The 144,179-nt window shown below is 37.2% G+C and overlaps 6 protein-coding genes across 9 annotated transcripts; 2 read left to right on the forward strand and 4 right to left on the reverse strand.

The window, feature by feature from the left end:
* The first annotated feature begins 3,491 nt into the window (after positions 1–3,491).
* Positions 3,492–70,356, forward strand: LOC135688266 (acylamino-acid-releasing enzyme). Of its 3 annotated transcripts, XM_065205043.2 has the most exons (26): positions 3,492–3,658; positions 25,293–25,546; positions 25,760–25,847; positions 44,875–44,950; positions 45,103–45,204; positions 47,074–47,105; positions 47,711–47,848; positions 49,272–49,372; positions 49,813–49,859; positions 50,414–50,478; positions 52,697–52,753; positions 53,456–53,516; positions 55,925–56,022; positions 58,467–58,521; positions 58,793–58,872; positions 59,517–59,571; positions 60,394–60,471; positions 61,883–61,963; positions 62,691–62,771; positions 64,130–64,218; positions 64,337–64,447; positions 64,713–64,761; positions 64,936–64,966; positions 66,557–66,659; positions 66,751–66,857; positions 68,205–70,356. In XM_065205043.2, exons 1-26 carry the CDS (start codon positions 3,560–3,562, stop codon positions 68,314–68,316), a joined length of 2,250 nt encoding a protein of 749 aa, XP_065061115.2. In that variant the 5' UTR covers positions 3,492–3,559; the 3' UTR covers positions 68,317–70,356. The 3 variants fall into 3 exon arrangements, 1 of the variants encoding a protein (XP_065061115.2); XR_016144953.1 differs by lacking the exons at positions 3,492–3,658; positions 25,293–25,546; positions 25,760–25,847; ... (19 more) ...; positions 66,751–66,857; positions 68,205–70,356 and adding exons at positions 28,835–36,843; positions 37,132–39,715 and having other exon boundaries at positions 45,103–45,167; XR_010516367.2 differs by lacking the exons at positions 3,492–3,658; positions 25,293–25,546; positions 25,760–25,847; ... (19 more) ...; positions 66,751–66,857; positions 68,205–70,356 and adding an exon at positions 28,835–39,715 and having other exon boundaries at positions 45,103–45,167.
* Positions 70,357–76,770: 6,414 nt separating this feature from the next.
* On the reverse strand, positions 76,771–79,278 carry LOC135683146 (transcription factor Adf-1). The gene is made up of 2 exons (XM_089114033.1): positions 79,101–79,278; positions 76,771–78,848 (listed from the first exon to the last, which is right to left on the reverse strand). The coding sequence occupies exons 1-2, from the start codon at positions 79,276–79,278 to the stop codon at positions 78,151–78,153; spliced, it is 876 nt and encodes a 291-aa protein (XP_088970159.1). The 3' UTR covers positions 76,771–78,150.
* Positions 79,279–80,089: 811 nt separating this feature from the next.
* On the reverse strand, positions 80,090–92,254 carry LOC135688269 (guanine nucleotide-binding protein G(I)/G(S)/G(T) subunit beta-1). The gene is made up of 11 exons (XM_065205046.2): positions 91,923–92,254; positions 91,042–91,080; positions 87,188–87,294; positions 84,161–84,224; positions 83,617–83,692; positions 83,174–83,260; positions 82,627–82,693; positions 82,334–82,466; positions 82,129–82,200; positions 81,444–81,521; positions 80,090–81,283 (listed from the first exon to the last, which is right to left on the reverse strand). Exons 1-11 carry the CDS (start codon positions 91,977–91,979, stop codon positions 81,038–81,040), a joined length of 1,026 nt encoding a protein of 341 aa, XP_065061118.1. The 5' UTR covers positions 91,980–92,254; the 3' UTR covers positions 80,090–81,037.
* Positions 92,255–95,506: 3,252 nt separating this feature from the next.
* Positions 95,507–108,723, reverse strand: LOC135688270 (signal recognition particle receptor subunit beta). The gene is made up of 8 exons (XM_065205047.2): positions 108,561–108,723; positions 104,462–104,565; positions 103,946–104,023; positions 102,897–102,982; positions 100,096–100,155; positions 98,599–98,675; positions 96,949–97,003; positions 95,507–95,769 (listed from the first exon to the last, which is right to left on the reverse strand). Exons 1-8 carry the CDS (start codon positions 108,673–108,675, stop codon positions 95,562–95,564), a joined length of 783 nt encoding a protein of 260 aa, XP_065061119.1. The 5' UTR covers positions 108,676–108,723; the 3' UTR covers positions 95,507–95,561.
* Positions 108,724–118,163: 9,440 nt separating this feature from the next.
* LOC135688162 (uncharacterized) lies at positions 118,164–128,959 on the reverse strand. 2 transcript variants are annotated; one of them, XM_065204891.2, is made up of 7 exons: positions 124,704–125,046; positions 123,213–123,424; positions 122,495–122,664; positions 122,029–122,171; positions 121,807–121,852; positions 121,251–121,402; positions 118,164–119,690 (listed from the first exon to the last, which is right to left on the reverse strand). In XM_065204891.2, the coding sequence occupies exons 1-7, from the start codon at positions 124,727–124,729 to the stop codon at positions 119,576–119,578; spliced, it is 864 nt and encodes a 287-aa protein (XP_065060963.1). In that variant the 5' UTR covers positions 124,730–125,046; the 3' UTR covers positions 118,164–119,575. The 2 variants fall into 2 exon arrangements, 1 of the variants encoding a protein (XP_065060963.1); XR_016144926.1 differs by lacking the exons at positions 118,164–119,690; positions 121,251–121,402; positions 121,807–121,852; ... (1 more) ...; positions 122,495–122,664; positions 123,213–123,424 and adding an exon at positions 123,431–123,692 and having other exon boundaries at positions 124,704–128,959.
* Positions 128,960–137,567: 8,608 nt separating this feature from the next.
* Positions 137,568–142,065, forward strand: LOC135688443 (uncharacterized). The gene is made up of 2 exons (XM_089114032.1): positions 137,568–138,024; positions 140,255–142,065. Exons 1-2 carry the CDS (start codon positions 137,598–137,600, stop codon positions 141,832–141,834), a joined length of 2,007 nt encoding a protein of 668 aa, XP_088970158.1. The 5' UTR covers positions 137,568–137,597; the 3' UTR covers positions 141,835–142,065.
* The last annotated feature ends 2,114 nt before the right edge of the window (positions 142,066–144,179 follow it).

Raw genomic sequence — 144,179 nt, forward strand, 5'->3', positions numbered from 1 at the left:
AATTCAAGATTAGAGATTTCTGGCCCCTCTAGAATTTATTGGCCACGACGCCCCTGTATCTCTAAACATTGGCTGAAATACCACAACACCTATATGCACACCGCTCATGTGAAACTTACATATGAGTGCGTAATTATTTGTAAATATTATACCACAACCACAACACCTATATGCACACCGCTCTTGTAAAACTTACATATGAGTGCGTAATTATTTGTATATACATTGATTTATGTCACTATTACGTCATTTATTCATACCCATTGTCCTTTCTATCGGCCCTGTGAGCTCGTAGTATACTTTTATTGAAAACATTATATATATCGACCCCGATGGCGAGGCTCTATGGATGAACTGGACACATAAGAATGTGGATATCCCGTTTTTTTCTATACACCGCTATAATACAATGATACACCTTTGCTGGCATGATCCCTAGACGCAGGGGTTGAGGGGAGAAACCCATCTGTAAAAGAGCGCACTAGTCATAAGCCCCGAATGGCTCTACTTGATGGACTGGCTGATGAGCTAGCAAGGACTGAGAATTATCCATGTTTTTCTATATATAATATATAACAGTATAGAATATCTATACAGACACACGTCCTTTTCTATTTGGGCACACTATTTTAACAACAAGCTGGCTCCCAGATCTCCTAACGACACAAGATTATGTGAGAGAGCCGAGTGTGGTCTGGTTGAGGTTGGTATTACACTGCTTTTTTTTAGTTTTTGACAACTTGTGCTTTTCCCTTGTGTATGGTGTAAAACAAACATATTTAAACATGTCTGCAAAATTTTGCCACGTTCTGGGGGATATACCACGATCAGATTGCATTTGATTTGCCACGTTTTCCAATTTTTTGAACGTGGTTCGAAACTATAATGTACTACTTTGATTCCAAAACAATATTCAGTGCCAAAATGTATTTCAAAATTATTCATTTTTGCAAATAAATGAACCATTTATGCGCGAGTAGTCAAACCCTGTGCGTTTCAAGTGTAGGCCTAGGCCGCTATCCGCTAGTCAACTCCTACGTCACGCGGTCACTTTTGTAAAATTGTGTCAATCCATGGCCCCCTCCAAAATAAATTTTTATCAGAAAGCTTCGAAATCCTTAATTTTGACACATTTTCCACCGAATTCGTCAATAAAATGACAGGGTAAAAGAGTTGACATAAATTCTTTAAGTTAAAGGAATGAAGCCCTTGACTTTGAAGGGCAGTGCACGTCATTAGAGACAATAGAACAATAGAAAAAAGTCGAACAAAAGTTGAACACAGCGATTCAAACACAGCATGCATGTCATGCATTGACATATGATGCCAAACCAAACAAATAAGGCCCTGAACGTTTCGCTATGGGCCTGCCGTTTTGAGTATTTTTATGAATTTGAAATCTTTAGAGAAAAAAGTATTCGTAGGAATATAAGTAGGAATAATAAGGACACCCCTTATGGTCAAGAATAGTAAGGGCAAGTTTTTGAGATGTTTTGTATGTAGTTCTTGAATGATTAAAAAGAGAATAACAAGGGCTCGAGCAAGCTTTATCCTCTGAATATAAATCATACCTCATGGTCTATGAATAAGACGTGAAACACGGAGTTGAAACTTGAAACCGTTCTGTTATATAAACCAAAGCGTTTACAAGTTCTGCCGTTACAGCATCGAGCATCAGGTAAAGATCGTCAAAAGATCCACGAAAACATATTGCAAATTTGCGCCTAAGCATTCGTCGCGTGCTGTATCATAACTCAACTCCCCCTGGTCAACCTCAACTCAACTCCCCCTGTTCAAGCTCAACTCCCCCTGGTCATAAAACCACTGATGGAAGCGAAGAAACTCCCCCTGGTTTGGTCGGTATTCTTTGATGATTTGGATTTTTGAAATCTATGGGTTCTCGCGCCAAAGTTTAGAACCCCTCGACCTGGCACCGTGATTGGCTAGATTCACTTCCACGGGTGCAGAAAATCGTATAATTTACAGGAGACAATGCTTTCCGAGTCTGTAGAATGCTATAGAGTACAACCAGGGGGAGTTCGATAACACTTCAATGCATGGACTGAAATAACAATGTTGAACAGTTGTGAGACCAAAGATAGAGACGGGGCATTGAAGCGGATATAACAATTTCAGGAGATGTGCATACTTCTCGGTAAAAGAGATAATAAATGGTTTAAATAATTATAAACAAAATTGCGGTAGAATAAGCTTTAATTCCCAAAAAGTTTTTCCTCAAATCTGAGGGGTGCTCGAGCCCCCTTCGCACCCCTCTGGATCCGCCCCTGCTTTAACGGCCCTGACTACCGTGAATCCTCGAATAAGCCCCGAGGGGCATATTTGCAAAAATGAAAACATTGTATATATTACTTATTCGAGGGGGGTTTATTCGAGGGGGGGGCTTATTTCAAAGTTTAGAATTTTCTCCAAAGGTTGACTGATATCATTAAAAAAGTTACAAAGAGCTGTGTAAATATTTAACAAATATTTTAATTTTTTATCATCACAAAGTCCTTTTGCTCCAATGAACAGTGGCGTTTCCACGTGAGAGCCAGGGGGCCATGCCCACCCCCTAGAAATTTTGTTTGCCCCGTGTTTGGCCTCCCCAGTTTTTTCAAAAGGTTTTATTAAAAATTCAATGTTTTCTTCGAAAGCATTGTTTTCTCTCTAAGGGTTGCTCTTTTTACACTCTTTTGTAATGAGAACTAGTAAATTTGAGTTCAGGCTGATTGTTCTTAATTTTTTAAAAATCTTAGGCTGGATTTATAGGGTATTAGTAGTGCCATTGCTAGCTTTATTTTGTCCAAGAGTTTATTTTGCTCAATGCGATTTTTGTTGCATTTATTTAACAAGCTAAAGGCCCTGATAAGCGTTTTGGTTTGTAACTGAGGTGAACATTAATTAAATTCTGGCTCCTTTCTCTACTAACTAAGAAAAAATCATCCTTGAAAATTATTTAAAGGGCCTCTCCAGCCAAAATTTGCAATTGCATTTTATTGGCTAATCTAAAGGAGTTAAACCTGCTGATCACGAATTCATTATTTGTTTTTCGATATTTTTTACAGTTTGCGAGATATAAGCTCTTGCATTTCGATAATTGAATTGAATTAACCGACAAAAATTTGCATTGTAGCTAACACACACCACTGCTTTACATTCTACTAGTTCACAAAGTAATGGCTAGCGTTGGCCCTTATTATTGAAAATTTTGCCCCCCGGCTAGCCACCCTCCCCCCCCCCCAGATTTTTAAGACTAGATTCGCCACTGCCGATGAAGCCCCGTTACTGGGGCGAAATATTAGCTTTCACTAATTTACGTGTATTTATTGTTGTTAATTCTCGTCGTATTGCGGCGTTTCTTATTTGCTACATTTTTATAGATTTTTTGTGGGGGCTTGTTCGAGGGGGGGGGGGGATTATTCGAGCTTATCGCCTGTGCCTTTTTCCTTCTTTCTACGACTGTTGATCAATTCAATTCAATTGTTAAATTTGCAATTCTCGTGGTCACTGTTCTCGTGGTGGAGTCATACCACCTTAACAAAGCTGCTTAAATCCCAAAATGGCAAGCTACACAGTTGCAGAAGAAAATAAACACACTGGAGAATCAGGAGATCCCTTTCACCATCTTTTTGCAAACTGCTTTGGTGCTGCAGATGAGGTTTTGTATTGCACATATATCTTTGAATTTGTCTTTCATCACTTATAGAGCTGGGAAACACCCACTGAAGAAAACCCCCAACTTACGGCCGTACGGAAATGTAAACAGAGTTCATTATAACTCCTACTATGAAACCTTCAAAATAACTTAAAAAGGTATGGTAGGGTATTAATTAGCCTGCGTCACAGACTATACGAAAACAGAAACTCAAACCTCCCAAATATAACTCATGGGCAACTTTTTTATAAAAGCGATGTAGTTTTCGAGGAGCACGTAAGAGCTATTGTCTTGACCTATAAACATACCACATCCAAGATGCTAGCTCTCTTAGTAGATAACCTAATCAAGGAAAGAGAAAGAGAGCACCCAGTGTTGAAAACATCTGATATTATTCAACCAGAAATCATTTTTAGATCAAGTGTCACAATTTGTTTTTGGAAAAGTTTTAATTTCATAGTGTGTCGTGGCTGACTATCATAGGCCTGGCAACAATAATGTTGCTATTGCCAAGGTTAGAATAAAATGGGTTCTTATCAGGGTAATTCAGGCCAGGTGAGTTTTTCATTCAGCAATGTACAGTCAGGGCTGTTTTTAGGGCGAATTGTGCAAATTGTGATACTAGCATGAAACTTTTCAATAAGGGACAGTTTGATATACTGAAAAAGAAAAGATATGGACCCCAACTTACAATGAAATGGCCTCCTTCAGCTATTTTAGACTCGGGTACGTTGCCCTAGGACCCAAGTGGCGATATTACAATATCTTTGCTGTAAGTCAGAACAATAGCAGAAAACTTTCAATCAAAGTGGCAATCTGATACCAGAAAACCAAAGGATATAGACCCCATCCAAAAATTGCCCCCTTGCTCTATTTTTAGACTGGGTTACCAAACCTTTCTGGACAGTCTTATCGTTTCTCAGTCTCACTTTGGTACAAAAGCATGAAATACTACAATAAGGGGGCGTTTTATGCTCCAAAGAAGATAGGATATAGATCCCAACTGAGAATTGCCCCTATGGGCTATTATGGAACAAGCTTAGCTAAGCTATTAACTAGTCCAGCCTACCTTCCTGTTATGAATTCAGATTGGGATAAAAATAATCAAATTTTATTTTGAGAGTTTGTATAACACTGGATGTTCAAGACAAAACTATCTAATCATTTGATAGCACAAAGCTTAAAAATAGCACATAAAAGCTGTAACATCAATAGTCTTGATCTTTCCATGTGATTTAATTAGAAAGTTATGAACCATGTGCCTTGATGAAAAATTTTGCTTTGAGGGACCCAACCAGCCACACACCTATTGGGCAAGCCTATTGTTTTGATAAGATGTCACATTATCCCATTGTTGTAGAGCAATATACTATTGTTTAAAAATATTTGGTGGGGGAGGGGGTGAGGGTCACTGCAAAATATGTCAAAGAAGGATGTAGAAAGGTTCTAGCAAGGTTGTCCTTGCTTATTCTTGAGTCTTTCTTTCCTTGATACAGCATTCCATGAATAAACACAAATTACAAGTTTTTTTCCTTTTCAAAGGAAGAAAATCATATTTAAATAGAATTGACCAAGTTTTTTTTCAGCTGTACTTGAAAATTGTCATTTGCAAATTCAGCAAAATCCAGACAGAGTGTGTTTTAAAAGCAAACTGCCTGTCAACTAGGCATAAGCTGCTGAAAATTGGCCCCTTCTTAAGTGATTCGCTGAAGTTGATTCGTGTTCTTTGCTTGCAGCATCTTTGTTGAGGAGATGAGATGCAACAGAATATTGCGATCAATTTTTAGAAATCAAAACATCTCAAAGTGAGCTGTCTGAGCTAAACATTCACATTGACATTTGGAGTTTGATTATAATTATGTATTCAGGAGTGGATTTAGCGGTGGGGGATGTGGGGTGTGCGACCATATCTTGTATTCTTTGGTAAATTTTGCTTTGATTCAGTTGAAATGCATTTCTGTAGTCAGTAGTTACAAAATGATGTAGAAAAGTTGTTTTCTTTATCTTTTTATGTTTTTTATCTGAAGGTTATCTTTTTTTGAAAATGGGAGTTTCCATTAGGTTCCATCACCTAAAACAAGGACCGATATTCCGGGGGATGGCAACTTGTATCCCAATTATTGACCTAAAGGATGTGACACAAAGTCAAATCATTATCCAATACCCCCTGCCCCCAATCCTTGTCGCTTAAACCGTCCCTGGAAATATCTTTCATACAGAAAAACCTGTCTGGATTCTTTGTTGATTTATGAATTTTGCTCATATTTAAGCTCACTTTATTTGCAAAGGTAAGCAAAAACACGGAAGACATATTTTCATGCTCCCATTGTGTTTCACTGGCTTTTTGCTGGTGAGGGTAACTCAATCAAATACCTATGTGTCATGACCCCTTGCCATTGATTGGCATACACCTTTTGTCTCGAACAATAGAAGTGAGAACTCGTCTCCCCAACAAACTGTAATTATTTAATGGTGAGCTACTTTGAAAGGACCACAGTACATGTGTTTCAGTAATTGTGCAGCATATAATTGTGTTTCACTCTGTATTGAGATTTATGCCTTAGTGACACCAGTCTTGGAACTTGCAGCAATATTCCACATCAATCCAAGTTTCTTAATAAAAACAGAATTTGGATAAAATTACTTTCCTTCATCTAAAAACCATCAACCTTAAACGCTTTACGTTTCCTGTGGCCGGTTATTGCTTCTGAAAGCCCAAGAGCTCTAAGAGCCCACACCCCCTCTTTAAGACATTAACGATGGTAAATGTCCCGTTAGCTTTTGTTTTGATCTGAAATAATTTCTCCCTTAGATTAAAAAGGTATCCTAGATAATTATTCTATCCTACCTTTTTGATGAAGTGATATAATTTTGTCGTAGAAAACTGCAAGAGATCACTGAAAGAAAAACGCCCCATTTTGTGAATGCGTTTGAAAAAGCTATTGCTTTTTACGTGGCAATGGTTCGCTAATCAAACACAATAACCGTCATATGTAGCGTTTTTTGGGTGACCCCATTCTGCAACTGTCTATTTTCTTTACAATTCCTTCAACGTTTTTATTCTGAATTGTGTAAGGTGATGAAGCTCTTCGTGTAAAAACTAACTTTCCAAAGTCCAAGGTTTGTTCTTCTTAGATCAAAATCCGAAATGTCTAAAGAATGTGAAGGACTTTTCTATATAAACCCTAAGACGAGGGGAAATTGTAAAACATTCTGTACAGATACAGATGAAGGTCCCATGCAGGCAAAGCGAGCAGAAATTGTTTGCGACCACGCCATTTTGATTAGTGTAAAGTACATTTCAGAATATTTCTTACAGTCGCTCGCTTTCAGTCTTTTAAAACGTTTTAATTTTGTTTGAAATATCAACCCTATCTACCTCTTCCTTCCCCTGAGGAACTAATTTTATTGCAGATTTGCACCTTTCTTAGACACTAACTTTTCTGAGCATTGGCTCCCTCGCTACCTAACTGCATGACCTTGTAGCCTTTCCTATCTCTATGGTCTCAAGTCTTGTAGTACTTTCATGGCAAAGTCAGTGGCGTAACCGACAATTGTTGGGGTTAAAGCAACTCCTAAGGGCCCTCCAAAGTATTTTCATTAAAGCAGCTCCAAAATATTTTCAATAGACAGGCTTTTTGCACTATTTGATGTGAACAGGGATTTAAAAAGTTAATATTTCCCCGTTAACAGGTTGCACGATGCTTCTTTTCTTCAAACCTGTTAAAACCACCGCTGTATCTTAAATTCTGGTGTTTTTCTTTCGATGAAGTGGGAGTAATCCAGACCATGGATTAGAGGCCAAGGATATGATGGTGCAAACGTCATGACTGGAATACATGCTAGTGTGCAAACGTTGACAAAATATATGGTTGATAGCCCTGTCCCATTTGTTAATTGCAGCAGCCATAACTTGAATCTGGTCATTTGTGACTCTGTGAGGCAGTACCGGAGAATGATGATTTCTCCGGTACATTGAAGCATGTTTGTAACTTTTTCTGTTCAGCATATTTAGTGATAGATATCCACATATTATGACAGTTTCAACTCGCATTACATTGACATCAAAAACAAAAATGAGCGAGATGAAATAAAGAGAATAAAAGAAAGGATGAATTCTTATGAATTCGTTCTTTTTATTATTATTTTGGAAACGAATTCTACGGGCAATCAGCACAGCTCCTCGTGAATTGCAATCACCAAAAATTGACTTAACCGTTGCATCGCGATTGGCATGTTACTCTATTGCAGAGCTTGTTGTCCTACGCGAGTCCTGGGACTCTGTTAAGCAAACTGCGTCTGCTTTAGCTAGTGCTTGGCACACAGTAGTTGATTTAAAGCCAAAAACTAGAAGTAAAAGGTCCATTTTTGGAGCGTTGGAGGACAATATTTTCAATACCCCAAAACAAACATTCAAAATCAATGTTTTTTTTAAAACTATCGATATTGCTTTGATGCAGCTTAAATAAAGGTTTTGTGGCCAAGATCTGGTTACTCCAACGTTCGATATTCTTTTTCTAAACCGCCTAGCTAGAGCCATCAACGGAGACATCTTCAAAGCATCGAACAACTTGCTAAGCCTGTATCCAAAAGATTTGACAGAGAACTTGGAATCAGAGCAACGAGTTTCGCGTGAAAATATAAGAGAAATGGACAACTGTAGACTTGGTTGATTTGATGTTGGAAAGTCGAGTCAGCTCTTCATTTTCACAAGTCTACAAAGCTCTTTTTCTTTTTGCCACCATTCCTGTCACTGTAGCTACCGCTGAGGGATCTTTCTCGAAGCTCAAATTGATTGTCTTGATATTCCTAAGGGCCACAAACTGTTCCGTTACGCCACTGGGCAAAGTGTGTCAATTGTAGCCAGCAGGTTTTTAGATTTGATCTCATCTTAAACCGAAATAGAAATCGAAATTATTTTTAAAATTTCATTTGATCTGACGAATGTTGGTTGGCTGAAATTCACATTTTGTTGCTGGCACAAACACTATGTCGGATGATGTTATAACTTTAATATTTATAATTGGAAAATTTTCATAAGTTCATAAGTTCAATCACAGGTTGGTTATATTTTACAAACAAAGAAAAAGGGTAGCAAGTAAAGAGATCTTGGTCCGTACGAGTATGTGGCGATGAGACGTGTGTTAACGAGTTCCCATCAAAATGGATAAAACAAACAAAATTGTGAGTGAGGAAATAGATAGTGGTGTCGGCAAAGTACTAAAAACGATTTAAATGGTAAAGGAGAAGAATAAGGGTCAGTATTTGATAAATATTAGCGAAATTTGCCTTGCGGAATATGGTTGGTCACAAGAAACGACAGTCACAAGAACAAAAACAGATCCACACTGTGATTTCTAATCAAAAGATATCCTATCGAATAAGCTCCCATCCAAAGATAAATACATCGAAGATGACAGGGAATCGATCACCACCCAAACTGAGCAGGATGAAATATTTTACAACCCAAATAGACTAGATTCACACCAAAACGACCTCGAAGACTTCAAACGCCAAAGGTCATTTTCCAGCCTTGGGACAATTTTGTCCAGACTACAGCTACAAGCATAGAGTGTAGTATCATCTGCAAAATTACAAAAGTCTGAGTCTAATTTTAAAAGAAAGATGTCATTGATGAATTTAATAAATAATACTGGTCCTAAAACAGAACCCTGAAGGATTCTCGCTCCAACGATTTTTTGTGAGCTCTTTATCGATCCAATTTTAACCTTTTGCATGCTATTTTTTAGATAACTATAGATCAACCACAGGCTATTTACACTGAATCCATAATCCTCCAGCTTAGCAATCAGAAGATAATGAGGCAGGCAGTCAAATGCTTTTGACAAATCCATCAATATAGTTCCCACTATTCCAGAAGAATTTAAACACTTCCTCCATTTTTCAATTACTCTAATGAAAGAGTGTTGGGTGCTGTATCCTTCACGAAACGCAGAGAGAAGATTTGTTGAGAATTTATTGTCAAAAAATTGATCATTTGATCTTTTGATCGATTAAGAGTCTCTCATATATCTTAGATGTTGAAGGAAAAACACTTAGGGGCCTATAATTTTCTTTAAGGGTTGCCTCATACTTTTTAAATATTAAGGATATATCAGCTTCTTTTAGTTTATCCGGAAAGGCTGACTCGTGGATGGCACAGTTTATACAGTCTGTCAGGAAAGGACAGATGAAATTTTTTGTTGCTTTGAAAACGACGTTTTTCACAAGGTTCCTCTGGTCTTTGTAATTTCTAATGTCAGGTTCTTGCTTACTTTCATTTGCAATGTTTTTCAGGTTTTTTCTTATCATTATAGCTTTTCGTATTCCTTGTTCACATTGTGTTTGTTATTTCCCCTTAAAAAATTTGTTTTCTCGGGAGCATTTGCTTCCAGTGCATTTTCAAACGCTGTTTCGAAATTTGTGTAACTGACCGTTGTCATAGACTGGAGATTACGCATTAAGTCTAACACAAAGCGCTCTTCTGACCATTTTTTGTAGTTTCGATAAATCAATTTTTGGGGGAACCTTACTGTAAGTTGTTTTGATGATTGTGTATATAAGATGGTGGTTATCATTAAATCCTGTTTCAAACGACCGAGTCTTCATGAATGAGCGCCGCTTATTCATCAATATTAAATCAATGCATCGGCCCCTGGACGACTTGAAACATGTATGCCTTTTGATAATATTATTGAGATCATGCGAAAAAAGTGAAATGCGAAAAACAAAATCCAGAAGACATTCAAACAATGTCGGCATGTGCAATGTTAAAGTTTGCTGCAGAATTACATGATGACGAAGAAATGAGCTTGGCAGTATCTGGTAAAGATCTTATGGCCGAAGAATTCAGGTTTCATGAAAAGTGTTATTAAGACTACACTCGTATTTGCAGCAAAAGTAAGAAAAAAATTGCGTGCGAGGAAGGCTCTTCAACTAGCTTTGGTGACTTCGATACTCTCAGAGAATTTGTGCAAGAGCATGTCATTGATGGAGACCAAAGTGTTTCAATAAAGCTCCTTACTGAGGTTTATGGCCTAAATAAAGAAGACACGAGAGTCCGAAGCAAAGTCAAAAAAAGGTTAGAAAGTGAATTTGGTGACCAAATTTTGTTCTTAAAGGTAATGTGTCCAGCTAAAGCAAGAAACTCTGCGGGGGTTTTCAGAAACATGTGATTTTTCATGTCATCGTCCCAGTCATTACAGTCGTTCTGTTTATCTACCATGCTGCGAGGTTAGCTTTTCATGTGAGCAGTTTTGCATCGCAAGAATACTGACCAATCGCAAACCGTTATTTTGATGTTACTTGACATGTTGGGTATACGCAGTCCTTTTATATCGACACATTACCTTTAATCACTGGTTACCACGAGGCACAAGTAGTTTTAAGTCGCAAAGCCATCTCTGAAACTAGCGTCAGCAGTTTTGTAAAAGATAACAGAAGCTTCATCTTGAAAGAGGCTGCAAAGATTCTTCGTAGGGACATTATGAACATGAGTGACAACGCACCCATTGTTCGTTGGCCACCTGCTGTTGAAGATCTAAAAGCAGAAGAAAGGAAATTACCTCAAAGTTTAATCAAATTCCTGATACTTTTGCTGCATTCAACGCATCACTCTGCAGGAGATGAAGTGCATCGCCATTCATTATCAATTGCTCAAGATTTAGTTCATGCAGTTTCTTAGAGAAAGGTGCCCACCTGTGAACGATGGAGAAGAGTATCCATACCTATCATGGCATCGCCTTCCAAGAGCAATGGAAAGACTCAGTTTTTTAGGGATGACCTAAAATTATCTATCCCTGACTCTATACGTAAAACAGTCGAAGTTCTAGAGCATGAGTTACCAAAAATATCCATAAAGCCACACGAAGAACCTGTATTGTTGGCATTTCCACAGCGAGAAAGGCAAAGTGAAAGTAACAGTGCTAGTTGTATTGGAAGAATGCTTTTCTTTTGGAAACTCTTACGAATTGCACATGGCCAAGGAGTTCAGTTGATCTCCTGTTTTGTTGGTTGGATCTTTCTCATGTATGGATCAGCATATAGTACGCCCACGTTCTTTACGTTCCTGCCACCAATCCTTAGCCCCATAACGGATTACAGCACTGTCGCTGAATGTATTTTCCAGTCCAAGCAACTATCGAAAGCAAGCAATATGACTTATTTACACATAACTGTGGATGCAGGAGCAGCGACAAAGTTTAATCACGTTGTTTGGAACAATCCAGAAGAATTCAAGCGAGTTGTCATACATCTTGGAGACTTTCACGGCATGATGGAGTCCTTTGGTGTTGCCGGTAAAATCATCCAGGGCAGCGGTTTTGAAGAGGTAGTTTACCAGGCAGGACTTTGTACTTCAGGTGGAATTAAATGAGTTCTAACAGGAAAACATTATAACCGAAGTTGGAGCATACATGAATGTTTTTTCCGAGGAAATTGAGAGACTGTTTCCTGAGAGGTTTTTCGGTAGCCACTAACTAATAACAACCTCAAGCGAGAGGCTGTACGTAAACGCCCTCAGAACTGAGACTTGACAAACATCTGCCATTCCAAGAAAGTGTCTTCGCAAGGGTGAAATACTCAAGTCTGAAATGAGGGTGCAGAAGATTCTGAAAGTATTGAAAGAAGATTTTATAAACCCGTTTAGCAATGATCTGGATTGTTGCAAATTATATAATTTGGCATCATGATGTTCAATGGAAGATGATATTGCATACTGCGTTCTTACGGTTGAAGAACGTGGCACCAAAATGAGAGATGACTTTTGCTTTCGAATGGACCCGGTCGAAAAAGAAAGACAACTGTTCTTTGATCCAATCAAGCGTGCCCCTTGGAAGAGTGTTACTGATCAAAGTCTGAAGTCGAAAGTTCGTTTAAAGAGTGAAGAGAAAGAGAGAGATGTCACTGTTCAACGTGACATACTAGGTCTTCTAGCTACAAAGTCTCAAGAAGCACAAACTTCCGTCGATATCAACAAAGCCCTTCAGTATTCACTGTCACCAATACCCTTATGCTTAGCAACATCTGATGGAACCAGACGTAAAACTGCAAAGAGTACGCTATTTGGCGCAGCTCTTTTCAAGATAGAAGTCGATAGCATTCATTTTGAACAGACTGAAAGGATACGAAGATGCTATATTCTAGATTTATCTGCAATTATGAGAAGAAAGTGAAGCAGAAATTGGCGAACGAATTATATACGTTGCAAGAGGAAGCCACTAGCGCAAGATATCTAAAGATGATAGCTACATTGTTGGTGGATTGGTCACAGGTCAGAAAGAAGCCGATACAAAGATTGCATATCTTGTATAGCACGCCGAAGAAGAGTGTTGTAATAGCGAGGACACTGTATGTGTTGTAATAATAATAATAATAATAATGGAAACTTTTCATTTTGAATTCCAGTTAAAACTACAATTACAAATCTCACTATTACAAGGTAATTTGTAACTGGCTAGCCTGATTTTACAAAATAAGACTATTACAATCGTAGTAAAGAGAAAAGAAAAAAATAGGTTAAAAGGGGAGTAGCTCTGGGTTAGTCCATGTTTTGTTCCTACAGCAAATAATGTAATTGGTGGTACGAATGGATATCGTAGAAAGCTTAGAAATGAGATATCGTTTGTGTTGATCATCGATGGAAAGAGAGTCACACATTTCAAGGAATGAGCTGCATGAGTCGCTGAAGATGCCAAGAGAGCTGATGGAGAGATTTACAAATATGACTGATTTGAACCTTGGTCTTAGATCTGAGACAAGGCGAGCATATTTTAAACGTTTCCTTTCTGCATTGCAGTTAAGGTTAGTTTCAAATCCTATCGTTAGTTCCAAAAGATAAAGAATGTTTTCCTTTGTACGCAGAAGTAGATCTAGGCGCAGATTGTCTCCAGTTATGATGGAAGGTGAGGAGAAGCCAGGTATATCGGCAAAAAGAGAGGATCCCTCTATAATAATAATAATAATAATAATAATAATGATATGATAGAATGAGGGATAAGGAGGCCATTGGCCTATTAAACCCTTTAGCGTTCGTTTTTAAGCGTATTCATAGTTGTACTTCTCGTTCCCGCAAAAATCGTCATATAATTTCTCAAACTCTATAACTGACTTCGAATTGACTATGGTTGCTGGCAAATTGTTCCATTCATTTATTACTCTGTTTGAAAAATAGTTCTTCCTCATGCTCGACGATGAAGGAAACTTGAAAAGCTTGAGATTGTGTCTTCTTGTAACTGAAGTACTTCGTTAAAAAAATACTTTACTATCAGTATCGACCATGCCGTGTAGTATTTTGAAAGTTGTTATCATATCTCCACGTCTTCTTCTATAGCCTAATGTTGGGAGATCGAGGAAAAGTAAGCGTTCCGTGTACGATTTGTTTTTGAGTTCCTTCACCAACTTTGTTGCTCGTCTTTGCACCGATGCTAATGTCTTAATTTGTTTTCTTTACATGGATTCCAAACTGGCGCACAGTTTTCAAGTAACTAGGCTTTTGTAAAGAGCATTGAAGGTCTCTTTGTTGACGAATTTCATGGTTCTTATAATGGACGCTAAAAAACCGCTAGTTTTTTTTGCGATTTCGGCGTTGTGTTTGTCAAATTTGAATTTGTTGTCAGCTATAATTCCAAGTTCTCGAATTGATTCAACTGATTTAATCATCGTGTTTGTTTGTGTTAAATCATCTGGCATATAATATCAATTTCTTTGATTGGAGCTACCCAAGTGAAGTACACTGCACTTATCACTGTTAAACGGAAGCTGCCATGTTTTTGACCAATTTTTGAGCGATTCAATACCATTTTGAATATGTTGCGCTTGACAGTTAGAAGGAGAATATATTTTCGTATCATCAGCAAAGATATTGACTTGACAGTATTTTACGTTGTCAGGTAAATCGTTTATATACAGCAAGAATAACAGTGGACCAAGGACACTTCCCTGAGGTACTCCACTAGTCACTGTTGTCCACTCTGATTTGAAGCCATTTAATACAACTCTCTGTTTCCTACCAGTTAAAAAGCTCTTGATCCAGTTGTATATGTATCCTTCAATACCATACGTCTTGATTTTGGTAAGAAGGCGTTTATGCGGTACAGAGTCAAATGTCAACGGGTCAAGAGAGTCAAATGTCAATGTTATCATCTAAAAGCGATGTCCATTCTTCGAAGACTTCTAATAGTTGCGACAAACACGATCGAAATTCTCTAAAACCATACTGACCCGGTGTAAATGATTTGTTCTCAAGTAGGTGATCAGTTAGCACATTTTTAATCAATCGTTCCATTATTCTGCAAACAACCGAAGTTAAACTTATTGGTATGTAGTTTTCTTTTTGGTCTTTTTTGCCTTTTTTGTATATTGGAGTAACATGAGCAAGTTTCCAGGTACCAGGAATTAGTCCAACTTGGAGACTTGCTCTAAACATAAAACATAACGGATTTGCAATTTGTGCAGCAATTTCACGTAAGACTTTCGGGTGCAAGCCGTCGGGACCCGGCGACTTTGAGGGTTTCAACGATTGTAATGTTTCTAGTACCATTTGTTCTCTAATATCAATATCTATTAGCACTGAACCTGAGAATTGTTTATCGATCAGTGGGACAGAAGTCTCATCTTCTTTTGTAAATATCGAACTAAAAAATTTATTGAGGATATCAACTTTTTCTTGCTCAGTTTCTGTGTAGGTCCCATTTTCCATTTTTAAATCCGGTACTTTAGTATTTGACTTGAGCTTGGAACGAGCATAATTCCAATACTTTTTGCAGTTTGTTTTTAATCGATCTGTAATTTTATTTTCAAACAATTTTCTCAGCGTAGATTTTCTCAGCGTAGATTTAACTGGTTGCTTTTTTATTTTGTATCTTTCGTAATCCTTTCCTTTTTTGGTTAATAACCACCTTTTGTACACATTATATTTCTTCTTAATTATCTTCATTATGTTGTCATTCATCCGTAATGGAACTTTATTCTCATTGTTGATTTGATATTGGGGTATACACTCTTCCACTGTAGTGTAAATCTTAGATTCAATAAAAAGCATAATCAAATTCGCTTCTAGACCTTGCAGTTCAACTTCCCAGACAATTTCCTGTAGCATCTTGCGCATCTTATCATAATCCCCACGATCATAGGAAAAACGTTTTGCATTGGTGCTATGAGAATGTAGTTTTTTGGCATGTAGTCTTATACCATGGTATATATACCCTGCTTCGAAAAATTATATTTGCAAATAAGAAACCAATCGGGCTGTTTTTGTGAAATGAGTTTCTTAAAGGCGGGACTTTACTGTATGCAATGGTGATTATTGCAGTCACTTTTATCTCCCTTATTTTCATATAGCTGAGTAAATATGGCATTTTTCAAAAGGGGCAGCTTTTCCTCATTCCTAATTTTTGTAATTATTTCACACAGCTTTGATAATGATGGATCATCTAGACTTTTAAAACTTCAGCAGGGATTATCTCATTTACTGATGATTAATCACTTGGCATTTGTTTTATACCTTTTATTATAATTATGGTTATATTTATGTATTAGCGATGAACCGTGCAATCGTTGTATTACCCCGTGCAACTAGATAACCGCAATCATGTGGGAAAACGGTCGTATCATACAAAAAAACAGATTGACAACGATATGATTGCGGAAATACTGCGGAAATAAAGATGGAAAATTCGCGGAAATAGTGCGTAGAACTGCGGGATTTCCCAAGAACATGTGTCATAAACGAGATGAAGTATCCAACTAGACAAAATAATGAAAACTTAAGACTGCAAAACCTTCTAATGGAACACCATACCATGGAAATGACTTAAATCTTAGAAAACACCATGGAAAGTTTTTTGTCTTACGTCTTCAAGGGGCAATGGTCTGAAGAAGTTTGAAAATTGGTGCGGAAGAAGAATTGAAAATGAAATCAGATCTAGACAACATGATAAACATTTTCAACCCTTGGACCTCACAGTCAACCACAGCCATAAAAGCTTTCCTTCATAAGGATATGCGAAATTAGTTTCAAAGCAGATTTAACAGCAATCTCAAAGTGGCTGTGCACCAGAATCAATAAAAAATTGATATGAAGAATCTACCTATATAAAGGGCCACTCCAGCCTAAAATTGTTATTTCAGAGACGATCGAATCCACCCTGGGTACCAACTCTCATATTCTATCATTCTAAGTATCATAATGTACTAGACCCAGTTCCCCACATACGGGACATTTGTAGTTCGTGAGTGGATTATAAGATGGCCTACAATTAGCACACTTCGTTTATTACTAGTCGTAACTACAGGTCATAACATTGGGCGTGGGTTTGTGAAATAAATTTGTATCCATAGAGTTCTATCTCACTTCTTCCAAAATGGCACTTTTCATGGTTTAGAGTTATACCGAAGTCGTCAGCTCTCTGAAGAACTTGTTGTAGTGTCTGGTTGTGTTCTTTCCAGTCTTTTGCTCCAATGAGTATATCATCCTTTTGGTTTAAACAGCGTGGGATGTCGCCAAATATCTTCTGCATAGCATCATCGAAAAGGTCTTGCGACGCTTTTGCTCCGTCTGTTATCACCCCACAGTGTGCTAAAGGTTGCTATGGATCTGGAATCGGGATCAAGTAGATAGATAGATAGATAGATAGATAGATAGATAGATAGATAGATAGATAGATAGATAGATAGATAGATAGATAGATAGATAGATAGATAGATAGATAGATAGATAGATAGATAGATAGATAGATAGATAGATAGATAGATAGATAGATAGATAGATAGATAGATAGATAGATAGATAGATAGATAGATAGATAGATAGATAGATAGATAGATAGATAGATAGATAGATAGATAGATAGATAGATAGATAGATAGATAGATAGATAGATAGATAGATAGATAGATAGATAGATAGATAGATAGATAGATAGATAGATAGATAGATAGATAGATAGATAGATAGATAGATAGATAGATAGATAGATAGATAGATAGATAGATAGATAGATAGATAGATAGATAGATAGATAGATAGATAGATAGATAGATAGATAGATAGATAGATAGATAGATAGATAGATAGATAGATAGATAGATAGATAGATAGATAGATAGATAGATAGATAGATAGATAGATAGATAGATAGATAGATAGATAGATAGATAGATAGATAGATAGATAGATAGATAGATAGATAGATAGATAGATAGATAGATAGATAGATAGATAGATAGATAGATAGATAGATAGATAGATAGATAGATAGATAGATAGATAGATAGATAGATAGATAGATAGATAGATAGATAGATAGATAGATAGATAGATAGATAGATAGATAGATAGATAGATAGATAGATAGATAGATAGATAGATAGATAGATAGATAGATAGATAGATAGATAGATAGATAGATAGATAGATAGATAGATAGATAGATAGATAGATAGATAGATAGATAGATAGATAGATAGATAGATAGATAGATAGATAGATAGATAGATAGATAGATAGATAGATAGATAGATAGATAGATAGATAGATAGATAGATAGATAGATAGATAGATAGATAGATAGATAGATAGATAGATAGATAGATAGATAGATAGATAGATAGATAGATAGATAGATAGATAGATAGATAGATAGATAGATAGATAGATAGATAGATAGATAGATAGATAGATAGATAGATAGATAGATAGATAGATAGATAGATAGATAGATAGATAGATAGATAGATAGATAGATAGATAGATAGATAGATAGATAGATAGATAGATAGATAGATAGATAGATAGATAGATAGATAGATAGATAGATAGATAGATAGATAGATAGATAGATAGATAGATAGATAGATAGATAGATAGATAGATAGATAGATAGATAGATAGATAGATAGATAGATAGATAGATAGATAGATAGATAGATAGATAGATAGATAGATAGATAGATAGATAGATAGATAGATAGATAGATAGATAGATAGATAGATAGATAGATAGATAGATAGATAGATAGATAGATTTATTTACAGATAAACTTTATTTACAGAGGATAAACCTGGTTAGCCTAATAACTAATCTTCCCCAGGGTCCTCTCTACTAACTACGCAATAAGAATATAATACTATTATTTTGAAGTGTCCTTTAAGTTTCTAAAGAGCCTAGTAACAATTTTGTTAAAAGTAAAGTTTAAGTATTATCTGAAACGTCAAGGTAATGCTGATACACTTTTCTCTTGAAAATTCCCAGTGATGTTGACTGTCTAATGTTAAGTGGAAGTTCATTCCATATTTTACTTCCTTTTATTGATATTGACTGATCAACCTTTTTCAGTTTTGATCTGGGCACATACAAATTTTTGTGTGATGAACTTCTCGTCAATCGCTGTTTAATCTGATTTTGATGAGTAAACAAATCAGTCATATATTTTGGAGCTAGTCCATTTAGAGCCTTGTAGACTACTATGGCTGTTTTGAAGTTAATTCTTCGTTGAATGGGCAGCCACTTAAGTTTCTTAAACAGTGGACCTGAATGTTCACGGTCTGGAAGGTCATATATCAACCTTGCTGCTCTCTTTTGAAGCTTCAACAGCGAGGTTATCTTCGTAGAAGACCCCAAAACCACACTGCCGTAATCAAAATAGACCTGTATGAAGTTTTGATAGAACAATTTTCTTGTATCAAATGGCAGGTAAGACTTGATCCTACGAAATAGAGCAAGGTTGCGGCTTACAGTTTTGCATACGTTTTTAACTTGATCGTTCCATGTAAGATCTTGGTCAATAATAACTCCAAGGAGCTTTTGTTGGTGAATCTGAAGTAATGGCTGCTCATTCATTTTCACCTCAATTGCTTGATCTTGTTGGTTTCTTTTCAGCCTCGAACGTTTTTGCTGTGTCGTGACCAGAAGAGACTTTGTTTTCTCTACATTGACTGACATCTTGTTTTCATTGCACCACGTTGCGATTTGTCTAGCAGATGTGTTCAACTTTGTTTCAATCTCTTTGACAGTCTTGCCAGAAACTGATATAGTGCTATCGTCTGCATACATCTCTAATTGACCTTCCTTTATTTCTAATGGTATGTCATTCATGAACAAGATGAATAAAAGTGGACCTAAAATTGAGCCTTGTGGTACCCCTGACTTCACAACCTCAGGATCTGAGATGTTATTTTTAAAATTAACAATTTGCTTACGTTCGTTCAAATACGAAGTGAACCATTCAAGTGTTTTACCGCAGCATTGATACAGTTTTAGCTTTTCCAATAATAATTTATGATTGACAAGATCGAATGCTTTTCTCAAATCGAGCAGAATAACGCCTGTCACGAGGCCATCGTTCATAGACTTCAACCATCGGGTTGTTGGATTGAGAAGAGCAGTCACACATGAGTTCATTGCTCTGAAGCCTGACTGAGCTACGTAAAGGAGACCATGTGTGTCCAGGTATGTGTAGAGATGACGGTGGACATATTTTTCAATTATTTTACTTAGCAGTGGAAGGACTGAAATTAGTCGAAAGTTCCCAAAATCATGGAGGGGGCCAGACTTGGGTACTGGAGTGACTTTCGCGGTTTTCCAAACGTCTGGAACGATACCAGATGTAAAACTTTTATTCATGATCTTGGTAACAGATTGAACAATCTCGGGAGCTGCTGCTTTTAACAATTTACAACTTATCCCGTCGATTCCAACAGCATTTTTCTTAGGCATGGCATTTATTTCCTTTAATACATATTCCGCTGTCATTAATGGTGTTGTGAATTCAGTAGATCTGTTAATTTTTGATTCGATAAAAGGATTTAAGCCTCTGCAAGTTTGGCATAAGGTTTCCTGACACTTCTGGTATGTACTTTTCAACAAGTACAAGCTTGGCGTAAGTCTAGCTTTGACCGTATGGTGCAATCATGGAACTTGTGAATGAAAACTTCTACTATTGGTGGTTGTGTTATTCTGCTTCGCTCCATTTAACTGTTAGGTACTCGCAAATCTACGCTGGCACGTATCATTTGTGGTTGCAGTTGTTCTTTTGCAGTGTTGATGAAGCTTAGTTTAGGCTGTACAACAACAGGTGAACACCATGTGGTGGGTTCATTCTCTGGGACTCTCTCCAACAGGTCTTCTTGTACACCCTGGTCTAGCCATTGTTCGAAAGGTTCTTGCAAGTAGTAGGGTACCTGTCTTTGCTTCTGTGCTATCGGTGCAGCTTCAGGTCTCATGTTGAACTCTCCATCTCTTGATTATTTCTTTTGTCATGGATTTTTCCAATGCCTACAAACACGTGATTTTATTGTTCAACTATATTCAACATCTCCTGCATTTCTGTGTTTTGTTTTGCTACCTTCACATATCCGTTTTCTTGCTGTATTTTTATGTTGTTAGGATGTGCAAGTCCTCCATCTGCTTGAATCTTAATCATACCAAGCTCTAGGAGTGTAGCTTTACTTATCAGGGGTGGTGAATTGATGTATCAGTATACGACGACAAATCTTACAATTTTTCCACATGTGAGATTTCTAAGAATTTTTAACCCTTCAGCAGATTGAAGTCTAAGCAAAATAAAAATAAATCTAATTAAGAATCTAATTACATTGATAACGAGCCTAACAATTAAAGATTGTAAAACCTACAAATCTTATCTACCTATTGCTGTTCTTCCAGGAAGTTGTGTTTTAGCGTCAGCTTTCTAGATATTTTTTAAGTTGTTTTTGGAAACGATCTAGTGTCGGAGGTTCAAGAATTTCATTCCAAGATTTGAGAGCAGTCCTATATCTAGGGATCTGGAGATCTTTATAGTGCCTCGTATTATAGGTCGCGTGAAAAGATCTCGGCTGGTATTTACCCCCTTTGGCTTTCAGGACACAGTCTGTTCATTATCTTCGAGGTCATGACATTCCGATCATAACGGAAAAGATTTTCTACGTTTAACCAGGAAGCCGACCAGCTGTTATTTATTCTTACATTTGTTATTATTGAACACGCCCTATCTTGGGCAGCTATTTTTGTTTTTGTTAGATAGATAACATCGGCATAACGAAGATGACTGTCAATTAGTGCATAGTATACATTACACAGCTGGGATTGTGGAATGAAATTTTTCAATTTTTTTAGAGCTGCAAGACCTACATTCATTTTGCCTTTGGTGCGCTTAAACTGTTCATTCCAATTTCATCAATTATCACTCCAAAAGATTTTTACTTATCTACTCTTTTTAGAGGAATCAAAGCAAATGGTGTCACAATAACTAATATTAGATACGCAGACGACACGATCATCATCGCAAAAACATGATAACAAGATTAAATGAAACATGCAAGATCTACGGGATGGAATTAAAAACCATTAAAAATCACAGAGGATGGACGCTGCACAGACGAAATAAGAAAAAGGACAGCAATGGCTAAGATTTCATTCCAACGAAATAAAGAATTGTTCAATAGTAACATCAACAGGAAAACGAAAATGAACCTCCTGAAAACATATGTCTGATCTGTTTTTACTTATGGATGCGAGGCATGGACTATTGGGAAAGAAATGATGGACATGATTCGGGCATTCGAGATGTGGTGTTATAGAAGATTGTTGAAGATCAGGTGGACAGATAGGGTTTCCAACGAAGAAGTGCTACGAAGAATGAATGTAACCCGTATGCTTCTTTCCACCATAGCAAAGAGAAAAGCTGCACTCTTTGGTCATGTGGCAAGAGGATCAAGTGGAGCAGTTTTTTGTAACATCGTGGAGGGGTACATTGAAGGAAAAAATTCCGTTTTTTTAGGATTGGGGCTAAGTTTATTCACCCTCATCCACTCAGAGTGATTCGAAAGCTCATGATGTGCGTCTTTAATTAGTTTCGCTAGATCATCCGATGCAATCGTTACATTGGTATCGTCACCATAAATGCTAGCCCTGGATAATTTAAGACATTTTTCTAAGTCATTCAAGTATATGATGAATAGAAGAGGGCCCAAACAAGAAACCTTGGGGAATACCACAGGTTAAATTTCTGGCTTTTGAATGCTGACCATTCAGAGTGCAAAACTGCTTTCTATTATTTACGTAGGATTCGTATGCACACAATTATTTAGTAGCGGATCGTGATCGACCGTATCGAAAGCTTTCTTAAGATCGAGAAAAATTTTGATGTTCCAAAGTCTGTGCTGCTTATCAATGGTGTTATTGTGGAGTATGACTTCCGAAAAGCTGCTTGGCTGTATGTAATACTTTCATTGGTTTTAAGAAACTCAAACAGCTGATCATGTGTTAGCCGTGCTAGCAATTTTGAAAACACTGAGATTACAGAGATTGGCCTGTAGTTATTTAGATCTGTTTTTGGTCCAGATTTATAAAACCCTCTATCGAAACTTCGTTATCCCTAATACTTTCATCCAATCGGGTTTCACTAAGACCAATGATATCAATATCATTGTCATGCAATATGATTCATTCCTATGTTTTTTGGGGGAGACTATGTTTAGGAAAAATTTTTGGCCATCTCTTTTCCTCGAGTAATTCTCCCTGCGTCTATTCTCAAGGAGAGGCATATGCCATTGGAATTGGCTGCATATAGACAAAAGTTTGTCTGTGAAGAACGCTTTTTCGAACGATTTCCGCCCTGTATCATATTTTCATTGAATATGCAAAAAGTGCATGCAATCTTTGTCAACACTTCGCTCCACCCATTACAAATAAGAGCTATGACACCCTTGTCAATATTTTATAAATTTATTTAAGTTACTCGCATACTTTCATATTCCTCCATCAATTAAATGTAGACCGTCACTTTTCAGATTGCTAAACAGAATGCTATTGTTTTCGATCATATCAATGCCATTAAGGGGTAGTGTTTCAGCCAGAAGCCCATTCAGTTTAGAAACCTTGGCATTGAGCTCATGTGAATATTTTCTTGGATAAACTGCTGAAAAAGCTACCTTTGCCTTGGGGTTGTTCATTTCTCTAAGCGTTTCCGTTGTTTCTTTACATAATTCCCGTGGGGTTGTTGATGCAACATTATTGGTAGCAGCTTGTATTATTGTTACATCACTGTCCACTTTCCCAGTTGCTTAACTCTTTCTTTGACTTTCATTCCAAGTTTGAATTTATTTTCAACAGAATAGTGTTCATTCTCAATATTTTCACTATGTTCATTCTCAGTTTAAATTCCTTAGTTGCGAGTCACCCACAATCAGAATTTTGATTCTATTGCTTTCTGTGATCTTAGTTTCTTCTTTAGATGTTTCGGTTGGATTGATCGATGCCTGGGGGTTTTTGCGTTTGTCTTGTTTATTTGGCTTTACTCCCCTGCCATTTTTCGTTGGTTGTTTGCTTTTCGCTCCCTTGTTCGCAACTGTCTGTCTGGCTTCAACGATCTCACGTCCGATGTGTCTGGTAAACTCTTCTCCAACCTTGCAATTTCCTTTCCCCAGTAGCTGATGAAAGCGTCTTTCTTATCAATCGCGTCAGTTATTTAAAGTAACGGATTTCTCTTTCGATGCTGACGAGCCAACCTTCTCATCTGGGTGACAATGTGAATTGCCGTTTCCCATGCAGCGGCTTCTTCGTCGACAATTGTCGATGGAATATCTTTGAAATTTTGTTAGAATGATGAATTTTTCTGAGTTGTTTCCGAAGCGTGGTGTTCAATGACAAGTGGGGTTTCTTCAATAGTTGTCGAGTTGAATACTTTATCCGTCTTTGTAGGCCGTTTTCCATCCTCGTCGCCAATGTTGTGACCTGAAGTTACGACTAGTAATGCACGAAGTGTGCTAACTGTAGGCCATCTTATAATCCATTCACAAACTACAAAAGTTGCGTATGTGGGGAACTGGATCTAGTACATTATGATTCTTAGAATGATAGGATATGACACCAACGACTGTTGAATCTATTCAACATCTAAGGGGTGACTTCGATGCTTCTTTAAAGGGTATTGTCCCATTGTAAACGTCTTGAATCAACACAATTTTTTGCAACTTTTTTATCTAGCACATTGGCAAACCATATAAAAGAGAATTGTTGCAATCTAGCCGAGATGTGACAAATGCATGGTTAGCTTTTTCAGCAGCTTCTTTAGTGAGATACTTCCGAGCTTGGCGGATATTATGCAAGAAGTACCTAGCTGAGCTGCACAAAGAGTTTACATGTGACTTAGTGACAAATTAGCAAAGTAACGTGCATCATATGAACACCCGCATTAATGCAAATGTTTGTGGAAATTCAGGCTTGACAGAATTCAATCATAATTTTTATATAGCGATTTGCATCATTTAAACCGGTGTTTCATTCTCACTTTTCTTTGACACACTTTCCCCAAGCTTTCTTTGTCTTTTGATTCAAGTTCAATGTTTTTTATTCCAATAAGAGGAAGAAGTGCTCCCAAAGGAAAAAGTGCGTTACGTGTTGACAGTATCAGACACGTATTTTGGACCTCCAGAAAGTGGCAATTTAGTTCGATATTACTTCGTTTTTCTTTATGAAGATGTCTTGCTGAACACGTTTTGTATCATTGTTATTGGAAGAAGAAAGTTATCGGATCAACTTTATCACAACTGGTAATGATTAGCGTACAAATGCCAGCCATAGGCTATTGAATTGAAATGTATAGCAAAATTTTCAAACGCCATCTTTTTCTTTAATAGGAATATTTTGTGGCCAGAGCAACTAACAGTTATAAAGTACTTTCGATGCTACCAAAGGTTTCTAGTGGAAAAGTTTTGTCATGTGAGAATAATGGAGATAAAACACAATGTACCGTTTCAACAACGTTGTCGCAAAACGATCCCGTGAACAGCGAAGCAGTTAAATTCAGCACTTCTACGAAATTAAACATTGATTGGGCAACTCAAGCAGCTGTTTGGAAGCAGTGCTGTTTTCCATCGCGGGAAGAAAGCCTGTAAGTATATGTTTGTTTTGTCTTGTTCGTGTATAAATTTCTTGCAGAGAACACCCACATTAACGGACAATGTGGATAATTATACCGCAATGGCTTGCTCTTTTTATGATTAGTTTTAAGTAGCATTGATTACTCTATCTCTCATCCCTTTCAAGGAAATGTGTTTGCAGTTAACCAATTCATTTTGACCAATTTGTTATCGATCCTTTTTAGAATCTTGCAACAAATTTCAAAAGATGGTAAACTGAAAGCTGTTATAAGAAAAGCAGCCAAGAAAGACAAGCCAGTTTTCCTCCTAGAGGTCTGTTTCATAAATTTATTTATGAGAATTGCTTTTAGATGCATGTGCAGCTCGGTAAGGGAAGGTATTTTAGCAAAAGTGATAGCCTTTACCAAACGACAGTAAACTTGTAACTGAGAATTACTAATGTTTGGGCCAGTGAGTCAATGAGTCAACGAATCATGAGTCGCAATGAGTTGCAATGAGTCGATTAAACTCCTAAGACAATTTCCTATGCTGAATAAAAATATGACACTCAAATTTAATAGTTGGTTTGAAACCATAAAAAAGGACAAGCACAGCTTGTCAAAAACTAAGAAAAAATAGTGTAATACCAACCTCAACCAGATCACGTTGGGTCCTCTCGCATAATCTTGTGTCGTTAGGAGTTCTGGGATCAAGTTTGTTGTCAGTAAGTTCAACTTAAAAGAGGCGTGTGTCCGTATAGATATACCGTACTGCTATAAATAATAAATAGAAACATGTATATACATTGTCTTTTATAATTCTGAGTCCTTGCTAGCTCATCAGCCAGTCCACCAGGTAGAACATTTCTAGGCTTATGATCAGTATGCTCCTTTACACCTGGGTGCCTCCTCACCCCTGCGTCCAGAGAAGATGCCAGCAAAGGTGTATCATTGAATCGTAGCGTTGTTCAGAAAAAACACTATCGCTTAAACGTTTCGACTGAAGTCTTCATCAGTAATATTTTACAAATCAAATGGAGCTAACATATACAAAATCAATACAATAGAATTAATACAATAGAGTTGGTACAATAAAGTGAGTACAATGAGGAGGTTAAAGGAAAATTGCCTATTACAATAGTTATTGGTAAAAGTGTAACTCAATGGGAGGGTTAGAAGAAAGCACAGGAGAAGGTGCTGCTAAAGTAGGCGGCAATGCAAGTCTACCGGGGGCTCAAATGTTATTTGTAGCAAAAAGAAACACCTGTTTAAGAAGAATGTGCTAGTGGCAGAAGAGAGAGAAAAAGTACATGCAAAGAAATAGCCTAAAACCTATGTATCAACATGTCTAGTGTTTAAGCCCTTAGGAGAAAAACTGTCTAGCTTATACTCCCAGAAGCTTTCTCGCATCCTATTCCCCCCAGTAAGCCTACAATTATACTAACCTTTGTATCCTGCAGAAACCCCCGGTGGCCTTCTCCAGAAGAGTGCCTGAAAAATTCCGCCTGAGGTACTGAGGATCCCTGACTAACTTACGACTACATGCCTTATATTTATTAAACCTTAATCTAAAGGGCGTGTTAGTGCAACCAACAAACTGCACACCACAAACATTGCACTCTAAGAAATACACCACATTAGACGAATCACAGTTAAACGAGTCTGATAGGTAATTTATCTTATATTCCTTACCAGTTACCTTAGACTTAAAACTATCACAGTTACTCATGACATTACACACTTGACAACGAGCTTTACCACAACCAGAACATCCCTCAGTATGTGTGCCCCCTTGTCCCCGATTACTGAGCCTAGCCCTGACCAAAATGTCCTTAAGGTTCTTACATCTCCTAAAAGCAATTATAGGTGGCCCAGGAAACACCTTCCTATGCTCCTTCGAATGGCTGAGCATAGATTGGAGTTTTCCTGCCGCTTTCCCCAATCCATTGAGTGCTGGATGGTATGTTAGTACAAATGGAACCCTTTCCTCCCTCCTCTGGTCTTTGGTTTTACTACCCGAATTATCAAGAAGAGTCGCCCTATCTAACTTACGTGCCTTATCTATCTGTTCATCAGCTAGAGACTCTTCATATCCCCTGTCCTTAAGCCATCAAGCTAACTCATCTACCTGATCTTCGAGAAAGCAATCTTCAGAACAAATCCTACGATACCTAAGTGCCTGGCTATAGGGGATCGCTTTTCTAGTGTGCCATGGATGACAAGACTTCTTATGCAAGTACTGATGTATATCAGTAGGCTTGCAAAACAAGGCTGTCGACAGGACTCCCCTCACTTAGAATAACCTGTACATCTAAGAAACTTATACTATCCCTTGAGTGTTCGCTAGTAAACTTGATGGTATCATGGCTACTGTTGAGATGGTCAATGAACTCTTTCAGCTTCTCTTCCCCATGCATCCAGATAAAGAAAATATCATCGATATATCTTACTCAAATGAGGGGCTTTTCCACCGAAGAGTCCCTTAACCTTTCCTCCAACCGGGTCATAAAAAGATTAGATTCGCTGGATCAAGCTTATTACCTATAGCCGTGCCTAATTTCTGCCTATATATCTTATCGTTAAATTCAAAGTAATTGTTATCCAAGACCAAAGATGCCAACCCCACTAGGGTATCAGTAGCCACTTCTCGGTTTTCCCTTCTATCCAGCGCCTGCTTGATGACCTGCATATATATATATATGTATTCAAAAGCTCTAGACTGTAATGTTTTTTAAAAATTTAAATAGATGATCAGTAAAAAAACAATCATGTATGCTTCTTCAGAATCAATATATGTATATATAATGTGTTACTGATCACAACTCGCGACTAACGACTCCTGACTCACGACTCACTGAGTCACGATTTAGGCAACCTCACTTTTAATATATAGGCAAATGTTTTATTTTATGTTCATCCGAGGGGGCCCTTCATTAGCAATGAAGTCTTTTGAAAAATTAATTTCACCAATAAGTTATGCTGCTAGAAATTGTTTGAAATTTCATGTTACATACCTTCCTTTAATTCAGGTTACATAAAAACTAGGATATATTGCATTATTTTAAAGGTAAGCATTATTCTGATACATAGCTTGTTATCAGATTGTTATTGCAGGCCTAGAAAGAAACAGCCTCTGATAGACATCCTTTGTTTAGACTTTCAGCCAAGAAAGTTCTCAGCATTATTCTGATACATAGCTTGTTATCAGATTGTTATTTCAGGCCTAGAAGAAACAGCCTCTGATAGGCTCCCATTGTTTAGACTTCCAGCCAAGAAGGTGCTCAGCATTATTCTGATAGATGGCTTGTTCTAAGATTGTTATCTCAGGCCTAGAAAGAAACAGCCTCTGATAGACATCCTTTGTTCAGCCTTCCAGCCAGGAAGGTGGTCATGCAACGGCTGCAGATAGATGATTTGCGAATTGCAGCTAATGTGGCAATCTGTTTTTGCTCAATCAGTCAATATTTCAATCAATCAATATTTATTTACACGAGATACCTTTCAGCAGGAAAATAATTATTTACAAAAAAAGAACTATTAAAAAAAGAACTATTTGCATATTGCTGCTCTACCAAGGGGTCGTGTTTGGGTTCAAAAGATACTCTCTATAACCTGTTTTAAAACGAGCGATTGATTATTTTTCTCGAATGTTGTTAGGGATATCATTCCAGTTTTTGACACCAGAGAAATAGAAAACCTCGCTTTGCATACTCTAACCTAACTTTGGGAATTTGCAGGTCTCCACGGTTTCTGGTTCTATACTCTGAAATCACGGATCTTTCAGTGAATTTATGGCGAAGATTTTCGGGATAGAGGTCATGCAAGATTCTTTATGTCATGAATTCTTGGTCAAAGGAGATTAATGACTTTACAGTGAGTCATTTGCTTCCTTTGGGAGGCAAGCATCAACTCAAAACTATCATAACTTGTATTTCGTCAAACGATTGGGTTGATCCCGTAAAAATTTTCTGTGCCCGAATACAATGTTCATAATCGTTAACTGCCTTATTATGCCAGTTAAAAAATGAGGGTGGGCGGCTGGATGCGCGTCAGGTTTTCTTGAAAAACAACACTTCGAATGAATGACCCCTTTTGGTCACTTTTGGTCTCTAACGAAACCTATTGTAAGTAGCCTGCGCGCAGACTCTCAAGTCTTTGTGCGAGGTGTTCTCTTTGGAAGTGGGCATTCAAATGAAGTGAATTAGAGGTGTCTACCATTGAATAGAAACATCAGCTTATACTGTGCATGCACAATGTTTATCTTATTTTTTACCAAAAACTCTATGCTGGTCAAAGATAATGAAACTCTTTGCGCTACTGAAAAAATTGATAACAGGTAGTGTAGGCAAGACAGATCGTATGATCAATTGTATTACTGGAGCTAGTATCAAAAACAAGAATCTCGTCCTAATCAATAATTTGCAGGCATGATAGATATGAGGACTATCTTAATTACAGAAACATTTAATGCGAAATATCAGGTCAAATCGCGCCTATATCCAGATATTTAAATTTTCTGGGTTTCAAGTCAAGAAAATAGGGCCGCGTAAAGGCGCCAGGCGCCTATAATTTGTTGGCAACAAAATCACTTTATATTGCAAAAAAATCATTTTGCATCACAGCTTATACTAAGAAACAACTCTGTATACTGCAGAAATTTTACAGATTAAAAACACAATGCTATAGTTCTACGATAATGTCCTCGTCGTGTTCTTCATCAGAACCAGAGCCTTCGTTCTCGTTCTCGTTCTCATCGACTGTGTTACAATGATCTCTGTCTTCGTAAATTTCATTGCTCGCCTCTTCAAGCTACAGCAACATTTCGTTTACCTCTAAGATTGCTTCTCTAGGCACAGCTCGATTCAAAATCGTATCACAGAACCGTGAATGAAGCTTGTGGTAGTCATCATCCCATTCGATGTATCCGCATTGCTTGAATCCACTGACGATGAATGCTGGTTTTGCTACTGCCTTCCATGCTTGAAGTACCCACTGACAAAGCATTACGTAAGATGCACGACGGCGGTTGCCCTGCTTGGTGAACTCTTCGGTACCACATGCGATCCACTCTGCCCACCTCTCTTTGAGAATATCTTTGAATGGCTTATTGATATGTGTGTCAATAAACTGGAGCAATGGAGTCATATCTCCATCGATGATTTTACATTCTATGTTGTACCTCTTGAAAAACTATCTTGAAAAACTAAGACACATCTCCCAAGTGAGATTTGGCAGAATCCATGATCAGAAGAGATTTAGACTGCTGGAAAAAACATCCTGGTCGGTTTTTCCACCGTTCTGGTCCGTAGCGATCTTGCATAATACTTCTTCTCATTGTGCCTCCCTTCGTACCCTCAATTACCATTCCTTTAGGGAAATTGCCATTTGGGGCTTTGGTTAGGTTTTTGAAGACAACCATTGGTGGCAAGGATATTCCTTCGTAATAATCATCGATTTTGCGTACTCCAGCAGACAACACAGTGGTTGTGACGTTATTAGCCTCGTATTTATGTTATGTTGGGCATACGCCCGGTTTGTTATGTTATGTTATGCGTGAGAATACAAAATGGAGTATTGAAGTTCGAGTTCGAGTATTCTATTCTTGTTATATACTGGATATTCTTACATGGTGTCAGGTAAAACATCCATCTTTGATGTTTAGGAGGTAAATGATTGCTTTGCTGGTTCTTGTTTCGCGATGACAGATCCGGATCCAATCTTGCCTGGGCCTAGTGCTTCAACTGAAGGAAATAGCGGTACATCGGCGTACATATTTAACGTGCCATTACCCCCACGATTAAGCTTAGAAGGGAATTTGGCAGAGAATTGGAAGCAATGGAAGCAAATTTGAGCGAATCTTCGAATTATGGATTACTTACTGTATTGGAGAAACAAATGTAATTTACGAACGGTATAAATTCAATAATTGTACACAGGGCCCTACAGAGTCAATTGAAACTTATGCGGCCTCTTTGCGTGCCCTCGCAGCCACATGTGCATTTATACCACTTGATGATGAGCTGATACGTGACCGAATTGTTTGTGGCATTCACAACAATGCTATGTGACGTAAGTTACTGCAAGAACCAAAACTCTCATTATCTAAATGCATTGACTTATGCAGGGCCACAGAAACAATTACTGCTCAAGCAAGAACAATGGCTGGCCAAAATGATAATCATGACCTCATGGCCCATAATGTTGGAAAGCAAAGCAGCCCGAGGAAGACCACTGGAGACACAAGAGGTTTTATTTCCGACTGCAAATTTTGTGGGCGTAGCCATAAAAGAAACAAAGAGAGTTGCCCAGCCTTTGGCAGATATTGTTCTGGTTGTGGTAAGAGAAACCATTTTGTTGAGAAGTGCAGCTTGAAGAAACCACCAGGTATGAGAGATACATTTTCTAAAGCCAAAATACATGCAGTGAAGGAAGAAAACACTTCAAGTGATGATGAAATTCTCGTTGTTGAAATTTCACCCAAAAATAATCTGGCAATCAATGCTGTGTCCCAGTCCCCTCCTAAGAACAAAATTTTTGCCTCCATGATTATAAAAGGCAGGCAAATTTGTTTTCAACTTGACTCAGGTGCTACCTGTAATGTCCTTCCAAAACACTTCGTTCTTCCAGGCACAAAAGTTGAAAAATTGGATCACTCTTTGCGCCTGTACAGCCAAGCCGTATTACCGATAAATGGTATTTGTAAACTTAAGGTAGTAAACCCAAAGAACCAGACTGAGTACACTGTCAGATATGTTGTTGTAAAAGGTGACTATGTTCCATTATTAGGAGCAAATGCAGCACAAAAGATGGGACTTCTGACTGTTAATTATGCTAATATCTTTAACGCAAATGTAGATAATGTTAGCTCTAACAGTATTGCTTCAAACAGCACACATCAACAGGCACAACCAACGGTTGTCATGGAAACAGTTTTATCGACCACCGCAGTGTCTCCACTCAGTATTGCAGATATAGAGAACCGTTTTGGAGATGTCTTTGAAGGTCTGTGTCACATGCCAGGCAAATTGCACTTAGATGTTGATGAGTCACAAACCCCTGTTGTCATGCCGCCTCGCAGAGTACCAATCGCTCTTAAAGCAAAACTCAAGGCTGAATTGGAAAGGCTGGAAAATCTTCATGTCATTCAGAAAGTTACAAGTCCAACAGATTGGGTATCAAATCTCGTCATTGCAGAAAAACCAAATGGGAAACTGAGGGTGTGCATCGATCCACAACACCTCAACAAAGCATTGAAAAGAAGTCATTATCCGTTACCGCTCATCGAGGATGTGCTGCCAGAGCTAGAAGGTGTCAAGGTATTCAGCAAAATCGACCTGAAGGAAGGGTACCTTCAAATAGAGCTCGATGAAGAATCAAGCATGCTCACAACGTTCCAGACACCATGGGGGCGTTGGAGGTACCTCAGGATGCCATTTGGAATTAAACCAGCTTCGGAACATTTTCAACACGAATTTGATCAGTGCATTGAAGGCCTATCTGGGGTGTATGCAGTCGCTGACGATGCTCTTGTTACCGGAAGAGAAGAAACTTACGAAGAAGGTGTCAAAAATCATGACATGAACATGCTGGCACTTTTGAAACGTTGTCAACAAAAAAACATCAAGCTGAACAAGGACAAATTCAAGTTCAAGTGCGATGAAGTTTCCTTCATTGGTCATACCCTAACACAGAATGGTCTTAAAAAAGACCCCGCAAAAGTTGAAGCCATCACAAAGATGAGCAAGCCGAAAGATGTCGCTAGTGTACAAAGGTTCATTGGCATGGTAAAATACCTGGCCAAGTTTCTTCCCAGACTATCTGAAGTATGCGAACCTCTAAGAAATTTGACCCACAAAGATGCACCATGGGTATGGGGAAAAGATCATGACAAGTCTTTTGCTGACATACAAAAAGCAATTTGTGAGGCACCAGTTCTGAAGTATTTTGACCATAAGGCAGCAACAGAAGGCCAGGCTGATGCATCATCAAAGGGGCTTGGTTTCGTGCTCGTGCAAGAGGGACGTCCCGTGTCATATGCAAGCAGAGCCCTCACCCCTGCAGAGCAAAATTACAGCCAAATAGAGAAGGAGCTGCTTGCACAAGTATTTGGAGTGGAACATTACCATACCTATGTCTATGGCAGAGAGATTACACTATGGACGGATCACAAACCACTTGTCTCAATCGTCAACAAACCACTCGCCTCTGTTCCAAAGAGACTGCAAAGGTTGCTACTAAGATTGCAATCATACGATGCTAAAATCTGCTATAAACCTGGCAAAGAAATTGTTCTAGCAGACACACTCTCTCGTGCATACCTGCCGACAAACTACTTTGAGATAGATCGTCTATTTTACAAAACTGCTGGGGAAATTAAGAAGAAGCTCAAGCGACATTTCTCCACTCATGGCATACCAGATAAGCTCATGAGTGACAACGTACCTTTCTCCTCTAAAGAATTTCAGAATTTTACCAAAGAATATGAATTTACCACCGAGCTAAGCTCGCCAGAGTACGCACAGAGTAATGGCAAAGCAGAAAATGCCGTCAAAACTGCAAAGATGCTAATGAAAAAAGCGACTGAATCTGGCAATGACTTGTGCTACTAGAATGGCGAAACACGCCCTCTGAGGGGATGGAAAGCTCTCCTTCCCAACGTATTTTTAGCAGACGAGCTAAAACACTGCTTCCCATATCGAAGAAGCTCCTTAAACCAAAGGTTGTCACTGGTGTCCAAGATAAACTTCGAAAGAGGAAAGAGATACAATCAAAGTATTATAACAGAGGCACAAGTGAGCTAAGTGCATTAGAGAAAGATGATGTAGTCCGGATAAAGCCAAGAAATTCCGCCAGAACAGGCCGCTTGAGCAAGGGATGTGTCATAGAGCTAGTTGGTGTAAGATCTTTTATGTAAAAACCGAAGATGGAAGAATCTTCAGACGAAATCGAAAGTTTCTACGTCAAACCATAGAGCCTTTCTTTGCAGATGAAGAAGATTCAATCATTTTCCCCATAAAGGAACGAGAAGCAGTGGCTCGACCTTATGAAGATCACCAATCTGAAATCGAGCAATTTGATCCGCAAGAGGTACCTCACTCACGACCTGATGCTACTGAAGAAGAGACAGCAGCTGCAAGACCTGCTGAGACAAGATTTGATCACAGGCAATTGAACTTTTACCAGCCAGTAACGACAAGGAGTGGCAGGAAAGTAATTCGGCCTGACTACCTCGCTGGCCACAACTTCTGATTAGCAAACTTTAAAAACAATTATTTTTATTATGTTACTGTTCTGTTTATTCTTTTTTTGGAGGAAGGGTGTGACGTTATTAGCATCGTATTTATGTTATGTTGGGCATACGCCCGGTTTGTTATGTTATGTTATGCGTGAGAATACAAAATGGAGTATTGAAGTTCGAGTTCGAGTGTTCTATCCTTGTTATATACCGGATAATCTTACAGTGGTAAATCTCAATTTTTCATTGCCAGTATTTCTAATGTTCACTGTCTTTACCCCTTTTAAATAGAAGGTGGTGGACGATGGCATATCAAAATAGCAAGGAGTTTCATCCATATTCATTATGATGTCAAAATCATCCAACGTTTTAATCAAAGCTAAGAATGTATCACAACGTTCTGGGGCATCGTCAGGAATTTTCTGCCCAACACTTGTAACTCGACGAAACTTTAGGTTATTTCGTCTAATCATTCGACGTAGCCATCCGCAAGAAGCAGAAAAGCGCTCATTATTGCTTAGATACATAGCTGGAAATATAATCATCGCCTTTCTGTGTATCTGCTCACCAGTGACAGAATTACGTTTACCTCTCTCTTCTTTGATGTAGTCCAAAAAAGCAGATTCAAGCAATGGATATCTAGCGTTTGACTGTCTGTTCCTTCTATGCGACCGAACGTTAATTCCTGGAGTAAGGGCAGCCGACTTTGATTCTTCCGTTTGCTTGCTCCATCACTGCAAATTTTTCCTCGGAATGGAGGAAAAGAGGAAATGTACTTTATGGCCGTGCAGTGAGGATCCAATGTTTTCTCGAAGGATGGACCATTGCTGGAGACTTGAGGAGAATAGGTTGTACACTGTTTTTACCATACCAAAAAATGTCACTGCTTCTTTACAGCAAGCTGCAGAATCTGCTCCACAGAGATTGAGTGAATGGCAGGCACAGGGTGAGTACAGGCACAAGAGATTTTCAGCAAGGATATGCTGTTGGGCTCTATTTTATTTGCCAGACATGTTTGCAGCATTATCATATCCTTGACCACGGCAGTCTGCAAGTGGAATCCCAAACTTTTTCAAGGTTTCCAAGATTAGAATACTTATTTCAAGACCAGTCTTCTTACAAAAATCAACAAATGTCAAGAATAGCTCTTTCACAACAAAAGTTTCCAGCTCCCTCTTCAAATAGCGGATTATAAAGTAGTTTGTTCAACGTGACTTCAGTCAAGTGTTCCATCGAGAATGATTGAATAGTATTTTGCATCATCAATTTCATCCAAGACACGACTACCAACATACTCTGCACAAAGACCAATAAACTAGTTCTGAGATGATGCTGAAAGAAAATGAGCTTGCAGTTTTTCACCTTTTTCCTGTGATACTTGAATTTTTGTAACATGCTCTTGTAGAATTGGATCATAGTGAGCAAGGAGCTCAATAAGACCTGGAAAATTCCCATTGTGAATATCACAAATTCTTTATGAAGATCCACGGAAAGGCAGTCCTCTTTCACCAAGAAAGACAACGACATGAATGATTCTTGCAAGAATCATCTTCCATTCGTGAGCCTCTGAGAGAATCCTTTCATTGATGAGCATGTCAACTCAAGAAAATTCTTCCAAACGCCTCTCAAATTGTCGCCAGGTGAGGTAACATTTCTTGTGCACCGTGCTGTGCTCATGCTCAGGAAGCCGGTCGAGAAACTTTCTCCATTTTTGTGTTGTGCTCCATCCATTGGCGGACGCCAAGATTGATTTGGATGATGTATGTTCTACTGAACTTGTGAAAAGTCTACATGGCAAACAGAATGAAGCACTCTTAGCAGGGCTGTTCGGTTGTTTGAATTTCAGCACAGATGTTGGAAATTTTCTGCAGGTAATGTCATTGGGAAACTGCTCGGATGTGCTAGATGGCCTCTTCGTATCATTTCTTCCAGTTCCTTTGTTGTAGGAGCGGCTGGAGACGTTCCAATGTTGAAGCCGAAATGTACTGGCTTGGTTATTTCACTATGAGCTGACTCCTCTTGACTTGGGGTTGCTTGTAAAGTTGCTGGAGACACTGTTTTATCTGGCTTATCTGAGAGTTCTGGCCATGTTGAGGTATCTGGCTTATCTGAGAGTTCTGGCCTTGTTGAGGTATCTGGCTTATCTGAGAGTTCTGGCCATGTTGAGGTATCTGGCTTATCTGAGAGTTCTGGCCATGTTGAGGTATCTGGCTTATCTGAGAGTTCTGGCCATGTTGAGGTATCTGGCTTATCTGAGAGTTCTGGCCATGTTGAGGTATCTGGCTTATCTGAGAGTTCTGGCCATGTTGAGGTATCTGGCTTATCTGAGAGTTCTGGCCATGTTGAGGTATCTGGCTTATCTGAGAGTTCTGGCCATGTTGAGGTATCTGGCTTATCTGAGAGTAGGTTGTGGACCGGTTTGTTCATTTTCGAGCCCAGAAGTTTCTTTTTCAGTTTCAGTTCGCTTTTTAATACTAACATCAAATAATGTTAGTGCGCCTGTCTTAGTTTCTTTGTCCCTCTCCTTCTTTTCCCGTCGTTTCTGACCACCAGACTTATGTTGATAGGAGGACAAACTTACTTCGAAATTCTTTTTAGTTCTTCTCTTCAACAGGTCTCTCCAAATTTGATCTAAATTGACTGGTGAGAAAACATTTTACAGCGTATTAAGTACGTTATATCAAAAGTACGTTGTAACGAGGGTAAGTAAAAATTGATTAAAACCAAGCACACCTTTTGCCGGTGTCATATGCGTTTCGGTAACCTTATGCATTTCGGTCCGGGTGCTCAAACGCATGGCAATTTTGGTTATGCAAAATCGTACCCAAGCACTTAAACAATAGAGTACCAAAACGAATGGTAAAATTTAGCATGCAAAACGGTCCGGGCACACAAACGCATGGCAATTTTGTTTATACAAAAACGTACCAAAGCACTTAAATAATAGAGTACCAAAACGAATGGTGGAATTTAGCATGCAAAATGGTCCCGGTACACAAACGCATGGCAATTTTTCTTATACAAAACGTACCCAAGCTTTTAAAAAACAGAGAACCGAAACGAATGGTGGAATTTAGCATGCGAACCGGTCTTGGAACACAAATGTTCTTGTTTATATTGTTCAGAACGTAAAGAACAATCAAACTATGTCTAACAAGGGGTACTAACAAGAAGCAGTGCTGTGATTTCCCTTGTTAAGTTTTAACAAAAAAGTAAAACATTAATGGCGACTCCAAAGTTTTTTTGATCGAAAAATGTGAAATTTTAAACTCAAAAAAGCATTGTGTTCAATTTGTTATTTATAACGTGTCATAATATCGCACTACGATGAAATCACATGATTTGAAACACATTGCGTTTTACAATGTTACACTTTTGCAGAGGGTACCAAAACGCATATTACACCGGGACCAAGCACTCCAGTACGTTATATCCGAAAGTACGTAATAACCAAGTATTATAACTTATAACGGGATTCTACTGTATTCTTTCCTGACAGAGCTGTCTGTTTTGGTCAACTGTAATTAACGGTAGGTAATTACAACATAACTTTAAGTCTTCGCTTAAATATCATTACAAAATATGACAGAATAATACAGCTTCAATTTTAACGGGCCCCCAAAATGGCCAGGGCCCCGGGGAAGTTGCCCCCGGCTACCCCCTTTCGGCAGTACTGTCTATAGTGACTACCGAAGAAAACAAAATGAAAAATACCATTGTGAAATGATTGCTGCCCACCGATGCATTCCATACAAGATTATTGGGGCTCCGGAAAGTCCATTTTCTCTAGCGACAAAAGAAACCCCGGAGACATTTCCTGAAGAAAAAGCATCATCGACTTCATCGTCACAAACTTTCCAGGAATCCTTGACTGGAAAATCAAATGAAGCCTGTTCGGCTCTTAGTGACATGTAACTTCAACCAGATACTGCTGCTCGAATGGGTGATCAGGCTGTCGCCTCTACGCTACACTCTGAATCTCAGTTGACTTTGTGACCAATCATTTTGAGGAGTTTCCAACGGATCTGGCTAACTTCCGAGGTACAAGAATAACAGCCAAACAACGTGCCAAAATTGTGCGACATGGACTATGCCAACCAACCAGCATCTTATTCTCGAAGAATATCGATGGTAGATGCTTTAAACAATCATGGTATAAAAGAAATAAGAGTTTACGCGAATGGTTGATATATTCTCCAAAAGTGCAAAAAATGTTTTGTTTCTGCTGTTGGCTTTTTCCTTGCACATCAGAAAAAGATTTAGAGAAAAATTGGAGCCAGATAGGTGTTGGAAATTTCAAGAAAGGAATCGAGAAGATCAGGGCACACGAAGATACAAGGCTTCACTGTATTAGTCTTGCACAGTGGGAGTCTTTCAGCAGCGACTTCTGCATGGCCAAACAATTTATGCAGAATTTCAGAGGTAACTTGAAACAGATAGGGAGAAGACATTATTGATCCTAGATCGAATCTTCTCCATAACTTTTTTTTTGGCATTACAAGAGATTTCATTCAGAGGTGATCAGTTTGAAAGCCAAGCACAAATGTCTTCGTTTGAAAAAAGTGGTAACTACCTGGAATTGCTACAGTTGGTGGCAAAATATTATCCAGTTCTGGTTGCTCATCTTTCAAGCAAGAAGTCGGAGGGGGGAGGGGAAAGTACACTTCTCCTGAAATTCAGAATAGAATTATCAGCTCAATATCTACAGTAATTCAAAATCAAATTATAACAAAAATATACAAACAATAATTCAAGAAATAAACTCTTTAGATTCGAAGAAGGCAACTGGCCCTGATGATATACCATCTAAAGTCATCAAAACATCAGTGGAAGAACTTTCTGAAACATTACAAATTCTCTTTAACCACTCTGTCAAAACTAGTGAATTTCTCAATGCAATAAAACAAGCAGATGTATCACCAGTATTTAAGAAAGAAAATCCAAATGATAAAAGGAACTACAGGGCGGTAAGTGCTCTTCCTTCACTTTCTAAGATATATGAAAGAATGATGTATAATGCGGATCCCGTGAAAAATATGGTACACAACATGCGTTGATACGCTTGATTAAAAACTTTAAAATTTATCTCGACGATAAAAAAGAACAGGTATTATAATGATTGATTTATCAAAAGCATTTGATTGCCTCCCACATGACCTCTTTATTGCTGAACTACATGCGTATGGATTCAGCAAACAATATCTGGTTTTATTACGGCATTGCACGTGGAAAAATGTTGCACAAGGAGTCCCAAAGGGATCAGTTCTCGGCCCCCTATTATTGAACATTTTTCTAAATGATATTTGCTATTTCATGACTACAGAAAATCTTTAGAACTATGCCGATGACAATACAATATGGTCAGTAGGTAAAGATATTGATGATATAATATATAAATTAGAGACAGAAGTAGCAACTCTAAGTAAATGGTTTGAGGATAATTCATTGTTACTAAATGAAGACAAATGTAACTTTATGACAAATGGACATAAACAAACCAGAACTGAAAAAGCAAATATTAAAATAAGAAATGCCACAATCAGAAGGCCAAACTACTTGGAATAACTTTAGACAGTAAACTAAACTTTGTAGAAAACATATGAAAAACTTATGTAAAAAAGCAGGTGAAAAGATAAATGCCCTAGTCAGAGTGGCCCCTTATATGAATGAATATAAAAGATCACTATTGATGAAACCTTTATACTTAGTCATTTTAACTATTGCCCTTTTTTATGGATGTATTGTAGCCGAAAATCTGGAAAACTTATTGAAAGTATCCATAAAAGGGCACTGAGAGTGGCTTACAATGATTGTGCTTTGAAAATATACTCTCACAAAAAAATGATATCAGGATACATCAAAAGAACCTACAACTACTAGCAATAGAAATATACAAAACAGTAAGTAACTTAAATCCAGTATTTATGAAAGAAATATTTCAGTTAATTGAACTTGCATATAATTTAAAAATTAAATTTTTGATAAAAAACGCCGAACACTGTTACTTATGGACTGGATACAGTATCCTATCGATGTAATGAATTGTGGAATTCTATACCATTAGACATTCGATCGACAGAAAATTGTTAAGTATTCAAAACTAAAATTAGGCAAACGGATCTTACTTGCTCGCGTAGATTATGCACACCATATATTTCTAATATTGGATACTTGTAAACATCACGATTTTTCTTAGTTGTATTTGTTATTGTTACAAGTTAGTGTTAATTAGCTCTTTATTAGCTATTATTTTGTAAACCAACATTAAATAAAGTGAATAAAAACAATAAGATACGTAAAAAATGGAAAGCCACTGGAGGATTTTCTCTGCTTTGATGAGATGAATGGGTCTAAGGCAGTGGATTTTCGTGACAAGTTGATAGAACTCAAGTATGGCCTTGATTCTGATTTGATACGAGGACAAGCAATGGATGGCTGTTCAACAATGTCTGGAATTCGTGGTGGATTGCAGATATTGGTGCGAGAAATCAGGCCGACAGCCATTTACGTCCACTGTACCCTATAATCTCGCATATAGGCGCCGCTCGTATGTAGGCGCCGGCGCTTATATCCGGCCCGGTTTTTTGAATATCATATTTCTTACCGTAAATTGACAGAGAAATAACATAAAGTGATTTTCAAATAGAAGATTCAATTATTTCCATTTAGTTTTTTACATATATCTTTAATAATTGGTTCTACTTTTGATAGAATATGTTCTAACACCTTGACAGTCACTAAACAAGGGACCTCCAGCCCCTTTCCTCTTTGTTCCCTCGTCTTCCTGTCACGCAAACTTTCATGGAGCCACCGGACAGCAAAAGGAGGGTGCAAGTTTTATAAAATAGTCGTGGAATGTGTCCTACAATTCCACCATCTTTCAGAACTTTTATAGGAACGATACTAATGTAGCATGACATAGATGTGTGAACTTGTGTACAATGGTGAAGGGAATGTCCTATGGTATGTGATGCCACCAATGACGTAAGGGGATGTCGTGGTGATGGCATGATCGATGAATGAGTGCAAATATGGCCCATTTTACAATATTGAAATCACTACACTTTCACAGCATATTGATCCTGTTGATTATCAGGCTCTCTTTATCAGGATTCAAGCAATGCGGATACATCGAATGGGATGATGACTACCACAAGCTTCATTCACGGTTCCGTGATACGATTTTGAATCGAGCTGTGCCTTTAGAAGCAATCTTAGAGGTAAACGAAATGTTGCTGTAGCTTGAAGAGGCGAGCAATGAAATTTACGAAGACAGAGATCATTGTAACACAGTCGATGAGAACGAGAACGAGAACGAAGGCTCTGGTTCTGATGAAGAACACGACGAGGACATTATCGTAGAACTATAACATTGTGTTTTTAATCTGTAAAATTTCTGCAGTTGAGTTGTTTCTTAGTATAAGCTGTGATGCAAAATGATTTTTTCGCGATTTAAAGTGATTTTGTTGCCAACAAATTATAGGCGCCTGGCGCCTATACGCGGCCCTATTTTCTTGACTTGAAACCCAGAAATTTCAAATATGCGGATATAGGCGCCGGTGCCTTTATGCGAGACTATAGGGTATGGCGCATCGCCTGAACCTTGTTCTTGTAAAGGCAGCAACAAACAGTGTGCAAGTGAGGTCTTTCTTTGGAGTTTTAGAATACTTGTGTAGTTTTGTTGCTGCAAGTCCTAAGCGAATAGCCCAGTTGCACAAAGCACAAGAGAATGCAGGGAAAATCCACGAAACCCCCAAAGCACTTTTCGACACACGTTGGGCAACTCGTGCCAATGCAGTTCAGCATACAAGAGACAACTTCGAAATTTACGTTGAAGCTCTGGAGGAGCTGATAAAAACAATCAGCTTGATGCACATGGTCTTGCAGATGCTCAGGGCCGTAAATCCCGGGGGGGACGGGGGGGACTGGACCCCCCCAAAAATCTGGAGCAAAACGATTTTTTTGGAGAAATTACCATCATTTTCCTTGAAAGAAAGAAATCCCTGGTAGCCGGGTTAGAACCAAACTACGTTTTCTGTGTTATTGCAACAAACCTCAGTCACAAAGGTTATTTTTGTAAGCAGAGTGGTTTTTAAAATTTTTACAAGATAAAAACTTACCTTTTTCTACCGTTTTTTACCGTTTTCTACTGTTTTCTACCGTTTTATTTTTTAAAACAGAGTATGAAATAAAAAGAGAGCGATCTGTCATTTTATTTGACCTATTTACTAACTTATTTACGTACATTTCTATTATTTGTCTATTATTTACTTTTATTTAGTAAATCACTTTCTGTATCATTACAATGTATTCATTTTATATGTGTAAACATGGCCTACTGAAATCAGTCAAAATAAGGAAGACGCACATTTCTGTTCAGAAAGTAAATTTCTACCAATCAATACAACAGCGTCCCATATTTCCCCAAAGTCTGTCACTAAGGTTTAAGCATGACTCTTCCCCTCCAAAATTTCACCCAATAAACAATAATCTGTGTTCTTCTGAGAAACGCCGAACTTTATATTCTGAGCGATTCTAGTATTTTATTAAATTTAGTCTGGGGGATGCTTTTTTAGCCTTTCTAGAAGGTAAAATTTCAAAAATTTTCTTTCGCGTCAGACCCAACCATGGTGGGTCCTCCTACGACAGTAAACTTGATTCTTAGCTCCCAAGGTTCAATTTTTTGGGGCCGTCTCTGAAAAATGTTATCAATCCAATCATACACACAAGTCAATGTACTAAGGAAAATCTGTAAATACCTTCTATAGAGCAGAAAGTCTTGAGAAATCCAAAAATATTCACTTTTGTTTTTAAAGTAATTTGCCCCTCAACTGTTTCCATAACACATACCATAAATCCCTTGTGGTGCCATGACCCACTGCATACTTTATATTCATCCGCCCTGCTGACCCTCCCAATTCACATGACAGATTTACGGCCCTGCAGATGCTCAAGGATTACTGAATAAACTGGGAAAGTTTGAGTTCTTCGTGATGTTGCTATTTGGTTTGATGTGTTAGTCATCACAAAAGCTGCTACCGACAAGGTTCAAAGCCCTCTTCTTAATATTGGCCCTCTCTTGAATAAGGTGTCCTGTCACCTTATTCAAGCATGCATCGGTCAGTTGACGGCAATGCGTTGCGAGAATGGTCACTTCGACACGATAATAGCCAAAGCAAAAGAGCGGTGTGAATCTCTTGGATTCCCTGCAACTTTTGAACAGCGAACAATTTCGAGAAGAAACACTTTTCATGATGCAATAACTACTGATGATCCAGTTGTTGACCAAATTCAAAGATTCAAGTTTGAGTCAGATTTAACAATTAGAGATCTTGAAAAGCCGTTTTTGCAAGAAAAATCCCGGAAGATTTTCGGACAGTAATTCGGCAAAACGCTGTACTTGTATATTATTTTTATATGCTTAAACATTTATATGCCCTGAAGAAATGTTATATTTGTACAGTTACCGAGATAATGTTCTTTATGGTTGAGTATTTTCTATGGTTATTTATTTAGCTTTTATACCCGGGCTGATTTGTCAGCTTTATTACAACCTACAAGCTTTGCTCTTATTTTATCATATCGGTTTCTAAAATGCGTAATAGCAGAGTAGCGATAATATATGTAATATAAGTTTACAAATGCGAGCATGAACAAACAACGGTCCTTTGATGCGACGTATAAGTGGAGGCAACCACCAAACTTCTAAGGTGTATGTCAGAAAATTTGTCAACATCACTAAATTTCATCGGAATATTGTCGGAATTTGTCCGGGTTTCGCCCCTTCACCGCCAAATCGTAGCTAAGCCATTAATTCTACGTCTCCTATTTCTGTGATTTTTTGTTTTCGGTGGAATTACCTTATTTTTTTTGATAGATTTCAAAAAAAATAAAACCGAATATTAAAATAACGGACGTTGAAGAGAAAGTGAATTTTTTTAGGCTTGCTACTTAATAAATAGATCTAGATGGAAAGCAAACCTTGCTTTTGTATAGATTTGTAAAAGTATTTCAGTATGCTATGTTTCTGCTATTTTTTGCCATTTTCAAATATTGCGGTACAAAAACCTATTTTGTTTTTTTTAATTATAAAGAAAATCTGTTGTTATGATCTACATTTTTGCAGGTTTGGTCTGAAAGTTTTCTGCAAAAGGCATTGAATTTGACGGAGTTTGACATTCATGGCGACGTTTACAATGATGGTTGGTTATGCTTATTGTTTCACTTTGTCAATTGTCTCAACTTTCAAATTAGACTAGGGTCCTGTTATCATCTAGGCTGAATATTTGTATTAAATATTATGTAAATTCGTTTTCCCATTGGTTTAATTTGGATTAACTATGAATTTTTGCAGTAACATTTTCAAGTTTGAATTGGTCAGCTGATAACAGGAGACTGGTGTACATTGCTGAAACAAAGAGGGAGACTCGGCAGACATTTTTTCAACGCAAAAAGGGTAATGATCCTTTAAACTCTAATTAGCTTGCTGCAAATGTTATAACTGCGAGTCGCCATTGATAGTTACTTGTGTTTTAAATTCGTCTTTCCCTTCCTGCTTCCTGCTGAATTTGCAGATTTCTTGCTAATGTCCCAATTTGCCATGGACGCTCTAGTATCGCTACTGGTAACTTAGTTTTCTCCTTAGACAAGCTTGTTTTCCTAAAAAGGAATTGTATTTTTCCCCTTTCGCAGGCCTCAGTATGAGTAGAACTTTCACTCTTTCTCTCCTGTAAACAACCGCTTCATTAATTGCTAATTCAACTCTTTGGTTGAAATATGGCTTAACGCTGTTAGCAACTTGACTTTTGCTATCTGGCAATCCTATACTAATGACATTCTACACCTCTTTCATTGTCTCATGTTTGTTTGTTCCGTTCAGCAAATTCTTTCTCCGTGGTTCACCAATAAGAACATAAGATGGTTATTACCTACATTTGCATTGTCAATGTTATAGTTTTTTTTATTTTTGTGGACTACGACTCTGTCTTTTGGCGATCTACTGTTCCAATCCTGGTTTATATGGTACAGCGATGTTATAATTCTGAAGTCTCATTCAAAATCCTTGTGGTCTTCTGCGTGTATCTTTCAACGGCTTGATCATCCAGCTTAATTCCTACATCTTCACACTTTTCAGTAATGCTAGAAGCCTTTGATCATGAACTGGTTGCTTCGTGAACAGCTTTCCAACTCCCAATGATTATGATGTCAGTTTCACAAGAGGTTGGTGTAAGATCGTCTTAACACAAACAAATGTAAGCCTGTAAAAATTGTTTTTTAATGGCTTTTCGATGACTTTTGTAGCAGAACCTACAGGAGTTATTCTGTTGCCGATCCATGAATACAGTTTGATCTGTTTCAATAAGGAGTTCAATAAGGAACTATTGTCGCCTTGAACAGACACTTGTTTTGTTGTGGACCTTATCATCATATCTGGATATATCTTTGTCTTCTTGATGGTGTAAACTAACTAATGCATTCATACACATTGATGGACACAACTAAATCAGTTTCATCGTCAACGTGATTTGCTTTCCGTTCTTTCTCTGTAAATTTAACTACTAATTGCTTGCTTTTGCCACAATTGTTACTTTTTTACTTTGGCTGGGTAAGATTCTTTCCCACTCTGGTGTTCACTGCAACAAAATCTAATGTAAATAATTGCAGCATCATAAGTTACAGTGAACATTAGAATTGACGTTTTCACTGATGTTTGTTTTCCTGATTTATTTATCTTGTGAACAACATCTGAAGCCTGTCTTCAATTTCTCTAATAGTTTATCTTGCTGTATCCTCACTCCTACAAATGGTAACCGCTTTTTCTAGCGTTAGTTTTGCGTTGACAAAAGTTGCTTCAGGAAACCTGACAGTGAAGACCTAACGTTTTAACACGCGATCCCTAATCCATTCGTTGTGAAAATATTTTTAATTTCACGTTGCAACAAGCTGCTTCTAATTCTCCAAGTAAGTATGAAATTGTAATTTATTCAATTTTTCTGCTATTAAATTTCAATCTTAGGCAAAAAACATTAATTTCACTAGCACAATGTGCCTCAAAAACCTTCACACACATCGGTCTTTGAAAACTTGACACTGTGTTGTAATTTTCGACTTTCTGCGCAGTAATTTTCAATTCCAAATTTTCATCAGCAGCCATCTGCTCTAATTCATGAACAGCCACAATGCATTAGCTTCGGCCATCCTGCTGACAAAATGCACTTTTCTTAATGCATAAATACAAAGAGCTCTAACATTTAAGAAAACAGTCTTTTGCATGTGTTCTGTTTTGAATATTTCTGACATCATTGCTGTACTCTTCACTGCTTAGGATCAGAATGCAAGGACACAGAAGAAAAGACGGTAAGAAAGATGTAGGCCAGTTTCTTTACAACATCAATAATTGTACCTCCATAAGAAATATCAGAAATATGTAGGCCAGCACTGATTGGGCTACTTCAACAGTCATGTGCCCACGTTTCTGATTGGCCTATTTCCATCCACAACTGGGTATATATTTCCTAGCGTAGAGTCTTCGATATATGTTCTCACGTTTTAAACTGTGAAGAGTGTCAGACGAAAAGCTTTTGTCTACTCTAATGTTTAATTGTTTCATTCGCTAATCAGATGGACGAACAAAGGTTTACACGTTCGTTCGTCAATTTAAAGGTTCAATGTCACCATAAACAAATGACCTGTGGCTGACGCCGCCAAGCATATTCCGGGAGTCATCAAATGGGTAGTGGTGATAATAATTCCTTATTATGACTAGTGTTGTTTTTGTTGATAGCTATGTCCAAAATGCTATATCGTGTAGTGTGGCCTCAATTAATGGCAGTGTTAACGATCTTCGTGGACAGAAAATTTACTCTCGACTTCATTCGGTATCCATTTCAATTCCCATTCAAACGAGCATTTTTCATGTTTTTGAAACTATTTTTTAAATTATAATGTTTTAATCTTGACAGGGTGACAAGTATTTGTATGAAGAGGACTGGGGTGAGCAGAAAAAAGAATTATTGCATTCAGCAATCGTTGTTGTTGATATTCACAGAGAGGAAGTCAGTATTGTGGATTGGCTCCCGAAGCACATTTCGCCTGGCCAGGTATGTTTACTTTCAGCCAAAATAGTGGATCTTTCAATTTCTATTGTATATCCGGGCATATCGGATAGACAGCTTCAAGTGACGTGAATTCTTTGGCGCCAAGGACCCTCCTGTTTCAATTATTATTATCATCATAAAATTATTTACAGTAGGCGAAGCAAATTTTTTACCGTCCTGGAACACGTACAATGAGTTTTTCATTCACACCAATTTTTTTCCTCTCCTCTTGCAAACAGTGTTGAATAGTTCTCCATAGAAATACACTATTGGAACGTGACCTGTATTTCATAAACTGGAATGGCTGAGGCTCTGGGAGGGCTGACAACATTGTCTGGGGAAAAGGTCAGATCAGATATTTCTCGAGGCGTGAATATGAAATTGTTAAGCTCTGACTGACTTCTTAGGTGTTTAAACTACTTTTGGCAAGCATTACAGATGCTTGGAAAAGAAAAACAAATATTCAGTAAAATGGCCTTTTTACACAAAACAAACCCGGGGTCGCCGCTAAGGTAAGCTCATGTGAGTCAGTTTTGCAACTTTCCTGGTTTAGCCCCAGGTTCAATTTAACTAGCCCACCACCTAAGATGGGTTAGTTTAGAACTAGCTAGTTTGCTAAAATGTAGTTTATACGCGACCTCAGGTTTTTGAATTTTACTGGGGCGAACCCGGACTTGTTTCTATGGTGAGCATTTGCTTTTATTTGCTTCTTCCGTCATTTTTCATGTTGATGAATTTATTACGCGTGTGTGTTATAATGAACCTAGCTTTGTGCCAGATCAAACCAAAACTAGCTCTCCACATATAAATAAATGCTTGACTGGTTTCCTATATGTCCAACTTTCCAATGCCATTCGGCTAGTCAAGTATTTATTAGGCAGAGGAGTCCTGAATAATCTTCCTGTTGTTCAGATAGATTATTCTATCCATTTGTCTGAACCATTGAGACTGTGCATCTACACTATGCATTGGGGCGAAGGTTTGATGACAATTTCTCGTGGTGCTCCACAGCGTATGATCTAAACTATTTGTATCATAGTTACATCATAAAATAACCATTCTCGTTGTCACTCTTCTCATGACCCGCTTTCTCCAAATCTTTTCCTTATCTGATTCGATTTCACTGTGGCTTATTCCCTCAAAAGACACGAATGTTCCTTCAATATTATGCATTGCGTATACGCATATTATGCATTGCGCATTCAAATTTAACTACTTGTAACTAAGTGACTGTACAAATTAATTAGAAAGCATCGCATATTCACAATCAGCAGATTCGTTTTGAACGGATACTGCAATGTTCAGCTATAATGTGTACTCCACTTCTCGCTCAGTATTATTGTTGTACCGTTCTCCGTGTAAATGCTAGTTTGTAAATGGAATTTTTCAAATTATCCGTCTTTAGCTGGAATCTGTACTTTCCTAGGCTATTTGGGGACCTCTCGATGCGGACAATCTGTCACTGATTTTTGTAGGATGGTGGACTGAACCTTTTAAACTTGGCCTTGTTTACTGTGAGAATCGAAGGTGATTTTTAAACAGGTTTCTGGTTTTTTTATGAATGCGAGAAAAGATTGTCGAAATATCAGCCACATATGATATAAATTTATTTGGCAAAAACAGTGTGTTTAAAGTTAGACTAAAGATATTAGAAGAGCAGATCGTGTAAAAGTTCGTATCATAAAATGAACTATAGCATTTGTTTCTGCTAACAATTAAAATTAAAATTGTTGAATGGGCGACGATGTTGAATTGGAGCTCTTATGCTGTTGCTGCTCAAGAAAATTAAACCCGATTAATGTGTATAATTAACTACCTATTTAATTAACGTTATAACTTGTAATTCATCATTGTTTATTCCTTGTTTAATTTAATTTACAGTTTCGTGCTTATTGCTTTTTCGATGCCTTTTGCAAGGTACATATTGTTTTCACTTATTTACCTTATACCTCTGCTCTCCATTGCAGAAGTGCTATATTTCAAGCAAAGTTCAATGGCTCTGAACCGATGTGCAGTAAGTGATTTTCTAGCTTTCAACAAACTGCTTCAAAATGGACACTATACAAGGAAAGAAACTGAAATAACTACAGAATATCCATGCAGCACTTCGCTTGTATTATGTATTAAGTCATTGAAGGTGAAAGCAGGACAACAATCCATTGAAAGCAAAACTGAATTTTAGAATGGGCAGCAAGAAAAAATACTGAGATATAGCAGTCATTGCCTGCTTGGTGCAAATCAGTGCTAGCAAGGGTTGTTTCTGATCAACTCTTGAATAATTTAGGATATCTTGAATAATCTGACTGAAAGAGTTGAATTTTGTTTAAACAAGTTTAAGCCCTAGGCTTTTTAACAATATAAAACTGATAGCGCTAATACCAAAGAAAAATAGTAGATTTTGAAAGATATCAAAACTGACAGCTCATAGATTTTCAAACCCTTTAAAACTGTTCTGTGACAAAAACTTGTAAATTGAGGGCCAACCTTGGCACTTTAACGTGCATTTTTATGAAAGCTTTATGAAATCGGTTTATCAGTGGGAATGAGTTATGATTTGGGGCATTTCAGAGCAGATCAGTGCGGATGGCTGCGCAGCTTATTCACCTTGCATCTCGCCAAAAGGTTCTAAGCTGGTAAGTGTCACAATTCTAAAGTGAATTGTCATTATTTCATTAAGGTTGTCGCATAGCTACAAACACAGTTGCGCTTTTAAGCGAAGACAATACAGATTAAACTGTTAATGTATATTGTAAACATACAGATTCAACGGCCATGGATGTTGTTTTTCCCTTGAAAGTAAGAAAGAAAGAAAGAAAGAAAGAAAGAAAGAAAGAAAGAAAGAAAGAAAGAAAGAAAGAAATAGAGAAAGAAAGGAAGAAAGAAAGAAAGAAAGGAAGAAAGAAAGAAAGGAAGAAAGAAAGAAAGAAAGAAAGAAAGAAAGAAAGAAAGAAAGAAAGAAAGAAAGAAGTGTCAAATGCCTTTCTTAGGTCGATCTTTACCAAGCCAACAGGCTGTTCATTGTCCAAACCGCTGTACCAGTCATCGGTGTTTTTTAATCGTCAGATTAGGGTAGATTGCCAGGAAGAAACCAGATTGTGTATTTGCAAGTAGGTTATTTGAGTTCAAATGTTGGTACACTGTTCATAGACAAGTCTTTCAAAGAGCCTAGAAATGACTAGCAGAACCGAAATTGGACGGTAATTTGACTTTTCATATTTATCACCGTCTTTGTAAATGGGTACAACCCTAGCAATTTTCAATAATTCAGGAAGAATCTTTGTCTCAAATGATGTAGTAAAAAGTATAGTCATGGAATTTTCCAAGAGTGGCAAGGCCAGTTTTAGGAAGTAATTTGAAATAGTGTCAGTTCCAAAGCTCTCTGAATTGGCAGTTTTGGTAATGGCTACCCTTATGTCCTGGCCAGTAATGGATTTGAATCTTAATTTTGGAGTCGGGGTTTTTATTTAAAATTTACCTGATAACAATAGGGTATAATAGGGTTCACAATTTTTTCATTTTTCTAGCAAGATCGGTACCTATTGTGCAAAAGCAAGCATTTATAACGTTCACAATTTCACTGTTGTTAGTGATTTCCTGGCTACAGTTCTTGATGCAATCAATGTTTGTAGATTTTGAAATTTGTTTGTGATTTTATTCATCGCTCTCCAAGAACCTTTGATATCCCCTTTGATATCCCCTTTGATATCCCCTTTGATAACCCCTTTGATATCCCCTTTGATATCCCCTTTGATATCCCCTTTTTTATTCAAGTAGAAGAGTTGTTCTCGATTTTATGAAAAGTTTCAACCGTGTCACTTAGGAGGCTCTACTTCGATACAAATTGTTTCCAACCCAATTTAGATAATGTTGCTCAGTTCGAGTTTATCTCGGTGCAACCAAAAAACCATTTGCAAAAACTTCAAAATCAAGCAGTAAGAATAATCACAAATAGCGCGTAGATGCTGATACTAGATCACTGTTAAATACTCTTGGATTTCAACCATTTCAGGATTTGATCAATACTGAAATCAACACTATGCTTTACAAGACCCTTAATAAACTAGCGTCAGAATATTAATGGGACTTATCTAGAAGGAATTCCGAAAGCCATTTGTGGGTTCTTCGCAATACCAGTACAGATTATAACTGCCTAACAAAACATCAAAAAGTGGGCAAAAATGCTTTTCTTTTAGAGTCGTGCAGGCATGGAATTCTCTTCCAGTTAAATTTAAACAGGCATCTTCCCTGCAGGTCTTCAAATAGACCAGGCGTATATGACGGCAAGGGTAAATTCTCTCCGAACTTACCCTTTGGCAATGAGAATGTTTTTGGGAAACGGCGAATACCTTCTGCGCTTCCCAAATATGGGCATTTTCCCATACCGGGGCTTACGGCCAATTTTAATCACGTGCACTTTATGACATTTCAGTGAAAAAAGCCAACGCACAGAAAGGCAAATTGTCATGTGTGATGAATAAGATTTACTGATCATTAACAATCCAGCTTGTTTGTTTTAAGCAAAGTGTGCACAGAAGTTAGGGATAGCCCAAACAACACCTAGAAAGGGTTGATGATGCGTGTACTGTGAAAAGAACTCAAAAAAATTCACTCCCAGTTTAACGAACTCCCGATGTAACGAACTGTTTTCTGGTTTCCTTCAGAGTTCGATATAACGGGATTCCACTGTATTGTAAATCTATTTTTTATGTCTTTTAGTTATTATTATGGATTTGCTTTTTTTGTTATATTGTAAATTAAATGGAGAGCCCCTTGTGAACCAGCATTTGTTAAAGGGCTACCCTCTTAAATTATTTGAAAATGTAAAAATTGAAATGACAGGATTTTTTGTAGGTTTTCCTTGAAAGAGATGAAGGTGGACCACACCGAGGCTGTGAGAGGCTGATGATGGTAATTGTTCATTTCTCTTCTTTTCTCAAATATCAGCATTCGATTTGTTTTGCCCATTTTTAGCCCTTCCCCATAGAATTTTTTTCACAATTCGATTCATTATGCTAAAAAAATTGGTAGTACTTGTCCCCGTGCTAGTGTATCAAACTTCCGTCTTTATATCAGGCAACAATTTGACACAACTTTTGAAAGCCCATTTTCACTTGGCATTATATAATGTTTGGAAAAATACGAGTGTTTTCTCTTCATAACCATTGCTAACAGCGGTTTTACAGATGAACTGAGTGTTTATCTGTTTTACTATGTAAATGTTTTACAGCAGTTTTTGACATTTTAGAATATAAAAGATGGAAAATTCTATCGCTAAATTCTATCGCTAAATTCTATCGCTAAATTCTATCGCTAAATCTATCGCTACCCCGTTGCATGCTTATTTCCAGTTCTTGCCCCAGCTTGAACAATATAACGTCATTCTTCTAGTGAAGACCTGTTTTATTCTTTCTTATCGTTTTGCTTCCTTTATCCTCTCTTGAGCTTTTACCATTAGCAGAAATGCCGTAGCTCGCTTTTTTAGAAGTTCATTTTCTAGATTCGACGAATTTATAGATTGTGATCAAGTCAATACATTTAGCTATAAACAATGATACAACTACATACCATCAATGCAATTTCACTAGAAACATGTAATAATTATTTTCAAAGTACAATTTTGAAAGTGGATCAACACCTAGTCCGGCCTATGATATTGTTCAAACAGCGTCAGGTGAGCTGAATTTTTCATTCGTCCTTTGTTTATTATTCCTGTGAACTACAAATCCTGTGCTTTTTCTGTCGAATGTTGTGAAAATAACTGGTCATTTATTGCATGGTTTTCTATTTGTTAACCTCACGAAATACTGTAGAACTATTTTTGATGCTCTTTTTGTCTTTGACAAAAGTGATTTAATCTCACCAGAAAGGAATTAGAGATTTAATTAGCTCAGTATGAAGGGAAAGTTTTACTCAGCCCTTTACATTGATGAAAAAACATAAAAGTGAGATACAACTTCGCAATTGGATAAAGATGCTTTCAAATCAGGTTTGTGGTCGTAAATTGAAGGTTTCCTTTGATAATCGCTCCTAATCAAGGAAAGGCATAACCTGGGTGCCAGAGCCTCCATAATTTTGCCTCAGAATATTGTTCGAAACTAGTGACATCCCATAATTCTCTTGTATCCAGGGTAGAAAAGGCACCATATCAGTTATTTTTTAATGCCATTGTGTACACAGAATGAGTACATATAGCAGTGGTGGGGGACCCTGTAAGTAAGTAATTTAGTAAGTAAGTAACCAACGAAGTGAAACGGTTTCAGTAATAGAATGCTATCCGAAGAATTAAAATCTTCCTCTAATTAGTGTCCCGCTTTCTATTGCTTGCGGCTGCGAAATGATGTTGATTCAACCCTAATCAGCAAGTCAATTTTGCAAACTTTTATTTTGGCCGTGCCAAAAGAGAAGTTGGCACAGTTTCAGAGGAAGCTGCAGCACACAATTCAGCAATTGTGCACTCGTACAATTGAAGAAAGAGCTTTTGTGGAAATTAGGGTTTCCTATTCGATAAAGTTTTCAATTATTAACAAAGCTGTTTGATAACGCTGAAACAATCTCCATGAAAATTTTCCCAAATCATTGGTTGAATTGCAATTAGCTGTTTTGTCAATGGAACAGTGCCTAGATGGATGTATGTCATAAAAAAACTTCAAGAATCTGCGACGCAGTTAAAATATTCACCTTCAAAATCTTACTACAGTGATTACAAGCCACTTTTTCTAACTATAAAACTTCGAATGAAACAAAAAACTCTTAAAGTTTGCGACATCTGTGCATAATCATGAACTATTGTAAATGAATGCAAATAGTTGTGGACCAGCAATAATCACCATTAAGCAGTGTTAATAATCGTGAATCATTATGAGTCATCGAGAATCGTCATGAGTCTAAATAAATCTGCAAAGGTTATCGTGGATCAGCTCAAACAATCATGAATCATTGTAAAACGGAATCCCGTAAAAACTCTATTAAGCCCTCTCTCTGTGAAACCAAATTACCATGCCAAAATTTAAAATAAGGCACCCCTCTCCATTAAGACCCCACTCTAGCCCCTGATGCCAAGCAAAGAAAACATGCGCATTGAGTGGTTCTTTTGAGGGTTCAGGGTTGCCTTGTGCGCCTTAGAAGTCAAGAGGATACTGATGTTGATTATTTCGAAGAAATCCAAGAGCATTGTAGCATTTTTATGTTATGTTTTATTTTGAATAATTAATAAGTCCTGCTCGCAAATAAGCTCCCCTTTCAAATAAGCCTCTCTCTAGGACTGAAAAAACAAATAAGCCCCCCCCCCCCCCCGGGTCTTAATAGAGCTTTTATGATAAATCAAAACAAATCAGCCCGAAAGATCGTACTCCACCGTCAATGACAATGTCAACGAAAGTAAATTCTCGCCGAGACCCTGTATTCTGATATTGTTTCTTTATAAACCTCTTCATAGAAAAGCCCAATCCGTCTTGCTACCGCTCTTTTCTGAGCTCATATTACGTACCAGACATCTTCTTCGTACATAGCCATTGGGCCCCTATTTTTTTAATGGAATCAGCCAAAAGTATCGATTGTCCTTTCTTGTGGCCGACATTTTCTTGACATTGTTACTCTGTGGTCAAGAATAGGCAGGGGTTGAAATAAGCAGGGGTCCCCATTTATTCCCAACTTCAGAGTAAGTACAATTCTAAAAGAATTATGAGTAAAATTTCATACAAAAAACAGCGAGCTAGACAGACTTCAGCTAGACAGAAGCAAAAGAACAGCTCTCAGTGACTGCAGAGTGGCGAGGATTTTTGTTTTGGCAAAAAAGATGAGAGCATGTTTGGTCAAGACATTAATTCCAGGGGTTGGGGCACTCAAATATACTTAGGGTAGGGGTGCTTAGGCTATAGTACAAACCATCAACCCCAAGCAATTATTTTCTATCATAAAAATTGACCCAAAAAAGTAATTTTTCTTGAGGTGCACAAGAAATCTATCAAGCAGTTTTTCTCTACTTTTTAAAGGTTTTTTTCTTATATTATTTCGCTTTATTATTTCGCTACTGCCCAATTTTAATAATGATTTCTCTATATCCTTTAATTTTCATTTTAGATTCAGAAATTCCCTTGTATAGTCATTCCTTAAATCAAAATTGCTGGCTGGGCAGTGAAGATGTAGTCATCATGCAAACAACTTTCAAAGCCAGTCAGGTACTTTCAATGTAAGGTAATTTGATAATAGCAAGATAAAATAAGAGGCCACAGCTGGGTGATTTGTTTGCCAAAAATGTCTGGTAATTCAAATCTAAAAATTCTCCCTTGTGTAATCAAGAAAATCTTCATAATGAGCAAAATTAAAGGGTGGGTGTCCAGAGTGAGCTTAGGCATTTCAAGGTAGGACGCTGACGAGAATTAGGTGATGTTTCACCGCAGATATTTTACACACGGTTAACATTTTTTATTTAATCCCTTCACAAAGGTATTGCACCAACTTGTTCGAAATGGCGGCGCATTTTTTAACTTTTCAACCATACGAAACATTTGAATGCATTTTTTGGGCGAAATTGGCGTGCTTCATGGAAAACTTTGGCGGGAATTCTTGAGTATCTTTCTGGCATCATTGAAAATATAATTTGAAATGTATTCATTAAGCAGGAAACTTTTTATTGAAGAAATATATAGCATGCCTAAACAAGAAAAAAATTCAAATGAAGGGCGAGTCGGTATGAAATATTTACGGGAAGAAGACTTTTATTTTCGAAAAATTGTTCAGCAAGTCAGATTTTTTTGTTATTTCTTTATTAAAATTTGGTACAATCTCTAGCTATTCTCAAGGTAATCAAAGCCAAAGTATTTAAGTTACCAACGCTAAATATAATGTAAATCAAATATAACCGATGTTGAATATGTATTCTCTGCAAAGATTGCAAGTACAATTTAACAATGAGAATTCTGAGATTTTTTCCTGGAATATTTGTAAAGTTGGGGAGCATTTTATTTTATTTGTCACTGAGTTCCATATTTGGATACATCCGTATGATACGGTATTAAATAGATAAATTTTGAAATGTGGCTCCACTGTTTTAAATTGGGAGTTTCTTAAGTAATATGCGTATTCATTTATGGAAAATATCTCATCCATGAAAGGTGGATTCAAATCATTAAATGTTTTATAAATTTCCATCGCAAAATGTTATAAATTTTTCTTATGAGAATTCATTGTTTTATTCTTTTCTCTTAAAAGTTGTTCAAAATTTGATTCACAATCATCCTAAGCTATTCTCATTGCCCTTTCATGATTCTGGTTTATCCGGCTATTACTTTTCCTACTGCAAATCATCCAAGTAAGAGGTCAATAATTGAAATCAAATAATTGAATTATGATCAAATGAACGGTTTAATTAAAAGATCTCGCTTAGATTTGTCCATGTAGGAAGCAATCTTGGCTAGAGGGTTTACCTTTTTCCCACCTTCTTTACAAAAAACCCCAATACTTTTGCATTTTTACTTTCTTTGATAGTTGAACTATTTATTTTGGTTTTAGATTCCTCTTAATTGGATCGGTTGACTTTAAAAGTTATAAGCTTGCATTATCACTATGGAGCACCAAAACGTTTTCACAAAACCATTTATTAAGAATGGTTAATTCGTTCGTATCAGTACTTGACAGCCAAATTGTGTTGTCATCTGCATAGTTGCGTAAGTTGCTTTTGTTCAAAGGCAGAAAAATATTGTTCATGTAAATATTGAAGAGCAATACGCCTAGGGTTGATCCTTGATGCAGCCGCATAACACATAACAGTTGTGAGAAATTTAAAATGTTTTTTCACCTCAAAATTCGAACGAACAGTGGACGTGTAACAAAATTTGATGTTAGAGAGGAAGGAATTGGTCTGTTTTACTTCACAGCACTTAGGGACACTAAAAGACATGGAACTTGAAGCTGAACAAGGTTTTTCACCTCAAAATTCTTCCAGAAAAATTTGAATGAGTGTCTTCCAGAAATAGAAAATGATAGACCTTGTATGAAAAACCTTAAACATCTTGATTCAAATGGTTGTCCGAAAACCAAAGAATCATTAAGTGAAGTATTCAGGTTTGAGACGTTCAGCAAAAATACTTTCCCCAATAAGCCCCAGCAAGGTACACAGTACTTTAGTTTATTTGATTTTTGACAACGTTAAGAAAACTCTATGTATAAATTTCAACCTGATTGTAATATATATACGCTGTAATCACGGCTCTATTGTTAATGAAAATCTGATATGGTCATGCTAAACATAGGATTGATGAAACTAATTTCAAACATCCACGTATTCATGCCTGGGCTCCTCCGCCATTTAAAGGCGTGATAGAGGAGTCTTCAATGGGGCCGGTACTAAATATGCAAGCAACACAATTAATTTCTATAACAAAAGCTTTTAGTAATTAATGTACTATTCCCCTCCTTCGAGGTGGTGCAATACTTTTGTCGGGGGTGTGTATAAAGATATAAATAGATTTTGAAGAACAATACTTTTACGTAAACGTTTCGAATTGTTCGTCTTTTTTCTAATGAACTCTTATCATGCATCTGCTTCAACGCTGTTCTTATAATTGCTTGCTATGGAAAGAATTGTTTAGTAATGCTTACGGTGCAATTGCTCTCTTTTTAGATATTGGTAATGCTGCATTTATCATCCTCCCGGCTGCATCGAATAACAAATGAAGGTTTTTCTCGTATATATATACATATATATTTAGAAATTTGTCTTTTGATACTTCCGTAGCACAGTGCTCAATACGTTAGCACGTAGAGCGTGATATATCATGGAACATCTCCTGAAGAGTGAGTTACTCACGAAACAGACTTGTAGAGATAAACCATGTAGTCTTATTTTCTTCAACTCTATGATATATTTATATTTATATATTCATCCTTTTAAACACACCGGTTGCAATACTTTGCTTTGATCTATGAGCGATGAATTTTAACTTTCAGCTGGATGTTGGTCATTGCTGGATACAAAGAAAAATCTTATTTTGGCCTCGTATTCATCTCCCGTTGTTTCTGATGAATTGGCAAGTTTTTTATGTCTTGATTTTCTAGCTTGATTTGGCTGCCTATCGAAAAGCTTTTCCTTCGCTTTTTTAGATATAAGTGTTCAGAATGTGATCCTTTCTTCTTCTCTTATGCTGGAATTACTCCTTACAAGTACTGTTCGTAAAGTGCAACTGATAGTTGTGTTGTTATTAGCTAATCTACCATTGTTTGGTTTTTCTCCGACGGTGTGAATTCAGTTTCTGCAGTCATCGGATATTTATTGAAAGTTTAGCAACAGCTAAATGAAACTGAATGACGGATTTTTTTCGCAAATATTTTCAGGTATCAACTATAGCGTAGGTTTTTTTTAATTTGATGTTTTATTTTTGTGGTAATAAGTTTTACATTCACAATAAACCTGCTGATTTATGGGGTGTAGAAGAAGCTCAATACATTTTTAAAGAGTGTTTTTGTAGTTTTTCACCTGTAAGCAGAGCTCGGTTCTAGGCTATAAGTTAGAGACATGCAATTTTATACTGTGACTAACCTGATAATTCCCATGCTATTGCAACTCCAAGTGACAACATCAGATGCAGTTACTTTCATGCCTCATTCTTAATATTTTTGTTGTAATTCATCACCACTAAATATTTGTCTGTCATTGTGACTGAAAGCTCATTAGGTTCTAGGAAAAGTTGCGTTGGATGGAACCGTTTGTTGGATTCGAATGCCAAAAGGTATAAAGTAAATATTGGTAAATTTTTGATTATGACGACAATCAAACAATTATTATTTTCACGCGTTTTGTGTTTGATTTCTTCCAAATATTTTCAAATGGAATAAATCATTTAATGGGTATTCTCAAATTTTGTAAAAGTATTAAAAGTAGAAGCTACGGCAAACCGAAAACCTCTCCAAAGAAAGAGGAAACGTAGAAGATTACTGCGACATCAACATCGTAGATTTGCGCAAGCATCGGAAGTAGACAACCGGACACTGGATTACACGTTTATAAGCAAACTTGCTCTTTGGTTCCTCGCATTTAAAATATTTTGCAGTTAAAAGATGTAGATGTTAGACCACAGTTAAATACTCTTGGACATCAACCACTTCAGAGTTCGATTAATACTGAAATTAACACTATAGTTTACAAGACCCTTAATGAACTAGCGTCAGAATATTTATCGGACTTATCTAGAAGGAATTCCAAAGGCCATTTGTGGGTTCTTCGCAATACCAGTTACAGATTTTAACTGCCTAACAAAACATCAAAAAATGGGCAAGAATGCTTTTCTTTTAGAGTCGTGCAGGCGTTATATTTTTAATATTGTAAATTAAATGGAGGACCCCTTGTAAACCAGCATTTGCTGAAGGGCTACCTTCCTTCAGTTATTTGAAAATAAAAAAAGCTCTTTCCATTTTTCCCAGATATTCTGTAAGACGTCATCACACTAGACTTGCCATGTTAGCAATAGAATTTTGACAGAAATACTAAACCTATCTCGATTCTCTCTCTCATTTTTGCTAGCTCTCCACAGAAAGTTCAATTATTTTTCTAGAACAACAGTCAAACAGACGTTTGGACGATTATATAAAGTGGGAGATGCTCACCCTTGAATTTTATGACGATCTACAAGGTATCCCAGTTACTCTTTTTGTATCTGTTTCATAACTTTTTCATGCCCTGGAATCCTCTTCATGGTTTCATTATATCTGCCCTTTTGAAGTTGTAATATGAATCAATACAGCTGTAAATATTTCTGCGCTGCTAAACCAGTGTTTATAATGTTGGACCCTGTTTTCTGTTATCAGGCTATTATAAAGCCTGTTGCCTTGCAATTTAAATCGATAGAAGTGTGACAAATGTCAGCAGATATGTACCACGGGGCTGACCCTCCCTTTTTAAAATATTCAGTTTAGTTGTTTGACAGTGCGACAGTATGACAGCGCTGTATCTTTGTCAAAATAGATTTGGAAAAAAGTGTCCCAGTCAAAGACTCTTGCAAAGACCCTAAGAAGTCTGGTCAGGGTTTTGACTGTGCAACTGACAGAAATGATAGTTTGCAGGAAACAAATTAGAGGCAATGTGATTCCCAGTGAATTCAATATTCGTTGTTGATATAGAGTGTAAATATAGGAACTGAAGAAACAGCGAAGGTACGGCTAAATGTTGCCAGGAATAAGTAAAGTGAACTGTCAGAAAGAACCAGACACAATCGTGTACCTGAAAAAGACCAACGTTGTGACAAGTTAGACATAAATGAGAAATTAGAGAAGGTTAAGCCCAAATTAATGATCCAACCCTCGCCCAGCAATTATTTCAAATTTGCAGAAATATTGAGGTGTTCAAACAACCCAACATTTTGTCCAACATTCGTAACTACGCTTCGTCGCTTCATACTATCAGAATCAAGAAGAGAGGATGGCCAGGCGCTTCCCAGGGTTGACTTAGAATTTCCCAAAGTCCCTTTTGTTAAATCAGTAAGGCATTCGTACTCCTGCGAGGGCAAATCTAAGCCGCGAAGGAGATATTTGAGCAACAAACAGCAAAAACAAAGAACAAATAGGCGCCAAAATATTGATATATCCGAGATACGCTCGTCCATACCAATCAAGGTTTCACCAGAAAATTCAATTACCATTGAACATTTTTTAACTAGGCAACCTTTACCCGCCATCGGAAATGTCAATGTTGAGCGGGTGTTGGGTGAAATGGTGGATCGCTTAAACTGGGCTTTGGAAAAGGCAGGAATATTTGTTGTAAACAGACAAGAAAGTCTTTCTTCTTGCGTTGAATTCCTTGCTACATTCCCTTTTACTTCTTGTTCTACACTTTATATCTAACCGGTTAATTTCTATCTATTTATGATCTCCTTGTGAGACAGAAAAAATGTCAATTAATAGATTTACGATTTAAAATGGCCACTTCCAACGGGCCTTATCTAGTGTTTGTGCTTCTTTTACAAGCCTGTGCGTGAGGTTTGTGGTGCAGTAAATTTAAATTATATAAGTGCCATTTATGTGACAATTTTTGGAAATTTTTTTCAGAAACCAAAATGGAATCTGTTCTTATAAGTCCATCTCATTCGTCGCCTGAATGCAAATCGCCACTTATCATATGGCCTCACGGTAAGATAATTTTACCTCTGTGTTGTGCTGGATTGATGACAATGTCGTCCCATGCTTTGAATTGCTTTAAAGCCTACCAGTGTTGCGTAGAAAGATTGCATGCCTTTTTTTGGCCACCAAGAATATCTACGAATCCAATAAAGGCCCTTTTCCTTGCCTCACCGGAAGATGCATCGATGACTTCGTCAGAGCTTTTTCCTCCCTTTCCTTTATTCTCCGTTTCGGTTGCGTCCCTTCTCGCATTCTTTTCTCGGCTCGTTTCTTTTCTAACCACATGGTAACCAGAACATGCTCGAAATGTCGTGTTTTCGACAATCAAAATTTCTAATCTTTATTCTGGTGTACTTTTTTTTGCCTACTATATTATCGTTATTTTGCTACCAGGAGCCTGTTTAGACCGACGACGTTGTAACCATAGCCTATAAGATGTGATACGTTGTTCAATACTTAAAACGTTTTTCGTCATTGCCAGTTACTGGACATTTCTTATCCCTTGCTACAAAAAAGATGTTAGCATTCTGTAGACTGTATTTGACTCGGTTTTTATTTATTTTCTGGAAGTTGAGAAACAAAGTGGCAAGGAATAGGGAATTTTTGGCCAATTATAATGCCTAGGCCCTCTTTGTGCAGCCTGTTCATCCTTAGTCAAGATTGTATCTAATCGACAATTTTTTCTTTTGTGTGTTGCCATGATATCCCGTGCTTCATTTTCGTCACTTCTTTTTAGGTGGACCACATTCATGTGCAGTTGCGTCTTACAACAGTTACCAGTCCACTTTTGTGTCTCTAGGTTTTGCTGTCCTTCTTGGTAACAAGTGCTTTTTGCTAAATTTTAATCGCCTTTTGTTTAAAAGAGAACTGACACGCAAAAAATAAGTGTGGCTAAAACGGTAGTTTGTGAGAAGCAGATTCCGGGATCGAAAACATTTTTGAAATCACCGTTACCGTTTTTGAATTACAGGCGTTTTAAGTTGAGAAACGACAATTCTTCCGACAACTTGAGACTCAAGGCGAAAATCTTCACGAGTGGGCGATCATCTTTGACGTAACAAGTGACACGTTATCAGCACGTATTGTGTTACTCTATAGAAACCTTCAAGAAAATGCTCCGGACAAATGTTTATTTTGTGCGTGTGAAAGGAGCTAATTTTGCATTTTTGACACATGACTGACTTTTTCAATGGTTTGGGACACTGACTTGGAGTTTTATTACACTCCTATGATATTGTAGGGAGCGTGTTGAGAATTGTTTAATACCAAAGGTTGTGCATTTGTCTACTCTTATAATCATGTTAGACCATTGACACCATCTTGTAAAGCAGTTTAAGAGTAGCTGGTTTTCTTTCTCCCCGTTTGTAATGACTGCAGCATCGTCTGCAAACTGAAACCAGTGCTCTGGGGTAAATAATAATAATAATAAATATAATAATAATAATAAATAATGGAAACATTTCATTTTCAATTAAACTTAAACTACAATTACAAATCTCACTATTACAAGGTAATTTGCAATTTGCTAGCCTGGTTTTACAAGAAAGAACTATAACAATCGTAAGGTAAAAGGAAAAACTGAGAAAAAAAACAACCAAAGTTAAAAAGTTTGTGTGGCAAGGGTATTGTTCAGGTACCTTATGGTGAAATTGAAAATATTCTGAGGCATGCTACTTTGCACCTTGGACCAAAGTTTGTTTATTTGTGGAAGATTCTGGTTAAAGAGATGTGATAATAAAGATCCTTGGGAGGTTAGGATGTTTTGCAGACGATCTTTATGCTCATGCTGGACAGCCTTTAATGCTTCTTTGGTCTTCCTATATATATCATACTGTATATTTGTGCTACTGCTGGTATTTTTCCATAAAGATCGATATTCAACGCTTCTGGCCGTATATTGAAAAGATCATTATGCAAAATTTTGTTAAGTCAATCACAAAAAATCTTTCCTCGCACTTCAATCTAACATGTTACGAGGAGAAACTAATGGTTAGGATAATTGTAGCAAGAATTTCCATCTTTACTTGTTCCTTCGTTACTCGCAATATTTTTTAAACATTTATATCCTAATCTTACAATAGTAACAGCCATGAATCACCATTTAAATGTAACTGTCGACATTGCCAGTATCGAGGCTCTTTCAATAACATTGTAACTTATGAACAAACTTTTCAGTAAATTACAGGGGGTCAACTGGCTTTGGAGAGAGTTCTCTCAATGGACTACTCGGGAAAATTGGCTGCCAGGATGTGGAAGATGTTCAGGTATTTTTCTGTTTCTTGTTCAGTCTTTTTTTTAAGGCATGAGTTACCAGCTATCTGATGACAATTTCAAATAATAACTGCTTCTCTTACTGTATTCTTTTCAATTTTTTCCTATCAGGCATTTGCCAACGCGGCAATTCAGACGGGACGATTCTACGAAGACAAGATATTTGTCTTTGGTGGTTCCCATGGTGGCTTTCTTGGCTGCCATCTTGTCGCAAAGTTTCCTGTAAGTTGTTTTGAATGCATTAAAATATATCTAATACATCGAAATATTTTTGTGATGCATTTATGACATTTATTTAATGTGAATTTGATTAAAGTTACTGTTTTGCCTCTCAGTCATAACGTGTTCGATGTCGTGTAGGCAGAGCTGTACTCGCTTTAGTGTATAGAGCAAAAAGGTTCTAAGATGCAGCTTCAAGTTTACACTTGATTCAACTATCAGGAAACTTCTGTTTAATTCATCAGTATAAAAGATGCCTATTTTTCAGGACTTTTATAGGGCTTGTTCGTTGAGGAACCCAGTTATAAACATAGCAGGTATGTAATAAACCCTACATGTGTCATCAGCCTGAAAAGTTGTTTATGTACTGTGCATCTTTTTATGAAACATTTTTCTATGTAACCTCTTTTGCATTTAGCTTAGTTCAATGAACCGCTTAACTGCTTTATATCTTAAGAATGTATTGTTTAATGTTCCGCTATTCATTTTAGCAATGGTCGAGGAAACTGATATTCCAGACTGGTTTGTAGAGATATTTCAATTGCAATTTTCTTGTTTTTTTTCTTAAATATTGTCTGTTAAATTTTCCTCTTTTTAAGTAGATTTGTTTCAATTACAACTTACCTTCTTGTGAATGGTTAGTCACTGCCGCTATCTCCTCATAAAGTCTGTTTCTTGAATTTTCACGGAAGGATTTTCGAGATAACGAATGTTTAAAATAAGACATGTAACTGATTGGGCAACCTCAACAGTTTGATTGGCCTATTTCGACCCACAATTGGGTATTTATATTTCCTAGCGCAGAGTTTTCGATCTATGTTCTGACGTTTTAGACTCTGAAGAGTGTCAGACGAAAAGCTTTAGTTTACTCAAATGATTGCTTTTTTCAACGTTTTTTTCTTTGTCAGCAAAAAAGCTCCAACTGTTATCTGCTACGCATAAAGTTAGGATATGACAGTTTAGCAGAAAATAAAAAAATCGAGATAACGGGCATGTCTCCTTAAAGGAAGATAAAAATGTTTCAAAACAACAAATGTTCCAGATAACGGGCAGAAACAGACACAATGCAAGAATTTAACACAATAAAATTGTGTGAACAGAATAAAAGATCTCAAAAGAGAAGTTCGATTAATGTTTGATTATAAGCATCAGATTATCACCAACGCAAAAGTAAGGGAGAAGATGCGTAGGAAATGGTAAAGGAAGATTAAGACAAATGGTAGAATTTAAATGACTTGGAAGTCTGCTTGAAAATGACTATAGCTAAAACATGGTGCAACAGATGCCTAAAAACAGCCGGCGTCTAACTACGATATAGAAAGAATGAAAGGAAGTAATATGAAAAGTGTTCAAAGCCACAAGGAGGTTATATTCCTGTATAAATTTGGAGTATGGACTATTACCAAGAATCATGAGAACACAAATGACTTAATCCATAGACAATTTCTCAGACAATTTCAGATATTTAATTGCATGTTGAAGTGTCAAATAATCATCTGTACCGTAGCACCTAATTAAAATAAGGAAGAAAAACATTAATAGTTAATGTTCTGATGTTGTATATTGTGTATTACAAATCCTTTTTCAACTATTTTATAAATAATATTTTCAACGATACTTCCTTCTCAATTAAAAAAGGGCAATACTACAGCTGTCTTTCAGAAGCTAGATTCTTTGAAACCCAAGGTTTATGAGCGTGTGATGAAAAAGCGATTCGAGACTCTTTCTCTGATCTCTTTTTATTCAAATATTTACGTACCTGTGGGGAAGGCTTCAATATACAACAGGCACTTATAAGACTTCTTTTGAGATGCAAGTCATCTCTAGATAAAAATGGATATGCTGAAGGAATTGAAGTGGAGCTTTCCAATGTATTTTATTGCCTTAATCATGAAATTCTGATAGAAAAACTCAGAACATACGGATTCAGAAAAGATGCCCTTACCCTTATACACTGCTATTTGCTTGGAAGGCAGCAGAGTAAAATTAAAAGGCGCATTCAAAAAATGTAAAAACATTTTATCCGTATAAATATAGTAATTTTTTTATTATTATTATTTATTCGTTACATTAAAGATGCTTTAATTTGCTATCTTTTTGCCTTTGCTTTAGGTGTTATGTTGAATCTGGAATCAAATACACCCAAGATATTTTGCCAAATAAAGACTTCTATGGCGCGATGCTGGCCAAATCTCCAATTTTGAATGCAGATAAAGTATTTTCTTGCACTTTTTTCATATTGCTAGTTTTATTTAAATCTTTATTGCATTTTGCGTGGTCTGTTATTTACTCTTTTTCTGCTTTAGATAAGATGTCCAGTTCTCCTTTTAATTGGTGGAAAAGATTCAAGAGTGCCCCCTCATCAAGGGAGAAGCTTATATCGAGTGCTGAAAGCGTTGAAGAAAGTTGCAAAGTAAGTCTCTCTATCAAGACCCGCGCCAGAGGGGGGCCGGGGTGGCGATGGCCCTCCCAATTTTTTGCGAAGCAAGTAGTTTGAAAGTTGCAGTAAATGCGCCCCCCCCCCCCCCCACTTTCAAATTTATGGCGCGGGCCCTGTCTACAATATTATCCCCTTGGAATATGGAACACTATCTTAACGCTTAAGGGCTCCTTAAGACACCTCTCTTAGGTCTAATCGAGTTCTTGTACTCAGTAGTCTATTACCGGTCTAACAAAAGCCCAATAGAGATTGTTCTGTACACGTTACTTATAAGAAACCTAGCTTGGGTCCTAGTACCAAAAGTTTCTTGATTTTTCACCAGTTTCTAGTACTAAAAGTTCCTTAAAAGTTTCTTATTTTTTAGAAAAGCATTTAACATCAAATTTTGCGCTTTCTCTCGCATATTAATTGTATCAAAGTTTATGACACAACAGTAAGATTTGATATCGTATCTCTTGTTCATTATTCTTATGGGAACAGGGGTACTTTTTATCGAGACACCCAGTGCGGTGTGCTTAAATTGTTGTAAATACGGGAACAGCCTATAAAGTGATAATAATACATAAAATTGTATACCATTAGGCCCAAGAATAAACGTCAATTATTGAGCAAAATCATGTCTACTCCATTTATGTCATTCAACCTTATATAGTCTTCGCTCTGTTCTTCAACAAGGCTCTGTTCTTTTAGCTTTTAATTGAGCCTTGCTTCTTTCTATTCGCCATGAAGTAAAACTTCACGAGAAACACGAAGACTTCTTGCTGGAGATTGACTGAAAAACTGAAAAGAATTTTGTAAAAGTATTTCATGGCAAAGTTATTGGAAACCCACCTACTATTACAAGTAGACTCGACATCCTGTGTTACTCTAAATATAAATGTATTAGCAAATTTAAATCAAGCGAAAATGGATTGTTGACGTATTATTTTCCGGCTCAGAACAGAAAATCATCTTATTTTATTCGTAGTTTCTTAAGATTATTGATTTAGTTTTGAAAGATTCTTAAATTTTTGGGGCTTTAGTACAAGGTTTCTTATAAACCGGTCTCTTATAAAAAACGTGTATGCAAGATATTTCGACAAAGTGCACAGAGGCAGGCCAGGCTTGCAAAGGTTTATGTTTTTCATGAAAATTGTTTTTTCGATGTAAATTAAAATACTTTTATTTAGTTACAGCTATAAATGTTTTTTATCATGAATCTCGCTTTATAAGTTTTATATGCAATTTTAGTGGAATCTTTACAAGTTTTGGAAAATAAGTCTGCAAAATTTTGTGATTGGTCCATATATGCCGGTTTTATTCTATCAATTTTTTTTGCAGAATGCACTGGTATCCAGAAGACTCGCATCCACTTAGTCAAGTTGAAACAGAAGGAGATGTTTTTATTAACGTAGCTAAATGGTTTTTCTCTTCGTTGGCACAAAATTCTTAGACGGACACAGTGCTATTAAAATGGACATTTCACTTTGTTACTTTGTTTTCAAAATAATTTGAATATGTATGTTGTACTTACCTTTTGATATAGTGTTCTGTTTTTTTTCATGTTTAATCTGTGGTTTTTCATTAAAGCTTGATTTAATAGGCCCTATATAAGACGAAATAGGACTTCAAAGTTTATTAATGTTTACGGCGAGAACACATATAACCAGGCCTAACTTACAATACGTGTAAACTGAGATAGAGGCTAGAATTTATGCAAATATTTAATATTGTTGTTCAGAAGGGGTAATAATACATCCCTCCCCATCTCTTGTTCTATGTTAGTGACTGTGAACAAGTTCTGCTTCATAGTATGCTATGAATTTCTGCTCTGTGCCAAGTCTTTCTCTGTGATTCAAATTCCCTATCATCTAAGGCAGTAGTGATATTTTGTAAATGTAGCTGGAAACGTAGCAAAAAGTATACCAAGAACTATACCAAGAACTAGAAAATCTCCCTTGGAGATGAACTATCTTGGTCTTAGAAATGAATATATACTTAATGGAAAATCTATGAGTTCCCATAGTGTTTCAAATACAATTATTCAAAGTTTTATCTTCACATTTACCATCTCCATGGTCAGATATTATTTTTTGAGTCCGGAATCTTTATTGAAAAAAATTCAGCCAGGAAAATTCATTCATCCGTTCATAAAAGGGCTATCTTCAAACAGATTCAAATTACAGACCAATTTTCCTTTTTTCTGTATTTAGCTGAATAAAGGAGAAAGTACTGTACACTCATCTTTATGATCACTCGGAACAACAAAATATCCTATACAATATGCGATTTGTTTTCCGTGCTACGTATGACACTTTAGATACTAAATCGTTTCTTCAAAGAATTACAAAGACTTTTGATACTTTGAATCATGAAATGCCTCTCACAAAATGTGAACTCCATTTAAACAGAGTAGTAGTATTAACCTGAAATCGTCCACAAAAATTGTGAAACTGCTTTTCCTTCCCACCTCACAATAATGCCAACGTCGGTTTGGCGGGGGCCATTTTCGAGAAAAAAGTAAAGCTTTTTTTTTTATTTTTTTCATTTTGCAATTCAAGTGTCTAGGTCGAGATGGCCTTTATCTGCTTACAGTACTACAGCGAATTACAGTACTACAGCTATAGGCTTACAAATATCACCAAACTTTTTCGATTTTTTATACTTCTAAAAACTAGCTTATTCTCTTTGCTGAAATTGAAAAAAAGTAAATAATAATTTAGTTTCGAGGAAAATGTCACATTTCCCGAGAAATGACAGATTTTTTGAGGGGACCATTTTCGATAAAAAAAGGCTATGTGTTTACAAATAACATCAAACTTTTTCGAATTTTTCTTCTTCTAAAAACTAGCTTATTCTCTTCGCTGAAATTGGAAACAGTAAATATTAAATTAGTCCCAGGGAAAATGTTGTCTTTCTTGAGGAATGAAGCTTTTTAGAGGGGGCATTTTCGATGAAAACAGTAAGGCTATAAGCTTTCAAAAATCTCCAAGTTTTTCGGAATTATTTTCCAATGCAAGCTAACCTATAATCTTTTTTGTCAAAAAGCTAAAAAAGCGCTGAAATATATTTTGTTTTCGAGGAAAACGTGGATTTTCCGGAGAGTGATAAAGTTTTAGAGAAGATGATATTCGATAACAAAGTTGGGCTATAAGCTTACAGAGATCAAAGATTTTAATGAAGTTTTTTCCTCTTGCTTATTCTCTTCTCTCTGATTGAAAAGAGCTAAATATTAAGTTAGATTCAGGAAAAAAGTCATTTTTTCTTATATACGATGGAACTTAAGGGGCGGCAATTTTCGATAAAAATGGAAGGCTATAGGCTTACAAAATTCACCGAAATTAGTCGAAATTTTTTTCCCTAAAAACAAGCTAATCCTATTCTTTGAAATTTTAAAACGGCAATATTTCTTTAGTTTCGAGGAAAATTTCGTTTTCTTCTGAGGAAACACGGCTAGGAGCGATTCTCGATAAAAAAGAAAATGCTAGAAATTTACAAAAATAACAAAAATCTTTCAAATTTTTTCCCATAAACACTAGCTTATTTTCTTCTGTTCACTTGAAAAATCAAATTTTAATTTAGTTTCGAGGAAAACGTTGGTTTTTTCTGAGGAACGAAGGAATTCTAGAGGGAAAGATTTTCGATAAAAAAGCTAGACTATAGGCTTACAGAAATCACCGATTCTTTTGATTTTTTTTCTTTAAAAATTAGCTTATTCTCTTCTCTGTGATTGAAAGAAACTAAATATTAATTTAGTTTTTAGGAAAATGTCATAATTTTTTACGAATGATAGAAATTAAGAGGCGGCGATTTTCGTTAAAAGGTAAGGCTATAGGCTTACAAAAATCTCCCAATTTTGGTTTCCTTCAAGAATTACAGTTAGCTAATTCACCGAATTTTTTCAAACTTGTTTCCTCTAAAAACTAGTTTCCCTGTGATAACAAAGAACTAAGTTTTAATTTAGTTTCAGGGAAAACGTTGTTTTTCCTGATGAATGACGGGATTTTGGAGGGTGCAATTCTTGATAAATAAGTAAAGCTATACCGCTTACAAAATCATCAAATTTTTGGAATTTTTTCTGCACTAAAGACCAGTTTATCCCTTTCGTTTTGACTAAAAACTAATAAATGCTTAATATAGGGGAAAACGACATTTTACTTACAAATGATGGACTTTTAGAGGGGGGGGGATGATTTTCGATAAAAAAGTAAGGCTATAGGTTTGCAAAATTACCGAGTATTTTTTAATTTTGTTGTTCCAAAAACTAGTTTTACAGATTCTTTGTGATTAGAAAGAAACCAAAATTTATTTTATTTTCGGACAAAAGGTTGGTTTTTTGAGGAATAACGGTATTTTTAAAGGGATCGATTTCGACAAAAAAGTAGGGCTTAGTTCAGTTAAGTTTTTATATTCTAAAATTCCTCTACATGGAGTATCTTATTATTCTACATTAAAAATAATAACATAGAAGGAGAACAAAATAAAAATAATTAATGACCATAAATAACGATTACATAAGATGTTGTTTGTAGGAGAATTTCTTTAGGAGGAGCTCTCTCAGTATGTAAACTTATTGAGGGGAGAGCACCCCCTTTTCTTAGGTGGTTTTTAAATGTCATTAATCATTTGAATGTATGAAAAAACAATAAATTTTGCTTCAGAATCAAATTTGATAGTTCTTGCTGAATAAAAAGGTTTTAAGGTTTTGAGGAAAACTGACAACAGACAATGATCTTTAATATCTACTGGGATATTATAGGAAAGACCTGATACCATATTGCAAAGTATTTTTTCGTATTAAGAAAATTTCATTTTTTGTGGCTTTCAAAGAAGTTGTGAAAGCAGCTCGGTGAGTTCTTATTGACAGAATAATAAACCAAGCAAAGCAATTTTAACTGGAAGAGACCTTCAAACTTCAAAATCTTAAAATTTGAAAAGATAGGAGTGGAGGGTGCAGGGAAATGTTCGAAGACAATGACTCTTACCACTCTCTTTTGTAGCAGTTTTGCAGCTTTGAGAAACTGCCAAGTTTTTTAAAATTTTTCTTCCTCAAATAACTTTTAAGAAAAACATCATTTTGCAGAAGAATAACGCGTTATCAAAGAGGACGATATTCTTCAGAAAAGTAAAGCTATAGGCTCAGAAGAATCTACGTATTTTTTGAATTTTTCTTCCACCAATATCTTATTTGATCGTGTCTCTGTAATAAGAAATAACCAAAATTTAATTTAGTTTCGGAAAAATGATAATTGGTTCTTTACTCGGCTGTTCTTTATTAAGCCTGGTTTTCATATATCGTAATTCGTCGGCGATGATCCCCGATGGTCGGGGATGATTCCCGATACGAAAAACATTATTTGATCGCCAAAATTATAACGTTTGTTTGGGTATATGGCTGCTGATAAAGGCCAGTTAGAGATCCAAGGTTGACTTTGATGCTAATTGCACTTTTGCGAGAGGAAAAATTGGCTACTTCAAGGCAAGATATACAGGAAGAAGAGATTCTGGGTTAGAAAAATGTTTTCTGCTTGCAAAGAGTTCGGCAAGTTTGCAACCACGTAGCTGTAGATGTCGGCTAGAGTGGGCAAACTCGAGCAAAAACAGGAAAACAGATATAAAACAGACATATATATTAAGACTAAATCAAGCTAACGGAATTATAATTATGCCAACTTTTCAAAATAACATTTGGAAAAACTGTAGCCAGAGGGGGCAAGTTGTTGTCAAAATTTTCATTTTGGGTGCATAGCCCCCAGCCCCCGTGCCCCCCCTGCAGCTACGTGGCTGCCAGTTTGAAACTCTTGTGTAACAAATGAGACTGTTGGACAGCGAATATTTCTTCAAATAGGAACATTTATATGAGCTTGAAGAAAGCAAAATGTTTCGACACGTTTTGACTTTTTGTGATTCTAGCATAAAAAACATAACCAAAAAAATTAATGATGTATTGAATGGTATGAGGAAAAGGACGCACATACCCCACACATTTCAGAAAGGGAGATGAGGTGCCTATTTGCATCTCACGTCTAGACAATTATCTGTGCCACATGTCAAGCACCAATGCTATGAATCAACACATTGACGATTTCAGGATATTTGCAAATGGAAATTCATTACAAAAAAACAAAAAACTTTCACCCTGCACCCCTCAGAAAAAAGATTGCTTTAGAAGAAGTCATTATTGCCAAAAAGAATAAAAAAGGGGAGGCAAATTCAAGTCTGAATTTTCTTGGGAAAGTTTTTGGTTAGTGGATTATGTAATGATCATGGCATATCTGATGATTCACCCCGATTCACCATAAAAACATAATGCAAACTTAGGCTAGGAATTATAGCACCATACTGTTTCCTGTACTATCGAAAGCATGCCAGTTTTTCCGTGAAACAGCTAGCGGGGCATTAGAGCTTCGCTCTAGTGAAAATGACCTCACTTTTGACATAACATTCCTGATCTATTGTTCTCTTTGCTATTGATCGTGGATGACAGGCCCGTGGAAACTGGGGGGCAGCAGGGGCAATGCCCCCAATAATTTGCGAAGATTGTGTTTGATCCACACATGACCCTTGATCCCTTGATGTCACAAAAAGACTTGAACAAACACAATACTCTGCAGCTCTTGCTATAACTGGTTCATGGAGAGGTACAAGTAGGCAAAGGCTCTATGATGAACTAGGATGGGAGGATTTGTATCATAGAAGGTGGTTTAGGCGGCTGTGCCATCTCTTTAACTTGCGTAAAAATCGCCAACCGGCGTATCTGTTTGATGAAATTCCTGCTGCTCGTGAAGTTCTGTATTCTCTCAGAAACGTAAATGAATACGATGCAGCTGTCTGCAGAACTGCTCGCTTTTCAAACACATTTTTCCAGAATGTGCTCCTTGAATGGAATGCGTTAGCAAAAGATGTTCGTGAGTCAAATACGTTAGGTGAATTTAAACGCAAGCTGCTCGCAAAAATAAGACCAGATAAGAAACCATTTTTTGGAATTTGCGACACACATGTTGTGAGATGCTTAACTATGCTCCGGGTTAGATTCAGTCCCCTAAGCGACCACAAGTTTCGGCACAACTTTGAATCTTTGAGTCCCATCTGCACGTGCAATACAGGCATTGAGGACAATGAGCATTTTCTCCTGAATTGCCCCATGTATGACGGTCTCTTTGATCATGCGATGCGTAACGATCTCTTTGATCAGCTTTCAGAAATCCCAGGACTTGAGCTTGATAATCTTAACACTGAGGCCCCATGTGAACTACTCCTTTTTGGTCATCCACGGTTCAACAATATTGCGAACAAGTTGATTTTGGAGGCAACAATATCATTCATTTTGTCAACTGGCAGGCTAGAGTAAAGTTTGTCACACATTAGATATTCCTGGAATTTTCCTTCAACATTTTTGGGCATTCTGGACTGTCTAATGACAGTTCAGAACTTATCTTTATGACCGATTTCTTCCGACATCTAATGTGAGACAAACTTTTTATTGACTATTGTAATTCTGTTGAATGCACCATCTACAGTCGGGACCAGATGACTATGTCCTTACCCACTGCATGGTGCAAATAAAGTAAGTTTTGTTTTTTTTTGTTCAAAAATTGTGTTTGAAGATCTTATAAAAACAGCTAATTGAAGATCTGACAGTACTTCGTAAGGCAGGTAAAGAAAAAGCTATATTTCTATCCATGCCAACCCCCCCCCCCCGCCCCAATCCTGTTGATTATCGCCGATGGTTCCCGATGGCCCGGTTTTCATAAAGGCTGGTTTTCATATATCGTAATTCGTCGGCGATGATCCCCGACGCACAGCCATCACAGCCATCACAGACTGTCATAGACCATCGGGAAGGTGCATCGGGGATCATCGCCGACGAATTAGCATAAATGAAAACCAGTCTCTGATCGAGGAAGCATGTAAACGTTGCCAAAATGAAACCGCCTCTTCTTTTTCATCTATCTCGCAAAAAACCGTAAGAATAAGATCCACTTATGAGTGCACTGCGCCTATATCTGGATATTAGCGCATGCGCCTTTCAATGAGTTGCACATACAAGTGGGGGTAATAGGGAAGGTTTAGAAAAGTTGCCGATATTTTTGGTTTCTAACTTTCTCAAAAAATTAGTTTCTTCTTTTTTCCTTAAGTATTACGTACATTATGGTCATACTTTTTTACATTATGGTCATACTTTTTTAACGACATTCAACACGTTATTTTCTCGAAAATATAACTTTTCTTTTAGAACGAAAATCAATCCCTATTTTCGATAAATTTTCTAAAGCCTTTCTTTTTCTAAAGCCTTTCTTCCTTTTGCTATCATGGCCCCGTTTACAAGAAAATATTCAGAATGTTTATGCAATTTTCCTAAGCCTACAAGTTTTTTCCCGACATCATTTTTCCCGATCTTAGATGTCGTGATCTCATCAAAGCCAGATATACACGTGAGTTGATCTGTTTTTTAAAAGAATAAATCGTTGGAACATTTTGACGATATTTCTCAGCCTTTAGCCTTCATTATCAGAAATGAACCCGTGTCAAAAATCCTTTTTTCATAAGAAACGATTTTTTTTCAGAATTAAAATTAGTTCAAACCCCTACCCAAAGAAACCCCCAACAGAAACTCCCCCTCATAGAATCACCCCAACACAGAAAACGTGTCCTCTTGCAGACACGTGGGTCCCACACAAACTAAACTTACGCACAAAGGAGACTGTGGAATGCTCCCTTGTAGAGGTTGCAAGAACGACGCCCTCTCCCAGCACAAAATTCTTCCTGAAAGAAATGTTCAGAAAACACTTGCATTTCTACAGAATTCAGCGAAAAAATCTCTCTCGCTCCTACGCGCTTTTACTCACACTCCTGACACAGGTGCTAGTGGGCGGGCCGCTAAAAACGCTCAGTAATTGTCAAAGAAGATTAGCGCGATTGATTTTCTTGCTGAATTCTGTAAAAGTGTAAAGCTGAATTCACACTGGACGCGTCACGGCGCGGCGCGTCACTGAGCGTCATCGAGCGTCACGTCAAGTACTTTTTCATGCTATTCACACACAAAGCGTCACGAAGCGTCGCGTCATGCGTTTTTAGCTAGATAAAATGGCTTCCTATCAGCAAGATGTGCTTATTGCTCTCGCATTACAAAACCAAGCTATTGCTTTAACGTTATTAAGAGAAAGAAAGAAACGGCGTTCGGTTTGGGTAAGAAAATTATGGAAGGAGCGTGAACGTCAGGGGCATTATGATAACCTGATTCAAGAAATGAGGGTACAAGACCATTCAATGTACTTCAATTATTTCCGAATGCTTCCTTCGACATTCGATGATTTGCTTGGACTTGTAGGCCCATCTTTGGTCAGAAAGACAACAAACTTACGGAAGCCGTTGCCTCCACAGTTAAGAATGGCAGTAGCTTTACGATACCTGGCAACTGGAGAATCTCAAGCTTCACTTTCATTCAATTACAGAATCGGGAGGTCTACAGTATGCCAAATACTTGACGAGGTGCCAGAAAAAATTTGGGAAGCACTGAGCCCTCTTTCTGTGGCCCAACCAAACACTCCTGAAAACTGGAAACGCCTGGCTGACGACTTTTGGAATTTGTGGGGTTTTCCTTTGTGTTTGGGGGCTATAGATGGCAAGCACTGCGTAATTAACTGTCCTCCAAACTCAGGCAGTGCTTTCTTTAACTATAAAGGTACATTCAGTATAGTATTGATGGCAGTGGTTGATGCGAGTTATATGTTCACATTTGTTGACATTGGTGACTTTGGACGTCAATGTGACTCTAGCGTCTTCAACAATTCTCCTTTTGGTGAATCTTTGAATAAAGGACGCTTGAATATTCCAGTTCATGGTCCCTTGCCAAACACTGATACAAAAGCCAAGTATTGTTTTATAGGAGATGAAGCTTTTCCTCTCAAAGATAATTTACTGCGTCCTTACCCTGGAAGAAACCTTGAAGAGAAATTACGCATCTTCAACTACCGACTCTCTCGAGCTAGGAGAGTGGTCGAGAACGCTTTTGGGATCCTTTCAGCAAGATGGCGATTCCTAAGATCACCAATACAGGCTCACCCAGAAAAAGCCATTAAAAATGTTTTGGCATCGGTTGCTCTTCACAACTGGCTCAAGAAACATGAAGACACGCAGCAAGTTTACGGTCGTTTTTACTGCCCAGTAGGTTATACTGACTACGAAGATTCACATGGAATTCTTCACAAGGGCACTTGGCGAAATGAAGTGTCAGAATCTGGAGCTCTACAGAATATTGGCAAAATGGGAACAAATAACTATACAAAAGCTGCAGAATATTATAGATCTTTGCTTGCAGATTATTTTCTTTCTCCTCAAGGTGAACTCCCATGGCAATATGATTATATTCGCAGAACTTCTTACGATCCAGTTTCTTAACAGAATATTATTTCTAATGTTTTTAATATTTTGATAACATGGTCAAGTTTCTAGAAATTAATCGATTTTTCTGAAAGAAGTTCTGCAACGTTTTATGTTATGAGGGGCCTTCTTAATTTAAAATTCAACTTTCTTGGATGAAGGGGTGTAACATATATAGAGAGGGGTTGAGGGGCCTATGACATCTTTCAGATTAGGGACCCTTTTTCCAAAAAGCTATTTGTTAGATAGAACAATTGGCTAGCCGTGAGGGGCATCATTTTCTTTTTTTCTTGCATTTTAAAGGGGATTGGCTACTTAGCATTAAACAGCATAGAATGTTTCGCATCATTTATTTGGTCATAAAGTGATGGTTTGTAGCCCCCATCCTAGAATTATGTATTTCAAGGAGTTAGAAAGGCAGAAACTTTGTAAAAGTTAGACTGCTGTAGCTGATTTTCAAGGCTTCATTTGTGCATCATATTTTGCTAAAAAAAATCTACTTGGAAACAAAATGTTTTTTTAACTTAAAAGAACTCTAGGATAAAAACTAAAAAAATCGTGTTTCTACTTCAAACTTATTAAATAAAGTTTATTCTATGCTTGAAGGACAAGGATTTTATAATGAACATTTGCGTATCCTATTTTTTAGAATCCCTTTCTTTGCAAGAAAATTGAAAACAAACAAATATTTATGTCTACTCACTGATTAAGTGAGTTGCGAATCAAAGTATGCTTTTTTAATCTTATCGGAAGGCACATTGACGCAATACTGTATTCAAAATAGATGTGAACAACGTGAAGTCATGAGTCAATATTTAATTATTTGTCAACAATGATTGATACAAAGGAAATCAGGATTATAAAATTGCCACACCAAGCAGCCAGATTACTATGAGTCAGGAGTCTATTCTTGAGTGCTCCACCGTACTTCATGCAAAACTTGTTGAATCCTCAATTTCGCCAAACTTTTTTGATAGGCCGACAATGTTTTTAGTTCTTTTCCTATACTTTGACCGTAAAGATCGTCTTCATCTGGCTCCTCTCTTTTGCTAGCCGATGAAATGAACTGATTGGTATTTTCAATCACCTTCATCAAAAACTGGCTGTTGTCAGGGGTCTTTTCTTGTCTGGGGCGTTTGGGGTTTTTTGGTCGGGTACTTTCTCGTAGAGAGTCCAACTGAGCCACAGGAGATCCAGCTGCAGCTCTATCATTTTTAGGCACAGCACTCTCGTAGGAAAGCGGAGTGGCTGGTAATTCTACAAAAGAATCCTCTGTGCAATCTTGGGTAACGGTACTATCCGAAATTTGGAATGCTGGCTCGTTACCTTTTCTTGCTTCGCCAATCAAATCATGCAGACATTCGGTGTCAATGGTGCTTTTGATTTTTGACGATTCTTGGTGGCCTTCCCGCTCTTGAAGAACAAAATTTCCCCTTGTTTCTCTATGTTTCATGAAGGGGGCAAGGAACAGCAACTGCTTGAAGAATGGCCATGCTGGTTCTATTGGTTCCCCACCAGCGCTCCCAGATGGCTTGTATTCCTTTCTCACTTTCATAAATCTGTCCCTTAAGCTTTTAAATGTTTTCCGAGCAAGGTTCATATCTAAGAAAAAACAGTGTGTCAATGATGGATACTTTCAACTAGATATATTTTATAAGAACTATCCTATCACTTGATTGAAGCAAAACATTTTTTAAAATTGCCGCTCAAAATTAAAAATATTTTCCTTCGTTTGAGATATAATATTGCTTAAAGATGATCATTAACTTTCAAAATCGACGAACTTGTTTAAAAAAACAGGTTTTCAAGTAATCAAAGTTCTGTTGAGTAAAAAAACATCAAGAAAATACAAACCTTCGCCGAGTTCTTTTGCACTTTCATACCGTTCTTTAAAAATTTCTTGGCACACAGTCTTCCAGGCATTCTCTCGGACAATCTCATCCTTGTACTCTTTTTTGCTAGTATCGTACAAGCACGGTAATTTCCGAACAGCTTCGATCAGAAGTTCTTTGTTTATGTTTTTAGCTGCCATCTTTCTTGACTTTACTATTGTTCTGGAGCGTCACCGAGCGTCAAAGTTAAATTTATTTAACTTTGACGCGTCGTGACGCATGGCTGAAAAAACGCGATGCGTGCGCATAGCAGCAATTAATGCAAACCATATTTGGTCAGCGTCATGACGCGCCGCGCCGTGACGCGTCCAGTGTGAATTCAGCTTAAGTATTTTTTTAACATTTTTTAGAAAGAATTTGGCGATGGGAGAGGGCATGAAAGAACACTGATTTTTTTCTTTCGCAGAACATGCAACTTAGGCTTTATAAACCAGCGTCTTTTAAAACTAATTTCATAGTAAATCAAAAACAGTAAGAAAACAGCAAAAATCCCACTATTTTTTTAAAGCAGTCCCTATGTAGCAAACATTTTGAAGTGAAAATTTTTCAAATCCAAATTTAAATTTTATTCTTATAATCCTGTGATTCTTTCGCTAATATTTGCCCTTTTCTAGTAACGAGCATCTAAGGAGCACTTCACGATTGCGGCACTTTTAACCTCAAGTTAGTCGTTCGTGTTTGGGTTAAGATGTTTGATATAAAAAATGAATGAACCGTGATAAGCTCGTTTCTTTATTTTTTTACAAAAAATCCCTAACATTCTTGCTACTGTTTTCTTTTAACCCCCAAATCATGTTGTACAATTGTAAGCTCGTATCACGTACCAGGCATCGTCGTTGCATATGGGTCCCTACATTTGAAAGGGACAAGACAAAGCATTCAGTAGCTAAACCCAGGCCTCTAGGCATAAACTGTGCTGAGAAGAATGTACGCATATATAAGACACGACAATACACTGAAGAAAGTTAATTAACAATAGTCCTTTTATCGACATCATATCTTACATAATGGCAATATCAAATCTTAAAATCTCTTCAATGGCTGACATACAGCTGATTGATGAACATTTGCCAATGGTACACGCGATGCAGCCTTCATTCGATAAAAAGCTGCATATGCCACTCGTTCTCCAGAAATAAAATACCGGGATTTCGCTATGACTATATTGGAATTCCGGTAATAAAAGGCTCAGATTGCTTGAATGTGATAAATCATCCACTGAATTACTTACAGAGAAAACTGAAACCCCAGAAACGACGAGGCAACCCCATTAAGTTTTGGCAACGCTTCAAGGAGAGGTCTGGGGCTTAGAAAAAAGGAAACGTGACATGTAGAATGCACCGAGAGCGTTAAAGAATGGAGAGCTGGAATGGTTGCAGCAGCGAGAGAAGTGCCTCTGTAAATGGCGACGCCATGCCAATTGAAACTAGAATCAGGGTGGAGTCTACGTTAACTTCAGCTGTTGCTTGGGCAAATGGTACTTAGTCATTCAGTTAACTTGGGATTTACATGGATTGGAATAACACCAAAACTAAAACTTCAACAAATTCAACTTGCCAATATTTGCGTAGAGTCTTTAAGATACATAATCATGCTAATTTACTATTGAGCAAAGGTCGAATAGATATCTAATTAACAGGTTAATCATAAAAGTTGTATGTAAGCATGTGAGACGGCCGATGTCATACTAACAAATGCAATTAAATGAAAGAAAATTGTTCTAAGTCAGCCCAGATACACGATGATTCAACATTGCACTAGTAATTTGAGCAAGAAAGTGGCATTGTTTTGCCAGCCAGATCACACGCTTGGTCTGGGCAGTTTCGTTGTTTACAAAGCACTTAAATCAAGTGTTTCTCCATTTTCAATTTCATTTCACTGTTTTTAATGGTCAGTCTATCAGTTCCAAACCCGCAAGAAACTATCCCAACTACCAGTTGCAACCGCCATGCCATCGTCGGTAACTCCAAGACAACTCACACGATTATCATGACCAGCAAGAACCCCAGCACGGTCTCCTTTCAACGTATCCCACACATTGCAGTTAAAATCATCATAGCCAGCCAACAGCAAGCGCCCACTTTTTGAGAAGGCCACTGAAGTTATTCCACATATAATATTATCGTGCGAATACACACACAATTCCTATAATTAAGAGAAGTTAACAGTTAAAATATTGAATGGAAACCATCAAAATGGAATGAGAATTTGCGACGAAATATAACTTACCAGAAAGATATGAAAAAATTTGTATGATAATTCTAAGGACACTAAGGACACAGAAAGCTAAACTTGGAACATGTACCTGATCAGATCTGATGTCAAATAGACGACAAGTGGCATCATCTGAACCAGTGCCAAAGGCCATTCCATTAGGAAAGTACTGAAAGAAAAACATTTCTAAACTCTCAGAGCCCAAAATTATCCAAACAAAGAAATGAAGCACAATAATTGAAGAACAAAAACATCGGTAATTAATGCGGCAGTTGGGTGTGCTAGTAGAAATTCTTTCAAATTGCTTTGAAAAAAGCAAACATTCTACAACATATTGGCTAAAAGCTTTTTCGTCTGACACTACTCAGAGCATAAAACCTCAAAATAAGGGTCCGACAAAACACGATGAAAAATGATTCTGACGTTTTATGCTCTGAGTAGTGTCAGAAGAAAAAGCTTTTAGCCAATATGTTGTAAAATGTTTGCTTTTTTCAAAGCCATTTTCAAGTTCTGTACTGCCAAAAAAGAAATGCTTTCCTTTGAAAATGCGATGCTAACCCTCAAACATTTCTGTGCCATTTTATTTCATTTCATCATATATATATTTTGTAACGCAGGTTAAAAAAGGCAGCCTCAAGATGACTGACGAGGATGTGCAACTTAAAATTGGTGAATAAAATAAAGATTTAAAAGGTTTACAACACAAGTTTAAACTTTGTAAATCTGCAGTTGCAGTGAAGATAATACCAGTTTCTGCCTGGCTAATTAATACGTACCGCTACAGCATTGATATCAGACTCATGTCCAGTGAAAGTCTGCTTGCACATACCATCACGAATGTCCCAAACCTTCAAGCAAAACGTTTGCATCAGTAATAACAAAGAATCGAAAAGATAACTCAACGCATTCATCAGAATGTTGTTTTAAGCATGATATAAATGATATAAATGTACTAATGTGCCTAAAAAACAATTAGTGTACCTTTGCTGAAGCATCACATGCACCTGAGACAAATGTTCTACCACCATCATTGCACAAGGACAAGCTCATGACATCACCAGTATGACCAAGAAAAGAAGTGAGTTGCTGGCCTGTTTCAATGTCCCACAGGGAGCTGTTCAGTAAAAATAGTAAACACCTCAAAGTCTGACACTAAAGACCTTCTAAATGCAACAAAAATGGAAAGGTGAAGACCCAATACATCTAAATAAGACGTGTTTAGAGGGCATGAAAGAATACGGACAAAAAGGCTTCAAGTAGTTAAAAAAACTTGCCAAGTTGTGTCTCCAGAGCTTGTAAGTATCTGGCTGTCATCCAAGAATCTGCAGCATGACAAGTACCCTTGATGTATAAAATTGGTATATTATGCTTAATACGCTAAATTCATTATAATCAAGAACTAATTACAAAGAAAATTCAAGCATTTCTGTTCAGCAATTACAAGATCAAAGTACCGTTCTACAAAATACTTTGAGTTCGATCTTGTTTGTATTTGGAGTTCAATCTATCTTAACAAAAACCTTTACAGCTTCCGCTTAGGTGAATGAATCGAGGTAAAATATCCGGAAATCTATTCTAGATCCAAATTTTAGGTGAAAGAGTCACAATTTGCACAATGCAAAAGCATTTTAAACAAAAAAAACTAACCTAAAAAGTTAGGACATTTATCAAGTACTATTATCATAAAGCAAGCCCATAATAATTTTTCGTATGTCTATGGGCCAACTTCATTTTTATTTTTTAAATTCTATATTGTACATTTTATATTATCGAGCATTGTAAAAAGAAAAACTGATCAATCATTTAATGAAATTTGCAAACCTGTATGGCCAGGAAGCTCTCTGCTCACTCTGACATTCCCCTCCCTTGTTTTTAAACTGTATATAGAGCATATATTGTCCAGGCCACCTACATGGAAGCATATTGGCTCACATTAGAAGAGCATGGCTTTCTGTCAAGTGAAGGCTATCCAAGAAATTGAAAAATCTAGGTATGCTTGGATAGTAACTTCCCACTGAGAGAATGCTATCCAGGACACATAAAGCAACAATTGTTTGATCAAATTAAGAATGAAACTCAAAGCTGCAACTTAGAAACATAAATAGATATAAATTCATGTATAAATATACAAGTATATTATTTCGGCTTCCTAACAGCTTTCTCTATTTACATAGAATATTTCTGTGTAATTTTTTGAATAATAACAAGTTAACTGGCAAATGCAGCCGCCCCTTTACAAGAAAATATCATAGCATATGACATACCACAAGCAACATAATTCCCTGATGGAGCATAGGCACAGGTCATCACCCAGCTTGATCGTAAAGGAATTGCATGTACCTGAAACGAAAAACAAAACACAAAAGTGATACACTTCTGGCTTAGGTTTAGTCATTTGAAGCCTGGCAGCCACATGCCTGTGTCACAGCATCTACCAGAATTTCCCCCAGATACCCAGGCCTATTCGTTTCACGCAGGCGATCGCCCTCACCATCAGACTTTTGGGTATTTTCTTTGCAGCCACCTGCAGTTTGTTTGCCATAAAATAAACAACAAAGTGGGGAATCTTGCGAATTAACTGAGAAAAAGCCAGAAAGTAGGCCATTCTGAACAAAGATGGGATACAGATATCCTCAAAGTATCCTGGATGATGAGAAACTCTTCTCTTTAAAAAGTGATTTCATGACCTTAGCAAAGCAGAATCTCATTTCTTGTTATAGGGGCATTCAAACCATTAAATTTCAGACCTAAATTGAGAATAGCAAAGCTATAACTAGGCTAATGGGGTAAATTAATTGACCAGTATACCTTGTTTGTTGTGTAGGAATCCCAAACAATCAGCTTTCCGTCTTGTGATGCACTGACTAGACTCCTGTTGTCATATGGAACATAATAGTTAATTTCATGTGATGATTTCACTCCAGTTATATAACCATTATAATAAAAGTTTTACCTAAATATTTTTCATTTATAAAAATTTTCTAAGTTGCTTATCTAAAATAAATAGACTATTGTAACACAACTCTTGAGTTTTATAGTTCAAAACCAATCAAACGAAACTTCAAACTATTGGCAACACTTTTGATTTGAATGTTGCAGAAATTTATTTTTTAAAAAGTAAAAACCAGGTTCTTTTGGACAGTCTCACAGCTTTTAAACCTTTGTGAAACTCGCAAAGATTTTGTCAAAAAGTTTTGTAACAGGTTCTGTTAAACATAACATGATAGATTCAGAAACACATTTCCAAGTTCAAATTTGGTCGTTGGAGTGCCAAGTTGGACATTATTGCCCTTGCATCTGATGGAAAGTGGCTTATCTCAAGCCATTTTGTTATGCTGAATCTTTTGAGGCTCAAGTGTACCTGTTTATCACGGGAACTTTGGTTTTTTCATTCAATGAGAAGACGAAATGGTGTTTCAAGCAATTTGCAGCATTATTTGTTCTCTTACCAATATCGCAATTGGTTGGAACAGATGGGATTGACGATTTATGACACATTTTGTTGATTGAATTCTGATGCAATAAATCACAAGCCGCTGCTGTCAATAGGTCCATTGCAGTTCCAAAATGAGTTTAGAATATTATCCAATAATAGTGACGTAAATGAACAGTTCTAGACACCAAAGCATAAGCATAACAGGACCCTTAGTGATAGCAGTATTATCTTTACTGAAAAGGCTATCCTGTATAAATATGGTAGATTATTATTATTATTATCATTATTATCATTATTATTATTATTATATTATTATTACATATAAGTGGAACTTGAGCCAGACTTCTGACTGTTCTTTCTGTTTTCTGCCAGAAACCCTCCTTCACGTTGTTGCTGGCTGCAAAACATACCTGGAACAAGGCCGATACACCTGGCGTCATAACTCTATCTTAAACTTTCTAGCTACGTCTTTTAAAGCTGTTAATGAATCTACCATCTACGCTGATATACCTGGCTATCTTTCACCATCAATCATAACTGGAGAAAACCTTCGCCCATATCTTCTCTTGAAGACTAACAACAATTACCTATACATCTTAGAGCTTACTGTTGGTTTTGAATCCAATCTTGACACAAATGCAACAAGAAAACACAGCAAGTATGCTCCTCTCCTATCTGACTTACAGCGAAAGTTCAAATGTGTCTCTTTTGTGAATCTTTCTATGAGCTCTCTTGGCATCTTTGGCAATTCCTGCATCTCCTTCTTCAAAATGTGTGACTCTCTCCATCAATACAACAAAAACGGTATCTCATCTCTAAACTTTCCAACATTGCCATCCGTACTACGTACTACATATTTTGTTGCAAAAATAAACCATGGACAAATCCGGAATTACATCCGTTTTAATTTTGGTTGTTTTATTTTTCTCAGTTTTTCCTTTTACTATACGATTGTTATAGTTTTTTCTTGTAAAACCAGGCTAGCCAATTTCAAATTACCTTGTAATAGTGAGATTTGTAATTGTAGTTTAAGTTGAATTGAAAATGAAATGTTTCCATTATTATAAGTATCCCAGAGTTTATTCTTATAGGATCTTGCAAATTGGTGCAAAGATAAACTTTTTATTGCAAATATTTCACAGGTACTTGAATCATCATTTTTGTGCTTTTGAAAATGTTGATAATGTTTAGAAATAGGCAAAAATCAAGAATATTCTTTCATTTGCTTTTTGAGTATTAAACCTTAATGACTTTCATGGAACTTTCTGTGGCCATATTAATTTTGGTAAGCTAAAATTTTTGCTGCTGTGCCACCATTTCTGCTTCAGCCTGTGCAATACTCTTGCCAAGATGGCAGCTCACAGTGACCATGGGCCTAAGCCAATCGATATCCAAATCAGATTTGAGAGGTGAAGAGGCTTGGAAACGATAGTTTGTGGCGAGAAAATGTGTTGGTCATTCTATCGACTATCAGTTAAAAGATAATTTAATGATTGTTCTGCTGTTTTGAGAGAGAAAATTTAGGAAAACTTTAGCATTGCTTTAAAACAATTCTGTAAAATATTTTCAAAGTATTCATCAAAGATTACCATGAAGTGTCACAATGAACGGATAATGTTGACATCTGCTCAAAGCTTGTTTTGATGATAAAATTATAAAGTTGTTTTAGTTTTGCACTTTCATTTAAAAGTTTCAATGCTGAATTGTGATTGATGTTAGAGACTTGTCTATCTTAAATTATGATTTGCTAATTATCTAAGCAGGACAATAAAAAAAATTCAACCAAAACCTTTTATGTTCATTATGCCTGTAACAGGATCATATTCAGGAAAAATTTCCATCAGATTTTTTAGGTGATTACAGGTCGCTTCAAGTTGCTTGAATCAGCAACAATTAATCCTTTCAAATCCTTTTCAAAGGCACTGATAATCCCCAATATATCAAACAAAATAGAAAATATCAATTTTGATAATCTGAGTTATTCACAGGGAAATCCAGAATTGTACAAATTGAAGAATGTTTGAATAGTTTGGCATATATGCATTACCTATTAGGGTAGGCACAATTAGGTGCTACCCTGATGACTACATTTCTAAATAAAAATGATGTAACATTAGTAGGCAAATGTTTGGTTTTGCCAAAGCCAATCTATGTTTATCTATCCAATGTTTTGCCTTGATGCTCAATGCTGGAAGCTTTCATACAAATATTTGATCTATTGCCATCTTTGATGTGGTGACATTAACACCAACTAGATGTGGTAAAAATCAAATATTGAGAGAAAAACTTACAGATACACTGAATGGTAATTTGGCAACAACCACCATCATCCTACTGGCTGGAAATTGAAACTTCTAGCTGCATCTATTATGCATTAAATGTTGAATAATTCCATTTACCTTGAATCACATGCCCAATGCATTGCATAAATCTTAGCAAGATGACCACGCAATGTTCTTCTTGTTCGCATTTGCACTCTGCCAACAGGTTCAACATTTTGTGTAACCTAAAATGTTAAGTTTTAGATAATCTCTTCTACTCGTCAGTTCAGGTCAGTTTAGTTCATATATTTCAAAATTCCACTATATACAAGGACACTGAAACCAAAATAGGTACACTGACTAAAAACATACAGAAAAATGAACTAACAATTAGGTAAGACAATAAACTAAATAATAAAGTTGACTACAGCTATGATAAACTAAATAATACAAACTATGAGAATCGAATGTTGGGGGAATCGAATGAAGAGGAGGACTCTCAGTGGCTAGGATAATGGAGAAAAGAGAATCCCTTGTGCGAAAAGAGATTAGAGAACTTTACAGTTTTTAAGCTGATTATTCTTTATTATTGAATAAGACTTCAAATGTTTTAAAAAATTGATTCTAAAAAAGGAGTCTTCAAGTATAAATATTAACAGATGTTGACCTTTCAAGATCAATACACCAATTCAACTTACAGCCTTATTTCGAAAAATTCTTCAAATTTTGTAAAAAATTGTTGCTTTCACTTTCAAATTAAGAGCAAGGATTTTAATCTACTTGGAAGTTTTTATTATAATATTGCTCAAGATATTGATTTTATGATGACATAAGGATAAAAATTGTTAAGGGATTTGACAGTGATTGGCAACTAAGGGGTTTTAGTTTTGGTTAAGAACGATTTTTTGCAGTCAAAGGACTTATAAAAGTTTTCAAACTTCATTTTCCTTAAAATCTAAAATACAAGCACAGACAATATGAAAAATTTAATCTGGCTGAAAAGTATTGTGATAAAACTGAATCTAGGCTTAAAAAGTTGCACAATTAAGAGTTCCAAAACGAGACCGTTATTTGCATTGGTGTATAGGAATGTCATTCAAGCACTTTGCTATTTAAATAATGTATTGATCTAATACAATATTGACTGGTGTTACATCTTTAAGGACCCTTACTGCAAATATCCCAGGTAAAGTCAGGATGGAAATAGGAAATGTCCTGATTCATCCATCTTCAACTCACAGAAAACACCTGGAAGCACTTAAAAAAATCAAATTCATATTTCTTGTTACTTATGTACTGTATGATATTTTTGTCAACCTGTCTGCCATCCTTAAAGGCATTGAGTCATGATAAAAGAAGAGGGTATACCCAAATAGACTGAGTTATGATGCTCATGTTGGAATGCTATTGGTAGGTTGTCACTGGTCACATGGAGTGGCCTCGAACTGATCTACAAAACACCTTTTTTCAATAGCGATATACATGAGTGGACAATGTATGACAAATGCTACCAATCTGCACTAAAGTGAAGGAGGGGACTAAAATAACTGAAGATGTCTTAGCAGAGATTCTTTGGATGATCTTGTTATTCTCGGCAACATATCGGTTTGATTCTGTTTTTTTTAATTAAAACCATGCTAAAGCTGTTAAAAAGTGTCGTTAGATGATAGAAGATTACATGAAGAAGTTTAATGTGTTCAATTGTCAATTTACTTGAAGAGAATAGAAGATATTTGGTTCTTGGAGAGCCTGAAGATAGCTCTTCCACTTACAAATTTTCTTAAAACACATTTAGATCAAGTTGAATGATTGGTTTAGTAGTTTTCACTAGTATTCAAAAGTACACAGTTGGTACATTCCAGATTTTGGTATCTTATTTTTGCCATAGATAACACCCCTGTATTAGAGTTTAGGTTTATCTCTGGTGCTGCAATGAGGCTGTGAAGTAATTGCAGCCCTTCCTGATTACCTTGCATGTGTAGGGACGTAATTCTCTATTGAACAGATCACTCTAAAACAAGGGAATCCTTGCAGAAACATAGTCATTCCACAACCTTATTACCTTAGCACTGTAGCACTTGTAAAGGCCTATCTCTTGTCATAGTAAAGCTTTGGGTAACAATATAAGTAGGGGTACTGCAAATATTTTTTCACCATGCGTCACCAAAATGACAAAAAAAGTTGTGAAAAATGATTGTCCTTGAAGAAGGATTCAGGCCATGTTTAAAGAATAAAATGTACAGGGAATACAGGTGTTTTGGTGTATGATTCTTTTCAATAGATTTGTTGTGGAGGGCAAAAAACATTATACAGCTGGTCTTGCTAACGTTCAGTGTATATTTTACTTATTTTTGTAATATTATTTCATATTATTTTCATAATTTATATAAGATTCAATGGTTAAATATATTTATAGATATATATATATATATTAATAATATTTCAAACAAAACTGTATACACATCATTAATTAGGCTGGATTTTCATAGAACTTGATAGGTTTCAAAAAACTTTGTACCGAAATATCAACCTTGGTCATTTGACATCTGCACATCAAAACCTCTCAGGCCAAAGTAACTAAGTCAGCCAGTCATTACCATCCTCTTTTGGAGGCTAGGAGAGTGGAGGCTGTAGAGGCCGCCATAGACAAAACACACAAGGCTGTTGTAATCCAATATAAAAAGGAGCTGCAATCTAAAAGCCTATGTCAGGCCTAGTGAAAAGCAAAATGCAGGGGCTTGACAAACTAAGCAACTTCAACGTTCTAGGTACTCAATTGAGCATCATCAAATATCAGCAAAAATATAAACCTTTGTTTTTCGCATTTAATTTTTAGAGATCATAAACATGCTAGACGTTCGATCAATCAAGCTCCTAGAACTATCTAGGTGTGTGTGGAGGCACTTGATTGAGCTTGAATGCCTCTCCTTGCAAGGCCTGGCTTACGTCTTACAACCACAACATAACCTGTTATGAAAAAATTTCAGAAAACTGAGTGTCGAGAGTGGTGGGTGTGGTGATATCATAGGCAAAACACAGGCATTCCCCTGTTGATAAAGGGTGTTGCTAGAAGATTGATTACCTATTTTATTCACACTCTGAGCAGACCCTGACAATAGTTGTACCCCTTGGTACAACAAAGCTTTAAAAATGGCATGGAAATGCTCTAAGGGGCACAATCAGTCACGCACCTGCTAAAATCTTAATGGAGAGCCTCGGCACATAATCAGGTGAGGGTTCTTTTACACTAAAGTTCAAAAATGATGTCTAGGTATAGGCAGAGCTGTACAGGCTTTTTGGTGTTTAAAACAAGTTGGATTCTAAGTTACTACTCCGTTTTTCATGCTTAATGCCATCATCAGGCAACTGTATGGGGAGAAAATATAATTTTGTGTGAAAACTGGTGGCCATCCCTTGGATGCAGACTTATTATTCCTTTTTTTGGTGGCTGATTTAAAGCCAAGTTAAGCCTCTCATTTTCAAATGCGTTCAAAATCTAAATCATTGAAATTTTTAGAGATTAAAAGTGTAACAAAGTCTGAAATAAAAGCCACTTTTGCTGAGGAAACCCAACATTTTGCAAAAAAATCTATAAAGTTGCAATATTTAAAATGAAAATTTCAAACTATTTTTGACTGTGTTCTGAAGAAATTTAAAATGTTTGAGTTCATCTGAAAAATACCAATCTTTGCAAATTATTTTCATTTCATTATATGTTAGATTCATTTTTAGGAAAATGATTTCATTCTAGAGAGATATTTGCAGAAAAACAATAAAGGTACTTCATATTTCAAGAGCTGGCCATCTTACTTTTTAAAAAGACAAAATTTGAGGCTTGGTCAAATAAGTAACAAAAATTGAGGAGCTTGATCAGCCAGTATCTAATTGTTTGTTCATTCTAGGGGCCATCTGAAATCTGACAAAACACAAAAAACAATACACATTTGATTTCTGAAAACAAAGAAACATGGAATCAGGCAAAGAATTTTCACCTGTAGAAAGTTGGTATCAGCTGCAGCTTTCCTTGCATCCTAGAAAGAAATAAAAAAAATTTATAACAAAGCAGTTTCAAAACATAAATAGTTATGTTCAGTTAGGTCTAACGACCATCCACACACTTATTAAGCTGAGGATCAAATTACATAAATATTATGTGATTTTTTTAGACCTCAAATACTGGTCCATATCAGCTATCTTGAGCTACCTTAGTTTTTCTTAAAAGTGTGCATGACAGCTGTATGTAACTGCAACATAACTAGAAAGTGCTCCACCACATAAGATGCAAGCGAAAACCCAAATGTGTCCATAAAATTTTCAATGCGCGGCTTCATATGCAACTTAGACTGTGATTTAACCTTTAAAAAACCCAGCGATGTAACTAAGCAATACTCGAACTGCAGATTATATTAAGTTTTAAATAAGACTTGCTCTCTTTCCAGCTAGCCAGGGTGAGGTTAAAGCAGTCAACATTACGGTTACCAAGAATCCCTACATTAAGGTTTATTAAGAAGTTCATAGTTGTCAAACGATGCCATTACGCAATAAATGGGCCTAAGGATCTTGTCATCAGCTGCTTCCCGTTCTTACTTAGGCCGATGAACTAGCCAGGTCATCTCAACATCATCTTGTTTAACTTACAACAGTTCTTGACAACTGCTACTGTCAACCGCGCTATACCGAACCATACGAAAAAATTTACATTCGAACATAACATCAGAGCAACCAGAATAAGGTATCTGAATGTACTACGAAATATCTCCATCGAAGAAAGTCGACGAAAACAAATGGAAACGACAATTCCTACAAATCGTAAAACAATGCTAACTAACAAAAATCTACAATTCAATAAAAACCCCTGAAAGAAGTATCTTACCCTGATTTGGCCTTTCAGTGCTTCAGCTTCTTGCCTCAACTGTTCTAGTTCACTCATTGTTAGTACAGCAGTTTCAGCTGCCTTCCTTCTTCTACAAAACTGAACTTAGAATTGGCTGACGTCCTTCGTCAAGCAGATTACAACAAAACAAATCTCTCAGCAATGAAATTGATCAAGCGGTGTCTGTTACCCAAACTTTTCAGTTTCATGAGATGTTTGGAACAAGATCCTTCACCTTCTTGGCGTTACTGTGACTTTTCGATAAACTTCCACCTTCCGCAATTTCAATATGGCCGACTTCACCAGGGAGTGGTTTTGTGCACACAAAACCTGAATATGTTAAGTGCAGGCTACATGTAGCAACAAGAATAAATCCACCAATCAGCTTTGAAGGTTTGTTCCTGCAACTATTTCGTAGCTGGCCCTATCCTTACAATCCCGGATGTTTAATATCTCCTCCGTAAAAACAGAAATACCGTTTTTGTTAAGAGCTAAGGACAGCCACATGTGTGACCCAAATCATTTATCCTGTCGCAAACCCAATCCTTTTAGTGCAAAAACCAGGGACGGATTTACCGGGGGTGTAGCGGTGCGACACCCCCGGTAAAATATTTGTGTTATTCGGTAAATTTTGCTTCTATTCGGTAAAAAGCTATTTTTTGGTGGTCAGTGCCACAGTGGTAACAAAATGACATTATGATTAACTTTTAAGGCCTGTTTCCTTCTTCATATTCCGTCAAATCATTGACGCGAGAATTCCAATCCATAGCTTTTTCATGCTTTCACCATTTGTACGAAAGGAGGAGCTTCCTGGGTAGATGTAATTTCTTTTAAACTCATTAGTTTACACAGTTTGTGAATTTCCTACAGAGATTGACGTTGCTTTCTGATTTATTCATTTTCGTTTTCCTAAATAGTTTTTTCAGGAAATTTTAATCATCTTTCGACCTCTGCTTATAATCAGTTGTTTAATTTTTAAGTTTTGATACCATTTTGGAAGATTTTTAATTGGTACATGCTTAACAACAAAGAAGTAATTTTCGCAATAAATTTACCATAACTTCTATTGGCAACAGATCTGCCATTTAGGTAGTTGAAATCGGGTAAATTTAAATCGTCAATATATGATCATGACTCATTTTGAATAATTATTATTTGACAACACTTCATACACCTTTTTGGCTACGCATGCGCGAAAAAACTCACACTGAACTGAAAAAACGGGGGTGACTCTTCTGGCCATTGCTATTCTGTGCACAGATTTGACAAAAAGAAGGGCCCGTCTGACTAGTTTTAAGTGTAGTGGTGCTCACTGAATCGAATTGATTTGTCTTGTTCCAAGTATGATTGGCCAGCAATTTTGCTGCCCTTAAATTTTTGCGGCCCTGGTACCCAGGGTAGATTGACCAAAAAACAATGACTTAGTAAACTCGGTAAAAACATGTTTTCTAACAGCTAACCGGCTGAAATTTCTTGTGACTTTGAGTCACAAGGAGAGGTATTGGCCGGAAATGGAGAATCAGACTTTTCTTGACATGGCTGGGTCATTCTCGATCCCTTCAAGTTCTAAACCTACAATTATTATTGTCGGACGGTACCAAGCTGCTAGCCCCAGTTTCACGGTGTAACAGCTGCGACTCAAAAGTTTGAAACTCGGAACAGCCACTTAGATCCATCCTGTTCTATTCACCAAATGACGTGTACAGCTCTACCTATACGGCATCAAGCACTTTATGACAGAACAGTAAACAGTAATTTTCATTAATTATTTTTGCATATATATTTAGATAGATAATTGATGACTTCAATAATATAACGAGATCATAAGAGAAAGTCGCAGGCGAAATTCTAATAATAGCGCAAAACAAAGCTTTTGTTCAAACATCCTCCATGGTTCAACGCAAACAGACCATGATGAGACACGAAGAAACGCTTTAGTATGCTTTAAATTTCTGCTTTTTGTCGAGCTTTTTTTACTTTTACCTGTTGACGTATCAAAACTTTAAGTAAAGATGTATATTTCATGGTGTCTCAACAGGTATACGTGCTAATCATTAGAAACAACAGGGGCGGATCCAGTGGGGTGCGAAGGGGGCTCGAGCACCCCTCAGATTTGAGAACAAACTTTTTGAGGATTAAAGCTTATTCTACCGCAATTTTGTTTATTATTATTTAAACCATTTAAATAATACCGGGAAGTATGCACATCTCCTGAAATTGTTATTTCCGCTTCAATGCCCCGTCTCACAACTGTTCAACATTGTTATTTCAGTCCATGCATTGAAGTGTTATGAAACTCCCCCTGGTTGTCCTGTATAGCATTCTACAGACTCGGAAAGCATTGTCTCCTCTTATATCCAGCCACTTAAGGAACCCGTGGCCTGTAAATTATACGAGTTTCTGCACCCGTGGAAGTGAATCTAGCCAATCACGGTGCCAGGTCGAGGGGTTCTAAACTTTGGCGCGAGAACCCATGGATTTCAAAAATCCAAAACATCAAAGAATACCGACAAACCAGGGGGAGTTTCTTCGCTTCAATCTACAGTCAAATGTATAAGTGGTTTTATGACCAGGGGGAGTTGAGGTTGACCAGGGGGAGTTGAGGTTGACCAGGGGGAGTTGAATTATGATACAGCACGCGACGAATGCTTAGGCGCAAATTTGCAATATGTTTTCGTGGATCTTTTGACGATCTTTACCTGATGCTCGATGCTGGAACGGCAGAACTTGTAAACGCTGTGGTTTATATAACAGAACGGTTTCAAGTTTCAACTCCGTGTTTCACGTCTTATTCATAGACCATGAGGTATGATTTATATTCAGAGGATAAAGCTTGCCCGAGCCCCGAGCCCTTGTTATTCTTTTTTTAATAATTCAAGAACTACATAAAAAACATCTCAAAAACTTGCCCTTACTATTATTGACCAAAAGGGGTTTCCTTTTTATACCTACTTATATTCCTGCGAATACTTTTTTCTCTAAGAATTTCAAATACATAAAAATACTCAAAACGCCAGGCCCATAGCGAAACATTCAGGGCCTTCTTTGTTTGGTTCGGCGTCATATGTCGATGCATGCTGTGTTTGAATCCCTGTGTTCAACTTTTGCACTGCACTTCAAGGGCTTCATTCCACCAGCCACGTTATTTTTTTGGTCAAGCTGATCAAGTTCTAATAAATGGCTGCAAAGAGTCAAAAATTAAATTTTGCTTTGAAAATTTGTGGGCTCGGGCCTTTTGCCACTGCGGGCCATCATATCATATTTGACTACAGTTTCTATACTTTTGTACCCTAAGTGAATATAAGAGGGGCGAGCTGCAAATTGCGTTCAATTGGCATAAAAGCTGAAACCAAAAATTACTATATAAATCAAGGCATCCAGGCTTTTTAGTTTATGGAAGACTTTCATTTCATTATGGCTTATTAGCAGGGGTACAGAGTTTGTGCATAGCAACACCCTGGGTTACCAAGCCTTACGTTTTAGAACCCCTCAGAATAATTTCTAGATCCGCCCCTGAACAATAACGTTGGAAATAACCCAAGCATAAATTGAAAGGTTTCAAATTCTTTACGAAAGCAAGACACTAGACATTATAACTGTTTATTGCATCAACTATAATTTAAAATGATTAAACCAATCCTACATGACAGTTTTCTCAATCCATTCACAGATTATTCCAACCCCTACAGAATCTTCTGTGCCGATGCTACATTCAATGAAATTTATTTTTCCCTGCAATTGCCCAAACTCGAATACCTTCCCCTTTTTTCCAACATCCACGTCTCTTTTCGAATGCATATCATCGGTTCCTTTCAGAGCAGCAGCTCTCGTAAATCGCATTTCATGGCTGCATAATAAAAAGGAGCCAACATCAATTTATTGTTAAGGACATATACGTTTTAGCTATCTTATGTTATCTGTTGCCAAGTAATGTAAAAAACCAGTGGCGTAGCGTCTATGTATGCTACGCTTGCGACAAAAGCGTAAAAAATTCTAGACAAATTCTAAAATTCTTGCGACATTTTTACCGGTAATAAATGCGTTGTAGTTTTAAAGAAGTCAATGTAAAATATATTCCGCAATAAATGGCCTCTCTTTCTGGTCATGGGCGGCATGTGGTGAACTCCAGCGTAAACATGCCCATTGGTTATTTTTCCAAGTAAACAGATGCAGATCCCTTCAAAATTGTGACATTTGAAAAATCTGAAATACCGAAACCTCTCCACATCACTCTTTTTGCCTGTCTACTTTCGTCATCGACGGTAAAAAGAGCATGCGATGCGCCAGTGCAGCTCAAGTGCAGCTCAAGAGCAGCTTTTGAGAGAAGTTAGAATTTTCCGGACAGGAGCTTGCAATTGGCCTGAGCGCAGAGCGCAAGCACACCCAGATATTTGATAATCCTCAACATTTTTCTGCCTATAAGCTGCTTTTTGCGAATATTCTTTGCTGGATACATTGATTCATATCTTTTAATTTTGATTTTTGAATTATGAAAGAGAGGAAAATTTTGGACGTAGTCTATTTGTCATGTTCCGCATTCCGTAATTCAAGTCGCATAGCTTGCCAGTGTAGTCAGAATTTACGGACCAAGGCATGCGGTAAGCCTTGCCAAATACTTGATGATTTGCAGGGACCAACTTTCTGAAAAAATTACACATGAAAGCATCTTCAATTCTAACAACTCTCACAGCTCAGTATTCTCATCCTTGTCAATTATGAGGGTAGAAAATTAGCAGAAACTCGTGCTCCTGTCCGCTTAAAATCATACCAAAGATCGCCATGCTCTTGGTTTTTAGCAAGTTTAGCCCCCCAACAGTATTTTAGGCCCCTCAATCTATAATATGCTCCAAGGTCCTTGGGTTACCGCATGCCTAAGTTTTGCGCTCACGTTACGCCATTGAAAAGAATATACATTACATTACTCTCTAAACGTCATCCCTTCTCAAGGAACTTTGCGTGACTTGTTTTGTGTGGAAAGTTTTTGAATAATCTGAATACGTCAAATTCGAAAGTAAAATAGACTCACATTTCCTTTTCCAGCTGGCTTTTTATCACATTTGCAGACTTTGCGGTAGGTATATCTAAATTGAGACAAAAAATCATACACTTACATTTAAAAAGCATTGGGACAACTTCGAAATTTTAAAGATTTCTTACAAATCTTTTGTCATTAAACAAGTATGACAGCTATTTCCATGAAATTTCCGCAAGACATTGTTGATGTTTTGATGCCTTCTATTTATGCCAAACAATTCACAAAACATTAACCACACAATTTACATAGGCCTTGAGACGTAAGCTTGGGCTTCATAAAAATCAATAACTTAGGCTCTGTTTAAATGGAGAATATAGCCTCGGCTACCCGATGCTATTTTTTGGCGAGGCTTGCTGTTTATATGGAGAAAATTGCCTCGACCACCTGAGGTTATTTTCTAAGCTGAGATATCGGCATCCTATAGAAAAGAATGTGAATGTCAGTTTACATTTATATGAGTGTCGCAAATAGTATCACCCAGGTGAGGTTATTTTTGACTGCTTATATTTTACCTGAGCGAGCCGATATATCGGCTTGGTGAGGCTATTTTTTCTCATATAAACGCAAATAAAAATAGCCTCACTTCACTGATACAAAATTGCAGAGACTGCGCAAGCGCAAATCATTATTCCTGTTAATGATATAGCGTTAATGATATTGGACCACCACCACCAGGTATCACTTCTACCAGGTCGAGACCAGACAGAACGTGATTTTCGAGCAAGCCTTTTCAATGCTCGTTGCCTCATCTTTTCTTTCCAGAAATCTTTCTCCCTCGCAAAGTCAAATTCTGACATTCTAATTAAGTTTCTCAGGTAGAGTTGAGATAACAGAACTAAACTATTCATCTTGTTTAAGACCATAAGTAAAGACGAACAATAAATTAATAGGATTCACAATCGCCTCCTCTCATTTTGAGGAGCCATTTGGCAAGCCGAGGTTATCTTTCTCTCAGATAAACAGAGCCTGAAAATAGCCTCACCATAAACATAGCATCGGGTAGCCGAGGCTCATCAACCATCGCCGATGAGTACAGTGGCTACGCAGTTTTAAAAGTTGCTAGAGTAAATTCAATAATTTGATAAAATGGTAACGTTTTCCTTGATTCAGTTAACTTTACTCGAATGTATTACAAAACGAAGACAATACAAAACGAAGACATTACAAAACGAAGAAATTACAACCATTTTCCTTAATTCCTTGGAAACATAAGATTCAACTCTTGATGAACCAATTATTCTCCTGTTTATTATTTGGCAGAGAGATCATATGGTCATCAAATTGCACGAGGGCCTTCATCAACGAATTTAAGCTCAAAATATCTTCAACACTGATCGATAACTTGATTTGATTAATAGCTATAATCTACTTTTTACGGGTTTTAAAAATTGTTTTTATCAGAGGGCCCGTTGAAAATCAGAGTAAGCTGAACAGCAACCCACAATCAAATATGAAATTTAAGGTAAATGACTATTCTATCTTTCAATAAGAATAAATTTTTTATTTCGAGCTTAAATCAAATTAGATCACCGTAAATTCTGCAGTGATTCTTAGCGACTGGATTAAATATTTGCCACATAGGCTTGAGATTGTCAAAATATTAATGCCATGTCAAAAAGCATCTAAAAGGACAAATTATACCTTGTTTGTTGCAGACAACAAGAACTGAAGGCTTAGAAGACATCAATATTTTGTTGGCAAATACATCATACAAGTACCTGGTTAAACAAAATAGATTTTAAATTAAAACACCTAATGATGATTGTGAAATTTCAAAAACGATTTTAACTCTTTGAAGTGAAAGAAATAGCTATACAACACAGAGCTGCAATCCAATCAATAAAAAATGAAAAGTTCAGTTGATGCTGCTTCAACTTTAAAAAATTTTCTGCTACATTCCGAATCAAACAACTTAATCCTTTTCGGCTTTTCAGCGCAGTAATGAAGATTCCAAACGATAAACGAAATATATTTTTCAGCCAACAAATTTCAAAAATTATAAACACAAAGCATGTTGAAATGCAATCAGTCCAAAGTAGGCTAAAATGTCCCACTTCGCCCTAAACTTCCCCCATCCTTAAGGCAAAGTAAAAATTCCTTAATTTCACCCTCGTCATCGCATCCATTCCCTCCAACATAAAATTAGAGCTCTTGGGCAAGTATCGCGGAAGCGGGGGCTGATGGAGCTTCACTCCACCTCCAAATATTTCCAAAATGTTCTTAAAACCATACAAAAAATTGCCTTGCTCTTGGTTCTTGAGCATCTTCCCCTCCCCCTCCCCCCCCCCCCTTTAAACTTTTTAGCTCCCACATCGGTGATGTAATCTGCGGACCTTGGTCTTGAACACAATGTTGTTAATCACTGACCAATCTCACTCTCTCCGATCTCATTGCATTTTGAATACTTTCGCCATAGACAGGGAGACAGGTCAACGAGAGAAAAATCAATATTAAGAATTATACAAAGAAAGTTAAAGAGGTTATAGAAGAGGATGGGGATTTCACATGTTGGAGTATTTTGAAGGAAACTTTTTTGTTGTAGGAGAGTGGAAATAGAAATTTCAAGTGAGAAAACTGCTCAATGATAGCGATCGACCCCTGTAAGATCTAAATTCGACACAAATAGTTGCTCTTAGCAAATTAAAGTTTTATAGGCTCAAGCTGTAGCAGAAAACAAATGTTTACCGCAAACGGTGGTATCGAGGACATGGAGCATTTTTTTCCAATCTGCCCTTCCCATGCAGTAAAACGCAGACATCTTCTTGTTGGGGTTTCTGCTTTACTGCGATCATTCGGATTTACCAGTTTTCCAGATAACGCTCTAATGCAGATTTTATCGCCCAGTCATAAAAACTTTCCCAACGAGCTGAACGAAAGTTTACTGTTGCTTACCAAAAATTCATCTATAAATCTGGTTGATTTGATAACAAAATCACAAACTTAATCACAATGTAATTTATTAAGGCCACTTTACCGTGACCAATTCAACAAAATTTTTTTTTGTTGCAGGTTATAGCGACAAATTTAAATTATGAAAACAAATGCACCAATCTGCATAATAAAACAAGTTAGGAGAAAGAAGATTTGGCTGACAAGTGCCTTGTGTTTCTTCATTGAATGCAAAAACAAAATACTCACTCGGCAATGTCTCTTATTTGTTTCGGGAAAGCAGCACTATCAACCATGAAAATGATCCCCCTAAAATTAAAGCATAACGTTACAATCTTTAGCAAAGTATAAAGTAGTTGTGAAAGTCTCTATAATGCAGCAGACTCCTTCATAAAATTGGACAATGAGTGTCAACAAAAGAACTGTAGCCCGATAGAAAAATTCTGTCTGTTTGTATTTGAAATGCACGTGCTACTTAACTGGCACTCCATCATCAGCGAAACAGCGGTCGTAATCATCTTCCTTCACCATCACCATTGTGCTGTATCAACAAAATTTGGACTTGCGACGAAGCATTAAAAAGGAACGATTGTTGCAAATTTTGGTTATCAAGTTGCATAGTGGTGGAACTGCGTATTCTAGCTACATAGTTAAAACAGCATTCGGTCTGTGAGCTGGTAGACAGCAGCAACTGCAGAGCAAACAGTGTAGCATTTGCCTATGTAAGCTAGCATTCCAATGTTAGACTTGCCGCTTTGGACATTTCACAATGTTGGACATGTTAGATATGTTGAAAGCGATTGGTGTTGATTCAAAGTTTGCAAGCATTACCAAGTAAATGCCTGGAAATATACACTTGGATGATAAAATCACTAATAACTAAACAAAATTATTAAAGGTAGGGATTAGAGTTTGTGAAAAATTTATTTTTTCAATAACACCTTGCAACATTTTTCTGGAATTTTCAATACGTTGGGTCACCCGTATAATTTTCAAATTTAAAAAAGGGGTTCCAAGGCCAACTGTACTGTGTGTGACGCACAAGTTAGTTAACCCTAAAGCCAATGGCGAAAGAAGTATTAGTGGTGACGCTGTTGCTTAATACCACAGATAGGGTTAGAAACAAGATTATTCTTCCTGGCAACAAAACTACAAAGTGAACATTTCCTGCCTTGACAAAATTTCCTGGAACTGATATTTTAGGTTGCTTATTTTTAGTGTTATCAACAATTTATTGGTTTGGCTCATATCAAAATCTTGATTCGAACAGCAATCCTTTTGTTTATAGAGCAATCCTTTTGTATAAGGTGATCAATTAGAACTTTATTGGACACAGCACTCATCGTCTTCCAATCAGTGTATGCCTACCCGCAGCAGCACAGCCAATTTTCCTGGCTTTCTCGTTTTTCTACATGCTTCTGTCTACACTTTTTGCTCAGAGCTTCACCTTGCAAAACCTCTTGCTGATGAGAATCTCTTATCAAGTGACGGGCTTATTGATCTTATATTTTGGAAGGACCAGGACATAATTTGATCATCTCTTTCTGTTTTGTATGTAAGAAAAAAGATGCCAGCAGGAAGAGCACTGCCACAACTACTTGAAATTTCATTCCCTGGTAAATATTCTTTTCAGACAAGAATAGGCTATTCATTGATCTAGAACATTTATACATCTACCAAGTAATGATTCTTCGTCAACTTTTGTGAAAATTTATCTTGGTAGTAGTAAGACTTTCATTACTTGACCTACCTAACTCTTATTTCAGAAACTTTCGGATCATCCACATCAAGTTTAAGGACACATCAGACTCGTAAAATTGTTTTCAAGCGCTTCTTCTTACTCGATTTGTATTAGAAATATAACATGGCGTCTGTAAACGATGGCTGCATTCTCTTTATGAAAACTGCTTGTCTGTGTATAATTTTTGCCTTTTTCATATTCCAATGGATATCCTCCTGCTCTAGGAAAAACTAGCTCTGGAAAAGTCCTGCCCATTGCCACACTCTATGTGACCGCACTTTCCTTGTTCTTTGTGGTCTCCCTTTTCTTGTTCGTTGTGGTCGCACTTTTCTTGTTCGTTGTGGTCTCCCTTTTCTTGTTCTTTGTGGTCGCACTTTTCTTGTTCGTTGTGGTCTCCCTTTTCTTCTTCTTTGTGGTCGCACTTTTCTTGTTCGTTGTGGTCTCCCTTTTCTTCTTCTTTGTGGTCGCACTTTTCTTGTTCTTTGTGGTCTCCCTTTTCTTGTTCTTTGTGGTCGCACTTTTCTTGTTCGTTGTGGTCTCCCTTTTCTTCTTCTTTGTGGTCGCACTTTTCTTGTTCGTTGTGGTCGCACTTTTCTTGTTCGTTATGGTCGCACTTTTCTTGTTCGTTGTGGTCGCACTTTTCTTGTTCGTTGTGGTCACACTTTTCTTGTTCTTTGGGGTCTCCCTTTTCTTGTTCGTTGTGGTCGCACTTTACTTCTGAAGAGCTGGCATGGTCATATTTTCGGGTTTGGGTTGAAAGGAAAATGTACATGGCATTTTGAAACATCCTTTGTTCATTTGCCTTGTGAATGTTCTTCGCAGGATTCGGAATATCGGATTTGCATCGCGATACGACAAACAAACAGCAACAGGGTTTTTTGCTAAAATAACATCTCGTTGCGCAATGATGGAACGTTATGTAGAAAACACCTGTCCCAAATAGATATTTCCGCCAAGTGGCCCAATGTACTGACAACCTAGGTTCTTGAAAATGCCTTTGAAAAAAGCAAACATTTTATTAACACATTGGCTAAAAACTTTTTCGTCTGACACTCCTCAGAACATAAAACGTCAGAATAACGGTCCGAAAGAACACGATTTAAAATTGTGGATCGAAATAGGCCAATCAGGAGTTTTAAGTGTTTTAAAATGTTTGCTTTATTAAAGCCATTTTCAAGTTATGTACCGCCAAAAAACTGTTCAAACCTACGTTCTGCACCTTTAACAAACGTCACATCAAAATAAAAATAGGGAACCATCAAGGAACCATCAAGGCACTAAATAGACTTCAACATATCTAGATTATCACCTTGCCATGTCTTCATATTTCTTGATGTATTTGGTCCTTATTCTTTCATGTCCGGGCAAGTCCACGATGACTGCATGAGTAGCTTTCTGTCAAAAAAATGGAATAGCACACCACTAGCACCTTTGAGACACATTGAAGACACACAAAATACGCCGTTACAAAAGCTTGGTACAATAGATAACTGGATGCAGTCTGGGCGCCGCTACCAAAAGTCTGGATGCAGCTAAGTCAAATTTCAATATTACAATATAATAAATGTAGAAATTAGATTAAGGCACAAATTTACTCAAACAAATTAAAACCAAAAAAAGCATTCATCAATGAGTATTTTTGCTACAGAAACTCTTTGCCTATTACTTAAAAAGTAGAAAGCAATTTTTTTCCATGGCTTTTTAAGAATATAACTAAATTATACATATACTGTGATCCTGGTACAAAAAGTGATCAATGACAACCTGTGACAGCAACATGGCAATCCTGGCAATATTTAGAAATTCCTATGTGGCTTGTTTGACATACATACTTGGACTTCCAACATGGTGAAATAAATTATGACAATTTTGAAAAAATTAAGCAATCATTACCCGATGCAGCAAATAAGTAAATTCGGGCAAGTTTAATTTTCAACACATTTGGACAATTAAAATAGAAAACTAAACTAAATTTTTACTAGCAATAAGCAACCTTGAGATTGTAACAAAAACAAGTGGTGTAGTTACATATGATAGTTCGTCTCTTTGAAATTACATAAATCCCATAAATTAAGGCAGGTAAGCAATAATTTGCTAATCGGGTCTACACTGTGGTCACTGGTTTGACCAGGGTTAACCCCGCATTCAAATTTATGCTGCGTATTTCAGTTCCTGGAGATAAAAAATTGCACATAAATACATACCATGCACTCAGATAAATAAAGGGGTTTAAAAAGAGTGAACGTATTACTGCTGTAAGGTATACCAGGACATTGGGCTTTTGCAACGGGTGCTACCAGAAAAGTAGTAACGCTACATATTTAAGTATAATGCGTTCATCAACTTTGAATCACTAACCTTTGACTGCTTTATCTCATATTTTCCCTGATTCTCGCGTATAGATGTATGAGTTAATACCATTCTCTTTTGCGTGAGCTGTTATTGTCAGAAAATAAATCAATCAATATTTTCATAACATAAAAAAATATCAATTTCAAGGTTTGGCCATAAAAGATTAATACTGAGACACTTGTGCAATCTATGCTAATGTATCAACCAACATGTTTCAGCAATAGACCCGCAACAGCATTTCAATTTTCTTCTACATTGATAGCGTTGAAACACTCGGAAATCTTTACGGTTTGTGATCTATGAGACTAATCAGGCCATCACAATACGTTTCTTTGCTTGACAACTTTTCTTTCTTCTCAGCTAGACGTTTCTCCACTTCTCCCCTTTTCTCTTCTATTTCGATGCTCGAATTCATTTGGCTAATGTACCCAGGGTAAAGAGACAGTAACGTCAAGTTGATAGATAGAAGTGGGAGAAATGATTAATCAAATTTGTTTTTAAAAAAGTGGAATGTTATCTTACCAAGCTATACAGGAGTGTCTTTCCCGAGTCACAGAGTCCAAGCAGAAGAATGCCTTGCCTCCGGCCTTTTCGTGAATTTATTGCAAACAACACAAGAATGACAACTACAAAAAAACCACACAAAAATTGAGAAAAAGCAGTGTTCAGGGACAACACTATAATTCATGCCAAGAGGGTGTCAAAAAGGTTTCAGGGAGACATATTTGGCTTCATCTGCATGGTACGGTATTAAATCCATATATTTTTTATGTGGCTCCACTGTTTTGAATTGGGAGTTTCTTAATTAATATGGGCATTAATCTATGGAAAATATTTCCTCCATAAAAGATGGATTCAAAACCGTCAAATGTTTTATAAAATTACATCGCAAGATCCAAAAAATTCCAAATAAGAAGGAAAAAATCAAAATATAATAAAATGAACGTTTTATTAAAAGAATTCGCTTAGATTCGTCCAAAAACAAAGCAATCCTACCTAGAGCGTTTACCTTTTTCCAAGCTTCTTTATAATAAACTTTAATATGTTCTTCTAATCTAAGTTGATGGCCCAGTGTTATTCCCAATAGTTTAACATCCTCACTTCCATGCCCCATTTATTCGAATTTTAGATTCCTCTTAATTAGATGAGTTGGCTTTAAAAGTTCTCTGATAATAATAATAATAATAATAATGGAAACATTTCATTTTCAATTCAACTTGCGAATGGAGATGCTTGTAAGTTTGGAGATGAGATAGCGTTTCTGTTGATGTTCAATGGACAAAGAGTCACACGTATGTCAATGAATGAGCTGCAGGAGTTGCCAAAAATGCCAAACTGATGAACTGATGGAAAAATTGACAAACGAGACTGACTTAAACTGACAGTTAAAGTCAGATACGAGGGTAGCATATTTCTCTGACTTTCTGACAGCATTGCAGTTGAGATTTGTTTCAGAGCCTATGGTTAGCTCTAAAACGTACAGACAGTTTTCCATAGTTTTGAGAAGTAAGTCGGGGCGTAGTTGATCTCCAGTTATGATAGAAGGGGAAAGAAAGCCTGGTAAATCTGTGAAGAGAGAAGACCCGTTTATTGCTTGGAAGGAAGTGGCTAGAAAGTTTATGCAGATTTATGACACCAAGTATAGCGGCCTTGGTCAAGGTACACTTTGCACCCAGCAACAGCATGTAGAAGTGCTTCTGGAAGAAGACAGAATTCACAGTCATTTTCATATAGACATTTTCATACCAGCTTGCAGGCCCTAGTCTTGTCTGCATTGACAATTTATGTAAGTTTCTGGTTTGGTCTTACAACTCCAGAGACTATATTTGAGTGCACGAGAGTGAAGTGATGAGAGCCTACTCAGCTGGGCATAAGTTGACTTCAACTGGTGTGTGCCACAGTGTGTAAATGTTGGCAGTATCATTGAATGATAAATTGTAAAAGCTGTGGCTTGATGAAGATACGATCATATTTTTGCTAAAAGCCGTAGCCTACCAGACGCTTTTTTGTAACAAGCATGGAAATTTGAATTCAGATTTAGGGAGCTATCTACGCAAACACCAAGATACTTGTATTCAGTTGTGTTATTGGTGGCAGTTTGGTGTGACAGTTTGATTTCAATTAGCTCAGTTAGCTTGGCAATCCTTTGGAAGGTGCTGAAAAGAAGGGATTCTGTTTTACCTTTCTTTAAATTCAAAACCAGTTTGTTGCTCTTTAGCCAGTCTGTTAAACATTCCATGTCCTTAGACAGTTTGGCATTGATAGACTGGATGCCATTGTCTGCGAAATACAAGACTGTGTTGTCAGCAGATTTCAAGATGCTTGAATGCTCGATTACGTTCACTTCACAGTGTCATTGAACAATATCAAGAACAATAAAGGAGCCAGAATTGACCCCTGTGATACTTCTGTCAGTAATGCATGCCCCTGACATAAAAAACTGTTACAGGCAACTTTTCCTTCCTGGAAGAAAATGTAATCCTTAAACCACTCTAGTTCCTTCCCTTGAACTCCATAAAGAGGTAGATTATCTAGCATCATTGTGTGACTTACTGTGTCAAAAGCTTTTATCACCATTGAGCATCAAAACATTTTCACAAAACCATTTATTAAGAATAGCTGCTTCAGATTCTATTTCGTCAGTTAGTTCAGTCATAACAGTACTTGACAGCCTAAATGTATTGTGATCTGCATAGTTGCATAAGTGTTACAAGGCATACACCTTTATAAAGCATTCAGATGACATTTTTACTGGAAGCTTTTTAGAAATATACCTCCACTAAGTGGACACAAACAACAGCATGTATTTTTCAAATAAAATTTATTCGATTATGAGATGTAAAAGACATTTTTTTAATCTTTGCCGGTTTCAATTAGGGTTCTCTAATGGTTTGGCGCATTCATTATTGTTCTCTTGAGGTAGGCTCCATTGAAGAAAACATGCAATTTTTATAAGGAAACAAGTATTTGAAAATAATAACACTGACAGCAAAACACCAGCGGTTTTTCTTTCTTCCTTGAGCAAATTAACATTTACAATATCCAAGTTATCATTTTTGAAAACTTTTTTCTAGTAGGTTTACAAGTTTTTGAGATAGTAAGAAAAAGCCTTTGAGAGATTAGGCAAAAGTTATCATTCTGCCAGACGGTCAATAGAAAGCACATTATACCTTCTATTAAAATTTTAAATTATTATATGTATATGAAAACATTAAAAAATACTATGTATTATGCAATTAAGAGTCTTATCATGAATTTCATGATATTCAAGTATTATCAACCTGCATAAAGGTAAAGGTGATAAGATGGAATGAGGAAACTTCTTAATCTTCCTGATCAAACCATGAAAATTTGTGAACATGCGCTTGAGTAATAATACAATCCTAAATTAAGATTGACGAAATGCAGTACAGCTTCAAGCAAAGCCTAGGGGCACTACCAACACTATCTTTATCCTGGGCCAATAATTTGAAAAATATCTTGGCAAACAAAACAAATCTTACTTCGCTTTTATGGATCTGGAATAATCTTCTAACCGAATACCAAGCAAAATGCTGTGGTGGGCAATGCGGTAGCTGATTGGCTTGTGAGAACTATACACAGGCAATGTATGATTCGCCAAGCTCTATTGTAAGAGTAAAGGGCAAGTATATATAGTAAATCAAAGGTCAGTATTGAGCCTCCTGGTTTTCATTTTGTTATGGAGGCACTCCCCCCCCCCCTAAATTAAGAGTTGGCTGTCCCTGGGAATTGCTTTAAGCTGACAACTTGGTTATTAATGCAGACTGGTTGGATGAACTTAAAGTTGTGTTGTTAAACTGGAAGTAAGAACTTGAAGCTAAAGGACTGAGGGTGAATATAGGCAGGACTAAGGGTGAATATGGGCAGGACTAAGGGTGAATATGGGCAGGACTAAGGGTGAATATGGGCAGGACCAAGGTTTGCCATAGCTCCTATGGTTCAAATGTCAGAACAAAAACCAGAAAATGGCCATGAGGTGCATGCAACAAATGAGTTTGTGAAAACTTCACCTACTGTAGCAGTTGTGACCATTGAGTGAATAAATGCTGCTCTGGGGTCAAAGGAAAACTTAAGGAGAATGATATCTTTAAATTCAAGAGCTGTCTCCATAGATCTAAGCTTGTTCAGCCAATCGAGAAAGTAGCTGTTGGTGATAACGAGGTGGAAGTGGTGCAACCTTTTGTTATCTTAGTGACATGATAGGTGATAATGGTAGTTTTGCCTTCATGTCGTCAGAAAATCCATATTGGGAGTCATTGCATAATGAAAACTTCCACGTAGACTAAAATTCTTGCTCTTAATCCAAATCAGGGCTTAAAAATTTTGTATAAATGTATGTTGAATTGGTCTATATCTCGTACTGATAATGCTCTGGTCTATTGGTCTGAAAATGCTATGGTCTGATGGACTGACCTGCGATCCAACTCACACATCCCAGATCCGCTGGATGTCGTTAGACAGAGACACTTATGTTTATGGTCATGTATCAAGAAAAGATGATGTGACATATGATATGAAAATAACTCTGTTTTCGCGAGCCATATCCTCAGTGACGTATTTTTATTAGCTAAAAACCGAGCATTTCAAATAAAAAACTTACAGCTTGAGAGAAGTACAACAGCAACTGACAAAAGAAATGGGTTATTTACAGGATCACTGACAAAATTGTGAAATTCGGTAACCATCTTTTCCGCATGTCCTAGTATGCCCGCCATCTTATCAATGAATCACCTCTCACTCAATGTTTTGAGCTCAGTGCCTCGAATCGGCTGCTGTGTCTCAATTACATGCTACCACTGATAGTCCACAAAGTCCAGAGTCCAGAGTCAAGAGGCGCAACGCACAAGGAAAGCATTACAAGCCGAGGAGGGACTTTTAGAAAGGGAAATAGCTGCGAAAAACCAACAAATTGCCTAATCTCAATTTTTTCTTCGGATTTCTACATTTCAGTGGCTAAAGATTGATTTTCCGAGATGGGCCATCGCGAATTATTTTTAGATTGCATGTGATTCGTGACGTCATATATCAAATAATAATTCAACAAGAAAGCTAATATATCTTGTAATAAAAGTTTTATAACAAAAATAATGGCATATTCGGATAGCTCTAAAAAGGAGCTTTCATTTGATGCATAGCAAATTCTATTTCGCTGATATCAGCAAATTGACCGATGACGTCATCAAACCAAAATAGGCCTTTTACCACCACTGTTTCGCAGAATTCTCATTCTTGTACTGTTAGTTGTCCTTTCTTAAGATATTCTATCACTCTCTGATAGAGAAACACGTCCATTGAGTAGGTATACCAAAATTGCTTTACATAGCTCATTAATTAACGTTCTATGATGACGTCTTATATATAAATTTCTAAAAATGATATAGATAAGATTTTTTTATTTTTGAAAATTACGCTATCTTGTGCTATATATATTGCATTTAGCACCAAGTTATAGAATAGTCTTGCTGCCAACGCAGGCAGAGGAAGGCGTTATCAAGGAAGCCCTTGCTTGCCGATGGATGCTTTGCTGATATGTGAGCTTCAAGAATTGCGACCCAACCACAGACACTTTCAATTCTATTCTAAACCTTAGAAGAAGTTTGAACAAGCTGTTTGAGGACATTTTCAGCTCTTGTGAAGGACAAAGTCAAAGATGACCATTACATATCTGCAAGATGTCTCCCCATTGTTATCATTAGTGTCAGCGGTTAGGGAAGGTGACCTGGAATGATATTTGCAGGGAGAGCGGGACATGCTCACTTTTTTGCTTTCGATCATAGAAATTATGCTCGGTATTTATCATTCCAGCATGTTTATTCCAGGATGCAGCTTGTCCAAAACTGGCACGCAGGGCCGCATTTACATCTGTTGGGGCCCTGGGCCCAGATTTGATTGGGGCCCTTTAAAATATTCCAAAAAATTGTGTCACGTCCATAGTACTTGGCTAAACATAATCAAAACCAACAAGGCTAATATTCACTAAATAGTTTGATAGATAAAAACTATAAGATGCGAATAAATTTGTATCCATTTTGCATTTCAGTACATTCCCAATAAAACTGCCCTTGCTGCTTGGTTCATTGGGGTTCAAAACTCCCATGATATCAAAATCTGTGCCATTAAACAACAACGCACTACTGTGACATTGTGGATCTTAGTTCACTCCTTTTCTTTACCCTGTTCAGCATGGTGAACAATTTTTCACCGGAGGAACATCCGTATGGCAATGTCAAACTGAGCACAGTCATTGCATTGGGGAAAGCTCCAGCCAGGGCTACCGAAGTTTTAAAAGCCCTGGGCTAAAAACAAAATATGAGACCCCCTGCGAGCGAAGCGAGCTGAACATTCTCGCGACCACGCCCTTTATTATATTCTTAAAATGGAATTCATTACTTTACAAGGCCCCCTAGCTCAATTCAAACACAAGATTGAAATCAAGAGCACTTCAAAGGCTTTTCAACATTTTGCTCGGGGCCTCTGGGCCCGGGCCCATGAGTAAATGCGTCGCTGCTGGGACGCAGCTTGTGAACGTGCGTTTCTAATCGCCAGAGAAAGAAAAATATAAAGACTCTAGAAAAAATTACTTACATTTCAAAAATTCTTGATCAGGTGCAAGATAATAAATCTGTATCATATTCTGTATCAATTGCAAGATATTAAATTATTGAAGTTTCCTCGATACTGTTAGTTTAATTCTTCAAAATATTTTCTAAAAGTTTTCGCCTAAAAATAACAAGCTCCTTCTCTTCGCTCAGGCGACAAGCCTACCTTAATTGGCATTGCCCGCCAGGAGCGTCGGTAAAAATGAGGGCGCTTTCCCCCCATACTTCGTCCTTCACCCTGTAGTATAATCGTAATACTTTTGTAACGTATTAAGAGATTTGTACCATTTAAACTTTCAAAGTATGGCAAACGTCTTTAACAAAGTTTTAAACTGATTCTTCTCCCGTTATTATGATATCCACATTCGTAACTTGCAAATCAGCAGACCAAATAAAGTGACATTTTGTCATAACTTCAATTTGATTATCCTAACACCAACATTTTGCTGCACACTGGGTATACAGTTTTCTAAAACAATCTTATTTTCCTGCTTTGCAATGGTCGAGGCCTTTTGTCCCGAACTCTAAACTGAAGACATCTGCAACTGGTTTATCGAAAACCATTTGACAACCTGGAATCGGTATACCTATCTTAAAATAGTACAAGGGGTATTTGTCAGTTGGGGACTGCATCCTATCTTTTTTTAGTGTATCAAACTACGTATTTCCGCTGCTGCCGATTGACGACGGCACGAGCTGCCAATGGTAGCTTACCCGTTAACCAAAAGCGAGTAGGGCCCATCTGCTGAGCTTTGCAAGAGACAAAGAAGCTGGCTATTGCTAACACCTCGTTCAAAAAGAATTTCGGGATGAGGGCCACCTGGTGTGGGCAGGTGGGACCAAAAAGGATAAACAACCAGATTGACTATATATAGGTGCCGACAAAGTACAAGAACATCATAATGAACAGCCAAAGTCGCAATAGCACAAATGTGGCGACAGATCACATACTGGTTATCTGCAGCCTGGGAAAGGAACCGATGAAGGGTAGGAAGAGAAAGTGGTATCCGCGGGGGATGAGGCCTGACCTGAAGGCCCTCGATGATCCTATTGTGGCCGAGTGGCTCAAGAAAAGCTTTATGGGGAAATTGCAGGGAAGGGATCTGACTAACATCTGGAAGGCAATGAAAAAAAGCATGCTATGCTTGCCTAAGAGAAAGCCTTTCCAAGCCCTGCTGTGCGGAAATGTCCCCCAACCTCGTTTTGTTTCTTTTGTTTATTTTTTGAAGTGTCGTTTGTTTTTATCTGGGCTTTTTGTTTTGTTGTGGAAGGTGGAAGTAGGTGTCAACACCTAGTAAGAAAAAGGAATGAACTCTCGTTCGAAATCGACTCTCGAAGAACCATCGCTCCTTTCGAAGAAACTCTAAGAACAATCGCTCTTTTCGAAGAAACTCTAAGAAATCGCTCTTGAAACCGAAGAAACTCTCGAGGAACTCTCAAGATAAAGGTTTCCCGTACAAGGACACAAAACCAGGTGAAATCTTTCCCTTTATTCATGGAATCTTGATATTCAAAGAAATTCGGAATAAAGATTCTCTTACATTCTTGGACGCTTACATTAATTATTCGTTGCTTATTTTGTTTGTTAGTTTAGTTAGATTATAAGATTCTCGTTGTTTTTGAATATATATACAGTCCTCTTCAGTTATTAGATAAATATATCTCTCGTATTTTCTTTGAGCCCTTGTGGGCGTATCTAACACGTAGAATTAAGTCTTGAAATTGAAGAACTGGCTTTGAAGAAAAAGGAGCCACACAGAAGGATGAAAGAACATGATATCAATGAGGAGAAGAGGTCTGAAATGAGAACAAGCGGAAACGAAATGAACAGAAGATTCAGAGATCTGACCAGAGGAAGAGCGAACGGTGAATTGACCAAAAAATAAAGTCCTTGAAGAAAAAGATATGTGTTTTAAAATGCAATCAAAATGCAAAAGAGGAAGGAAAAATCATGCGATGCTATAAAACTGAGCACAGGAGAGGAGACAGGCGATCAGAAGGTCATGGAGAAGCAGCTGCGAAGGCACTTCCAAGATTTTTTCTACAAAGTTGGAAGCGGTCATCATGAAGCTAATGAACCGGAAAGCAAGTGGCCCAGATTACATACCCGCCGAAAAACTCAAAACACTGCGCCACAAAATTGCCGGCTATATGGCGAAAATCTTAAACGAGCATTTCAAAAAGGGCACAAGTTTTGAGATCAGAGAGGGCCTCCTGGTGCTGATACGAAAGCCAGGGAAGACAAACACCGCAGGGAACTTCCGGTCCGTGCTCCAGCTGGACACAACCCGGAAGGTTTTCGCGAATATCGTGCTCGCCCGGATCAAGGACAAAATAGAAGGCTACCTATCACCGAGCCAAACAGCTTATAGGAAAAATCACTCATAAGCTCCATTTGCAGTAAATAAGAGTAAATAAGCTCCATTTGCCAACACCTCGATGAAAAATGAAATCATGCATGAAATTGTGGACGAGGACGAGGAAAGAATGATTGCGAAACATCTGACCAACACAAGACTGGCGGTGAAACCTGCCAAGGCAGAGAGCGCGCAGTGGTTCGACACAAATATCGGAACACTGCAAGGAGACACGCTATCATCTACTCTCTCTACCGTGTATGTATCTCGAAACCGCACTGAGGGAACTGCGAACCTCAATCCCCGGCTACAACGGAGTTCTTGAGATGGATTACGGCGGCGACACAAACTTCATATCAAAATTGCGGGCACCATCAATGCAATCAAAACCAACGCTCCCTCTGTACTTGGAGAGTACGGCCTGAAAGTGAATGAGACATAAAATGAACATCATGTGATAGATGAAAACAAGGAGACAGACATGAAGATAATTGGGCCATTCGTAAATAATGAATGAATGAAACTACGCATATTTGCAAAGTTCCATGCCTTAATCATGTTTTTATACTGATTCAGTCAGGGATGGCACTATGGGGTGTCATGGGGGGCATATGCCCCCCCCAAAAGTTCCAAACGACACCCCGTCCGCAGCCCAATAAAAGAAAAGAAAAAGAACTGTCGGCACTTTGAAACTGTCGAATGAGAGTTTACTTCTTTTATAAGAACAATAAAATTGAAGTTCAAGGCCGACAGTTCCAAGGAATTTTCTGGAATGTATTTTAAGCTAAACTAAAGGACGCGGTCGCAAAATTTTTCTGCTCGTTTCGCTCGCACGAAAGTCTCTTCTGGTGTCTTGACGCAGGGCTTGTGATAACTATTAAATGCGTAGCCATTTTCACTTTCAACAAGATAATTCCTGTTTTAAAGAAACTGTGAAGAGGAGTTCATGAAATATGTCGGCAACCATTTCTAAAGTCGTCGGCACTTGAATTTTTTAAAACTGTCGGGACATTGTTGTTTGGGTTCTAGCACCACCCTTGTACTGATTTATGGGAAAAACCCTTCAAATTCTTTGAATCAAGTACCCGTCTAAAAATAGCCAAATGGGGCATTTGCCAGTTATGTCCTGTATCCTATCTTTTTCAGCGTATCAAACTATGTACCTTCACCAAGTTTCATGCTTTTATCTTATTTCGCACCATTTTTTGCCAACATCCCTTACTATAGTTCCAATGACTTTCAAAGGGATGTGTCAAATCATAACGTCACAGCGTCGATCTGAACGCGCCGCGTCGATCGAACACTTTGAGGGTTCGTTTTTGAGGCTTTCGGGCATTAAGTCCATGGCAGAAAAAGAAACGGAAATCAGCATCCTAACAAGCGAAAAAAGTTCTACAAAATATGTCAAAATCGTTTTTCGCTTCAACGTAGAACTATCAACTAGAAATAAAAGATTAAGCAATTCTGCACAGTTTGGGTTTTATTTTGTAAAATCTGATCCTGGTTTTTTTTTGTGAAGTCTGATCTTAAATTTTTCAGAAATGAGATGTCTTAAACAAAAGGTCGCTGTATTGGAAAACTTTCAACCTGCGCTGGTTAAAACGAGTTGTACTAGAATTTATAATTGCATCTAGATTTTCTCTTTCTTAGTAGGACTCAAACTTTGTAGTTTTCTTGATAGCCAATTCTTTATTTCTCAAATCCTAAAAAATTTCCTTTCCATCAGTTTCTTTTCTTCAACAGCTGATTTCCTACTTTTTCTAATGTTGCTGAGAAATTTGTCGTTACCAAATAGATCTTGTGAGCCAAAATTAGGCAATAGAAAAAACGAAACCCCGTCAATTTTTGCCTTCAACTAGTTATCCTAAGCCAAGCTGTTTTTCATTGTACACAACCTTACTCAACCTTCTACATAATTCTCATTTTGTGGAAACCACCTGCCAAAACTAAGATGCCTTTCTACAATAGCAAGACTCTTCCAAATACAGTTGAATCCCGCTATCTCGAACTCGGTTATCTCGAAAAATCTCTATCTCGAACAGTTTCCCATTTCTCCTCGTTTTCCTATAGGGCTTGGCCTAAAAATAAAACTCATTATCTCGAGCTTTCGCTATTTCGAACGAATTTGTTTACCCTTGAAAGAGAAAACCCGGTTACCTCGAACTAAAAAGGACCAAAATTTCCAGCTATTAATTATCATAGCCTTGATAATTTATTTTTTCAAATTGAAACGAACTTAGGTCGTCCGACAATGATTAACTTGCAAGAAACTTGCACTCCTTTGCCATCTCAAAAGTTTACATGGTTACCATTCTCCACAGCCACACAGGAATTAAATTCATCTGCGATTGTCTTTGCAAATCTGCCTGTCTTTTCTTTTGGTCAATGACCTACAATAGTTTCGTTTTTCTGTACACATACTGCGTATTTGTCGGCTATGTTGTTAAAATCCATCACGACTTTCAATTCCTCTCCGATCTTTGGCTGCCAAATAGAATGATAAATGTGGTACCCTTGGATAAAAAAAATTCACTTCGAACTCAGTTGTGTTTCTAATGAATATTTCTTCTGCTACTGCTACTTTGACACGACCAATAGAAACATAACCATTGTCGTTTGACATTTTGACAGGAGGAAGCACTCCAAAACATAAAGCAAATTTCATTAATAGACTATTTTAGTTCAGTTTGATGTTTAACAAAGATTTCGAGATAAATGAGTGCTTTTCTTTGGTTCATATTCTACTTTTAAACGACAAACCCCTTTTCTGATCGAAAAGTTCTCGAGTCCGGATATCTTGAAGTCCCGCTATGTCGAACAATTTTCATTTCCCGTGCGAGTTCGAGATAGTGGGACTCGACTGTAATATGAAAATTTTGGCGTTGCTCATTTACGTCTGCAAATGTTGAAAAATTCAAGCTTGAAAACTTTGGAAAATATAAACGTGCAAAACTATTAAGTGTTAAGTCAAGCAACCGATTAACTTAGATTTGGGGCTACTTTATGACTTAACCCTTCATATATCTACTGTAACACCATTACAGCTTGGGTCTCACATCTTGTCAACATAGATATTTTCTTAATAATATCAATAATTTACCAATATCGCGTACTTGTGACTTGCGCATATGACGACGTCATCGACACTTTGACACATGATAGTTTTTAACTCGTTGTTTTCAGAGTAAAGGTTTTAAGCATTTTTTGATCAGTTTCATATTCTTTCGATTGATGTTGTTTGTTTTCAGATTCGACGATATTCATTCTTTTTCTGACCGTTACTATTTACGCCATCGATCACGTGACATTCGGGGAGAAATTTTTTGGATACCCTTCAAAATTTTAAGGTGTTAACCCAAGGAAATGTTTACGAGTGAAAATCTCCGGTTACCCTCTCCGCCAGTTTGTTAGGAAAAATTCCCTGTCTATCATATTGCGTAAAATATTCGATGTCTACTTTATATTTTCAAGGATAGCATAAGAGAGATTACTTACTGCAAAAGCAACATGGGCACTGGTTTTTAAGGAAATAAGTTTTAACAATCTTTTGGTGGTACAAATTTTGAAAATGGCTTTGAAAAAAACAAACATTTAGTAAACTAAAGCTTTTCGTCTGACACTCTTCAAAGTTTAAAACGTCAGAATATAGATCAAAAAATCTACGCTAGGAAATATATATACCCAGTTGTGGATCGAAATAGGCCAATCAGAAACACGAGCACATGACTGTTGAGGTTGACCAATCAGTACCGGTTGCCTTTTGAGAAATAAATTTTTATCAAATTTTTGAACTGCGAAGTATTTTGTGCTGACTTTATTCATTCTGGGAGTGAGTTCCAGAAGTTAGGCTTGTGAAAACTAAACGATTTGATACCTTTGCTCGTAGTTCTAGCTTTTGGAATGTAACGGAGGTTTTTGACTCGAAGGTTGTGACCTGCTACTTTAGGTGCAATATGGTTAAATAGGATTTTTTAAGATTATTCGTGTAGTGTTTTATAAACTTGAAGTGCCAAAATTCTACCTGACTAGCTATGTATGGTATCTTTTATTCGAGTTAGCAAGTAAATTAATAGTCTGAGTAGGCTTGTCGTAATGTCCTCTCGTTAATATTATCTAGTTTGTCCTGACTTCCCTTACCAAATAACATTCATATCATTGGACAATAATAGAATAAGGCAGCATGAATGAATTCATAATTTTTTTTTCTTATAAATCCTATAACGCCCATATATCCTGCTAATCTTGTGAGAGAATTTAACTGTTTAGCAGTTTTTCTATAGATCTGATTGACATGAGCATTAAATCTAAATTATCATCGATCTGGACACCAAGCAAAGTATCATTTTTCTCTATTCTAAATGCAAATCTTTGTCCATTTTTATTTCACCTATGCATTTATCTGTGGTGTTGATGGTAACAGTTTAAATTTAAAGGGATTTGCAATCATTTCATTTGACTTAAACCAACCATAGTTGATATCAACTATATCAACTATGCTTAAACCAAGCAAAGCAAATATTAGTGTTGTCCGCTTTAAGTTGCAATAGTTCATCAGTATTTGTTGCAATGACAGATATTGTGTAGTCATCAAAAACATGAAATAATGACCATTCACTGAGGCTTTTAAAAAGTATCGGTTAGAAAAATATTTAAGAAAAGTGGTCCAACTATTGATCCATTTGGTACTCCTTGTCAAAGTTACCCTAGGAGCTATAATGCACTTTAACTGTTTGCAATTCTTTTCGCCTCATAGGTATTTAGCTTTGCTAAATAAGGTTTTTTGGTAAACAATCAAAGGCTTTTGATTAATCCATAAGAACGGCACAAATATCTTTATTTCCTCCCAACCCGATTTTCCAGTCTCCAGTACTGAAAAGAGCGTGCTCGGAAACTGTTTTCTATATATGCGCGTCAGTATTATAAACCTTTACGTAAATAAACCTTTCTATTCACAGAACTTATTTCTGATACTGTTAAAGGCTCTTGTGCGACCAGCATGCTTTGCAACAAAATTTTCAAAACCGGCCTTATATCATACTGCATGAAATTAACAAATATAGTCCATTCTCCCAACGTAAAAAACAGCTACCGCAAAGCATGCCGGTTGAGCAAGAGCTTTTAATGTTTAGATCAGCAAAATTCAATTTTGGTTTCCACAAACCTTATTTTTTGGACCCAATTGTGTTAAAATCGACTGACTGAGTGAACATGATGGGAAAGTGGCACCATCGATAAAAGAAAACGATGAATGGATTTTGCAAAAAATGTCTTGCACTTATTGGTCAATTTACCTCTATTATGAGTTACATACTACTTTACATGACATAAACTTTTATAATTTACAAAAAACTAAACTTCTACAGCATGGTATAGGAAGGCATCCCTTGAAGTGCACATCAATTAAATCAATCAATTACTTAAAAATCACAAAAGACTCATTATCAGTTTGCTTATTAGTACCAAAAAGGAAATACCTTCAGCCCTGTCCAAACTATAATAACTAGCCTCTGTATGCCCTAAATTTGTGTGTACCCAGTTAGATTTTCACACTGTGGATATACGGGTATAGCCTTTTTGCAGAGTAGACACAAATGTACATTGGTGGTGCTATTGCAGATTATCCAAGACTACTCTGCTTTATTTATGTAGGCTGAAGAAGAGCCAAGTCCCCTCACTTCACTATAATTTAAGATTAATTTTCTTCAAGAAAGCTTGTGAACATGGCTAGACTTTGTGTGGTGAAAAAGTCTTTCAACTTTAGAAGGCAAGAAAATTCAAGCTAGGTTGGATGACAGAAATATAAAGAGGAATGTTGTTGAAGAGATGACAAAACTTTTGGAGAATTCAGAAGTCTTTCGCTAGAAGCACAGTTTAAATGTCTGCGTGTGGAAAGCATGTCATACCAACAACCAAAGTTCGACACAGGTTTATGTTCACACTACAATATCGAAAAATTTAATTGTCGAAAAAACAGACTTTGTCTTGAGTTTAATGGAAGCTAGAATAGGAGAATTATAGGAGGGGTGAGAAATTTAGATTTTCTGACAAAATCTAACCAAGTCAAGTGTCATAAAATCATACTACTTGAAGATTTTCTTGCTGTCTCCTATCAAAAATGAATTTTACCCATCTGATTCAGAACAATGGAAGAAATTATTATATTTAGCTTTAATATGTTTCCCCTTAAGATGTAACACTTAGATAAAGTATAGACAACCATGTTATGTTTCCAACAAGATCAGAAATTTTCCGAAAAAATAACAGTTTAGCTTCACAGGATTTTTTGTCTCCTTTGATAACCCACTATTTACACCACTGTCGACAAGGCTTTATATATTATCTGTGGCCCTAAAGGGTTATCTTTAATAAAAAACAATATACATCTGAAAGAATATTACACTGGAAAACATTTGCAAATTTGACTTTAGACTGGAAATGGATTCTAGAAAATATACCATGTACTCAAGACAATTTAAATAACATGATCTTGAGGCAAAATGGCTGTATTTGAATTTTGAGTTTCTTACATAGTTTACATAAGAAATTATTACTTGCAAATGCTTACCATTAATACAAATATTTTTCTATAAATATTACATATCAAAAAGAAGACTACATATATTCAAAAAATCATCTATCTACAAATTATCAAATTAAAACTATGAAATGATACAAGAGCCTACTTCAGGTTCAGTGTCTTTTGTCATTTGTTCATCCAAGGGTGTCTTTGGTAATCCATCCAATAACTTCAAATCTGGTAAAATTTTGAAAACCCTGAAATTGAAATGCATATCATTAGAATTAGGATGATTTAATTATATAAAAAATAGAATCAAAGGAGAATGCCTTCTCTGGCTTGTTGGTGAGGGATTGATGCCATACAGACAGATGAAGCTATGGTTGGCAAACCCCCAACCATATACTCTTCAACTATTGACAAATGAGTAACAATACATCCCTAGGTGAACAACAAATGGGTAACAAAAAATCCCCCTTGATGGTCAACAAATAAGTAACAATCCCTCTCTGCTTGATGGTTGACAAGTGGAAAACTGTCGTTTCTAAAAGACTGAACACTCCAAGAACAGGATGAACACCCCAAGAACACCCTAAGAACAAGCCATTAAGTGGCTAAACACCCTTTAAGACATATCGAAATTGGTATATCATTTGAAAAATAATTTGGTGAATCAATCAAAATTAATTTTGGGGTGGAAAAGGACCTGATAAGTCTAATGCTGTTGGTGTTGTTAGAACTAACTAATGTCTTGCACCCGAAAAGTGTTAATGGGGGTTAATACAGTCAACTGAGGCCACAGACATCTTCATTTTATCAAGCGAACAATGGTACAGACGCAAAAGAGAAACTTTCCATTATCATAAAGGAAATAGCAGAAATAGCATCTGTGTGTACACTAGCTATATTAGTATACAATGACCACAGAATAGTTCATTTCTATTCTCTGCCGTGACCACATGAGCAAATTAGTGGATGGGAAGAGCAATTGTTTGGAGGACAAGGTAGTCAAGTCATTCATTGGTACATCATTCATTGTCACTGGATGTGAAAGATTTTCAAAACAACGGGGAATTGCTTGAATGCACAAAAGAAGCATGGAAAGTCAAACTCAAATTGGCTCTGCATGTATAAACCCCTGTTCACACCTTTGGTGTGCTAAACATCAGTTGATTTTAAAAACATCAATGTTGGTGCTGAACAGCATTAGACTTATCAGGGCCTTTTCTGCCCCAAAATTAATTTTGATTGATCGACCAAATTACTTTTTGAATGATATGCTGATTTTGGTATGTTTTAAAGTGTATTCAGGTGCTTAATGGGGACTTTATGGCTCGTTCTTAGGGTGTTCCCCCAAGGGTGTTCAGCCTGTTCTTGAGATGTTCAATCTTTTAGAAACAACAAGTGAAAAACAATATACCAGTGAATGGTTGACAAGTGTATAACAAGACACTCCTGAATGGTTGACAAATGGTAATGATAGACCCTTTGATGGTTGACCAATGTGTAACAATACCTCCCCCCTTGATGGTTGACCAAAAAAACAATATACCCACAAATATTTGATAAATGTGCAACAAGCCACTCTGACAGTCTAGGATGGTCTGCAAATGTGTTATGATACACCCCCAGCCCCCCCCCCCCCCCTGCTCTGTGGTGTCTGAGCAACTGTTCTGTTCTCAATATATACAAAATAATTTTTTGATTATTTTTTTTGAAAAATGTTAAACTTAACACAGAAACTTTACTGTTATACACAAAGTTATTACATTTTGAAAATATTGCACCAATGCCAGGTTGTAATTCAAAGAACAAACCTTTGCCTGTAGTACTTTTCCAAAGATAATGGGTTGCCTTCAAGAATTAACGACTTTAATCTTGATCTTTTAAATATTTCAAGTCCATTGAATGATGATATATTATTTTGTTGCAGTGATAAATGTTCAACATTTGGAATAATGGGCAATTTCTGCAATAAGAAAAAAATTTAAAAAATGAAGCAAGCCGACAGGAATAATTGGACAAAAGGATAAATCTTCAAAGTCAAAACTCTATCTATTAAGCAGACACTGCCATTAAATTTTATCTGACAAGATTATACACCTTTTTGAAAGAAGGAAGTGTATGGTTTAACACCAAAAAATAATTTCCAATTGATAGGTAAGCACACCTTTGCAAGTGTTTAATATTTTTGGTGTTAAACCACTTGTTACAACAAGTAACAATCTTGATAGGATATAGGATAGAGTAATGATGGTCTCAAACACTAGAGAACACCTGAAATATCCAAAGAATTTTATCTACAGTAATTCTTGTTTCTTCTCCAAGGAGAGCCTGAAAAAATCATGCATTATTAAAAAATACCCTACTAACCTTGAATGAAGATAAAAAATTTCGTTGGAGATACAGTCTTGTGCAGCTATGAGAGATTAATAAAAAAGTGTCAAGTTTTCCTTTTATCATGTAAAAGCATAAATTAAGTTTAATATCACAGAGCCACAGAGCACAAGTTTTTACTACATTTTCAAGAAATACATTATCAGGGCATAGCTGCTTCCCAAGGCAAGACCATGCTGAAGAGAAATAAGAACTGACCTTGGAAATGAAATTGTGTGGAGGTCTGCCAAAGAGTTATCCATCAACTCAATTTCCTGACATCTCAGAAGTTTACGAAGGACTTTATAAAACTCTTTCAACTGATATCCATGGCCCAGTTCTTGGTATGATAAATTTACAAACTGTTTGAAAGAAAATAGAACAATGATAATACAACAAGTGCTGGTGGTAGAAAAATTGAAAATGACTTTAAGTATGCTGTAAAATGTTTGCGATTTCTCAAAGCTATTTTCAATTATGATAACTTGCCTGCTCGATTTCTAATAAAAAAATAACATTGATATATATATAATAGTCCATCCAAATTTTTTTAAAAAAAAAGATGCTGAAAAAAGGAAATAAAGTACAAACCTGAATATCAAAATGCACTTTAAAAGCAGAAAACAATCTTCAAATAACATGTAAAGTAAATTTAGAAATTTAAAAGACATCACAAAAAACTTACTTTGCAATTTGGCCAGTCTTCTAACTTGTTTCTGTAATCTTGCTGTTTCTTGGACCTCAACTTTTTAAATTTCTTTTTAGAGACTTTTCCAGACTCTATATCAACATCACTGTTATCTGCATATTCTTCTTCTATAGCATATATTGTGTCTTTTTTATAAGATAGAGGTGCTAAAATGGGAAAAATATATATCCAAGTTAAAGCAAAAATGGAATCGTAATTAAGCAAGGCAAAACTTCTTTAGGGTCTTTATCTGTAGGCAGTATTCTAGCAATATATACTACAAATTCACAAGTCAGAGGAGCCAGAATGAGTCTTCCAAAATTTTTAATCAATGCAACAAGGATTCATTTCTCAAGATCAAACAATCCATTCTGTTTGCAAAAAACACTGAAAAATTTGCTGATACTACAAAAAAAGAAGACAAGAACAAAATGTAGATACAACAATAAATACAATAAAATAATAGTACCAAAATCTTGCCCCAGCATACAGGGCTTCATCAGAGTAAGAACAACAAGCTGCCTTGTGGTGCAAATGTAAAACATTTGGCTCCTTTAAAACACCTGGCCTTATTTTGACAGCCCTTTTAAGGCCATGTCTTAAAAATCAATGCTATCAAGGGCCAGCATAGAGAGGACTGCTGAGGTATTTGCAATTTATACTACATACATTTAAAAAATTGTTAATAATACTGAGGTTATCCAGAAATTCACACCTCTTCTGACTCTTGGCGTTTTGAGAGCACTTGAGCTGACATTCACATCTTCAATCTCATGCCATTTTGTATATCGATACTTGGATGCTGGCAGTGGCAAAACTTCAGATAACTCAACATTATATTCATCATCATCACTTTCCTCTTGTGTTGTAATCAAAACAATTGGAATACCTTCATTTCTAACAGCAACAGTGTTACTGTCATAACCCCTATGAAGATGATAAGAGCAGCTTATTTCCTCTTCTGGTTCTTTTAAAAAGAAGCAATGTTTATTATGCTGAGTTTATTACTGAAAAATTTTCAATGTAAAATAATTGTCACTGTTTACAGTTAGAATAATATGATGATAGCAGTGTTAGAATACTCAACTAAAAAAAATAATGTTGCATGTTTAGTTGATCTACAACAGGCCTTGCCCAGAAAGGCCCTTGACCTGGTGCACCTCAAAACAGCCACAAAGAATGAATTATTATGCCCCTGAAAATACAAAACGATTATTGCCACAACACAAAGAAAAATAATGTTATACAATTGTCTTCACTTAACTCACACCATCTACTCAAATGACTGCAATGTATGAATTATACATTGAGTAAGATTTGCTTAGCAAGACTTAATAGCAACCACTAATCTTTTGATGACACTTTGAATCAGGCTTGTTTCAAGGCCAGCCTATATGAATATGTTTTCTAGTGAAAATAAGATTTTGGATCTTTACAGATCAAAAGCTATGAAAATTACATGCACCCTAAATTTTCTTCCTGCTAGCAATACAATACTTGACTTGAGTCTTGATTGAGTTCTTGACAGACTTGGCAAAGTTTTTGATTGATACTAAATTAGAAACTGATGTTTTTTCAAGATCACATTTGTCCTTTGAATATTGAGATGTCACCATTTATTTATGAAAATATCTTGCTGATATGTGTACCCATCATATGAAATGAAAGGCTAAAAAAGCTGGCTGATAAGTATAAACAGGTAACCAGCCGCATCTTGTTTTATAGCTAACAGCTATTACCATTCCCAAACACCAGTTATTTGTGGAGAGTATTTGTGAAGTTTTCTGCCAGTCAGTAAACATATTACCATTTGGTTCACAAATCAGTTTTACTTTTTCGCATAGTCAATATTCGCCAAAAACAAAAAAAGGTGCATATATTTTGCAGGTCTGGCCAATCGATTAGCAAGGGAACATTGGCATTTCAAACTCCCTTTATTCCGTTGGGCCTACCTATCTACTTCTTCTCAATACTAAAATCAATTTGATGCGATGAAAGGAATTTCCAGTCAGTACTCATGAACTTTTGCACATGAAACGATTCGATAACATATTTGGAAAGTATACGAAAGAACGTTCCTACACAGGCCAAACTTTACAAGCCTGGGGAAGGCCTTTGTGCTTCTTCGAGTGCAGGGCTTGATGCTTCTTCGCTATATAGTAATAAGCTCCAAGTTACATAGAATAAAACGTAAAATCAATCTTACCTATTCATCTGCGTAGCTATTGTCATCTAGACGTCTTTAATCTACCTTGCAAGTTCGGTTAGTTAAAGAGAGAAAAATGCATCACAACTTTCCTCCCGTTGTCTATCTTCCCCCGCCATCATGTCTTGTCGAGAATTGGAATATCATGACGGTATGATATAGTCGTTTCTTTGGAATACAAGGTTGTGGTTCGTTTGATTTGCTACTTCAAGCCTTTGTTTATAGTGACGATGGCTACGCGAAAGATTTCATTACTTTGTTGTTATGGTGACGAATGTTGTGAAAACAGAACACCGTCGTTGCTAATGTCCAATTGGATAATATTTGTAAATAAAGAAAAGGCCACGAAAGCAAACTTTTCGATGGACTCCAGTCAATTTCTCTCAGAGAAAAGTCGATACATTTTTGTAGAAAATAACCGGAGCACGCCGAGAAATAACAACAACAAACTCAATTATTACAATGATAATTATCGTAATCCTCGAATAAGCCCCCCCCCCTCGAATAAGCCCCCGCCTAAAAAATCATGTTTGCAAATAAGCCCCCCCCCCTTGAATAAGCCCCTATTGGTAAAAACGAAACTCCGTCAATTTTAGCCTGCGTGCAGACTAAAGTTTGCATGCAGGCTACATCAATTTGTGCTGACATCAACTTATTCAGGACAAGATTTCTCGATCTATATTTGCTAAGCCAAGCTGTCACTCGTTGTAAAACTTAGACAATGACCGATTTCTTCGATCTAATTCCCATTTTCAATTTTATGCATGTCTTCTACGGTAAAGACATAGCAACCAAGGTAAAGCTAAGGACAAATTTAAGAGAATTATAAGCAAATTTACTTACAGAATCATAAACTACATTTATTTTCACTTTTGCCTAAAATTTTTCTTCAGTTCTGCAGAAAAGTGCGGGGGGCATGGCCCCCCGGCCCCCAGGCCCCCTGGTTTCGCCGGCCCTGCGCTAGACCAAAATTTTTCATTGCTTCTCGTTCTCTTTGTGGCCGTTTTTGTGTTTTCGGCATTGAAAATAAAACGTTAATATTTTCCATTTTACCTCGACATTTTGTTACCTTTTTATATTGTAGAAGGGTAGGAAATAAATTGAATTTGCTGGGATTTGCATTTTTGCTGACGCCATTTCTAGAATCCCGCCAAAACAGCAAGATTTGTTCAATCAATGTTAGAATGCCAGTTTTGGAGCCGCCATTTTGTCTTAAAACTTTTGTCACGTAAGTGTAGTACAGTGTAAAGCTACTGCGAGCCTCACAAATAATTATGGACATAAAAGTGAAACGTCAAAGGACTTACGACCTCAGAAAACAACAGCAATTTGGCTTTTTCGTCTTACGTCTTTCTTTGCTTCTAAAAACGTCTACATGCGCGGCATGTCTTCTACTTTCGGCTACAAGAATCGACTGACAACTTGGAAAACATCCTAACTATAAAACGGCGTGACAAGAATACTAACATAAAAATTACTACCAAAAAAGGTAAAGTTAATAGCGCGAAAGGGGTGGTACCAGCGTACACAAGTCTTACGATAACCAAATATGGATAGCACTAGGTAATAGCAATATCAACAAAACAGGCATAAACAAGTCAACAAACAGGATATAAACAAGTTATTTTAACAAGTTACTTGAAACTGGGCAAACCAGAATAACGAGTTTAATAGGGCGCATGATTCGACGAGCGTCTATGTCGCAACATTACCCCCTCCTTTAGAAACGAAGCCTCCTGGCTTAACGAATTGTTATACGGGACGAATCATCTGTGGCGGACAGGCAGCTTCCGGACGACTGATCTCAGGTTCTTCAAAAGAAATTTCTGGCTCCTTTTCTTCAACCGGACGAGCGTTTCTGACATCAGGACCGAAACTAGACGACGGCATATCGGATTCCGAGAGATCCGGCGACGAATCCTCTATATCTGGCGGAACAATTGGGCGATCGGCTGGATCGTAATACGGTTTCATTCTGTTCGCGTGAACCGGTACTGACACAACACGGTTGTCTAGTGTACGTAAACGAAAATGAACTGGTGATAGCTTCGCGACAATCCGATAAGGACCATGATAGTTGTGGCAGAGCTTTTTCGACAAGCCTTTTTTGGATTTCGGCGTAAATACCCAGACTCTCGAGCCTACGTCATAGTGAACGGGTGCACTGGTTTTGTCGTACTGTGCTTTCATGCGTTGTTGAGCAAGCTGCGTATTGCTGGAAATAATCCGTCTGGCTTCTTCAAGATTTTGGACAACGCGAGCCCGATGTTCAGCAACTGAGGCAGAGAGATTCGAGGAAGGCAAGAGCAATGAAACATCGATCGGAAGGCGTGGTTCACGGCCGTACAATAAATAAAATGGTGATTCGCCAGTAGTAGCATTTGGTGAAACACGATAAGCAAAAAGGACCATTGAGATGTGTCTGTCCCAGTCCTTCTGGTTGCTGCTAACGTACATTGATAAGCTTTCCGTTAAGGTGGCATTAAACCGCTCAACCAGGCCATCAGTTTGCGGATGATAGGCAGTCGTATGCTGACGATGTGTATTTATCAGCGTACAAACCTCTTTCACAATGGCGGCAAGAAAGTTAGAGCCTCTGTCGGACAAAAGAGTACGAGGTGAGCCATGACGAGCAAGGATCTCATCGATAAGGAGTTGAGCTATTCGAGCAGCTTCAATAGACGGTAGCGCAAAAGCCTCAGGCCAACGAGTGTAGTAATCGGAAAAGACAATGATATATCGATTTCCCTCGTGAGTGACAGGCAAAGGGCCAAGTATGTCCATAGCGACTTTGTCAAAAGCTCCTTCGACTGGTATTGGCAACAAAGGGGCTTTACGCTGACCCCTCGGAATCTTTTTCATGGCACAGTCTACACAGGTTCGACACCAATGCTCCACATCTTTAAACATCCCGTGCCAATAGTATCGACGACGTACGACTTCGTAGGTTTTTTGTGTTCCAAAATGGCTGCCTGTTGGTGCATCATGACATGCAGAGAGAATTTCATGTTTCAAGCAAGCGGGAATGACAACTTGAGAACACAACGAGTGAACATTACGTTTTCCTGGTGACCACAGATGGCATAGTATCCCATTGCTGTCCAAATAGTAAGAGTCGATTTGGAGGAGCAAGGAACGAGCTTGGTTATCTTCTATTGGCAGCACACTAGTTTCCAGATACCGGATGATTGAGGAGAGATCTGGATCTTGTCTTTGCAAGGTATGCAGTGAAAAGGCTTCAGTGCAAGGAAGGTCAACAGCCACAACTGGATGACTGAAGTGAGGTGTAGAAGAGGAAGCAGGCTGAACAGAATATGAGCGTCGAGATAATGCATCTGCGTTACCATTGGAACTGCCTGCACGATGAATTATTTCAAAGTCATATTGTTGCAGTTGCAAAGACCATCGTGCTAGTCTACCTGTAGGATCTTTAATACGCATTAGCCAAGAAAGACTTCCATGGTCAGTGTGGATGAAGAATTTTCCACCAGCAAGGTAAGTTTGATAATGTTTTACACCATCAACAACGGCCAAGGCTTCCCTTTCAGTTGTACTGTAGTTCACTTCTGCTGGATTAAGCCCTCTACCACCATATGCAAGAACAACTTCCCTACCTTCGATAACTTGTCCCAAAATATAGCCTAATGCAGTTTGGCTAGCGTCAGTATATAAATGGAACGATTTAGTAAAGTCTGGATAGGCAAGGATAGGTGCAGAACACAAACGTTGCTTGAGGAGGTGAAAAGCATTCTCACAAGCTGACGACCAAACAAATGGGATTCCTTTGCGTGTCAGCATATTTAAAGGCGAGGCAATTTTAGCAAAACCCTGAACGAAACGTCGATAATAGTTTGCCAAACCAAGAAAACTACGTATGTCCTTCACACATGTGGGAGTTGGATATGACTTGACCGCATCAATCTTGGCTGGATCAGGAGACACTCCCTCCGCAGAAACGACAAAACCCAAGAAATTGACCAAAGTTTTGGCAAAATGGCATTTAGACGGCTTTAATTTCAGATTAGCCATACGAAGTCTATCAAGCACCAATTGCAAACGAGCAAGATGTTCTTCGAAAGAAGAGGCAAAAACAATTACGTCATCGATGTAAACGAGGCACAGTTTCCACTCGAGGCCATGCAGCACCCGAGACATCAATCGCTGAAAGCATGGAGGAGCATTACATAACCCAAAGCTCATAACTTCATAGGAGTAGACCCCGGCATGAGTGGCAAAGGCTGTTTTATCTTTTGAGTCTGGGTGAATAGCTACCTGGTGGTACCCTGACTGAAGATCAAGTGTTGTAAAGTATCGTGAGCCTGCAAGTGAGTCAAGAGCATCATCAGTACGTGGTAAAGGATAGCTGTCCTTTCGAGTGACCGCATTCAGTTTGCGATAGTCAATGCAGAATCTTGTTGTTCCATCCTTTTTCTTAACAAGCACCACGGGAGAACTCCATGGGCTGGAAGAGACTGTAATTATTTCCTGAGCAAGCATGTCCGAGATATGTTTCTCAATCTCCTTACGCTGAGACTGCAAGGCACGATAGGGAGCCTGTTTTATGGGCCTGGCATCCCCGGTATCAATGGTATGTTCTACAATGAATGTACGACCAAGATCAAGATTAGAGGAAGCAAAAGTGTCCGAGTAACGTAGCAAAAGATTAGCTAATTGTTCGTTTTCAGCAGCAGAAAGGTGTGGATTTGGAAAAGAGTCAAAACGAGAAAGAGAGTCTTTCATATCTACGAAGGCTGAAGGAAAAGATTTCTCAGACTCCTTGTTTTCAGATTCCAGAGAACAAATGACATCTTCAGGACAGCTTTCAGCAAAATGGCCAATGGTGGTACCCTTGTGCAGCAGCACTGGTTCCATGGTGGGATTCAGAAGGCGACACGAAACCTTTCCGTCATTGTTGGAATTAACAACCGAAGCAGCGGCAAATAGGCGATAGCGACTAGAAAGTTTGGGAACTGGCTCTAAAAGACCAACAACAGGAGAAGATGGGCGCCGGTGAAAATAGGCAGGAATAACAGCTTCACTGTGAGCATCAATGACAAACGTATGAGCAGCTCGAATATCAGTCTGAAAAGGTGGTGCATTTCCATCAGCAAAGCAAACTTTATTATCGCCAGAAAAGGTGACCAAATGTCCACGCACATCAATAACTGCGCTAAATTGATGCAAAAAGTCGCGTCCAAGAACAATATTATACGATAAACCGGAAACAATTGAGGCAGCGCACGAATATTCTGACTGGCCAATCATTATAGGAAACGACACTAACCCTTTTACGGGAACACTACAGCCGTTTGCAGTTTTTACACTTTCCAAACTGTTATTTTGTTTAATAGCGAAATATGGGCTCAAAACTGTTTTATAAAAATTTTCACTGATGACTGTAACAGCAGCACCCGTGTCCACCAGCAATTTAAATGGCTGCTTCAAAACAATTCCCCATATCAAAACATTTTCTGGGCTTGAAATAAACAGTTTTTCATCTGCAGCAATAGCTGGAACGATGTTCTCTACCGTTTTGGACTCTAGAGTGTAATTTTCTGCGAAACTTTCGTTACGATTTTCATGTTTTGGCAAATAATGTGTCATTTTTGGCTGCACAGGATCCTTAGAATTAATAGTTTTTGAAGCGAAACTTTGTATTCCAGAATTAGTTTGTTGTCCGGGGTCATAAGGGTGTGCGTACACGACTCCGGCCTTCAGTTCCCCCACTGTGAAGGCCTTTGTCCGTTTAAATTTTGATCCCCTTGATAGGACGCCCTGTTGTGATACCCAAATTGCTGTCTGCGTTGCGGAGGAGCGTAAATGGCATTAGACTGGTTAGCAGGAACCCAACTTGGTTGTGGGCGTTCATTACAGTATTTGGCAACGTGGCCGACCCGGTGACAAACATTGCAAATTGGTTGACCATCGGTCGTCCGCAAATTTCTGCCACGTGCTGCTCGAGCTCCCCCTTTTGGAAATATTGGTTTTTCCCTTTTAGAGGTTGCTGGATGTTTTGAAAACCCGTGTTGATGGCAGCAATGATTTCTTCCTTCATATTTAATGCACTTGAACCATTATTAGACGGGGGTTTGGATGAAAACCCGAGGAAATACTATCAAAATTTGGCCTAGGAGCCTGAATTTGACCTTTTTTCTGGGCGGCAAGAGAAACCAAAAGATTTACATTGTTTTCTAGCTCTTTTAGCCTTTGTTCCTGCAGAACCGATTGTGTTCCTGAAAACGGGGAACTTGACGTTTTAGAGACTGCTTCTCTCAATCGGGCAAGGTTTTCCGCCTCAGCAAATGATTTTGGCTGGCTCAAGATCACATGATTTTTAATGTCTTCACACAGACCATTAATAAAGGCATTCATCAAATCTTTGTCTGACAGACCGAGCCGTTGACATTTCCTAATAACGTCTTCCGTGTATAAAGACAATGGCTCGCTATGACCTTGTTTTCTTGCAAACAGTTCTTGACGAAAAAGAAACTCTAGCGACTGTGAACCAAAGCGTTCTTTTAGTCCCTGGGTAAGAGTTCTGAAATCACCAACAGTTTCTGGGGGCATGGTATCGTACCAAGCTTTTGCGGGTCCCCCTAAAGAGAGTGGCAAGGCATTTAATCTTTTAGCTTGTGACCAATTATGAAATTTTGCGAGTGTTTCGAAACGAGAGAGCCATTCGTTAATATCTTCGTTCGGTAAACCATTAAATGAGCGAAGCTGGAAAAGACCTGACTGAGTATTGCCCTCTAAAGCAGCCTGAACGGCAGTTAATTGAGTCTGTATCTCACTCACTACCTCTTCCATTTTGTTAAAGTTCGTTTACGCTAACAACAAAGTTAATATACCGAGCAGCAAATTAATTCTATCAGCAATTGAAATCAAATAGGCAATTGAACTGGCTAACCATACGGATAAAACAAACAACAGCAAAAAGTGATATGGCGATATTGGCGTTCAGTAAAACTACGTGAAAGCCAGTGTTCTGTTATTATCCAAAAATGCACAGAATAAATGTTCTTGTCATTGAATTGTACACGTTGAATAAATACGGCGAGCAAAAGTTTGTAAAAATAATCAACGCAAAGAAAACCAGAGCTCGAGTTAATCGCTACGTAAAACAGAGTCTTGATATCGCTTTAATTACTTCCAAAGAAATGCTGGTCTTCTAACCATTGAATCACCGAGGCGAGTACTTGACGGTAAATATCAATACTATGCACATCAAAATTCAGCAAATTCATACACGATGAAAGTTCAGCAAAAGTTAAAATATAACAAAGTGAAAAATTATTTCTTCTTTGCAATCCCGGGTCACGGCACCAATGTAAAGCTACTGTGAGCCTCACAAATAATTATGGACATAAAAGTGAAACGTCAAAGGACTTACGACCTCAGAAAACAACAGCAATTTGGCTTTTTCGTCTTACGTCTTTCTTTGCTTCTAAAAACGTCTACATGCGCGGCATGTCTTCTACTTTCGGCTACAAGAATCGACTGACAACTTGGAAAACATCCTAACTATAAAACGGCGTGACAAGAATACTAACATAAAAATTACTACCAAAAAAGGTAAAGTTAATAGCGCGAAAGGGGTGGTACCAGCGTACACAAGTCTTACGATAACCAAATATGGATAGCACTAGGTAATAGCAATATCAACAAAACAGGCATAAACAAGTCAACAAACAGGATATAAACAAGTTATTTTAACAAGTTACTTGAAACTGGGCAAACCAGAATAACGAGTTTAATAGGGCGCATGATTCGACGAGCGTCTATGTCGCAACAACAGACAAGCTGCAAATAAAAAATACACCCCAAGCTAAAACAAATCTCAAAAAGCGATCTATTATGTTCAACGGAGTCAAAATATGGAATGAGATTTTTTGCAAAATATATCTAAACAAAAAACAAACAAAAACAAACAAAAACAAATCATCGCAAAATATTTACGGGTCTCCCCCGTCCCCCTTTCCTTTTCCTTTATCTTTAACCCCGTTTTACTTTGTTATTTATATCATAATTCTTTTTCTCTATATTAACCCTTATTATACTGTTCTGTTCTTGTTCTTGATATAGTATTCAAGTAAATAAATAACTTGTAATCGTTAATAATACCTTTCAAAATATACTTATTTTTTCATTGTTACTATTATTAGATTACATTATTCAATATTTAGGGGCCTGGGCTCAAAAAGCATTGCGGTACCTCTCAGCTACCTAGACAACTTTATATTGTTAAAATTGTTAGTTAGTATATGGACTGTTAATTATTATATAATTATCTTATTTTTATAAATTTGTAACTAAGCTGCTGAATATAAAATGACCATGCCTTCATGGCATGACCCAAAACCTAAATGAGTTACTTGGGACAGGGTTCCAAAAACAACTTATGTTGGCAGAGATGTCTTTGAACTAGGTGTTTATGATGCAGTATGTCATTTAAATGATGGTGAAGCAGCAACTTTACAAGTTTTACAGCATCCTGGGTTAGAGTCAGGGCACTTTTCTGACAAATTTTGCAATTGGCTTGATAACAGCAGAGTTTATTCATCTTAATAAAGAGAACTTGACACTACTAAATTAAAACGAAAGGGATTGAGAAGGAAAAGAAAATCAAAAGATGATAAGATTAAAGAAAGGGAAGGAGAAACTTATGGAGCAGGACAGTTTTAGGCAGCAGTATCTTTATAAAAGTTTTCGTTGTTTTATTTCATATTGTAAACCTTGCGAAAGGGCTTTGAGATTAACATTTTCTTATACATATAGAGACATGCAATTATGCAGTATAGACATTGTTGTTAACATGGGGGTCATGGGAAATGGAATTAACATCTGCAAATTCCAATGATTTTGATCACCTTTCTTAAAATTGGAAATTCCTGGTAAATCAAGCTACCAATTACTATGAGGTCGCTTCATTGCAAGCTTCTTATGATAAGTAACAAACTTTAAAATTTCATAGCTGTAAAGCTTGTAGTTCTTTCATTAAAATTGTTGGCGTGAAAACCTGATGCATTTGCAATTGATGCAATTGATGCACAGTACTTTGCCGACAAGAATTTTCTAGGGGGGTGCCACACCCCCGCACACCCCTCCCCGCTAGCGACGGTCCTGTTGGTGACATACCCTTCAGGTGCCCAGAAAATGATGGAGATGCCCATTTCTGCAATTAAATTTTTAACATAAAAATGAAGAAGATAAGAAGAAAATAAAGGAAAATATTAGCTTTATTTTTCAAAAGGGGTTTTCGCCAAAAGAATCCACCCTATCGTTACCGTCGATATAAACTAGTCCTTCAATGAGAATTGAGACAAAGAGACAAATAAATAATGTTTCAAACGTCCATCTTCCGATCATGTGACCTTTCCGTGAAAGATTTTAAACTTCACAATGTTTCTCTACGGTTGTCCCGCAACGTCGATCGTTCTCTTATAACAGGCACAGTCTTTCACAAGCACTTTCCATTCAAATTATACTATAATAATGCACAATCAATAAATCGTCACGCGCGATTCCATAAATCCAAATGCGTATTCTATAAATCCATACTTCATGTCGACAAGATCGTTTACAAGCATCTCGTCACAGTAATTAATCGCCGAGAACGTAAACATACAGAATACTGAACCTTAACCCTATCGCTCTTAACCATGAATCTAACTAACTTTCAAAAGAATCCTTGATGCAATGTTTTGAATATTTTTGAAGAACAGGGTCCAAAACTTCAGAAAGCCACTTAGTCAGTTCGTGTTGTGCTGAACCAATCATAGACAAGATAGGTCTAAGTGGGACGTTCGGCTTGTGTATTTTAGGGAGGCCAAACATTTGTGTTCTTCAAAAATATTCAATAGCCATTGCCATTTTTAGATGTTTTGGTCCAAAAGTCTAACACTGGATTTCTTACCAGTGTATATCGCAAGCCTACTTTTACCGAACAGTACATACGCCGGAATTCATTTTGCCCAAAACAACGCAAAGTCAACCTTGTCAAAACATTAGTACATAGGGCACTTATGATCTGCTCAAAATCTAAACTGCACGCCGAACTGGAAAAACTCAAAACGATCTTCCTGGACAACGGCTATCCAGAAGACGTCATTTTTTCTTATACTAAGGAGAAGATCGCAAGTTTTTCGGCTGTTCAAAAGTTTGGTCCGCAAAAGTGCCCAGTTTATTTGAAACTACCATGGATTGGTAACACTTCCTTGCAATTCGAAAGTCAGATTAGGCAAGCCATAACCAAATATTCCTTTGCTGTCAATCCTCGGATTGTTTACAGCACTAGGAGAGCCCTTCCATCCATTCAAAAGGATTGCGTTCCTACCAACCAAAAAAGTTCCGTCATTTATGAATTTAGACGCACAACCCAAAGATTGGGGGATAGGATAAAACAGCATGTTCCTTCCAACATAAGAAACAAAACTGCCCCTCAAAGAGAACAGCCTTCTCGATCTTGTAGGTCTAGAAACACTGTTAAAACAAGTGATTCTGCCATCGGTCAACATCTTTTAGACAACCCAGATTGTGCAAAACTCTATAAAAACGACATGTGTCGGATAATTGGCAGAGCCCGGTCGTCCTTCCATCTAGCAGTTTTGGAGTCGATCTACATAAAAACGAAAAAGCCGCCATTGTGTAGACAGAAGGAATTCGTTTTCTCTCTTGGACTCCATTGGCAATTTTTCTTTAGGCCCGCGGCACTGATTGGTCAACCATACCGGTCTTGTGCTTGCGTTTTTCTGATTGGCCTATTTCGATCCACAACTGGGTATATATTTTCCATCGTATTCTTTCGGAACCTTATTCGGACGGTTTATGCTCTGAGGAGTGTCAGACGAAAAAGCTTTTAGTATGACGTAAAATGTTTGCTTTTTTCAAGCCAATAACAAAAAGAATTATAAATGGCTTTGAAAAAAGCAAACATTTAGTAAACTAAAGCTTTTTTTCACACTCTTCAGAGTTTAAAACGTCAGAACATAGATCAAAAACTCTACGCTAAGAAATATGTATACCCAGTTGTGGATCGAAATAGACCAATCAGAAACACGAGCACATGACTGTAAAGGTTGACGAATCAGTGCCGCTTGCCTATTAGAATGTTACCAATGGAGTCCTAAGGTGATAACGAACTCCTTTTGTCTACACAGTAGCGGTTTTTTCGTGCTTATGTAGATAGATTCTAAAACTGCTAGGTGGAACGACGATCGGGCTTTACCAATAATCCGAAACATGTCGCCATTATAATTTTTGCACAATCTGGGTTTTCTAGCAAATGCTGCCTGACAGCAGAATCGCTTCCTTGATCTAAAGAAGGCATTTGACACTGTGGATCACAAAATTCTGCTCTCTAAGTTATCAAAGTATGGAATAGGAGGAGTCCCTCATCAGTGGTTTACATCATGCCTAACTGATAGGATACAATACTGCCAAATCAATGGTTCCAGGTCACAACAAAAGAAGGTTCAGTGCGGTATTCCCCAGGGTTCGTGCCTAGGGCCCCTCCTTTTCATCCTATACGTAAATGATTTTGAGCGATGCTTAGAGAAAAGCTCAGCAAATATGTATGCAGACGACACTAGCATAACATGCTCTGCAAAAGACATCGAGGAACTTTGCAATGACTTAAAAACTGAGGGTAAGAACATTGCAAAGTGAATGCGGCAAAATAAGCTCAGTCTGAACACCAATAAAACTGAATATATGGTCTTTGGTCATAAAAGACGAATTAACCATATCCAGGGGGAGAAAAAGGTGGAAATTAATGGAGAAAAAATCCAACGAGCCCATGAAGTAAAATATCTCGGGGTCACTATCGATGAAAACCTATCTTGGAACAAGCAGTACAAGAGGTTAAGTGTAAACTTAAAAGTGGTCTTTCTTCGTTGAGGAAACTTAAAAACATACTCCCACAGTCAAAATTGGACCAGGTTTACAGGGCACTTTTCGAGAGCCATCTAAGATACGGTGATGAATAATGGGGAAGTCTGTCCGCTACAAAACTTGAACATCTTCAGCGTCTTCAAGACCGGGCTCAAACATTAATTGAAAGTGCTAAATTAGAGGACGGGTGGGTCTGTTAATGGCTCTCAGTTTCGAATCTAATTAAATATGACAGGGCCATAATGACGTACAAAATGATGAACGGTCTTTGCCCTGACAGCCTTTAAGGTAAATTTATTACTAGATCAGAGATATCCAGGTATTCGAAAAGGAATCAGCTTGATATTGACATCCCAAGGCAAAATTCGGAATTCTCAAAGGGAAGTTCCTTTCACTCTGGGGCCAAAACATGGAATGAGATTCCAAGAAACATCAGAATGAGCCCCACAATTTCCATGTTTAAAAGAAACTTGAAAGGATTCCTGCAAAGTTAATAAATTCCCTAAACAAAACACGATCCCAAGGTAGAACAGCAACACCTTTATTTTATATATATTAAAGAAGTAATTGTTATAGAGGTAGTTTATTTTATTTGTGTTATAGCTGATAGGGAATTCGTGTGTAAAGATTTTTGAAATGAAAAATGTCGCTGGCCACTGCTCACTAATAACCTTTGTTACCAGGCCCGTAGACAGCTAAACTGGATTGGGGGGCATGGATAGAAATATAACTTTTTCTATACCTGCCTTACGAAATACTGTCAGATCAAGCTGCGCTTATACGATCTTCAAACATAATTTTCGCAAATTATTCCCCCTCCAGAGGTCATTGCCCCTTGCCCTCCAGAGTCTACGGGCCTGTTGATACTCACTAGAAGCACCATCTCTATGGGTGGCTGCCACTCCTCTTGTCGCGGGCCAGCAACAACAACAACTTGAGCGCAGAAAAATGGTGTAGGAAGCCAAAAGAACTTCCTGGTTTCCTTTTCAGCGAATCGGCTTCAACATGAAGTCGTGGAGGCAGGATAGATTGATTCCTTTTGAAGACAAGGAGCTAACGCATTATACTGAGAAAGAGGAAAAGGCATTTTCGGTTTTGGAGTGGAGCGAGACACCCCTGGGTCTCTCCAAATTGGTTAAGCAGTACATTTTGCCACAGATTGTTAGGATCGAAGATGGATATTATTCACAGGAAGAAGACAGCAGTTTAAGTTCAGGACAGATTCTGAAGATTCATTGTGTCAAGACTGTTAGGAAACTGGCTGGTCTCGATCAGTATGGCAAGGAGGTTCATGTGCCTTTGAACACTACAACTAAAGTGATTCTCCGTCCAGAAAATTTTAGAGTCGTTTATGAAACAGTCAACGATCTGGCACACGCAAAACCTGTCCCTAAATTTGTTGAGGTCACTAGAGGCTACTTCAACCCTAAAGGCAAGTATTTATAGTAATGATGGTCGTGATGAATGTAATGACAGTCTCCAGTGTCGTGTCCCAGATTATTTCTACTTCTACTTCTACATTATAGTTATGTGACCTCTCTGGGGCAGATGATGCCACAACCTTTATGTACATTTTCCAAAAGCATTTTGTTTGCCTTTTTGTAGCAGGTAGAACAAATATTTTGATCATATAGATCACTGGAGCTATTTATAGCAAAACAGATTCATACAAAAATTATGAATAGCTCAGAAGTTAAAACTTTGTCATTTCACTAATTGAAATAAAGGAGAACAAATTTTACACGGAACTGCTTGTGTGTGATACCAAGTACAGTCTAATTCATTTCATTTTAAAATTTCACTCCATACATGTGCCATTAAATATATTTCAAAATACCCAGGCTGGAAAACTTGCATATGCTTGTAGTACACTGGACTTCTTGTACTTGCCCCTCTGACCTCTTGTGACCCAAATGTTGATGAAGTCATGTATATTATACTATAGTTATGTATATAATGGGCATCGTTGCTCGCAGCTCAAATGCTTTCATGCAGATCCCAGCTGACGTGCTGTTGGTCACAGTGACGCATTAGCAAAATCATAGTTTTCCAACCTGGATAAATACTACATCAAAACAAAAAATACTAAAATAAGGAAATTTATAGATTTTGATTAAATGATAATGATTCAACTTCTTAATCAATGTTCTAACTCGGAACATAAGATTCAATGCAAGTTATAAGGCAAAAATTAGGACTGGCTGTTGAGGCAAGGGATACTGAACCTGAGAAGAGCTGTGGATTGTTGTCCTAAACTAAAGGTGAAGGTACAATTGCTCCCCTTCATTTTCCATTCATTTTCACAGAAAGGGGCATATTCATGGTATTAAAGTCGAAAAAAATTGATAGGAAATTGGTGGGAAAGTCGAAATGGTTACTTTTGTACCTTAATGAGTATATTCATTTATATCCTTTGTGCAAAGAGAATGTAGTGGAAAAGTAAATCATTTGGCATCATTTCAGTGCCATTATTTAAGGCATTTGTCGACACCGACATGTATCAAAGAATGACAACGAACTTTGAAAATACATAAGAAAAGAATATAATAGTCAAAAGCTTGCTTGAAACATTGCAGTCTTGTAAGGTGCTTTTTTCAAAATTAACAAAAATTGATGTTCTAGAATTTACATGGCCTCCATTTCTTGTATCGATCCCATACAAAATGATAACACCATTGCAGTGCTAGATGAGTTGGAGAAAAATGCTGAGAAAAATGAAGAAACCCTAGACAGTCAAGTTGTAAGATTCAAGGTATAAGAGAATATTGAAATTGCTACGGGTGTACTTGAAAAGAGGGCATGGAAGAACAAAGCCAGTGAACATAGAATGTATTAAGGAAATAATTGCAGGGATTGAGTTCTCAACAAAGTCACAAGGTTGGCTGGTGTGATGGAATGATTTGTTTATTTGTTGGGTTGTTTTACTTGACACAGACCTTCCAAGTCTCACACATTTTGCGTGAGACACACACATTTCGACCCTCATGCTCACACGCATCAATGGAGAACTCTCACGCATTCTATTAAAATTTTTTGGTGTCTTCAAATTTTTCATTTTGTTTTTCAAACTCTAGCCATAACAAAAATCATTTACAAAAAAGTGACACTGGATAAACATATCAGAAATAATGAAGCAATTCTAATTTAAAGTCATTCTAATCTACTAATTTGGCTGTACATTTTGGCTTTAGTACTGTACTATTAGGGTCACTCTGTTAGGTTCTTGAACATATAAACTTATAACTATTTTGTGTTTGAAAATTGAAAATTTTCTTTCGTGTGTGCCTTGAAATTCCATAACTGTTCAACCATCCCCGTGCCAGTTGCAGCACCAGCCACTAGGGTCAGGAGGGGGGGATTAGCAACAAATATTAGGCTACCCCCATTTTACCGCCTCAACACCGATATTGCCCCCTGCTTTTCTCAAAACTCACTCATTTTCAAAACTTAAACTTGACAGGTCTGTTGACAACAGAAGTAAATTGTTTGCTTCACAGAGTAACTAAAATTTTTGCCAATCTCTCTCACTGGGGTTAGCTAGATAATTCAAAAGAGCAAAACAATCTTGAGTCAAAAGCCAAAAATAATTAACTTTCTATTTCCAGTCAGAGAAATATACTTTTGTTGGTGGTAATTTTATTTAACGCACTTCTTTTTGACAGGATTAAATGGTGACAACATTGAAGATCTTACTGTTGATCCTGGAGAAGTACTTGAAGTGGTAAGACCAGCAGATCACCAGTTATTCTCAAGACCAAGCCAGGAGAAATATATGGTGTTCAAAAATTCAAAAGGTGAGGAATTCAAATTGCCCTATGGGTGCAGCCCAGGCTTCAGGTCATTGCTGGAAAAGGAACAGCATCTTTTAGGGGAAATTGTGAATAACCATAAGCTACCAATATTTGCTAGCTTTGCGGAAGAATCAATATGCAAGGTTGAATCATTTGACACTCAAAATAAACTTGCAAAATTTGGTGTTATCCAATTCAATTCTTTCTATGATGAAGAACTAATTGTGGCATCATGCGGACATGAAAGTGTCAGAGTTATCTTCACGATCCCGAAAGACATTGATGTAACAGTGAAAGTTGCAAAAGGTGCATTGACAAATGATCCCGAGTATACTGGACTCTGTCAAGGTTATAACAACTACAAACGCATTGAGGAACTGACCATCAAGAGATATGAACGGGATATTTACCGAAGGTCTGGTGAAGTTAGAGGGTACGAGTACTGCTTGCGTTCTGCTGGAGAGGGACAATTCATTGACATGGAAGGGGAAAGTGATGAATATGATAGCGATGACACACACTGTGAAACTATTTATGTCTATAACGATACAGCAAAGTCATCAGGGAAGTCAGTTGGAACAGATAAAAAAAAGACTCTGACGCTTCCGTATGAAGTGACAGATATTAATGTCACTGATTTCAGAAAAGGAGGAAAGTACTTTGAACACCTTTCTGAAAGCAAAGATGACAATGTGAATGGGTATTATGATCTTCAGGGTCGCACAAGCGATATGTGTCATGATGGCCAGCCGGTCAAACTTGTCAGATTTACATCTTTAGACCAGACTGGGGACGATCTTCCAAAACCACTCGTTGATATTGGGAATAAAATTGGCAAATTGGAAGTCTCTGGTGATCCAAATAAAGCATTGTATGATGAAAGTGGTTATTTAAAGTCGGTAAGCAAAAATGACGCAGACAAGAGTACAATGACACAGAAGAAAAAAGCAGATCCAAATAACAGTGTCATTCAATCACTTACAAGACCACCATCTTTAGGAAGTGCAACATCAACAGAAGAAAAAAAAACCCGTATAAAGCCAACATTGCCTAAACCATTTGTGAAAAAGGACGTCCCCCCAAAACCGCCACCAAAATCACCAGCTGCTTCAGTTGTCATCAATCAAGATAAGACAGCTCCAGAAAATACCAAAATACTGTCAGCTGTAGTCATTGAAGAAAATACAAATAAAAGGCAAACAAGTGCTACATCATTTCAGATCCCGTATGATTTATCAAAAATGAGCTCGGCTGAAGTTTGCTCTTGTTTGCTCGTTTTGAACCTTGGACATCTCAAGGAGGTTTTTGTCAAAAACCAAATAAATGGTGATCTGTTGGTATCATTAGAAGATGATGACTACAAAGACTTACAACTCACGAACTTCGAAAGAAAGAAAATGATGCGGTTTGTGCAAGGATGGCGACCTGACAATGCAGATAGCAGAAGCTAAGTTTATAAATGTTAGTAGAATCTCCTGCAAATGGCGTCTGGCTGAACATATTTGAGTACGTACTCTATGTAAATCAGCATGTAATTCAGCATGTAACTCAGTTCAAGAAGAAGGCGATATTAACGAGTTTTCAGTATAATCGTTTAATTGTAGATTTGTATCATTTATGTTATGAAATTTATATATTATTAATGCTAAGTACCCATTTGCTAAAGATTTGAAATGCAGGGATTGACTTTTGTGCATTGGACTTTCCTGTTAATTGAATTTTATTTCGGTATTCCATTTATTCTCAAGAACACATAGCAAATAGTGCAACTGTATATCAATAGAAAACCCAAAAAATAAGTCTTGCATTGCTATTTGCGTTCGTCTAGGGTGGGGGTAATTCCACTTTTTTCATTTATTCGTTTACTAATTTCATGGTTGTACTAAAATTAAAATGTAACAAAAGCTCTGTAAGCAACTGAATGTTATTTGATCCTTTTTCACTGCTGATATTTTTTAACAGAATAGAAAATACAAAAAATATGCAGCATTCCTGTTATTTCTAGTCGTAATTGAATATTTCAAGTGAAAAAACATCGTTCCTATTAATGTGATTACTTTAAAATAGAAATTCATTACGCTCGAAAATGACAATACCAGATAGCCATAAACTAAACACTAAGACTTCAAGGAACATCAAGGAACAAAAATTGAACTCTGAATTACATTGTGAGTTCTGTTTCAATCCAATCCGCCAATATTTAGGCAAGAATGCATTATATGGAGGTTTTGTAGTTTAATTATGAATCACTGTTCATTTCCAAGGTAGGTAGGTTCAATGCAGTTTTAAGGAAATTATTATTTCTGACCAGGTCGCAGTCGCCAAAAGTTCAGAATGTCTGTATTATTTCTCTCACACAAGCATTGTCATGGTGATACGAGTAATTTAGTTGCTCTATTTAAGCACCTACCTTTAAGCACCTACCTTTAAGCACCTACCTTTAAGCACCTACCTTTAAGCACCTACCTTTAAGCACCTACCTTTAAGCACCTAGCATTTTAGTTCTGAGGAGTACAGTAGAAACTCAAATAAAATAATCTGTTTTTATAATAAAATTGAGGCTGAAATTTAACCTTGAAAACCCCATAATCAAGAACCCCCAAGAGGCTGAAATTTGGAAAGGTTCTTATATATATATTCAACAGCTCCTAACTTTAAAGTTCTTTAAAAATATAAATAGATACTCAATAAAAAACAACTTGGTTGACGTTTCGCTATAAGCTTCTTCAGAATAACTAACACATACATCTGGAGCGTAAAATAAGGAATACGAAACAAAAGAACAAAAGGTAACACATTTTACAAGCAAGAACAATAATAGCTAATTTAACAACATAATGATAGTTTCTAAGCCCAGCCGGAGGTGAGAAAAGATGGATAAATACAATAGATAAAAGAACAACAGAACAAGTGCCATAGCAGATGGTATAGCATGCAGAAAAGTCCAAGAAAAAGAAACGGTAAATGCTGTCTGTCCCAAAAAATAAGAAACTAGGTAGATAAAAATAATAAATATAAAATGCAAAGGAAAGAAAGAAAGTAGATAGAAAACGTGGAAAAAGTCAACAGAAGTAACAAGGAGAAAATAAACAAAAAGATAGGAAATAGAAATAAAACTATGTGTCAACTAACCTAATATTAAGGCCCCGGGGCGCGAAAGTTTCTAACTTATACTGCCAGAAAGTTTCACGTATCCTACCATTCCCATTAAGTCTATCTATAATAGTTACTTTAATATCTTCGAGAAACCCATGATGATCCTTCCCTGCAAAATGCCGGAAAAAATCAGCCTGAGGTACACCCGAAGAGCCCCCCATAAACTTACGATTGCACGCCTTGTAGTTATTAAACCTAAGCCTAAACGGCGTGCAAGTGCTACCCACATACTGTACACCACATACTTTACATTCCATAAGATACACAACATTGGACGAATCACAATTAAACGAAAAATGTATCTTATATTCCTTATCAGTTATATGGGAGGTAAAAGTATCAATGTCACACATAACATTACACACTTGACACCGAGACTTGCCACACGGAGTACAACCCTTGTTATGCGAAACCCCTGCCCCCTCACTATGAAGTTTAGCCCTAACTAGTATCTCTTTAAGATTCTGACACCTCTTAAATGATATCAAAGGTGGCTGAGGAAACACCTTCCTATGCTCTTCTGATACTGTAAGCATAGAATGAAGTCTCCCGGCCACCTTGCCCAAATTATTCAAGGCTGGATGGTATGTGGTAACAAACGGAACCCGCCCATTCCCACTGTGTTCATGTTTCCCATTAG

Source organism: Rhopilema esculentum, chromosome 19 (genome assembly GCF_057945365.1).
Source record: "Rhopilema esculentum isolate cy_ngs chromosome 19, ASM5794536v1, whole genome shotgun sequence".
NCBI lineage: Eukaryota > Metazoa > Cnidaria > Scyphozoa > Rhizostomeae > Rhizostomatidae > Rhopilema > Rhopilema esculentum.

Excerpts from the sequence above, each read along its gene's own strand:
- LOC135688266 (XM_065205043.2), top strand. The coding sequence starts at position 3,560 with ATGGCAAGCTACACAGTTGCAGAAGAAAATAAACACACTGGAGAATCA. Across the intron at positions 3,659-25,292 it reads GCTTTGGTGCTGCAGATGAG|GAATATTTTGTGGCCAGAGC; the intron begins GTTTTGTATTGC and ends TTTCTTTAATAG. Across the intron at positions 25,848-44,874 it reads AGCCAGTTTTCCTCCTAGAG|GTTTGGTCTGAAAGTTTTCT; the intron begins GTCTGTTTCATA and ends ACATTTTTGCAG.
- LOC135683146 (XM_089114033.1), bottom strand. The coding sequence starts at position 79,278 with ATGGCAGCTAAAAACATAAACAAAGAACTTCTGATCGAAGCTGTTCGG. Across the intron at positions 78,849-79,100 it reads TGCAAAAGAACTCGGCGAAG|ATATGAACCTTGCTCGGAAA; the intron begins GTTTGTATTTTC and ends GTTTTTTCTTAG.
- LOC135688269 (XM_065205046.2), bottom strand. The coding sequence starts at position 91,979 with ATGAGTGAACTAGAACAGTTGAGGCAAGAAGCTGAAGCACTGAAAGGC. Across the intron at positions 82,694-83,173 it reads AGAGCTTCCTGGCCATACAG|GGTACTTGTCATGCTGCAGA; the intron begins GTTTGCAAATTT and ends TTATACATCAAG. Across the intron at positions 82,201-82,333 it reads CATGTGATGCTTCAGCAAAG|GTTTGGGACATTCGTGATGG; the intron begins GTACACTAATTG and ends TTTTGCTTGAAG.
- LOC135688270 (XM_065205047.2), bottom strand. The coding sequence starts at position 108,675 with ATGGCGGGCATACTAGGACATGCGGAAAAGATGGTTACCGAATTTCAC. Across the intron at positions 104,024-104,461 it reads AGACACTCCTGTATAGCTTG|CTCACGCAAAAGAGAATGGT; the intron begins GTAAGATAACAT and ends TGACAATAACAG. Across the intron at positions 100,156-102,896 it reads AAATATGAAGACATGGCAAG|GGGGATCATTTTCATGGTTG; the intron begins GTGATAATCTAG and ends CTTTAATTTTAG.
- LOC135688162 (XM_065204891.2), bottom strand. The coding sequence starts at position 124,729 with ATGACAATAGCTACGCAGATGAATAG. Across the intron at positions 122,665-123,212 it reads AACGCCAAGAGTCAGAAGAG|CACCTCTATCTTATAAAAAA; the intron begins GTGTGAATTTCT and ends TTCCCATTTTAG. Across the intron at positions 119,691-121,250 it reads GAAAAGTACTACAGGCAAAG|GGTTTTCAAAATTTTACCAG; the intron begins GTTTGTTCTTTG and ends TTTCAATTTCAG.
- LOC135688443 (XM_089114032.1), top strand. The coding sequence starts at position 137,598 with ATGAAGTCGTGGAGGCAGGATAGATTGATTCCTTTTGAAGACAAGGAG. Across the intron at positions 138,025-140,254 it reads AGGCTACTTCAACCCTAAAG|GATTAAATGGTGACAACATT; the intron begins GCAAGTATTTAT and ends TCTTTTTGACAG.